The 137,530-nt window shown below is 40.4% G+C and overlaps 2 protein-coding genes and 1 pseudogene across 3 annotated transcripts; 2 read left to right on the forward strand and 1 right to left on the reverse strand.

The window, feature by feature from the left end:
- Window positions 1–8,136: 8,136 nt before the first annotated feature.
- On the forward strand, window positions 8,137–22,261 carry PROX2 (prospero homeobox 2; the record flags this gene model as incomplete). The annotated part of the gene is made up of 5 exons (XM_080809763.1): window positions 8,137–8,157; window positions 13,622–14,992; window positions 19,089–19,190; window positions 20,442–20,636; window positions 22,076–22,261. 5 exons carry the CDS (start codon window positions 8,137–8,139, stop codon window positions 22,259–22,261), a joined length of 1,875 nt encoding a protein of 624 aa, XP_080665889.1.
- Window positions 22,262–43,667: 21,406 nt separating this feature from the next.
- YLPM1 (YLP motif containing 1) lies at window positions 43,668–118,768 on the reverse strand (the record flags this gene model as incomplete). Its single annotated transcript, XM_080807354.1, has 21 exons — window positions 43,668–44,061; window positions 44,384–44,566; window positions 58,620–58,750; window positions 63,787–63,838; window positions 67,014–67,094; window positions 70,308–70,391; window positions 70,675–70,758; window positions 70,838–71,014; window positions 71,263–71,382; window positions 71,657–71,719; window positions 75,176–75,330; window positions 76,395–76,513; window positions 77,269–77,464; window positions 78,463–78,555; window positions 78,665–79,085; window positions 84,898–85,018; window positions 87,632–89,752; window positions 105,555–106,549; window positions 107,305–107,484; window positions 108,617–108,853; window positions 117,896–118,768. The coding sequence occupies 20 exons, from the start codon at window positions 118,766–118,768 to the stop codon at window positions 44,420–44,422; spliced, it is 6,450 nt and encodes a 2,149-aa protein (XP_080663480.1). The 3' UTR covers window positions 43,668–44,061; window positions 44,384–44,419.
- On the forward strand, window positions 80,573–81,268 carry LOC308346054 (homeobox protein NANOG-like; annotated as a pseudogene). The gene has a single exon. The product of its transcript is annotated as a homeobox protein NANOG-like (transcript).
- Window positions 118,769–137,530: the final 18,762 nt, after the last annotated feature.

A 137,530-nucleotide genomic window follows, 5' to 3' on the forward strand; every position in this document is an offset into this window, starting at 1 on the left:
CACTTTTCTCTCCTTTGTTTGTTTTGTTTCTTCAATTCCATGTGTGAGTGAAATAATATAGTATTTATCTTTCTCTGACTGGCCTATTTTACTTAGCATTATACTCTCTTGATCCACCCAGTTGTTGCAAATGGCAAAGTTTCACTCTCTTTAATGTCTGAGTAAGATTCCAGCGTATGTGCATGTCTGTGTCTATATCTATCTATACCACGTCTTCTTTATCCATTCATCTGTCAGGGACACTTAGGCTGCTTCCATAATTTGGATCTTGTAAATAATTCTGCAACAAACATAGGCGTGCATATATCCTTTTGAATTTGTGTTTTCGTATTCTTTGGGTAAATACCCAGTAGTGTGATTACCAGATCATATGTTTTATTTTTAATTTCAAAAGGGAATTTTATTTTACTTTATTTTTTTAAAAGATTCTGTATATTTATTTGAGAGAAAAAACAAGCGAGTGCATGTGCACAAGGTGGGAGGAAGAGAGGGAGGGGCAGAGGGAGAAGCAGACGTCCCACTGAGCAGGAAGCAGGACATGGGGCTTCCCAGAGAATCATGACTCAAGCTGAAGGCAGACTTTTTTTTTAATTTTTAATTTTTTTATTAACATATAATGTGTTATTAGCCTCAGGGGTACAGGTCTGTGAATCGCCAGTTTTACACACTTCACAGCACCTACCATAGCACATATCTTCCCCAATGCCCATAACCCCACCACCCTCCCCCAACCCCCCTACCCCCAGAAACCCTCAGTTTTGTGAGATTAAGAGTCTCTTATGGTTTGTCTCCCTCCTGAGCCCATTTGTTTCATTTATTCCTTTCCTATCCCCCAAACCCCCCGCATTGCCTCTCAACTTCCTCATATCAGGGAGATCTTATGATAATTGTCTTTCTCTGATTGACTTATTTTGCTCAGCATAATACCCTCTAGTTCCATCCACGTTGTCACAAATGGCAAGATTTCATTTCTTTTGATGGCTGCATAGTATTCCATTGTATACACATACCTAGATATATAATGTACCATATACATATACATATCTAGATTCTTTCCATAGTTTGGCTATTGTGGACATTGCTGCTGTAAGCATTTGGGTGCACGTGCCCCTTCGGATCACTACATCTGTATCTTTGGGGTAAATACCCAGTAGTGCGATTGCTGGGTCATAGGGTAGCTCTATTTTCAACTTTTTGAGGAACCTCCATGCTGTTTTCCAGAGTGGCTGCACCAGCTTGCATTGCCACCAACAGTGTAGGAGGGTTCCCCTTTCCCCACATCCTCGTCAGCATCTGTCATTTCCTGACTTGTTAATTTTAGCCATTCTGACTGGTGTGAGGTGGTATCTCATTGTGGTTTTGATTTGTATTTCCCTGATGTGAAGGCAGACTCTTAACCACCTGAGCCACCCAGGTGCCCTGTCAAAAGGGAACTTTTTTAAAAAACATTTTTTGTTATAAAATATATAATCATGGGCACCTGGATGGCTCAGGGGGTTGAGCATCTGCCTTTGGCTCAGGTTATGATCCCAGGGTCCTGGGATTGAGCCAATGGTGGGCTACTTGCTCAGCAGGGAGTCTACTGCCTCCTCTCCCTCTGTCCTCTCTCTCAAGTAAATAAATAAAATCATATATATATATTCATATATATTCATAAATATATGTATATCAGAAGGGTATATAAATATATGTGTATGTTTTAAATAAAAATAGTAAAAAGAATACTCATACTCACCATCCAGCTTAAAATGGAAAAGCTCTATGTGGTCCTCCTTGCTAGTCCTCCTAGAGTTAACCTCTGCTAGGACCAACTATATGGAAACCAATTCCCTCCCTTTCACTGTAGCTTCTATACATGTGTGTCCTAAACTATAGACTTGTTTTATGTATTTTTTTAAATGGAGGAAAAGATGTATTTACTTTCAAATTATATAAGAAAAAATGTTGTTTCTAGAAAGGATAAATGGCTCAGTTAATGAAAAACACAACAGAGTGGGCAGCACCCCTTAGATAATATACTCAGCATTTTTTACCTGAAGTCCCCCATATTCATATGTGTGGCCTAAACTATATGCTCATATCCTTGTTTATATATTTTTGAATGTTATTGACCAGATGGTAAATGGCTGGGCAGTAGCCTATGTTTCTGCCTCTGGACTCCTTAAAATAGAGACTGTATCCTATATTCATTTTGTATTACTCACGATACCTAGATTCCATCTATCTGTCCATTTCTCCATTCAGTTGTAATTAAAGATGATGGATGGATGAATATACTCCGTGAAAATCTAGATGTTGCTGGGCCCATTTTTAAATGTAATATAAATGGAATCACAGTGCCAGTATCATTCTCTGATTTAACTTCTTTCACTCAGTGTCCTGTTTTGAGGGTTCCCCCATGTTGAGCTGAGCTGTGGTGCATTGATTTTCACTGCTGTATATCACAACACACACTCCACTTCCCAAACTGAAGGATGAAAAGATGGCAAAATTCAAGTGGGGCAGGTGGACTTGGCAGGTGAGTTCTCCCCAGCTCTGCCAGCCAGGAGGGTTCTGGCCCCAGCAAACAGCCACCCCAGTAGTGTTTAGACCTCTGCTAGAAGGGCAAGCCACACAGCCCCTCCTTCCTGCACAGCCGAGATGCCATATTCTGGCGCTGAGCTGGTTTTGGTATCCTCAGGTTGCTTGAGACCCAAGGAGAAAGGGGTTCACTTTGGAGCAGCCTAGTTGGGCATTTGGAAGCAGAGGACAGGAGCTCCCCCCGGAGGCCAGTACCATGGGAGGAGCCCGGTAATTCAGTCCCCATATTTTGAAGGGACTCCATACGTCCTTAGGCAAGAAGAGATGGCATTTCAGGAAGGTCTTCTCTCAGCAGGCTTTTCTGGGCATCTGAGTGGGGGCAGGCGTGGGAGATGGTGGGGGGTGGCAGCCAACCAGCTCTGGCCTCTATCTGCATATTCATAAGCCCCCCCACACCGGTTGGCTGGGCGAGGCAGCCCCCACTGTCCCCTCTGCAGCCGGCAGGGCTGGGTCTGTCAGAAGGTGCCTTGCACTGAGAAGGGGCGGGCTGGAGGCTTCCCTCACTCAGCCACAGGCACCGGGCCTGCTTGGGGAGGAAGCCAAAATCACTTCCTGACCATGCTTCTTTGTGCCAAAGGCTGGTGAAGAGTGGGCTGCCTCATCTTCCGGGATAGCAGACCCCACCTGTGCAGAGCCCAGGACTTGGATCTCCCTGACGGCATCTTCTCTGTGAGTAACACCATCACTTCCATTGACCTTGAATGAGCACTTTTTTTTTTTTTTAATGATGGAATGTTTATTATAAAAATGTTCAAGAATGCAGAAAGGTGGAGAGGCTAGCATCGCAAGGCCCACCCCCTACATGTCATCGGGGTTGGTGCCCTATTTGCTTCATCTGTTTTTATTGGCTGAAATATTGTCAAGCAAATCACAGACAGCGGCACTTTTTGCTCTGAACACCTCACTCCACCGTAGCTGCCTCTCCAGAACACTTTCTAAACTCTTCTTTCATCACATTCTCACACCAGTCTTTTTATTTTTTATTTTTTTATTTTTTTAAAGATTTTATTTATTTATTTGACAGACAGAGATCACAGAGATCACAGAGAGGCAGGCAGAGAGAGAGGAAGGGAAGCAGGCTCCCTGCTGAGCAGAGAGCCTGATGCGGGGCTCGATCCCAGGACCCTGAGATCATGACCTGAGCTGAAGGCAGAGGCTTTAACCCACTGAGCCACCCAGGTGCCCCTCTCACACCAGTCTTGAGTGAGGGGACGATGTCATCCCCATTTTAGAAAAGCAGAAACGGCAGAAAGTGTGTCTAGAGGGCAAATGGCTGGAGTAGAGCCCAGGTCTCCTGACTCCCAGCCCAGAGCACCAGTCACGGCCACAGGAAAGGATCTCACGTCCACCAGGGTTGTGCTAGATAGCGAGGAGACAGTGCAGTCCCTTTGTGACCTTGGGCATGTCACTTCACCAGGCTTCGGTGGCCTTATCCATGAAGCAAGGGCAGGGCATGAAGATCCGAGGTTCCCTCACACTGGTCTGTGATGTTTTCATAAAAGACCATGAAGGGGTTTTTACAAATCTAAATTAATTTGGATACACGCCCTTCCTCCTTTCTTTCCTTTTCTTTTCTTTAAAAACAACAACAACAACAACAAAAACCAGAGTAGTTAAGATTCTTTTCTTTTATGAAATAAAAATGATAGTGGATTGTGGTCTTTTGCATACCTATTTTGGGGGAGTTTCACCTGCAAATAAAATGTCAAGACCTCTCAGGCTGGTCCATTTTTTTGTTTGTTTTCATTTTATTAACGGTTGAAATCTAAAAGTCTGGAAACCAGGCACTGTACCAGATGATCCCCAAGTCCCCTCCAGGGCTAAATAAAGTTCCAGGGCTGAAGGGCTCCCAAGCCTGCCCTAGAGGAAAAGGAAATTGCAAATTAAGGAGTGCCTATGGTCCTGCACTAGAGAGAGCCGCCCCCACAACTCTAAGAAACAGCACTGTCATCAATACAATCCTTTTTTACAGACAAAGAAACAGAAAGGAGAGAGGCAAAGTTAACCTATGTAAGATCACCTGGGAGCTAGTAGTGAGTCTGGTCCACGTCCAGCACCCAGGGGATCACCCTCACAGACACCAATGACACAGACCAGGAGGGTTTCTGACTTGGTGGTATTTATTCTGTCTGTGGACAAGGCTGCGTGGACCGGGTTGTCAAACTGACCTCCTGTACCTATTTCCACGGTCAGCCAATGCAGGGAGAGCTGCCCACGGTTGGACCAGAGATGGATGGGGTCATTCCTCACCCATAGCCACGTGGGGAGGATGCAGAGACCCTCCAGAAGTGAAACAGAGATGAGGTTGTCTATGAAAACACCTTAGTAAAATGTAAGCATGCTGTATGACCTTGAGCTGTGCCACGCAGTTCGTTAAGCCTGGTGAGTACCCGGATGAGAGGCTGCTCGGGAACGCGGTACTCGTACACGATGAGCCGTCACTAACATGAATTGCTTGTGATGGACCCTTAGATCCTGTGCCATGTGCATGGGAGAGGCTGTTTCAGGCTAAGGCATTTTCCTCCATATTTCACCAGCCGTATCGTGCGGGTGGTTATTGGGTAGGAGCAAGACTGGTCCCACTGGGATCCAATCGTCTTGCATAAATCTGGATCGAGCATCAAAGACAGCGATGAGAATGAATTGCATCTTTTGGGCTTCGCGTGATGCCCCATAGCCCACCTTGAGACAGGCTGTGAGCTGCCCTTTCCCTTTGCCCCCATGAGCAGATATCAAGGAAGATTTCTTGGAAGGGCACAGACTTGCAGGGAGAAGGGTTCCCCTGCTAGGAGGTGATCTGGATAGTTGAAAATTCCACCGACCCTGGCTGTCTTTTCAGCCTGGGGCCCATGGTCTCTAACATTTCAGACACCGGTTTCTTTCTTAGCCCTATTATTTACTTGAAATTCCCCCTTACTCTCATTTTACACTTTCTAGCTATAAAATCCCACATAACTTTGCACTTATCTCATGAGCCCTGTGTTCTGTGCTCATGTTTGTAGCTAAATTTGCTTCTTTAGTGGAGCTTTTTACGTCTGGCGCCCAGGAATGTATATCCAGGAAAGAGTCAATGAGAAAATCCAAGCTTTGTTTGTTTGCTTTTTCAGTAGACTTTTTAATTTTTATTTTTATTTTTTTTTTTTTATTTTTTTTTTTAAAGATTTTATTTATTTATTTGTCAGAGAGAGAGAGCGCGCGAGTGAGCATAGGCAGACAGAGTGGCAGAGGGAGAAGCAGGCTCCCTGCGGGGCAAGGAGCCCGATGTGGGACTCGATCCCAGGACGCTGGGATCATGACCTGAGCCGAAGGCAGCTGCTTAACCAACTGAGCCACCCAGGTGTCCCTAGACTTTTTAATTTTTAGAGGAGTTTTAGGTTCACAGCCAAACTGAGATTTTCCATACATCCCCTGTCCCCACACATGCAGAGCCTTCCCCACAAATGCAAGTTGTTTTAATATCGAGGGCAAAGGTTGCTTTTTTAAAATTACAATGTGAAAATGTGTCCTTTAAAAATATGGAAAATACAGAAAAGTAAAAAGAAGAAATAGAGAAAAAGAACTATCCATGGTTCCATCACTCATGAACAACATTGCTAACATTTTAATGTATCTCTTTCTCATCTCTTCTCCTTTGTATTTTTAATAAGTGATTTTCTCACTCTCTACTTATTATAAAATAATGTTCTATAAACTCTTCCTAAACATGATTTTTTAAAAAATGGATATAGGGGCGCCTGGGTGGCTCAGTGGGTTAAAGCCTCTGCCTTCAGCTCAGGTCATGATCCCAGGGTCCTCGGATCGAGCCCTGCATCGGGCTCTCTGCTCAGCAGGGAGCCTGCTTCCTCCCTTCTCTCTCTCTGCCTGCCTCTCTGCCTACTTGTGATCTGTCTGTCAAATAAATAAATAAAATCTTTTTAAAAAATGGATATATAATATAGCATCACATAGATAATACCTTATTTATATTCAACCCCTATCTACTCTTTAATTGCGGGATGATCATTTTTGACATAAATCTGTGTGTCTGGCATCATTTTCTTGATTTTACTTCTTAGACAAAGAACCATTGACTCAAGTGGTATAAAAATGTCTAAGTTTTATAATATATATAGAAATATTTCCCCAAAATACTTACTCCCAAATATGAGAAAAATGAGCCAGTTTGCTGAGAATCAGAGGTATAAAGGGTGAGATGATATTTTCACCCATCGTATTGGCAAAGATTTAAAGGACTGGCAATACCCAGTGTCAATGAGGATAAGGGGCTGCGGGGTTATGTGTTGTTTTATAGGGATGTTGATAAGAAAGAAAGTTGGCTATTTAGAAGTATACACACAAACAATGCAATGAATACATCCTTATAAATAAGTCCATCAGAGAAAGACAATTACCATATGATCTCTCTGATATGAGGAATTTGAGAGGCAGGGCAGGGGGTTGTGGGGGGAAGGGAAAAATGAAACAAGATGGAATCAGGAGGGAGACAAACCATAAGAGACTCTTCATCTCACGAAACAAACGGAGGATTGCTGGGGGTGGGGGGTAGGGATGGGGTAGCTGGGTGATGGACATTGGGGAGGGTATGTGCTATGGTGAGTGCTATGAAATGTTAAGCCTGACGATTCACAGACCTGTACCCCCAGGGGCAAATAATACATTACATGTTAATTTTAAAAATTCAGTTAATACAGAAATATACAGAGTAAAAACGGAAAGTTCTCCTGTAGTCCCTCATCTCCACTACCAATCAGTTGGTACATTTCTGGAGGGCAGCTGAGCAATGAGTGTTAAAGTCTTACACATGCCTAGTCTTTGACCCTGAATTTCAACTTCTAGAAATAGATTCTAAGCAAAAAGCAGTCTAAGTTCCCAGAGATCTAGACAAGACTGTTCATTCCAATATTATTCATGAGAATGATAGTTAACATTTATCAGTAATTTACTATATGCCAGGAACTGGTCCAAAAACTGGATCCTTACAACAACCCTATGGTAACGGTAGGTATTAATGGTTATTTCCACACTACTGATGAGAAAGCTGAGGTACAGAGAGGCCACCAGTCTAGTAAGCAGCTCTAGAGATTTAAATCGAAGCAGTCTGACCCTGTGGTTCATACTCTACTGTCTGTATTGCTAGACTAGCGACCACATAAGAAAAAAATCTGTCTGATCAAAAGGGAATTTATTAAATAAATTATGATATATACTTACAATGGAATGCCATCAGATTTCACAGTGTTGTAGATTGATAGTCATGGACATAAAAGACAAAAAAAAAAAAAGAAGCCATAGGACTATGTATTTATAATTCCATTTAAGAAAATTTATGTGATTAGGAGAAATCATGTAAGTTTATCTGTACACAGAGAAAAAAAGTATGGAAAAAAATGACAAACACCAAAATGTTAACTGTGACTTTTTTTTTCCCTAGGAGGCAGCTTTATAGGTGCCTTTCTTTTTCTCTTCCTACATTTCTATATTTGGTGAGCAAAACGACCCTTAATTGCTTTCATCATCTAAGAAACGCAGTAAAGCTATTTTTAAAGGGTTGTGGCGATGGCTCTGTCGTCAGTGAATGTGAGTGCGCTGCTGGTTAATTTTTAAATAGAAAACATTGCTGCTTCATGCCACACCCAGGTAAAGGGCTCTGGGCGGCGCGCGGACCCAGCACGCAGGCCTCTTGTTTCTCAGCTGCCCTGACGCAGAGTTTCCATGATTGTCCTACAGAGATGGATGTCATCATCTCTGGGCATCTAACCACAGCGGGGTCCGGCTGGATTTCTAGGTTCTGGCCTCAAGACATTCCCGCTGGCTGTTGCTTCATTGAGCACACCGAGTTCTTCTCTTACCCCCAATAGTTCTGCCTTCTGGGGCACACAGACTACGTGGAACCTCAAAGAACAAAGCCTTAGATAAACCACAAAGGAGATTTGGCCAAGCTGGTGGCTTCATGCCCTATCTATCTATCTGTCTCTGTCTTGGCTTTGTTCCCTGTAGATGCTAGAAAGATCTGAACTGATGTACGTCTAATGAAGAGACAAAAATCAGTCTACATGAAGTACACACGGAATAATTTATGCAGCTGCGTCAGCAAACAAACATCGACTTGGCGACCGTGGGAAGCCAGGCACTAGCTGGGGTCACAGTCTGAAGGTGAAGAGACAGAGCACCCGGGTGGCTCAGTCGGTTGGGCGTCTGCCTCCGGCTCAGGTCGTGATCTCGGGGTCTTGGAATGGAGCCCCACATTGCATCAGGCTCCCTGCTCAGTGGGGAGTCTGCTTCTCCCTCCCACTCCCCCTCTGTGCTCTCTCTTTCTTAAATAAATAGATAAAATCTTTAAAAGAATTTAAAAAAATAAAGGAGAAGAGACATTGAGTACTTCAGAGAGGAGGTGACATTTCATTTGGATTTTGGAAAAGGAGTAGGTGTTCATCAGGTAGAAAAGTGAGAGTGGGACCTTCCAGGCAGGTGGGACAGTGAGTGCCAAGACCAGGACTCATGAAGGAGCTCAGGGAGCACAGAGCCCAGGAGAGCTCAGCAGCAATGCTTGCAACAGGGCATGTTTCAAGGACAGTGGCTCCGGAGGAACTGAGACCTCTCTACCTTCGATTCGACAGGCCACTAGCAAAGACTGATTCCATGGAGGGCCATAAGCAGGCCCATGTTTTAGACAATGAATGTTGATGCCAAAGTTGCTGATGGAACAGGGATAATCAGAAGGGAATTTCCACCGGCTCCCACCACCGCAGCCACCCACCTGGCAGCTCCTGTCGCCATACACTGCCTTCCCCCACTACCATGGGTGAACCAGGGTTTTGCTTATCTAAAATCGATCTCTCCCCTGGCATCACATCTCGCCCCACCTTCCTACGCAAGGACGGGCTCCAGAAATTCTCCCCCTCTGGCCTACATGAACAGACTCTCTTTCTACTGCATCACCATTAGCCTACACATATGCTGGCATTTCTTCTATCTTGAGATACCCTCTCGTGACCCCATTTCTCCTTCCAGCCACGGTCCCATTTCTCTCCTCTCTGCAGAGCTCCTTGAAAGAGTTGTCAGAGTTAATGTCACCAATCCCTTCTCTTGTCTTTTGCCTTAAATCCACTGTGACGGGGCTTTTTCTCCCTGCACGCCACCAAAACTTCTCTGATCAGGCTCTCGGACGCCTCTGTGTTACTAACAATCCTTATGTGACTTGACTTCTCCCTGCTCCTAGAAACACTTTCTTTGCTTCTCTCTCAGGAACTCCCACCCCCATAGATTTCTTCCTAGCCCACTGATTGCTCCTTCTCATCCTCGACTTGTTCCCCTTCTATCCCAGCCTCTTTATGTTGGTGTGTCCCAGGACTCGGACCTTGGTGCCCTCCTCCCCTCTGTGTACATCCATTCCTTGGTGAGCTCATACACCTGCCTGTTGACAACCATCAACCTTACATTTTTAGCCCAGATCTGTTCACTGAGTTCCCAAGCTTACTTATCCAACTGCTTTCTCAACATCTTCATTTAGATGTCTCATAATTATCTCAAACTCAACACGTGCAAGACAGAGCTCCTCCCCAAACCCTCTTCTCTAGAGTCCTCCCGACACAGCTCGTGCAATTTGGTCCTTCGAGTCGCTCAGGCCAAATGTTTTGGAGTCATTGTTGGTGATACTTTATTTCTCTTTGTGCTCCAAATTTGTTAGCAAATTCCAATCTGTTAGCAAATTTCCTGGGCTCCATATTCAACATACACCCAGGATCTGATGTAACTTCCCGCTTGCATTACTACCGTCCTGGCCCGAGACACCTCCTCTCTATCATTACCCTCTAGGTCACTGCCTAGATGCCCAGAGACGGAGAGCATCCTAAGGCTGTTTCAACCCTTGCTCCCCACCCCCAGCCTATTCTTCATCCAGGAAAGAATGATCCTTTCAAACTGAGTCAGGTCATATTACTTATAGCCTCATTTATGTCAGAATAAAGGCTGATGTCTTCACAGTGGCCAACAAGGCCCTAGCACAATGGCCTCCCTTACTTAGTATGTCATGACATCTGGTTCCCTTTGCATGAATGTTAGATCCACATGGGCAGAGGATTTGGTTGTCGACACTCGATCCACGTTTGCTGAATGAATAAATGAATGAATGAATGTAGAAGCACCACAGGGAGGACAGGCTAGAGGATGGGTGACCAGTCACAGTATTGGAATTGTCTAGGTGAAAAGCTGAGACCCTGAATCAAGAAAATGTAATGGGAAAAGCAAGGTGGAATGTAATCCAGAGCAATTTTTTTTTGCCATAAATGATCAGGCGTGGTAACCAAAATCAGTGTTGAGGATGAGAAGTCAGGGAGGAGTCAAGGAGACTCGCCTGCTTCCAGCTTAAACAAGATTGGTAGTGTGCGAGGTGAGACCGAGGGGCAGCGGTGGAGTTTGGGCTTGAAATGTTGAATTTAAGCAGAAGATGTTCACTCAGCAGTTAGAATAATCATAACCAATCTCCTCTTCTTTTTGGAAGGTACTTAACTGAAAATATATATAGTTTGTATTACTGCGAGTCTCTCTTGGTTAAAATATCAATTCTGCCAGTTCGGTGATCATTATTAGTTAGAAAGCAGGCAATGCGTGCTTAATGGATGACCCAGATATGCCTAGCAGATGGTAAGAAAGAGCTGATGTAAAAATCGCTTTTTCATATTATACGAATAATATATATTCATTGTCAAATGATCACAGGAAGTTAACAAATGTGTTTCTCTTCAAGAGGTGGTAAACCATCCAAGCTGTTGAAAAGAATTTAGCGATACCTTTTTAAGTGTACATTAATTTGGCGAATGATCTATTTTATTTTAGTAATTTACAAATGTCTTACTCAAAGCAAAAGCCTTCTAAGGATTCTGACCCAAGAACCTCGCTTTCAGCGGCGTTTTCCCCGTGATGGCTGGGCAGCTGCCACCACCTCCCACCCTCCGCCCTGGCGCCGGGAGCAGCATGGCTCATGGAGAGCTTGGCCGGGGACTCTGGGCTCCCGGCAGCTCCAGGTGGAGGCTGTGGCCATGTCCACACAAGAACCCAGGGGCTCCTGAAAAGCCAACTTTACCCATGGTAAAGAACTCCAAGTAAGCTTCAGATTCAGAGTAGGAAGGAAACAAGCAGTCTCTCTCCTGCCGGCATTTGTGCAAGCGAAGCAAAAGAGAGTGGAAATTTCTGGAGGAAAGAAATTCATTTACCTCTTATAGGAAAGGAAGCATCCACTTGACCGAAAGAGAAGTCAGTCTCTTTTTCTCTTTTTAGAGATTTATTTATTGATTTGAGAGAGAGAGCGCAGGGGGGGGTCAGAGGGAGAGGGAGAGATAGTCGTCAGGAGAGCCGGACCCGGGTCTCCATCTCACGATCCTGAGATCGGGACTTGAGCCGAAACCAAGAGTCAAACAATTAACCGACTGTGCTAAGGAGCCCCAGAGTCAGCCCCTTATATAGGTCTTTCCATCTCTAGGGTGGCAGCTAGAGTGTGGTTGTGTTGAAGGATTTAGAATCTTAGTAGCTGAGAGCCACTCTCAGCCTCACTGAGCCTCAGTTTCCTCGTCTGTAAAATGGGTGAATGACACTGACGCTCAAGTTTGGCACCAGGTGCAATGAGGTGGCGTGGACAAATGTTCGGTAAACTTGAAGTGCCTTAAACTTGCTATCTGAAGCCTCCTGATTCAAGTACAGTGTATTTTGATACTTTGTGGGGGAAAAAATAGCTTTAGGCAGGCTTTCCTAAAATAGCTCCCTGCTTCTTCCCACACCTGCATCCCAACTTCCAGCCCCTCATTGCACTTTTCCTTCTTAGCAGGTATCACGACCTAAAAACAGACGTGTTCATTCCCTCTTCTCCGGAGGGACAGCCAGCCTCACGAGAGCAGGATTCTGCTGGTTCACCACTGTCTCTCTAAGTGCTCGGACAAAGGCCTGGTGTATAGGAGGGGCTTAATAAACAGTCGTTAAGCGTGAACAATGAAGGCAGAATCTGATTCTTCTGGCAGCAGGACAGCTGGTTCTCAAACTTGGGTTTGCTGGTTTCAAATGCAGGTTCCCTGTCCCATAGAGGGATTCTGATGGTGCAGGGCAGGTGGGGATTCCTGAATTTGTTATTTTAAGCAAGTGCCGGATTGAGGGGGTGGGGGGGAGGTTGTGGTGTAGACACTGAGAAAGTTACTCTGAATCAGATAAACCTTGTTTTGACTCCAGCCTGCCACTTACTTGTGGTATGACCTTAGGAAGATTGCTTAACTTCTCTGAGCCTGTTTCCTTATCTCTTAAGTGAGAATGACAACACGCTCAGGGAATTATGAGAATTAAATCTGGCAATGGATGTAAAGTTCTTGGCACAATGCCAGTGGTACAGTTAGCTGCTGCTATTACACTTATTATTATTATTATTATTATCATTCTATTGTTATGCCCTAGCAAGAAAATTTCTCCCTGAAGGATCACTCTTAGGAATGTTCCTTTAAAAAAAAAAAAGATTTATTTATTTGACAGAAAGAGGGAGAGAGCATAAGCAGGGGGAGCAGCAGACAGAGGGAGAGGGGAAAGCAGGCTCCCTGCTGAGCAGAGAGCCCGACGCGGGGCTCAATCCCAGGACCCTGGGACCATGACCCGAGCTGAAGGCAGATGCTCAACTGACTGAGCCACCCAGGCGCCCCAGGAATGTTCATATAATAGGATCCCAACCAGCAGCGCAGCATCACCCGGGAGCTGGACAGAAATACAGAATCTGCCCCACCCGAGACCTGCTGAAGCCGAATCCGCACTGTAACAACCTCTCTAGGTGCTTTGTTTCCACCTTCAGGTTTGCAAAGCACCGCTCAGAATCACATATGCTGTTGTTTTCTTCCCGCCTCTCATTCCAGAGCCTGCTCAGGTTTGTAAGCTCTGGCATCACGGAGTCTGAGTCCTTGACAGCTGCTTCTCATCGTTCTGAGTGCAGAGGAGGGACCCCCCCCCCCCGCCCACCCCAGGCTCGCTCTGGGTACCCCTCCCACTGAGGGCTTTGGAGAAGGGACTCCCTCAGGGAGCCACGGCTCTGAGCAAGGGCCTGTTTAGCCAGGAGCTGGATCCAAACTCTGGCTTGCTTCCTCCTCTGTCCCAGGCTTGCTCCCACCTGCCAGAGCCCTGTATGGAAGGTGAGAGAAGCCCAGCCCCCCGAGAGAAGGGCAGAGACTCCCCCTTTGCCCGGAGCCCCGGCCCCAGCTCCAGCTTCGCCGACCCTGACTGGTTTGGGGATGAGGACATCCAAGCAAAGAGGGCCAGGGTGGAGACCATCGTCCAAGGCATGTGCTTCTCTCCTCACACTCCGGCTCTGGTGCCCGGCAAGGCCCGAGCCAGGGATGACTCCTGTTGCCCAGGGAAGGCCCGGGAGCGGAAGAGGAAGCAGAGCCTTCCCATGCAGCAAGGCCCCCTGAAGCCAGGCCCTGCCGGGGACCACGGCAGCCGGAAAGCGGGCCCTCGGCTAAGAGAACAGCTCCATCAGCTGAAGCAACAGCTAAGACATTTGCAAAAGCACATCCTGCGGGCTGCTGAGCTCAGGGACACAGCCCAGGACCCAGGGGGCTCCGAGACAGACAAGGGCCCTCTGAGGGCACAGCAGAGGAAGGGTTATGGACGTAGGCCCTGGGCTCTGGACAGTGACCGCTACCAGGGTTCCCGTGCGGACCACTCCGAGGAGGAAAAACACGGAGCCTCTGAGGCGGAACTCCAGTCTGAGGAGCCCAGATTCCTTCCCTGTGGAGCACAGGCTTTGCTGGAGATTCTGAGGAAAGAACTGACCGGGGCAGTGTCCCAAGCTGTGGACTCAGTATTACAAAAGGTACTGTTGGATCCACCGGGCCACCTGACTCGGCTGGGCAGAAGCTTCCAGGGGCTCGTGCCAGAGGGGAGAGGTGAGCCCTCACCTCCTGAGAGAGGTGCCTGTAAAGACCCATTCCCTCTGGCCACCTTGCCCAGGAGGGCCCAGCCACAGACCGGGGTCCTGTTGCAAAACTTCTCACTGGCCAAGTCTCTGGACCCTCCCAGGTACCCTGTCTCTCTGAGGATGATCCCCACACCCTATCAGGGTCCCCCAGCAAACTGTCCTTTGACTGCACCTTCCCCCATCCAGGAAAATCAGATGCTTAGCCAGCTGCTGGGTCACAGACCCTGTGGTCACTGGAGCAGCAGTCTTGCCCAGGACTCAACTCCCCAAAGTCATCGCTCCTCAGAGTCCGGCCTGCGACCGTGGGGAGCGGTCAAACTGCAGCCCTCGGTTCCAAGCCAGCAGCAGTACGCCTTGCCCTTCGCCTCCCCCCGTCTGGACAGACTGCCCGCTCTTCCCCCGGTGAAGCTGGAACAGGGCGGCCTGCAGGCTGTCGCCGATGTGCTGCCCTTTCCTTCAGTCCACATATCCTTTACTAGAGAAACAGGAAGCCTGGAAGGTGAGGGGAGGTGGGGACGAATAACTCCATGGCATTAAATAGCTTTGCTTTCCCAATGGCCTCCTTGAGGCTTGCTTCCAGGCCCTCCTTCCCTGTGGCTCAGAGTTACCAGGTTCTGACAAGAGGGTGGCGACCTTCTGACATTTAAGGATGCTGGGAAGGTTCATCCACCTTTTTTTTTTTTTTATATGAAGGTTTATAATCCTTTTTTTTTTTAAAGATTTTATTTATTTATTTGTCAGAGAGAGTGAGCACAGCAGACAGAGAGGCAGGCAGAGGCAGAGGAAGAAGCAGGCTCCCCGCTGAGTAGAGAGCCCGATGTGGGACTCGATCCCAAGACCCTGGCATCATGACCTGAGCCGAAGGCAGCCTCTTAACCAACTGAGCCACCCAGGCGTCCCTCATCTACCTTCTTGTGTGACATACTGGATTCTACCATTATTGACTCTTTCCTTTGAGTCTGAAAGAGTTTCATTTGTTTGTAAACTAAGAAGGGCTTCCCAAATAGGATAAATACCCAGCGGAAGGAAAAACACCATAATTTGGTTGTCAGCAGCCTGTACGCCTAAGCAGAGAGGGTCAAAGGAATGACCTCATCTGAAGTCAGGCTTCCCAATCCCTTGGCTCCGCAGGCAGAAAAGCCTGCATTGTCCAGGTAATTCATGGGGAAGACATGAGGGACCAGGAACTTCTGAGGCAGATGGAATAGGGGACAGTTTCCTGAGGGACTAGACCCCAAGAGGCAGCCAGGAGGGGTAAGAAGCCTTTAGTTTAAGGAACAGCTTCTAAGTGGCAGGTGAGAGGACTAGAGCTTGGGGGCTGGGCGGTGGCGGGGGTGGGGGGTGGGGGGTGGGGGGGCATGGTGGTGCATGGGGAAGGCTGAGGGGCCCGGGCAGGTCTGTAGGGATCTGGATCTTACTGCAATCCTCAGGCAGGCCCCACTCTCTCAAAGAGTGCTGCCCAGAGTAACCCTCCCTCAGGATATTAATGGTTGTTAAGTTAGGGAAAAAGCAGCTTCGGTAAATACTAGATTATTGCTATAGGTTATTTAAACACTGGTTGTTAAATACTGGTTATTTCTACTACTGGGTAGTTTGCGGGACTTCTCAGAGCCTTTAGCATGCTGATGTCCTATGTGAAGCTCTAATTAAGGAGAAGGTCTGCAGCCTCAAAGGCACATGAGGAAAGATTGTCTTCCAGCAGGCGTCCTTGCAGCGCTAAAGCTCCTGACAACACTAGCTAGGATGTTGCTTTTTTAGCGAGCGCAGCTCACACCGCTCCTTCTCAGGGGCGGCCTATGATTGAGTCTCCAGAGGTCGGTGCGTCTGTGGAGCTGCATACCCAGGTGAGAACAACCTGGGAAGCTGTGTGAAGGGCGACAGGACAGGGTGGGGACCCACTCAGGGCCCCTCCAAGGCGGGCTCTTGTGTTCTAAATACCGCGAGCGCCCTCTTCTGGTCGCAGGTGTTGGAAACACCCCTAAAGCTTGGGCACCACCTCGCCCCGCGCAGGCAGGCAGGCAGGCAGCGGAGCAGCTCTAAAACCAACGCAGGAACACCTCGCCGGCCACTACTGCCTCTCAGGCAGCAGGAAAGCTTCTTGGAGGTGTAGGGAGAGATCGTCAGGAAATCGCCCTGTGTGGAAGGCCCGCCTGTCTGGGCCTTTGGTAAGAGGTCACTTGGTTAAAATTAGGGCCATGGTGGAAGAACCTAAGGGACCCATCCCCAGAGGTTCTCTGCTGTACTTCCCTTGGCAGGGCAGATGCTGATACTTCTCGGGCGCCTACTGTGTGCCTAGCCCTGGCCCGTAAAATGAAGACTGGGCTCCGCTTTGGGAGGTTTGGGGGCCCACCCACGGGTCCTGGCTGCATGGAATGGTTTGCTGCCCCCAGGCGGCATCCTGGTTCCCCGGCTGGTCCCTCATTCCGGTTGCCTACACTCCAGCATCAGCGATGTGTTCCTCTGGGCGGTGACAGCCGCTAAGAGCAAGCTACTTTGAAGCGTAAAAGAACGTTCGCGTTCGCACGACGCCGGGTGCCACAGGCGGAGCAGGCGCGGTGACCAGACGGCAGGGGGCAGCACCTCCGCGCGGCGCGCCTTCCCGGTGGCCCGCAGGGAAGCGGCAGTTCGCAGGGACCCGTCCACCACCTCTTAGCCGCAATTCTGAGACTCGAGAGCCCTGAAAATCCCTGTGATGTCTTCCCCCTAAGGCTGACGGAGACGTTTTTGGCGGCAAAACCTGACCTGCGCTGATTGGAGGCTGTTGATCCCACTTTGCTTTGGAAATCTGTATTGGGGTTCGCACTGCTGCCACGGCCCCGTGCCCTGGCCCTTCACTGACCTATGGCAGATGCACCGTGTGGCCATTACTCGGGAACAGATTCTGCAATCTGAAGCCCATTTGGCCCAGCGTTTCGGAGAGGGGGCTGTGGGCTGGTGTGACCCCACCATCTTCAAGCCTCCACTGGAGATCAGGTACCTGAGAGGCAGGGACAGAGAAGCAAACTAATCTGCCGAAAGTCACAAGACAGACACCTGCGGAGCCAGGAGTCACACCCAGGATCTGACTGACGGGCACACGCTTTAACTACTACGCTTACATTTTAGAAATGAGGCCCAGAGAAGGTAAGGGGCTTGCCCCTAATAGGTGGCAAAATCAGTGTCTGAAACTGGGTCTTTGGACTCCTAAATCCAGCCTTCTTTCCACAGCATTTGTGAACCTTTAGGAAGGATAAGAAGTAGGTCCAACGATGCCCGGACAGGGGTCCTCTGGGCAGCCGCCTGGGAGCCATGGCCAGCTGTGACTGTAATTCATTGGTCTCCTTTGGCTAAACTGATATATCCCTACTGAGAAGTCTTAATTGTCCTAAAGCTACAGCTCTCTGACCTGAGCTCCAACGTGACTCTGTGTAATGCTTCTCCCCCAGCCCCAGGCCTGTCCCCGGGAATGCTATGAGTTCTTATGTAAGAATCTTTATTTCCCTCCCACGCTGGCATTAGGCTGTCACACCACAGCTCCCTGCTCTTGTTAGAGGAGAAGAGATCTGTTCTCGGAGTGAGGTATGGGTTGGAGTATAACGGGTTCAGGTTGACCATCTAATCACTCATTCATTCTTTCAGCCAACAATCATTTATTGAGCACCTACTATGTTCCTAGCACCGGGCTAGCCACGTGGAATACAAAGATGAAAGGATAAGGTCCTTGCCCTCAAGGAGCTCACAGTCTAAATGGGGAGACACGCATGCAGTAAAATTTCCAGTCAGGCCATTGTTACAACACAGGTTTGTACAAAGAGCCTTGGTAGCGCAGGATAAGGAAGGCCTAATTCAGCAGGGAAATATTTCACAGAGGAGGGGTGTCCGAGCTGAGCTGGGCGGGGTGAGGGAGAGCTCTGCCCGGCACATGGGGAACAGGCACAGCCGAGAAGTTCAAGCTTCCTGAGCTGAAGCAAACTGGGATCTTGCACTTAGGCTGGTTTGGTGCTTGTTGGCTTAAATGCTGCCAAGGGAGCTATGAGAGCAGAACGGGGACCATCTAGTTAGCTCGCCTCCTTTAACAGATGGGGAAACTGAGGCAGAGAAGGGGAAAGAAATCTCTACATGGGGTTTTGAAATCTGGGACAGACCTGCCATCTCTTCCCATTCTATTCTGAAAGTAGACACGCACAAAGTATGACAAACTGTATTTGATGTTATATAGGCCATAGAATTTTGCACATAAAATTTTTTGTTTAATTCTGAAAATTTACTGTACACATATGGTATTAAGCATCTGGAAAAAGTTGTTGTTGTTGTTGTTTTTCCAGTAAGCTCTAGGCCCAACATGGGTATTGAACTCAAGACCCCAAGATCAAGAGCCACATGTTCTACTGACTGAGCCAGCCAGGTACCCTAAGAAAAAGCTTATCTGATCAGACTTGCTAGAGACAGAAAAATGGAACTAATACACCATTCAGCTAGAAAAAATAAAATAGAAACCATAAGGAACAGGACAATTCATTATTTGGATAAAGTGATACAATTATTTGATAAACTGATGTTATTTTCCTTGACGCTGAGATAAATCCAGGAGGGCCTAAATCCTGGTCACTTGAAGAAGGCCAAACTGATGTTTTTCTTCACACGCTACCCCAGCTCCAACCTCTTGAAGGCTTACTTCCCCGATGTCCAGGTAAAGTCATTCCTCACCTCTGAAAGCCTCGCAAAACTCCCAAGAGGCAGTGGGTTTTGGCCAGTGGGAGGCAAGTCCTAGGTCATCATACGTGCCACTCAGGTCCCTTCGTGTTGCTGCTGGAATCAGTACAATTTCCAGTGCTGGGGCTGAGAATCTGCATGAACAACCTTGGGCCACAAAGGTTGGGTATCTGAATTTTAAGATTTTGAGCTGTAGATATACACAGAAACATATGGGGAGGGAAGGTAATGGCATCTTTGGCCTCGTGTTTTGTCTCTGTTGGGCAGACCACGAGAAAGAAAATACATAGAGTCAGGCACTGTCCTGTTTATATCCAAAGTGCTGGATTTCAAAACTGAAGGTACATAGAGATCAAGCATGACAATAAGGAAGAGAAAGCTCTAATGGTTTGAACCAGACCTTGCCTGTTCCCGTCAAGTTTCTGAGGTCCTCCTCTACCCTGGGTGTTGGGATAGGGTGGGTAATACTTTGTATCTACATCTTTGTGTTTTCCAGATCTTTCCCTCATATTCAGTTGCTCAGCTGGCCCCTGCACCACACTCTGATTTCAATTCATTCTGCAACTCCAGAGAGGCAATGAATGGCTCTCTGCTCTATACCCTTATCCCTTCCTTTCACCCTTGACCTGGCAGAAGGCCCAGGTGCAGCGGAAGGATCTGGCCTTGACCTCAGACTCTCCCAAAGTTACACTAGATACCATGGAAAGATTTTCATGGGTTAAAAAAAGGGCATAAATCCAGTATATCAAAAACAGTATTTTCTAAGAGACATTACAGCTAATTGAGATTTTTCTGTGTACAAGTGAATAGGCTAGGAAAACACTGTGGCTTCTTTTTTAAAGAAAGCCCTTTTGCACACACCCGTACCCTGGGGCTAATAACACATCATATGTTAATAAAAAAGTAAAAATTAAAAAAAAAAAAGAAAGCCCTTTTGGGGGTGCCTGGGTAGTTCAATCAGTTAAGCATTCGACTTTTGATTTCAGCTCAGGTCATGTGAGACAGAGCCCGGGGCTGGGCTCCACACTAGGCGTGGAGTCTGCCTAAGATTCTCTCTCTCCCTCTGTCCCGCGCCCCCCTAAAAAAAGAAAGCCCTTTTGAATGGCGGTTGAAGCCATCCTTCCTAAGCCCTATGTTGAACCGGAAGTTGACAGTTCTGACTCTGAGCACCTCACGGCAAACGTGATGTTTTTGGCAAAAGACCTGATGGACCCTGTTGTTTGTACAGTTCAACCGCTGCATAACTTCCCAGATGATCAAGTGGTTCAGCAACTTTCGGGAGTTTTATTACATCCAGATGGAGAAATTTGCCCGGCAAGCGACTACAGATGGTGTCACAAATCCCAAGATGCTGGTGGTGCTCCGTGACTCAGAACTTTTTCGAGCTCTCAATATGCACTACAACAAGGGAAACGATTTTGAGGTAAGACCATGTACTTGGGTCCCATGAGGTCTGATGAGTGCCTTCCCTTCGTGATTGAGTTTTAGAAAAGATCCCCTTCTGTGTCTATCCTTAAGTCGCTGAGAGCCGGGGTGCCCCGGGGCCAATGTCTGTATCACCCACAAAGACGAGACTCAACATCTTCTCTGAGGCAACTGGTGGCTGTCACAAGATGAATATACAGGTGGTCTTCATTCTGAAACTAAAACTGAAGTTGACCAGATGTTGTGCCATTTTAGATCTAACACTCGGCAATGAAAATGCCACAGCTTGTTGACCTTTTCCCCTTAGCGCCAGGAGGCCCACCACTAAATGCCCAGCTGTGGTAGTGCCTAGACTTGGCCCCTGTTTTCTTTACAATTTCTGTTCATTTCATCATTTGGTTCTTTATTCTCACTTGAACAGTTTTATTTGTGGGCCTTTCATGGCAAGTCACCTCAGATCCTTTCTTTCTGGAAATACTGAAATAAACAGTAGTCAAGCTTCTCGGTCCTCTGGGGATCTCTGTGAAGGCACACTGGTGGCACCTTAGAGGTAAAGCATCAGTAGAGGGTGAACGGGTGGCCTAGATGTCGTGGGTGAGAACCCCTAATGCAGACACGCATGTCCTGTGGGCAGCTGACAGCTCGGCTGGGCTGGCCTTCCGTTCTGGAGGTCACTGACTACACTTCCCTCTCCCTGCCTTTCTCGCTTGATTTGGATACCTCTGAGAAAGGGAAGAACTGTCGGCAGCTACCAAATATCTGTCAGGATGTTTGGAAACCTAAGCCTCCTTTCTGAGGCTCATGGGGAAAGGGCGTGTGGGTGGGGCACGCAGTGTGCATTTGGCACGATGTGGTGGCAAGCCCTGGGCCAGGCTGAATTTGGAGGACTTTGGGACTCCCCATCATTTATGGTGCCAGTCTGCGTGAGGTCCTGGAACACATTCTTGAGTCCCCCTTCAGCCTCGTGCTTGGCTTTGGAAGCAGGAATGATTCCAAGTCTTTTGGATCCAGTCCCAAAAGATGGTGGGATGAGGTACAACAGCTGTAAACTTGGGGCGGGGGGGGGGATGCCCTTCTTCATTAGGCACTAAGGGAAAGCATATTAAAGACCTTTGAACCACAAATTTAATTTCAATCGGAGTCAAGAGTTTCCCACTTACTAAAATCACCACCATTAGTAGAATCAGCTCCTCCCACAAAGGGAGTGTCCCTAATAGGCTTTCTCCTAGGGCTGTCCCATGGGTACAATCATTTGAAGGTTTGTATTTGATGAGAGAGAGCAGGGGATTCTTAGGGCTGCAGAAATCGAGAGCCAGGAGAGCAGAGATGCTCTTATCAGCCCACTACCCAAGGAGCAGGCAGCATCGAGGTCTGCATGGCGCTGGGTCTCCTCGGCCTCATGTCTTTTCTTTCTTGTGGGTCTCTCTGGGAATGCAGGTCCCAGATTGCTTCTTGGAAGTTGCCAGCTTGACGTTACAGGAGTTCTTCAGGGCTGTCTCCGCGGGGAAAGACTCAGATCCTTCCTGGAAGAAACCCATTTATAAAATTATTTCGAAACTGGACAGTGATATCCCAGAGATATTCAAATCTTCCAGCTATCCCCAGGAGCTGTTTCGGAATTAAGATCCCACAAAGTAAGGAGCAACTGGCTAAGGTTTCCTAGGTTTGCCTTAAATGACAGTCAGTATAGCTGTAGTCATAGAAAAAAAAAGGGGGAGCATAAGGGGAACCCCCCCCCACAGGTAACAATGACCATTTCTGATCGTTTATTTCCTTTTTCAGAATCCTCAGAGTCTTAAACCTAACCATAAAATATATCAACCAAACGTAATGGTGTGCTGGTAGCATATTATAAAAGGGACACAACAGTTTGCAATTGGAACTGAAATCTCCACTTCATTGTTTCCCGGTGTTGGGACCTTGGGAACTTGCCAGCATTCTGCATCTGCAAAGCCAGGTCGTGAGGACGGAAAGATATTCTGACCTCAAGGACTCTGTGAACTGTTACTCACTACACAGGTGTTAGTTTTCTCCCCCTTGGCTTTCAGATGAAGTTATCTCGTGTGTGTGTGTTTTGTTTTCACACATTGCCCGTTCTAGTTACCTATTTATTGAGCTCCGCCTGTTGGCTAGACACGTGCAAAGACATTATCTTTAAGCTTTCCAGTCGGAAAAGGAGATACTATCTTCATCTGAAAGATAACCGAACCCAAGTTGGAGAGCTGTGAGGCAACTTGCCGAAGTATAAGGCTTGGGCGCTTGGGTCGGCGGGGATGGTCAGGAGTCTGGAGGAACCCGAGCCCTTCTCATGCCGGACTATATGCAGGACCACCTCATGCTGCTTTTTGTGATCTCAAACAGGCCACTGTCTCCAGGAATCATCCAGCACTAATGGGGCACTGTCACCTGACACCCCCTGCCTAGGACTCAGGAATGCCTCATCACCCAGGATTTCCGCTGATCGTGCCAGCACTCAAAAAGCAAACTTTCTGCTGGACTTGAGCTTCGCTGTTCATTCATTCATCGGCTGCGAGTGTATCAGCGGGACAACCCAGTTAGGTGCTAGAAGGCCAAAGCAGTTGATGCCCCAACCTCTTACATGCAGAAGAAACTGAACGTCAGACCTGGGAGCTGGAAGGGGCCTTAGGAGATCATCTGGCCCTCCCTGCCTTAGTTAGGAAGGAGGGAACTGAGGTCCAGACGGGACCCTTGCACACCCTGTGCAGAGTCCCATGGACGACGAGTGGCATAACTGGGAGGACTAGAGCATGACACATAGAAACAGAAATTCTCCCACTCCATACGGAAACTACGGTCAATCCTTCGGATGAAGGAATTCATGAAATCAACATTTTCCCCCCCTGCTGGCCCAACACAAAGTGTGACTGATTCTGAGTGTCTAGGCAAGACCTGTGCAAAGCTGAGTCACTGCACTCGTCCTCACCACCAGTGAGGGTCAAGTCTTGTAAGCACTGCAAAGGTGTGCAAGCTGGGTGAGGCCGCACAGAGCTCAGAGCCTGCCATTCTAAGGGATGTCTGTGACTTCATTAGCTTACTCCTTCCCCATCTACACAAAACAAGTTTCTCTATTCAACTTCCCTTTTTTTGGGGTGGCTGGATCAGAGACGATAAAATCCCTAAACTAATGCTAGATGTATCAGTATAAAAAGGTATGAAAATTGACTTTCTTTTGAATTTTTTCTTATTTCAAACAGCTCGGAGGAAAACTGAAACAGATGGATTCAGCCCAAACCAATCTTTTCAGGTTCCCTTAAGGTTATTTGTAAACGTCCTTCGATACATCCAGTTGCACTCAGATGACCTTTGCCGTATTTTCTCAATATTTGCACAATATTTCCTTCAAAACTGAAGCGGTCTCCGAATCTAAGTTTTAACGGCAGGCAAGCACTGAGTACCCCGAGCAAGGGCAGTTACCAACGGTTGGAGAGGGCAGAAGGACCCACTACCCAGACTGGAATTACATAGTTCTTAAAGATATTCATGGGAAACAATTCCAAGTTCACATGATTGTCTGACATGGGGCAGCCATTTCTGGGACATTTCTGTCCCAAACCTGAAATTCGTTAGGGTGTTTGAGAGATTAAGCCAAGCCACTCCAGGGCAGTGAACCTGGTCCCAGGGACCAATTAGATGAAACAGACAAGCTCAAATTGAAAACATTTGTGTCCTACGGTCCTTCCAGGAAGTGTTCTCTACCCACTGACCTAAACACAGAAGAATGTATAAATATACATGCTCTGCCAACAGAAGAATTCTAATTTTTTATATTTTTGTTTCTACCAAGTATATCTCTTTCTCTGTTGGGAACACGGTCTGAGCTAGTTATTAAGTTCTTTTAGCTGTTATAACATTGTCGAAGATCTGGCCATTCTTTCCATTAAGGTATATGTGGGCACTATTCTCTCCCAAATCAGTTATTTTCAAAGTCTGGTCTAACACTGCATAATTGTCTAATCCTTTAATGGTAGACAGTAGGACCTGGACTGTGGTTTATGACGACGGCACTATGAGGGAGTTAATGCTCAATTAGTGACTAAATGCAGGTAGTTAGTGGGCATTACAAGCAGGAAAACGTTCACTAGGAATCCTATTTCAAACATGGCTTCATACAGTGTACACAGCTCCAAACCAGACTGCACAGTGAGGAGGACAAAGGCACTTCCTGGGCATATGGACGGAGCCTGCCTGAAGTCTTTCCTTTCCATCCAAGGAAAGGCAAGGCGTACAGGGAAGAGGGAACAAAGCCCTCTTTAATACGGTTTTGTACCTCAGCCCTAACCCTTTATGGAGGCCCGCGGGTCCACTCTAAAAAAACCCTTTGTTTTTAGTAACAAAATACAGAATCATCAGAAAAAATAATTTAAAACAAGACTTCTCTAGCATAACTTTATATGTATTTTTAGAAAATATTTCTTTTAAAAATCCTTGTAAAATTATGGTAATGAGTTTCTTGAAGTCCTATTTATTCTAGATTTTCATAATGTTTGATTCTAGCTCTTTTCTTTATAGTTTTGACTCTTTGCTCTGTAAAATAAATACATAGTTTCATGATACATGCATTCAAAACAAAATGGAAATTTTAAAAACCCTTCGATGTTTTTTATACACACTCTGTGAGGCATTGGCACATAATCAAGATCATTTTCTCAGGACTGAGAAAATAAAAAACAATAATGAAAGAGTGATGGGTAGGGCAGAGATAAAGAACAGGTTGGCTAAAATAAGTTACAGTTCTATCAGGCTGATGATTAAATTATGCACATTTAAATTAGAGGTGTGCTCTACAATTCTTAACAATTGCTTCTGGGCTTGATGCTTTGGGGGAGAACTAAGCTTGTGAAAATACAGCAAATATAATACTCATGAAAGTATAAACATATTCTTGGCCAGATTTAAGTATATATGACACACACTGTAAAGAATGAGCTCTGGTTACCTATTTCAGAGTATTAATAATACATACTGTATCTCAGAGGTCGATCATGGTACTTACAATTGAAAATTATGTATTAAATGCTCACCTGTGGAAAAAGATAACTCATGAGGAGTATTTTTCAGGGGTACACAATTCCTATAGACCTAGAAGGAACTCTTCCAGACTACACAAATCTAAGTATGCAGGAGTTGAATGCTCAGTCATATAAAACAAGAAGACAGCAACAACAACCCCCAAGCCCCAGATGTTAGCCTCCAGAAGCAGAGAAAACAGTAAGAGAACATCTACCCCAAGCCTCACCAGCTCACACATCTACCCGCTCTCTGAGGAATCTGCCTCCTCCTTCACCAAGAGTCTTCCGTGCTGTTTGGTTTCTCACAATCTCACCCCTTCGTGCTCACAGACTTGTTTTGTTATTTCCAAATTCTCCAGTCACCCCTCAAACACACACATCGGGTCCTAGTCTTCCCTTTGAACCCCCTTCCCCTCCATTTACTGGCTTCCGTGGCTCAGACTCTTATTCCTTGATAACCACTCCTGGCCTGGAAATTGAGCTTTGGTAAAGAACGCTGCCTCCACCCCAACCTTTGCCCCACCTTCTCCTCAGGGATCTGATCTGTCACCCCCCAACCCCTTCGTTTTCCTCTCCATCAATACCTTTCTTAAAAAGAGTTCTGCAGTTAAGTGCATGAGTCCTGGAGCCTGGTTTCATCCGGGCTCCAGCACCTACCAGCTATGGATCCCTGCAAGTTACTCAGTTTCCCCCCTGTAAAAGAGTTATAATAAAATAGCTCCTACCTCACAGTGATGTTCAAAGGTTTAGGTAAAATATGCGTGAATTTCTCAGCCCATTCCCAGTGCACAGCATGTTGTTAGATATATTATTACTTAGCAGTCCTGAACTATTAGCAGAGTCAGGAATTTGCACAGCTTTACAGTGGAAAAAGAATTCTTAGCTTAAGAACAGCACTGATGTGTGACGTTATGGATATAAGATGAATTCTGAATTTTGTTTTTATTACAACCGTGCAGTAAAATGCACAAATACCTGTGGTGACAGCATAAAACTAAGCTTTAAACTGAGATGTTAACATTTTCTGAGAGGGAAAGAAAATCTAGCTTAAAAAGCCTTGTGCTATAAAGTCCATATGCATTCCCTCATTTCCTCTTTACAACAGTCCTGTGTTGATGTGTCTACTTGGCACATGACATAACTACTGTTGCTATTTGCTGGTTGGTTACTAAAGGCTTGTCTTTTACAGGCTGATACATTGTAGTACAGTCCGACACCCTCTTAACCATAAGCTTAGTGACTAACGAGGTATTTATAAAATTATTCAACAATAATATTAAATTAATTAAATTAAATTAAATTAACAACTGTCCATTGAATAGGCCGTATGGCTTGAATATTTTTTTTTTCTTGATTAACTCCTGGATGGTTGTTCAAAACATCTTTGCAGTTGTTCCACTCCTTAGAAGGTCGGATGGGTACATATGGGGATCCTATACTGACACAACCATACTTTCCCTCTCCTAATGTTTAAAATCTATGTTCAGGATCACATTTCCATAAAGGTAAGCTTGCTTTTTTATTACAAATAAACTGGTCCCTTTTCTGTGTGTGTGTGTGTGTGTGTGTGTGTGTGTGTATGGGTTTTTTTTTTTCATCTTATAGTCACTAATGTTGATCTCCCTCCTCTGCTTTTTCATGGATGTAGGTTGGTGATGATCTTTTTCAGAATATTTAAGACTCTTAATGTTTTTTGTTCTTAATATTTGTTCCTAAATAAATTGACTTTTTCAAATCCAGTGTTATGAAACATTGGGATTATCAATTTGATGCTTTGCTGAATTCTTACTATATTAAATCCCTACAAAAAACCCATAGTTATGCCTGGTGGCATGTATTCTTTACCCCAAAGCTGCTTTTGCTCAAGATGATTATCTTGATGTTTAGACACTTTCTCATCGCATACCCCATTACTTCATCAGAGCTGAGCTTACTGGACCAGACGGAATTTTCCAACCAATCAACTCCGGAACTCTTCTCTCCTATAGAACTCTGGCTAAAAATGGAGTCAGAAATGGGTTTCCAAGAAAGACTGGGGTGCAGGTATTGGAACAAAGCATACCTATAAGCAGTTTTGCTAGACTGTAGATTTATCAGCAAATCCTGGGAACAAAAGGTTTAATGACACGGAATTTACATTCCTAAATACCTTGGTTTTGATATACTAGGTGCAAAGACAATTAAGATCCTCATGCCATGTAAATGGTAGATAGGATTATGTATCCTTACACTCTGGAGATGGCCGTTACCAACAAAACCTAAGTGAGGCAAAGTTTAATATACTGACAGTGCTTAGAAGATGGTATTGACTGTTTCCACTTCCTTATTACAGAATCATACCTGTTCACTTCAAACACATAAGGGGTTTCCCTCAAACAATCTTCTGTTTGAGGAAATACACAGGTGCACCATTTATTGAGCAAGTCTCAAATGCTCTAAAGCTTGGCAGAGAAGGAACTTTCTAGCATTCAGTCCATTGCTGTTGTGCCAGAATTGGTGGATTTGCCCCCAAAGTAAAGACCAATAACAGATGTTTACATTTGGGGGTACAAATTTTTCATTTCACTTCCTTCACATAAACTGACCGTGATTTACCTCCTTAAAACACAGTCCTTGATAAATACATCTTTCGTGATAAACACATAAAAAGAGAAAAGTCACTTTCTGTTGCAAAAGCTAAGCTACCTATGTCCACAAAGCAGCAGTCCCCCAAAATACGAAGTCCTGAACTCAAGCTGGTGATGGGACTACAAGCAAAGTGATTCATTCCACACCCCTTAATAGTTCTTCAAACCCCACATGGAGCACAGTATCTTGACCATAGTGGTGTTACATGAAGCCATGCAGGATAACACTGCACAGAACCACACACACACACACACACACACACACACACACACTTTTAAAGCTGTAAAAATCTGAATAACCTCTGTGGAGTATTCCAATGTCAGTTTCTTAGTTTTGAGATATCTCTGATTTATAGTTGTTACCATAGGTGCAGACTTGGTGAAGGATGCATGAGAACTTCCCTGCACATTTTTTGCAACCTCCTATGAATCTGTAATTTTTTCAAAATACAAAGTTAACACACACACACACACACACACACACACACACACACACCCATATAGAATTAGAACTTTTGATAGAATTCTATTGAAGGACTGATGTAAGAAGCAAATAAAAGTCCATGCCACCATAAATGAGTGCTTTTATAAGGACATTTAAAACTACAAATAACAATTATCTTAAATACCAAAGCAGGTTAATTTAATAAAGTACATTCTAGCTTCTTGATTAAATATTAATTTTCATTTTGTTAGGGTTTATTTGGTTTTGCTCTGCATACACAGATAATCAGAACTATCAGCTAATTCTGCTCTCCTCAGAATCAGAAGAGTCATAGAAAAATAGCCTGTCCCGCCTACCCACAGCACTTGTCTTCTCCCATCTATGATCTCTACAAATCAGTCTTCCCTAAACTTTCCAGTTTAAATAACATCGTACCACAACTCACTTCTATTGTTAGGAAACTTCACCACAACTGGAAAGGTTGTGGCTTGTTTTTAGGCCCAGGGGCACATACGTGTTTCACATTAAAAGACATTTTAAATCTTGGCTTCATTTGCTCCCAGGAAGCCAGATTCTCCATCTGCCTAGACTGTTTCTTGTCTAAAGCATCTTTGGGAACTGCATTAACTTTCAGGCTGTATGGATTTTATTTTGTACTTAAAGAGTTTCATTAATTGTTATTGTTATTAACAAGTATCCTTCCAACAACTCCAACATCTTCCACGCCTACAAAGTACTAACACACCAGAGCCTTTGGAAGTTATGATAGCTGAACTTATCTTTAGATGGAGATGGAATAAAATTAAACATCTCCTATAGCCCTCTGGTTCTCAAACTTGGCTGCACACTGGAACTACCTGGTGGGCTTCAAAAATTACCGATGTGGGGGTGCCTGGGTGGCTCAGTCAGTTAAGCATCTGCCTTTGGCTTAGGCCATGATCCCAGGACCCTGGCATCAAGACCCGCATCAGGCTTTCCACTCATTAGGGAGCCTGCTTCTCCTTCTCACTCTGCCTTCTGGTTCCACTTGCCTGTGTTCTCTTTCTAATAAATAAATAAATCTTCAAAAAATAATAAAATCTTTAGGGCTAACTTACATTTAAAAAAATAAAAATTACCAATTTGGGGGGGTACTGGATGTCTCAGTCAGAACATATGACTCAATCTCAGGATCATGAGTTCAAGCCCCCCATTTGGTATAGATATTACTAAAAAAAAATCTTTAAGGGATACCTGGATGGCTCATTTGCTTAAGTGTCTGACTTTGGTTTGGGTAATGATCTCAGGGTCTGAGATGGAGCCCTGCATCGGGCTCCCTGCTCAGCAAGGAGTCTACTTCTGCCTCTCCCTCTGCCCCTCCACCCACTCATGCTCCCTCTCCCTCAAATAAATAAAATCTTTTAAAAAGAAAAAACTTAAGGGGGCACACCTGGGTGGGTCAGTCAGTTAAGTATCTGCTTTTGGCTCAGGTCATGATCCCAGAGTCCTGGGATCAAGCCCTGCATCAGACTCCCTGCTCAGTGGGGAGCTGCTTCTCCCTCTCCCTCTGCCTAATGCTCCCCCCACAACCTCACTTGTGCTCTCTCTCACTCTCTCAAATAATAAAATCTTTTTAAAAAAAAGCTTAAAAAACATTTTTTAAATTACTGATGCCCGAGTCCCATCTCTAGACTCTTAACTGTTATGACTACGTTATGACTCTTAACTGTTAACTACATGTTACATGTAACTACACGTAACATGTAACATGTAGTTAACATGTTAACATGTAGCTTGAGCCTTGGGAGTTTTAATAGATTCCCCACGTAATTCTTAGATGTAAAGTTTTATAACTAATTGCTCTACCATACAGCTTTTTGCATGGAGCACTGTTTATATTTCGCCATTCTTCCAAACACGCACACACAGAGAGTACTCTTGTGTTCAAGTGCTAATGGAATCTAACCAATTATTCAACTAGAACCTTATCAGCTCTTGGTTTAAGGCCACCATTATCAATACGCTTCCCTGACAATAAACTTTAGGAATGCCTTCCAGATTTTGCAAAGTCCCTATCGACACACTCAGATTCACATCTAGTGAAAGCAGAAGGCTCTTATCAAAAACAGAACATCCTCAAAGTATATCCTTAAAAAAAAAAAAAACAAAACCCAGACTGAGTCATGTTGGGTTCACAGTAAAATCAAGCAGAAGATACATAGATTTCCAAATATTACCTGCCTGCATATAAGCACAGGCTTCCTCATTATTAACATCCCCACCAGAGTGGTGTATTTGTCACAACTGATGAAAGTACATTGATACGTCGGCATCACTCAAAGTCTATAGTCTTCATTAGGGTTCACTCTTGGTGTTGTACATTCTGAGTTTGAACAAGTGTAAATGACATGTATCCACCATTACAGTATCATACAGACTAGTTTCACTGCCCTAAAACCCCTCCCTTCTCACTAACCCCTAACAAGCACTAATCTCTACTATCCTCATAGTGTTGCCTTTTCCAGAATGTTGACATTTTCCACTTTCTCATACAGTTGGGATTATATAATGTGTAGTGTGTGATTCTTCTTTCATTTACCAATATGCATTTAAGTTTCCTCCATGTCTTTTGATGGCTTGAAGGCTTTTTTTTTTTTAGTGTTGAGTAATATTCCATCGTTTGGATGTACCACAGTATACTGATTCTTTCACCTACTAAGGACATCTTGGTTACTTCCAGATTTGGGCAATAAATATTTAAATTTAGGGCTGCTATAAACATCCATGTTCAGGTTATTGTGTGGCCACAGTTTTCAATTCTCTTGGGTAAATACCAAGGAGTGTGACTTGCTGGATTATATGGTAAGAATATATTTATTTTTCTAATAAACTGCCAAACTGTCTTCCAAAGTGGAAGTATCCATGTTGCATTCTCATCAGCAATGAATAAGAGTTCCTGTTGCTATACATCCTTACCAGCATTTGGTTTCATCAATGATCTAGATTTTAGCCATTCTAATGGTATGTGTTGATACATTGTTTTCATTTGCATTTCCCTGGAGACATATGATATGAAGCATCTTTTCATATACTTATTTGCCAACTGTATATCTTTTTGATGACCTATCTGTTAAAATCTTTGGCCCAATTTTAGGTTGGGTTGTTTTCCTATTCTTGAGTTTTAAGTGTTCTTTATATATTTTGGGTAATAGTCTTTTATCAGACATGTATTTTGCAAATATTTTCTCTAGCCTGTGGCCTTTTAATTCTCTTGACAGTGTCTTTCATAGAGCAGAAATTTTAATTTGAATTAAGTCCAACCTATCAATTCTTTCTTTCATGGGTTGTCTTTGGTAATCTAAAAAGTCATCACCAAACTCAAAATCATTTAGGTTTACTCCTATGTTATCTTCTAAGAGTTTTATTGTTTTATGTTTTACATTTAGTCCTATGATCCATTTTGAGTTGATTTTTGTAAAGGGTGTAAGATCTATGTCTAGATTCAACATATTTGCATACTGATGTCCAGTTGTTCCTCACCATTTGTTGAAAATAGTATCTTTGCTGGTTCCTGGGTGGCTCAATTGGTTAAGCTTCTACCTTCAGGTCAGATCATAATCCTGGAGTCCTAGGATTGAGTACCACATCAGGCTCCCTGCTCAGAAGGGAGTCTGCTTCTCCCTCTCCCTCTGCTCCTTCCTCCACCTGTGCACTCTTTCAAATCAATCAACCAATCTTCAACAAAAGTACTCTCTTTGCTCCATCATATTGTCTTTGCTCCTTCATCAAAAATCAGTTGGTTATATTTATGTGAGTCTACATTGGGATCTCATTTCTAGTCTTTATTTCTGCCTATTGTCTATTTTGTCTGTTTTTGTCTTGATTACCGTAGCTCTATAGTAAGTCATGAAGTCAGGTAACATCAATCCTTCAATTTTGTTCCTCTTCAATATTGTGTTGGCTATCCTGGATCTCTTGCCTCTCCATATAAACTTTAGAATCGGTTTGTCAAGATCCACAAAAAAACTTGCTGGGATTTTGACTGGGATTGCATTGAATCTATAGACCAATTTGGGAAGAACTGACATCTTGACAATATTGAGTCTCCCTATCCATGAACGTGGATTATCTCTGCATTGATTTAGTTCTTCAATTTCTTTCATCAGAATTTTGTAATTTTCCTATATGGATATTGTACACATCTTGTTAGATTTATGCTTTAGTAGTTTGTTGTTGGGGGTGCTAATAAAAATGGTATTATTTTAAATTTGAAGTTTCACTTGTTTATCGCCAAGTACATAGGAAAGCAACTGACTTTAATATATTAACCTTGTATCCTGTAACCTTGCTATACGTATTAGTTCTTTTGAATTTTCTACATAAATGATAGTGTCTTCTGCAAACAAAGGCAGCCTTATTTCTTCCGTTCCAATCTGTGTATCTTTTCTTTCCTTTACTTGTCTTAATGCATTACCCAGGACTTCCAATGTAATTTTGAAAAGCAGTGGAGAGAAGGGACTTCTTTGCCTTGTTCCTGATCTTAGTAGGAAAGCATCAAGTTTCTCACCATAAAATATGATGAAATATGCTAACTGTAGGGTTTTTTTTTTTGTAGTTAACTCTTTATCAAGTTAAGGAAGTTTCCCTCTATTCCTATTTTATTGAAGGTTTTTTTAAATCATAAATGGAGGTTGGATTTTGTCTAGTATTTCTTTTATATCTGTTTATATGTTGTGATTTTTCTTCTGTAGCCTGTTTTGATGGACAACATCAACTAATTTTTGAATGTTGAACCATATCTTGCATACCATCCCACTTGGCTGTGGTGCTTAATTCTTTTTACACATTGTTGGATTCAATTTGCTAATATTTTGTTAGAGGCTTTCACATATATGTTCATGAGAAATCTGTAGTCTATAGTTTTCTTTTCTTGTAATGTCTTTGGTTTTGATATCAGGATAATGCTGGCCTCATAGTATGAATTAGGGAATATTTCATCTGCTTCTACCTTCTGAAAGAAATCATAGGAAATTGGTATAATTTCTTCCTAAAATGTTTGATAGAAATCCCAGTAAACCCATCTAGGCCAGGTGCTTTTTGTTTTTGAAGGTTGGTAAGTATTGATTTGATTTCTTTAATAGATACAGACTTATTCCAATTGTCTTTTTTCTTTTATAGTTTTGGCAGATTGTGTTTTTCATGTAACTGGTTGATTTCATCTAGTTGATCAAATCTGTGGGCAGAGTTGTTCATAGTATTCCTTTGCTATCCTTTTAATGTCTATGGGCTCTTTAGTGGTGTCCCCTCTTTCATTTCTGATATTAGTTATTTGTGTAAAGAATGTTTTTTAAAAATTTATTATTTATTTAAGTAATCTCTACACCCAATATGGAGCTCAAACTCATGATCTGAGATTGAATGGCATGCTCCTCTGACTGAGCCAGCCAGGGACCCCAAAAATGTTCTTTTAATACCTAAAAAAAAATTAACTAGATCTTCTCATGTAAAATGGGTATTCCAGATTTGACCACACTAATACTTCTTCTTTTATAGGGTATCAAAACTTTTATTTTCCAGGATTATTCAAACTAGTATTAAACAAGAGGTGTGATGTGAGAAAATATTTTCATAGCACCTGTGGATCCAGTTGTCTTAATTCCAAAGGAAGAGGAGAAGGAGTTGAAAAAAAGAACTTCATGATTAAGGGAGATAATCTCAGTTGAAAATTTAATTTCCCTACCATTGAAACATAGAACCTATTCCCAAAAGCTTAAGAGTCTTGATCTATGTACGGCTACGACATTGAACCTATTTTGCTTATACTTATCAATTCCAAATTTATTCAGAAGATTGAATTCAAATGAGAGCAGCATAAAAAACTGGATTTTAAAGTGCCAAGAAAATAATTTTTGATATCCCAGCCACTAAGTTAGGACTCTTTCTTAAGCACAAGTACAGATAATTATTAGAGGACATAAAAGGAGGAGTTGTTTCCCTATGGCCCAATATTTAAATTCTCCTGTATTTTCCCTGGAAAATTTGAAACTATGGCCCAAAAGGGCATTTACAAGAATGCTCAATCAAGAATGTCATGACAGTGAAAAACCATTACAAATAAGAGAAATAATCTACATTATATAGATATCATGTAATACACACATACACACATGTATACTTATATATATATGTGTGTGTGTGTGTGTGTGTGTGTGTGTGTGTGTGTGTGCATATGTATACACACAGACAAAAGGGGTCTGCAGACAACATGTAAAGAATATCACTCATGTAAAAAAAAAACTATATCCTTACAGGTACATATATATGTATATAAATGCACAGAAAAAGATTTGGAAAGCCACACAAAAAAATGATAACAGTTATTACCTCCAAGATTTTAAAATGTTTGTTGCTTAGAGGGGGTTTTAGAATTTGTAGTGTTTTTTTAAATTATGAGAACGAATGAATTTGTACTTTATGGCTTGAATAAATTTGAAAAAGATAATGCCTCAAGACATACTTTAAGAAATCAAACATAGCAAAAGCATACCCACCTTGACATGGACAGGTACCAACAAAGCTTTAATGACATATATCCTCTTTTCCCAGTAGAAAGAGTAGAAAGCAATGGAGAGTTATAAGGAGGACATTCTGGTCAAATTCATAGCTGGGTATGGCTGCTCAGCCACTCTGCTTAACCAAAGGGAATTCTTGCTGTCTTCTTTCTCTGGGATAAGTGTGTGCACACTATTTAATTGTGCATACACAGGTGCTTACCTGCCATCTTGATGAATGGAGGCACGGAAAGGATGTCACCCAAGGAGGAAGCAAATATACATGCACCCATGCGACAGCAAGCAATGAACAAAAAATAACCTATTGCAAATTCAACATCAGTGTATTATGTAGGTATTGCTATCTGGCTCAGTGAAAACAGAATTATTTACTCCAAAATATCAGTCACAAGGTACTGATCAATATATCTACATGCAATCTATGTAATATAACCTGATGTTTCCTCTCTTATGGACATGTTCTCTACAGTAATTGCCTTTTAGACGTCTTTTATGATATACGTTAGATGTCCCAAAATGATGGCCTGTAGGTAATATGTGGCCTCTGGCTGACTTGTTTTGCCACTACTCTATTGCCCTCACAGTATTTTGAAAAGACTGCATCTCATAAAAATCCAGCTTGGGTGGCTCAGTGGGTTAAAGCCTCTGCCTTCAGCTCGGGTCATGATCCCAGGGTCCTGGGATTGAGTCCCGCATCGGGCTCTCTGCTCCACAGGGAGCCTGCTTCCTCCTCTCTCTCTGCCTGCCTCTCTGCCTACTTGTGATCTCTATCAAATAAATAAATAAAAATCTTTAAAAAAATAAAAATAAAAATCCAGCTTTCCACTTTTATCTTCATCTGGTTACATGGTCTACCTTGCCTCATGGCAACCACATGCTGGAGAAGAGCAATCTCACTGAGACAGGGCAAGCACTCTGCATCCTCTCAGTCCCTACCATGCCTACTGCCTTCCCAGGCTGAGTGTCAGCTGCCATTATCACTCTGCTTCCACTGCTGATTTTCTCACAGTCAAGTTAAGAAGAAAATGAACACTTATACTTTTATCTCTACCCAGTGTGGGAAAAGTAAAGACACATAGTGTAGAATGTTTTGGGAAAAATTAGAAAGAGGACATCTTCCCATGAGAATGAAGAATATTCCTGCATGTCTAGTTTGCAAACAAAGTATGTTCCTGATGAAAGAACAGAACATACCATTATGTTCTCTCACTTACATCTTCCTGTCCATAGCAGGCATTTGAACTTATGATGCATGGTTTAGGTAATACTAATGGAAATGCCACCAACTGGAAGATATAGAGGCAGTGAAAAAGCGAACTCAAGAATTGGGAGTCCTGTGAGTTACACATATATTGACTCGTATGAACTAACTTTATATTTAAATCCATGCATCAATTCTGAATATGCTTGTTGAGCACCAGCTGTACATAACAGGTATTGCATATTAGGGATTCTACGGATGGAAGAAGAGCAAAAATACAGTTCTAACCCTCCAGGAGTTTGCATTTGGAAATGGGAAAGGATGGGGCAGAGAGACAAGACAGGCTTATAAGTTATTCTACTAGAAAGATAAATTAAGAGATCACAGATCTATGGATGGACACTTGGGCTGCTTCCATATCCTGGCTAATGTAAATAAAGCTACAGTAAACACAGGGGCACATACATCTTTCCTTTTGTGTGGGGGTGTGTGTTTGTGTAACTACCCAGTAGTAGAATAACTGGCTCATTTGATAATTAGATATTTTTGAGGTACTTCCACACTCTTTTTCTACAGTGGCTGCACCAATTTGCATTCTCATCAACAGTAAGATGGTAATAATGTTGTTTGGTGACAGATGGTGACCACACTTACCATGGTGAGCACTGAGAAATGTACCGAACTGTAGTATCATTATATTCTACGCCTGAAACTGTGCCTATTAATTCTACTTAAAAAAATTAAATACATGTGGGGGACCTGAGTGGCTCAGTGGGTTAAGCCTCTGCCTTCGGCTCAGGTCATGGTCTCAGGGTCCTGGGATGGAGCCCCTTATCTGGCTCTCTGCTCAGCGGGGAGTCTGCTTCCCCCTCTCTCTCTGCCTGCCTCTCTGCCTACTTGTGATCTCTCTCTCTGTCAAATAAATAAATAAAATTAAAAAAAATTAAATACATGAAAGCCACATCCAAAAAAAGAAAAAAAAAAGTGACCATAGGAAAAATCAAGCAAAATCCTGTGAGAGCTGGAAGGAGGGAGCAAAACAAGAGGGTCAGGGAGAACACAGCTTCAGGGAGAATGGAGCATGTGAGCTGGGCCTTAACACACAATTCCTAAAGGAAATGGGAAATTTGAGGGAAAGCTGAAGGTACCGGCAATCACAGAGTGTGCCTGCAGTGTAGTGCACATGTGGTAAGAAGAGTGGAAGGAGGAAGCTGGCAAAGTCGTTTTGATCATGTTACTGACAGAGTTGACTGCCACGCTGATGAGTTGTCCTTAATAAGATGGGTAATAGGGAACTTCCAAGTGAAAGAGGTTAAGATGCTTGTCCCTGGAGCTAGAGCAAATAGGCTAGTTACAGAACATTAAAAATTACAAATTACAGAAAACAAACCATAAAACATGATTTCCTCTCCTCTGTTCTTACATAATTCAGTACTCGTCAAATTTTTAAACTTCTGCGATTAAAAATGAGGTATCAAACAACCCAGTAAGCAATAAATGAGACCCCAAGTGTACAGTTATACTGTGGGAGTGCAAGGAAGATGTTTCAGAGGTAACCAACTGAATCATGTATTTACATCAGAATGTACTTCCAGGTGCACAGACATTAGGAAACATGCACCTGCGCACACACAGACAGCACACACAATACTGGGATGGTCACCACCCTAGAACTTATGAAGGCTTCAGAAAGAAGGTATCATAGTTAAGGAAAAGGAAGTGCCAAGTCAGGGACGAGGCCAAACAAGTTCTAGCCTTGTTTGGCCACCAAACAACTGTAGACTTTGAGCAAGTAATTTGTCTCTTTCGGCCTCGGAAACTTCCTCTCTGAAATGAAGGGATTTGACAGGAACGAGCCCTAAGGTCTTTCCAACCTCTTCTTGAAATATCAAGAGTTTCAAACTGGCAGCCTTCAAGTTGGAAATGGCAGGTAAACTACTCAAGCCAAAGCATTTGCAAAAAAACCAAACCCAACCAACCAAACCAAAACCAAAATAAATTCTTAGTGCCCAAACACTGATTTCACATAAAAACTCAGATTTTGCACTTTTCTTGAAAACCCAGAAAACCTGGCAACAAGGACCCACATCCCTATATGGCCATAGTCCACTATGGCTGACCAGACGCTGCCTCCCCTTTAGCCAGACCTACCTTGTTCTCCAGTTTGTCTCTGACTCACTCCTTTGTTACCTGTCCAACTGAATAAGCGTGTGACTACTGCCACGCTCATGGCAGCCAGCTCCTCTATTCACTCAAGAGCTACTTGAGCCATGCACCGAGCTAGCTAGATGCTGTAAAAGAAATAAACATTAGACATACCTAAGAATTAGAACTCACCATCAGACCTAACAGGTGTCAGAAGGATTCCAAGTATGGTGGAAGAGATTGCTTCAATTCTTGAAATATAGGAGAAGGATCTGCAATCTAGATCAATGTTGTCAAAAACAAGAATGTGCGTATTTGGTGGAAAGTGCAAGCTTCTTAAGTAGAAGACTCAAAGTCAAGTCCTTCCCTATACAATAACCATTAAATCTATAAGCTCTTCATAGGGTCACAGATGCAAGGTCCTGCTGGCAGGCAGAGGGCTGGGAGTCACTCCAGAAACTCAGCCCCCCTCAAGAGGATGCTGGTGGACTATGGTTTAACGTGAAACCAATGGAGCCTGAGAACGGAATCCCATGAGTCACTGAGGTGCATAAACATCCGGGTACAGGGGACAGTGACCTGAGGATTTAACTTTCAGTCATGTGTGGACCAGGGACTCATCAGTCTCTCTGGCCCTCTAAGATGCATCATGATTCTTTGTCAGAATTCTATCACCCAGGATTTTCCAGGAAATAAGATCTGCCTTTGTCATTTCACCACGGCATCCCTTCTGATAGATGCCCCTGTGCTGTCCTGGCTCTTCAGTACCTGTCACCCTCTGAGGATGTCTATGTGAAGGATGCCATTGATACTGTTCCTTCATTGCTAGAAATCAGGCAAGCAGAGGAAGTGGCAGAGTGATGATGATATATGAAATTCAAACTTTATAAGAGCAAAAGACAGCATGGATATCCATCAACAGAAACCTGCTATGTTAAGTCACACGTTAAGGACATAGTCTGCAGCTGTAAAAGGAAAAAGGGATGGAATGCTACTGAGCAATACGAAGGAACAAAGTGCAAACAGGCAACTGCAACAGCTTGAATGAACGCCAAGAGAATTATGCCATGTGAAAAAAGGCCAAAAATCGAATCGCAAAAGGTTACATCTTAAATGATTTCATTTATATAACATTCTTTAAATGTACAACTACAGAATTGGAGAACAGATTAATGGTTGTCCCGGGAGAGGGGTGGGGTATGAGGAAGATTGGGGTGGATACAAAAACCTACACACGTGATGAAACTGCACGGAGATACACCAACAGAACATACATTCCATGCCATGAAAAGCTCCTTACAATACAAAGGTACCTTTGGGGAATTAAGGAGGGAGGGAGGGTGTGAGAGCGAAGAAGGAAAGAGGAGAGGATAGAAGGGGCAGAAGAGAGGAAGAGGAGGAGGGGGAATGAGAATGGGAATGTTCCACACACAACATCTGAATGATCTGTAAGACACACTATTGAAAAGAAGAAACAAAATAAGGTGGTTTGTGCAGCACTCTACCATTTGAGTAAACAAAATAAAAAATGTTAATACTTAATGCTTATCCACAAAACCTTTCTGAAAGGAAGCAAAAGAAACAGGCAACACTGGTTACCTCTTCTGATGGGACGTGGAAGGCTCAGGGTTGCAAAGGAAAGGAGACTTGAATATATATGTCCTTGAACCTTCTGAATTTTATACCAGATGAATGTATCACAAAATTACCTTTTCTCCCTCCCCTCAATTTATGAAAAAGCAAATCCCTGCTTCAGTGCTTTCACCTTTGTACACACCTGTGGTCTGGACACTGCTTCCTGTTACTACTTAGTACTTAGCCTTTGTACCCAAGTGTCTTAAGCGGCCATTCTGGTTCTGAAGGTCAGTTTCACCGCTTACCTGAAAATGCTTCTGAATCATGACTCTTCCAACCCCTCGCCCCCCACCCCACCCCACACTGCACTATTTCATATGGCATAGCTTGGTTTATAGTAGCTGACTATAAAAGGTGATGATTATCTTCAAGCCAAGTGAAAATTTTTGATTTCAAAAGCAAAAAAGGGAACAAACCAAGAAGTAATAACAAGTAGTAACGACGATGATGATAGCTACCAGTTTTTTACCTTTTACTCTGTGCTTGGTACTGGGCCAAGCAGCTTACAAGTGTCCTCTCAATTGACTACTCACAGCAACCTTTGCTGGGTAAGTTTTGTTATGTGCACTTCATAGATGAGGAAATGGAAGCTCAGATAGGTTAAATGATTTGCTTAAGGTCACATAACTTCTGGGAGAGGAACTGGAACGTGTACCAGGGTCTGTCAATACTAATAAGGAGGAATCATTCTTCTGTGGCTTAGTACAATTCATCTCAGTTTTGGTCGCTCTAAACTGTATCTGAAACAGCCATACAATCGCCTTGTAGCTGACGGCTTGTTACTTTCACAGTCCTACCAGTGAGCCAGGATCTAGACACCAATATTACCAAAGTACCTACAATTTGCAGTCAGCAGGATAAAATACTTAACATAAAAGCTGAGGCACCACCAAAGTAAGAAAACCTAGGTTGATATTTTTAGTCAATCCAATTCAAAATACTCGGTTTGTCCAAACCACCACCAGAATTCTTTCACAAAGGAAAGAAATCCAACCAGAAAATTTAAGATTTTTGTCTCTGTCAATAAACTTCTGAATTAATCACTGATACCTAAAATCAAACATAACTTCTTGAAAATTATGTGACTCAAATAAGTGTCAACAGACTATTGTGTTTAACTGATGGCTTTTGATCCCGTAATCAGTCACAATGTATTCTGAATAAGCCAACTTAACCATAAATAAAATTTCTAAATAGGAAAAATCTCTGCATCTCATCAAGCACAGCTGAATCACTAAAGTGAGATTTTTCACATTTAGTTTAAAAGATGTGAAACATTAAAGATACCAGGAACTTTGCCCAACACCAGATTATTTTATATTAAGACACAACACAGGATTTTAAATAAACTTAGTACGATTAAAATAAAAAACTTAAAACATATAACACACAGTTTTCTGAGATGATAAGGAAAACAATGTTAATAAGACAACTGTAAAATGCTAGCAAATACATGGAACTCAAGTTTGGTCCTCTGTATTCTAAGGACATCTCTTACTATACTTAAAGTATTTGTGTTATCAAGGCATTTTCTACCCACACCAAAGTTCTCCAAGCTATTCTTGGGCTTTTGACTCTATTCTCCATCTAGTGATAATGTAAATTCAAGAATTTTTAAACAGTCCCATTAGACTAACAAAGTCAAATATCAACTAACAGTCTCCATTATTTTCTTTTGGGGGCCCAATCTTTTTTTCATTAATCTTCTTTCATTGAGGTTATTTGCTAGACCAACTTTTTAAAGTAGCCAACATTCTATGCTCATCCCCTAAGGTCAGGTTGTTAATCTGTATCTTCCAAAAACCAGCAGAGGCCATTTCTGACGCTGTTCCCTCTCCCCTATCCCCTTTAGTATAAGATCGCAGACACAAAGTCATGGCTGTAAGGCAAAATATGGCAGATTTAAAGTGACTCATGAGTGATTACCGCTTCTTATTTCATTGGAATTCTGAATTCTGTTAGAACATAAAAAGGTTAAGAAAACTAAAGTAAAACATCCCCTGTAAGAACATATATATGCTTCCATTGTCTTCTGAACTAGAGAACGCATTCTGGAAATACTCTTTTTGGTAAGAAAAGACATTTGGTAGATTCAAGTGGGTCTACTGTACAAACAATAATTCTATTGGTTATCTTGTCATGTACCTTCACTCAACATCATAAAGGCGGCTGAGAAAGATGGGTCCATAGAAGTGCACTGTGGGCCAATAAGCAACCAGAGTAGCTTGTTCAATACTACAGACAGTGGAAGTTATCCAATGTAGCAAATTATACATTCAATATTGACTTGTTAATGATCTCAAAGCCTCTTACATGTAAAACATGCAGAACTTCAGAGGAGAGAGAAGAACAGAAAGTTTTCAGGATTCCCATTAAATTAGTCTTCAGTACTATAATTTCACATTCTTGAACCCAAAGCCATACATACTATCTGAATGCTAATAAATATCATTTCTGGTCACACAGTATTTAACGTAGGTCATAAAATTAAAAGGTTTTTGTCCATAGCCCAAAAGTGAATATTACAAAATATTCAAGCCTTTTGTGAACAAATTTACAACTTGCTGAGTTGGATTACAAAGTGGAAATGGTGTTTGAGGAAGAAAGCTCCTGTCTTCTCTCATGTTAGAAAATGATGTTTCTTTCTTTGCAGAATGGAAAAGGTAAAAGAGGTTTTTCTTTGTTTGTTTGTTTTTGCTTTTTTTTAATGATATTGGGGTGTTAGCTCTGTGAATTTCTAGGTTCCACCTCATAGTATCCACAAGAGAGGAAACTCTGTGCAGAAGTCCATGCTTTCCAGTAACGAGCAATCTGGCAAGAACCTGAAAACCCGACAGGCTTAGAGGCTGCCTGCCAGAGGGCTGCGCATCTCCGTACTCGTCCTCCCCTGCAATCTTGATGAAAACATCAACGATTCAAGTTTAAGAATAACGCAACAAGTTCCGGAGTTCTATGGAGTACATCAGTTCTGCCCAGGAATCAAAGCCAGATGAGGGAAAAATCAAAGCAAAACACAGCATGAGGGGACAAAGTGGAAAGAAGGAGGAACAACAAGAGGATCAAAAAAATAAAACAATGAAACATCAAGCTGTAACTGATGTACTCCAGGGAACCGACACTTGGAAGAAAAGGAGGACAGGGTACTGGCAATCATCTCTACTAGTCTTCAAGACGCAAAGATAGAGAACGAAATCAGCTACCAGAGATCACTGACAGCCCTCCTTGTGCTTACAGTATGTGCTATGGAATCACTAAGCTATATAACATTCAATGGGAAAGAGGTTTTGGGATGTTCGGCTAGCACGTAATTAGAACACACCATATTAAAAGAGCAGTAAAAAATAAAATTAAGAAAACAAGAGAAAGGGCCCATGCTGTATAGCCCATGAATCTCATCGGCTTTATCGTGAAAGTTTATTGTTTTTAATCCTAGTACAATCAGCTACCAGTTACATACAGTAAAAAACAAAAACAGCCACAAAGCAATGATGATAGAGATAGTCTGTGACATTGTACAGCGGAGGAAATGTTTTCTGTTGGAATCCTCCAGCAGACCCTCCACCTGGCTCCAGCAGTTAAGCTATCACTCCCTCCCTCCCCAAAATAGTTAAAAAGAAAAATTAATGTCTTGCTTGGGTACAGCAAGATTCTAATACCTCTTGGGGACACTGGAGAACTTTAAAAAACTAAAGTGGTAGAAACAAAACAAAAACTGAAACGTGGAAGGCAAGGTGACACACAACGAAGCTCCATGAGGTCGTGGCTTCAGATCACCTCAAAGCGAACCACCTGGAAAGAAAAGAAAAGGCTGTCACGCCACGGAGCAGCAGGCAGAAAGTTCAGTAGACTCCAGTATCGCATCATTCCACACCTCAAATCTATAGAATCCAAGCTTTTCTCAAGTCTTATATTAAGGGAGCCAGGTTGCAGAAAATTGCTCCCTTTTCCAACACCATGCACTGTAAATGTTGGCAAGTAGCACATACTTACTTTTTTAAGAACCAGAAAATAATACAAGAGAAGCATTTTTAGCAAAGCATGCTGTCTCCTTTATCTCAAACCCTTCAAAACAACCACCCAGTAGGCTATTTATATGACTGTGCAATCTTACCTTAGAGGAACAATGACTCCGTTCAAAAACTAAGTATCATATATATTTGGTTCGATTGAGGGCTTTCTCAGCCAGGTGACCACTTTCATCTGTGATCTTCTCCCAATCAGTCTGTCCGACCACAAAACCTATGGCCCTTTTCCTATCTGCGTCCTTCTTTTCTTCCAGGTCCGCCCATCTCACCTAAAAAGAACACAGCGTTAGGCTGGGCTTTAGGGAAAATAAATATGGAAAGAGCTTCTTTACTCTCTGGATAGTCTAAGGGGTAGGATAACTAATCTGAAATCAAGAGATAAAAACATTAGGAATTAACTGGGGAGAAGCAGAGAATGCCATGTAAGTTACAGAAAGAAAACTCTGGTCAGTCACCAAGTCCTAACCCTTCCAGCTGCTGAACAGTTCAGCTCTCAGCTCAGTCCTGGCACCTCCCTTTCCTCTGACTCTCCTTTCTGATTCGCTGATCTTACTTTTCCCTCTGCCTAGTCTTCCTACCTTACACGCTCAGTCCCTCCAAGCCATTCTGCCAGAGTGATCCCAAAATACACACGGTTGTGACTCTCACCTGCTTTAAATCCTTTCCTTGCCTAAAAAATAAAATCTAAGCACACAGGCCCCTCTGGATCTGGCCCTGTCAACTCTCCAGTGGTGTTTCTGGGCAGTGCCTACAGCCTTTTATATAAGCAGTATGAAATTACATCTAGGTCTCAGAGCACCTTGGGCCATTTCCCATTTCTGTAATTGTGCATATACTAGTCTCCTTCCTGAAGTGCCCTAACCCTGTCCACCTGCCGTAAGTCTAGTCAGCAACCCCTGCTTTATCTTTCTTGTTCTTTGCCAATCAAATAATTAATCAATTATTGCTTCCTTAGAGCTACTTCTGGATTTTGACGTGTTTACTTTTGAACTTTCACACTATATTGCAATGATCTATTTATAGACCTGTCTTCCCTAAGAGACTAAAAATACCCTAGATCAGTGGACTTTTATTTATCTCTACACAACAAATATTTCTTGAAATCTAAGCTTAGAAAACAGGGAGCTGTTACTGTTTTCATTCATGAGATAAAGAGATGAAGAGACGGACTCAACTGCTAGCATTTATGGAAATATGCAGATTATAACTACAAATACGTAGATCTGGGATATTTCCCTTGGTTGGTATTCTGTATTTTTAGAATGTAGGCAAATACATTTTGAATTTTAGTAATATATCAAATACAGATTCTTATATAAACAATTAAAAAATAAGGAGATATATTCTACAAAAGCTGAAATACTTAAGGAGAAACTATGAAACTGTGGACATAGCACCAAAGTCTGCAGAGATTATATATATATATATATATATACACACACATATATATATATATTTTTTAAATATTTTATTTATTTATTTGACAGACAGAGATCACAAGCAGGCAGAGAAGCAGGCAGAGAGAGGAAGAAGCAGGCTCCCTGCTGAACAGAGAGCCTGATGCGGGGCTCGATCCCAGGACCCTGGGATCATGACCTGAGCCGAAGGCAGAGGCTTTAAACCACTGAGCCACCCAGGCGCACCTATATATATATTTTTAAAGATTTTATTTATTTATTTGACAGAAAGAGTGAGCACAAGTAGCAGGAGCATCAGACAGAGGGAGAGGGAGAAGTGGGCTCTCAGTGGAAGCCTGACACAGGGCTAGATCCCAGGACCCTGGGATCATGACCCAAGCTGAAGGCAGATGTCCAACAACTGAGCTACCCAGGAGCCTCATGCAGAGATTGTATTTTTTTTAAAGATTCATTTATTTGAGAGAGAAGGAGAGAGAGAGCACAAGCACACAAGTGGGAGGGGCAGGGAGAGGGAGAGAGAATTTCAAGCAGACTATGCACTGAGCTTGGAGCCTGACATGGGGCTTGATCTCAGAACCCTGACATCACGACCTGAGCTGAAACCAAGAGTTGGACACTTAACTGACTGCACCACCCAGGCATCCCTAAGATTGTATTTTTTTTTTTTAATTTATTTGACAGAGATCACAAGTAGACAGAGAGGCAGGCAGAGAGAGAGGGGGAAGCAGGCTCCCCACTGAGCAGACAGCCCAATGCGGGGCTGGACTCTGGGATCATGACCTGAGCTGAAGGCAGAGGCTTAACCCACTGAGCCACCCAGGCACCCCTTTAAGATTGTATTCTAAATATAGCTTGTGATTTATTATCTGTGACAAGAAAACCAGAGCATGCATACTCCATGCTCTTCACACTGGACATAGAAATGCATCACTGCTCTTAGAGGTGCACTTACCTTCCCTATGACCATAATGAAATGACTAGGCTTCTCCAAACAGCAACCATTTGGTCAAAGAGAAGATAAGTAGTAATAGGAATGGGAAAAATTGGTAACACAATTGAAAAAAAATTTTTTTTTTAAAGATTTCATGTATATTCGACAGACAGAGAGAGAGAGGGAATACAAGCAGGGGCAGGGACAGAGGGGCAGAGGGAGAGGGAGAAGCAGGCTCCCCACTGAGCAGGGAGCCTGATGCAAGGGTTGATCCCAGGACCCTGAGATCATGACCTGAGCCAAACACAGACACTTAAGCAACTGAACCACTCAGGTGCCCCAAGCCCAACTCTTTTTAAAAGCAGACTTTTAGTGGGTAAAAAACCTAAATTTCCTTCATGGACTTTAGTAAAATAAATAAACAAGCCTAAATAATGTGGGCTTTTTGTATACAGAGCTCTCTGGGGTTTCTGCTATGTATTTATGCTGATTGTATTTATTTTGATAGATTCATACACTCTCCCAGTTGCCCTTGGGACCAAGGGGACACATTTTAGCAAAAAATGATTATGCTTAAGGGGGATGAAGAATGGACAGACTGGGGGTGCCTGAGTGGCTCATTGGGTTAATCCTCTGTCCTCAGCTCAGGTCCTGATCCCAGGGTCCTGGGATCGAAGCCTGCATCGGGCTCTTTGCTCAGCAGGGAGCCTGCTTCCCTCTCTCTCTCTGCCTGCCTACTTGTGATCTCTCTCTCTCTGTGTCAAATAAATAAATAAATAGTCTTTAAAAAAAAAAAAAAAGAATGGACAGATTGTGGCCACTGAAGAAAGAAATGGTAAATAGTTCACAGTACATCTTTGGTACAGAGTTAAACACACTGGTCAATCTTACCCTGAATAAACTAAGAACTAACTTTTACATCTGTAGCTTAAATTAAGTCTTTAAAATTCAGATAAAATAAAGAACATAGGATTAGAATAAAAAGTATGTAATTATTTTTTAAATAAGCGATATGTTTTAGAACAAATGCCCACAATTTTAAGTTGAAATTAAAATATTTAGGGGGGCCCTGGGGTTGCTCAGTCAGTTAAGCATCTGCCTTTGGCTCAGGTCATAATCCCAGGGTCCTGAGATCAAGCCCAGAATCGGGTTTCTTGCTCCTCAAGAAGCCGGCTTCTCCCTCTCCCTTTGCCTACCACACCCCTGCTTGGGTTCACTCTCTCTCTGTCAAATACATAAATAAAATCCTTTATTATTTTTTAAAGATTTTATTTATGTATTTGACAGACAGAAACAGCCAGAGAGGGAACACAAGCAGGGGGAGTTGGAGAGGGAGAAGCAGGCTCCCCACCAAGCAGGGAGCCTGATGCAGGGCTCCATCCCAGGACCCTGGGATCATGACCTGAGTTGAAGGCAGATGCTTAACGGCTGAGCCACCCAGGAGCCCCCATAAATAAATTCTTTTAAAAAAATAAAAAATAAAATATTTTGGAAACTACTGTATTTTGTTCATATCTTTAATATACACTGGTGCTATATTAACATTATTTATTTGCATCTTGGGCTCCTATACTGGAGGTCTGCTCTTAAGGGGCCTCATCCGCAGATCTGACACACACTCAACACTGTGGAATGAATGAATGATTACCAAAACACTAAATATCGCAGCAGAATAATGCTTTCAACTTGAAATGGTTTCTTAAATGTCAGTGCCTCTCTTAATCTTCCTAGAGGTATTTTAACTGAGATTTGCCATCTTTTTTTTTTTTTTTTGCGCCATTTATCTTAACCATTAAAAAAATGTACAACACAGAAAAGTCTTGACTAACACTCAAAGGTTTGAGGTATATACGTTTCAGCCACTATCACTAAAAATATCTCTAAAATGTGTGAGTCCTGCAAACAAGGGAACTGTTCACCTTCCATTCATCAAAGAAACACAAAGTCCACTTGAGGTACCATTTTATGCCCAACTAAGCAACCAAAAATTTTTTTTAAATAAATAATATTTTAAAAATATATCTATTTTCATAAAATTCTAGTTACAATTAACTCTACAGAACTACCTTCTTGTTATAGTGGACATTAATCCTAGGAACCTGCCTGGTATTTGTAAAAAAAACTCAGTCATAAAGAAAGCAAGAGACTCCAGGAAAGGAATAAGTTATGAATTCTGCATTCGTTGCTACCCGCAGGATCTCCTTGTGGTCTGGTGTTGATTTGGTGCGTGGTTTTAAGAGTTAAAAACTATTTGAAATGAGGATATGAGGCAGGGGAGGAGTCAAAGACAAGCCACTTCAAAGAACTAGGATGTGGGGGTTAAGAAGATGGCAGCAAAGTAGGAGGACCCTAGGCTTGCCTTGGCCCACAAATATAACTAGATAACTATCAAATCATCCTAAATACCCCAGAAATCAAGCTGAAGACTGGCAGAGCAAACCACACAACTAAAGGTAGAGGAGAGGCCACAATGAAGAAGGTAGAATGTGTGGAGAGGCGGTTTGGGAGAGAAATGGGTGGCGGCTGCTGTGATGGGGAGGGAGCAGTGGTCAGGGAGAAGCGGGAGAGACATACTAACACACCGGGGAGTGCAGGGGAAAACGAATCCCCAGCTAATTGTCTTGGAAAGCAAGAGGGGCTGAATTTCAGGACTTCTGGTAATGGAGTTTCAAAAGTCAGCAGGCTTGGCTGGGAGACAGCCCTGAGGGCACTGCCTTGCTCTTGGAGAGACGGCAGGCAAGCGTGCAGCATGGTAACAGCAATCTGAAGAGCGCCTGTGGCATACAGTGGTGGGAAGGTTATTTGCTCATCTTGGAGCACATCCCAGAGAGAGCATTCACAGAGACAGACTCCTCTGGAAACAAAGAACTGGCCAGCACCATTTTCCTCCCCTGCCCCGGAAGCATAAGCGCAGGACTACCTGTGGGAACCAGCACAGCACGGACACCCAACACTTGACACTCACTACCTAACTTGCCTAAACCGAGGCCCCTCCCCCCTCCATGCATGCACAAACTCTGGTGGACCTGCCTCTCCCAATCACACTAGCCTCAGTCTCAGCAAGCAGAAACCCTCTCCCCAAGACCAAACCAAAGTCTTGCTCATGCTGCCATCTCCCGAGGCAGGAGTTTTGCAAAGCTTCGGTTCTGGCAGTGGGGGCAACAGGTCTCATTTCACAAACTGACCACAGCACACCTAGTTAAAACGTACTACATTCAGGCCAGGGACATAACACTGCCCACAACTAGCAAAGAGCCTCTGCAGACAACTAGCCTGAAGGATAAAATGGCTAGGACAAAAGAGCAGAGCATATGCAGCATATACTCCCAGAAGCATATACTCCCAGAAGTGCCAGGCCTTGGGGAATAGGGGACCAGGGCAGAGCACTATAGGACCTCTTCTTCATAAGGTCATTACCCTCAAGAATGAGAGATGTAGCTGACTTTCCTAACACACAGAAAGAGGCACAGAGAGTTAGACAAAATGAGAAAACAGAAATTTATCCTAAAGGAAAGAACAAGGACAGGGCCAGAAATCTAAGCAAAACAGATATAAGTAACATGCCTAATAAAGAATTTAAAGTAATGATCATAAAGATACTCACTGGATCTGAGAAAAGAGTGGAGGACATCAGTGAGACCCTTAGCAGAGAGAGAGTAGGAATAGCATTGCAGAGATACAGAGTACAATAAATGAAATGAGAAACATGCTTGAGGGAATGAACAGCAGGATGGAAGAAGTGGAAGAAGGAATTAGTGATCTAAGGAGACCAAGTTATGGAAAGTAATCAGGCTGAACAAAAGAGACAAAAAACAATTATGCAAAATGAGAATAGTCTTAGGGCACTCAGTGACTCTATCAAATATAATAACGTTCTTATTATAGGAGTCTCAGAAGAAGGAGAAAGAGAAGAGGGGACAGAACATTTATTTGAAGAAATAGAAATAATAGCTAAAACCTTCCCTAATCTGGGGAAGGAAACATATCCAGATCCAGAAAGCACGAAGAACTCCCACCAAAATCAACAAAAGCAGATCCATACCAAGACATATTGTAATTAAACTGGCAAAATATAATAATAAAGAAAAAGTCTTAAAAGGAACAAGACAAAAGAAGGCAGTAACTTACAAGGGAAAACTCATAAGGTTAGCAGGAGATTTTTCAGCAGATACTTTCCAAACCAGAAGAGAGTGGCATGATATATTCGAAGTGCTAAATGGGAAAAATCTGCTGCCGAGAATATATTATCCAGCAAGGCTATCATTCAGAAAGGAGAGATAGAGAGTTTCTGAGACAAACAAAAAACAAGGGAGTTCATGATCAGTAAACCAGCCCTGCAAGAAATATTAAAGGGGACTCTGACTGGAAAGGAGAGCAAAAGTGACAGTATAAAGGTAGGAAACACAAAAGCAGTAAAAATGAATATTTCTGTTAAAAAATCAGTCAAGGGGGGGCGCCTGGGTGGTTCAGTTGGTTGAGCAACTGCCTTCAGCTCAGGTCATGATCCTGGAGTCCCAGGATCAAGTCCCACATTGGGCTCCTTGCTCAGCAGGGGGTCTGCTTCTCTCTCTGCCCCTCCCCCTGCTCATGTTCTCTCTCTCATTCTCTCAAGTAAATAAATAAATAAAATCTTTAAAAAAATCAGTCAATGGAACTCACAAAATAAAAGGATGTAAAATATTACAACATATACTTAAAATGTGGGGAGGAAAGGCAAAAAGAATGAGTTCAAACTTAAATGACTATTAAAATAGACTGCTACATGCAGAAGAGGTTATAAACAAACCTAAAGATAACGATACATCAAAAACCACTAAAAAATATGCAAAGAATGAGGAGAATGAAATCAAATACATCACTAAAGAAAATCAGCAAACCATGAGAGAAAGACAAGAAAGGATCAGAGAATACCTTCAGAAACAACCACAAAACATAATAAAATGACAATAAAAACACATTTGTCAATAATTATACTGAATGTAAATGGACTAAATGCTCCAATCAAAAGACATATGGTGATGGAATGGATACAAAAAATGAGACCCACCCATATGCTGCCTATAAGACTCATTTTAGACCTAAAGACACCTGCAGATTGAAAATGAGGGGATAGAGAAATATCTATCCTGCAAATGGATGTCAAAAGAAAAGCAATACTTACATTGGACAAAATACTTTAAAACAAAGACTGTAGGGCCACCTGGGTGGCTCAGTGGGTTAAAGCCTCTGCCTTCAGCTCAGGTCAAATTCCCAGGGTCCTGGGATCGAGCCCCACATCGGGCTCTCTGCTTAGCAGAGCCTGCTTCCTCCTCTCTCTCTCTCTCTCTCTCTGCCTGCCTCTCTGCCTACTTGTGATCTCTGTCTGTCAAATAAATAAATAAAATCTTTAAAAACAAAAAACAAAACAACTGTAACAAGAGATAAAGAAGGACATAATAATAATAATAATAATAATAACAACGAAAGAGACAATCCAACAAGAAGATGTAACAAGAAGATCCAACAAGAAGATATAACAACTGTAAATATTTACGCACCCAACAAGGGAGCACCTAAATACATAAAAGTCAATAACAAACATAAAGGAACTAATCAATAATACAGTAGTAGTAGGGGACTTTAACACCCCTCTTACATCAATAGATCATCTAAACAGAAAATCAACAAAGAAACAATGGCTTTGAATGACACTTTGGAACAGATGGATTTAACAGATATATTCAGAACATTCCAGCCTAGAACAGCAGAACACACATTCTTTTCAAGTACATATGGAACATTCTCCAGAAGAGACTACATATTTAGCGCACAAAACAAGCCTCAACAAATTCAAGATGAAAGTCATACCACTCATCTTTTCTGACCACAATGCTATGAAACTAAAAGTCAACCACAAGAAAAAATCTGGAAAGAGCACAGATATGTGGAGGTTAAATAATGTGCCACTGTAAATGAATGGGTCAAATAGGAAATAAAAGAAGAAATTTAAAAAGTACATGGAAACAAATGAAAATGAAAATACAACAGACCAAAACCTCTGGGATGCAGCAGAGGCAGTTCTAAGAGGGAAATATAAAATATTATAGGCATACCTCAAGAAGAAAAATCTCAAATAAACAACTTAACCTGACACCTAAAGGAGCTAGGAAAAAAAGAACAAACAAAACGTAAAACCAGAAGAAGAAAGGAAATAATAAACATGAGAACAGAAATAAATGATACAGAAACTAAAAAACCAATAGAACAGACCAACGAAACCAGGAGCTAGTTCAATATCAATCAGTATCAATTAAATCGATAAACCTCCAGCCAGCCTTACCAAGTAAAAAAGAGAAAGGACTCAAAATCACAAATGAGAGAGGAGAAATAAAAACCAACACAACAGAAATACAAACAATTATACGTGAGTATTATGAAAAACTATATGCCAACAAACCCAGACAACCTGGAGGAAGTAGATAAATTCCTAGAAACATACAAACTACCAAAACTGAAACAGTAAGAAATAGAAAATTTGAACAGACTGATAACCAGCAAAGAAATGGAATCAGTAATCGAAAAACTGCCAACAAACAAAAGTCCAGGACCAGATGGCTTCACAGGCAAATTCTACCAAACACTTAAAGAGAGAGTTAATAGCTATTCTTCTCAAACTATTCCAAAAAATGGAAAAGGAAAACTTCCAAACTCATCCTATGAGGCAGCATTATCCTCATAACAAAACCAGAGAAAGACACCACTAAAAAAGAGATCTATAGGCCAATATCCCTGATGAATGTAGATGTAAAATTCTCAACAAAATACTAGCAAACTGAATCCAACAACACATTTAAAAAAATCATTCACCACAATCAAGTGGGATTTATTCCTCGGTTGCCAGGGTAATTCATATATGCACATCAATCAACGTCACATCAATAAGAGAAAGGATAAGAACCATATGATCATTTCAACAGATGGAGAAAAAGCATTTGACAAAGTACAACATCCATTTATGATAAAAACCCTCAACAAATTAGGTTTAGAGGGAACACAACTCAACATAATAAAGGCCATATATGAAAAACCCACAGCCAATATCATCCTTAATGGGAAAAAACGGAGAGGCCAGAAACAAAACAAGGATATTCACGCTCACTATTTTTATTCAACATAGTTCTAGAAGTCCTAGGCACAGCAATCAGACAACAAAAAGGAAAAAGAAGGCATCTGAGTCAGTAAGTAAGCAGACGTAAGCAGTCCCTATTTGCAGACGACATACTACATAAAGAAAATCTGAAATACTCCACCAAAAAACTGCTACACGAATTTAGTACAGGATACAAAAATCAATGTGCAGAAATCCGTTACACTTCTATACACCAATAATGAAACTGCAGCAAAAGAAATTAAGAAAACAATCCCATTTACAACTGCGCCAAAAAGAATCAGATACCCAGGAATAAACCTAGCCCAAGAAGTGAAAGACCCGTACTCCAAAAACTATAAAACACTGATGAAAGAAATTGAAGATGACACAAAGAAATGGGAAGACATTCCATTCTCATGGATTAAAAGAACAAATCTTGTTAAAATATCTATACTATCCAAAGCAATCTACACATTTAATGCAATCCCTATCAAAATAGCAACATCATTTTTCTCAGAACTAGAACAACGATTCTAAAATTTGTATGGAACCACAAAAGATCACAAATAGCCAAAGCAATCTTGAAAAAGCAAAACAAAGCTGGAAGCATCACAATTCTAGACTTCAAGTTAAATTAAAGCTGCAGTAATTGAAACCGTATGGTACTGGCACAAAAACAGACACACAGATCAATGGAACAGAACAGAAAACCCAGAAATGAATCTACCTACCTACCTACCATTTATAATGGTCAACATAAATTGACCATTAATATGGTCAACTAATCTTCAACAAAGCAGGAAAGAATATCTAATGGGAAAAATTCTCCTCAACAAATGGTGTTGGAAAAACTGGACAGCACCACGTAAAAGAAAGAAACCGGACCATGTTTCATACACAAAAATAAATTCAAAATGAATTAAAGATCTAAATGTGAGACCAGAAACCACAAAAATCCTAGAAGAGAACACACACAGTAACTTCTGTGACATGGGCTGTAGCAACCTCTTCCTATGTCTTCTAAGGCAAGGGAAACAAAAGCAAAAATTAACTACTGGGACTACTTTATTTATTTATTTTTTTCAAGATTTTATTTATTCGTTTGACACACAGAGATCACAAGTAGGCAGAGAGGCAGGCAGAGAGAGAGAGGAGGAAGCAGGCTCTCCGCTGAACAGAGAGCCCGATGCGGCACTCGATCCCAGGACCCCGAGATCATGACCCGAGCCGAAGGCAAGGCCTTAACCCACTGAGCCACCCAGGCGCCCCACTACTGGGACTACTTTAAAACAAAAAGTTTCTGCACAGCAAAGGAAACAATCAACAAAACTAAAAGACAACTTATGGAATGGGAGAAGATATTTGCAAATGACATATCCAATAAAGGGTCAGTATCCACATTACATAAAGAACTGATAAAACTAAACAACCAAAAACCAAATAATCCAATTAAAACATGGGCAGAAGATATGAACAGACATTTCTCCAAAGACACACAAGTTGGCCAACAGACACAAGAAAAGACGCTCATCATCACTTATCATCAAGGGAAATGCAAATCAAAACTATAATGAGGTATCACCTCATACACGTCAGAATGGCTAAAATCAACAGCACAAGAAACAACAGGTGTTGGCAAGGATGTGGAGAAAAAGGGACACTTACACACTGTTGGTGGGAACGCAAGCTGGTGCAGCCACTGTGAAAAACAGTATGGAGGTTCCTCCAAAGTTAAAAATACAACTACCCTATAATCTAGCAATTGCACTACTGCGTATTTATCCAAAGACTATAAAAACACTAATTCAAAGGGATACATGTACTTCTATGTTTACAGAGCATTATTTACAATAACCAAATTATGGAAGCAGCCTAAGTGTCCACTGATTAATGAGTGGATAAAGATATGGTGTGTGTGTGTGTGTATAATGTGTGTGTGTATATGTAAATAATGCTAAGCGAAATAACCCAGTCAGAGAAAGACAAATATCATAGGGTTTTACTCATATGTGGAATTTAAGAAACAAATGATCAAAGGGGAAAAAAGACAGAGAGACAAAAAAAAAAAAAAAAAGACTCTTAGAGCACCTGGGTGGCTCAGTCAGTTGAGTACCTCACTCTTGGTTTGGGTTTGGATCATGATCTCATGGGTCCTGAAATCAAGCCCTGCTTCGGGCTCTACGCTCAGTGCGGAGTCTGCTTGAGATTCTCTCCCTCTTTCTCTGTCCCTGCCCTACTTATGCTCTTTCTCTCTCTCTCTCAAATAAAAAAATAAATAAATAAAATCTTAAAAAAAAAGAAAGAAAGAAAGAAAGAAACAGATTCTCAAGTATAAAGGACAAACTGAGGATTACCAGAGGGGAGGTGATGGGCGGTGGGGGAATGGGTGAAATAGTCCATGGGGATTAAGGAGTGCACTTGTCATGATGAGCACCAGCTGCTGAATGGAAGTACTGAATTACTACATTGTACACCTAAAACTAGTATAACATGGTATGTTAACTAACTGGAATTAAAATAAGAACTTTAAAAAAAAAAAACAACTAGGATGTACACAGCCTAATTCTCTTTGTTCACCCAGCTTACACAGTAAATTACAAGGGATCACATACTCCATAGAATAATAGTTATTTGACTAAAAATAAACCAGAGAAAATATTTCTCATTTGAGATTATTGTTACTAAACTATACCAAATTATTATTCCCAAGGAGGAGTTATTCCTAATTCTTTTTTTCCCCGCCAAAGGGAGTTAAAGTTTTTTTTTCAAATTCATTTATTTGTCAGAGAGAGAGAGAACACAAGCAGGGATAGAAGCTGTCAGAGGGAGAAGCAAGCTCCCTGCTGAGCAAGGAGCCTGATGCAGGACTTGATCCCAGGACCGTGGGATCCTGACCTGAGCTGAAGGCAGATGCTTAACCGACTGAGCCACCCAGGTGCCCTGAGCTATTTCTAATTCTATTGCTCCAACTTTAAAACTGGAATAGGAGGAATCAACACAGGTAGTGCCTGGATGGAGTGAGGCACACAGAAGGCCCCTAATCTCCCTTTTCCCTCCTTTCCAGTTACATGGACACGGGTGGGCCTAGGGGCCGTCTGAACTATTTAAAAGAGCTTGGAAAACTGGAGTTCTCTGTAATGTTATCCAATGTAATGAAGTGTTACTGGCATTTTTATTCTCTTACAATAAATACTCTTTCAATATTAAAAGTACTGCAGAAATCCATAAAAAAGAAACGATGTGTAACGATAAAAAAATGACACATCATCTTAATTAAGGAAATGCAGATGCCATTTTTGTCTTACCTATCAAACTGTCAAAAGTTTAAAAGTCTGATAATAGCACCTTCGGTGTAAGTGTGGAAAAACAGGCATGTACTTACATGTGGGTGTATGAACAGATGTAATCTTTTTGGAAAGAGAGCTCACAGTATTTGTCAAACTGACAGAAGATTGCAGCTTTAGTGCTATCTATCCTAGGGATATACTTTCAAAACAATGCCAAGAACATATGCACCATGACTTTCCCCATAGTATTTACATTAACAATATAGTGAAAACAGCAGAAGTATCCACCAATAAGGGACCTGATAACCGTACAACCAAACATTAGGCAGCTATTTAAAAAGAATGGTAGGTCTGTATATACTTAAATAGGAAGATCAAGACATATTAGCTAGAAAAGGCTTATCCAGATCATATATAATATGATTTTTTACTTTGTTAATTTTGTTTTAAAGGATATACACAAAGGTCACTTTTCCTAAATTTAATGTCTATGTGGAAGGTCTGTACAATGTTTTGGTTACATTTCTCTGCTCCTTTTCATAGCAAAACTTCATCAAAAAGGTGTCTCCATCCGCTGTTCTACAGTTCATTTCCCATTACTTCTTTAGTCTGTTAAAGAAGAGAGTTAAAGGGCTTGTGCCCTTTAACTCTCTAAGAAAACTTGACTGATTACTGATCAATCAGTGATCTCCACGTTGCCAAATCTAATAGCCATTTCTCTGTTCCCAATTTACTTGCCTTCTCTGTATCATTTAACAATTAACTACTCTTTACTTCTTGAAACATTCACCTCCATGTGAATTTCTAAATTTTGAGGTCCTGCGTCTTACTATCATTTCTAACTTAAATGGTCCCTCACTGACCTCATTTTTTAGTCTCAAACTGGACTCCCCTGGTTTTCTCTCAGTAAATGGCACCACACACATGGCGTGCTTATGGCCAGAACCATGAAGATTCACCTTTCCTTCCAGCCACTCCTGGACCCTCTATATCTAATCCACTAGGAAATCCTACAGATTCTTGGGGACGCCTGGGTGGCTCAGCTGGTTAAGCATCTCACTCCTGATGTCAGCCCAGGTTATGACCTGAGGGTCATGGGATCAAGCCCCTCATGGTCGTGGGGCTCTGTGCTCAGCAGGGAGTCTTGAGATCCTCTCTCACCCTCTGCCCCTCCCTGCCCTGCACTCACTTTCTTTCACATAAATAAATCAATCTTAAAAAAAAAAAAAAAAGAACTCCACAGATTCTCTTCAACACTCTCCTCTGCACCTGGCTATTGTGCCCCAGGACAAAATAGCACAAGTGGCCACTTCAAATTCCGTTAAGGCTGACAATGTGTTGGCCATGAGATTCTGTTCTCCATTTTTAAAGTTACCTGCGCATTTTAACCTGATAATTTGCAAGGTCTGACTCCTTCTTTTGATCTGTAATATGATATAGTATAAATTAAATCACTCTAAAAAAGAGCATTCATATTCTTATCTGCCTATAACTTTCTAAAACCAGCTGCCTAAAGGAGCCCTTCGCCTAATGGCAATTATTGACAAAGTCTCTTACCCTCTTCTTCCCAGGTTCAGAAGCACGAGTGTCATAATCATCAGGGAGCTGAAGATAATCCTCCATTCTGCTGGCAATTGCCTCCCAGTCACGTTTCCTTTTAGTACCAGTTCTCAAGCCATCCAACTTGTCTGAGGGACAAACACAGAGCCGCAGCATTAAGGAGGAGTGTGAGTTTGCGCACAACACACAAACAAAGGAAAAGAAGTCTGGAACACTGTCAGAGGGCAGAGCCACATTTTTGAGAGCAGCATCACTTGCAGATCCAAACTATCTTCTTGGCCGAGGTAACAGTTCTGGGCAATTTCCATTGTTTATCTGGTGTTCACACTGGCAGGCATTATATTACAAAGTTGGTTTAAGTAACAAATACGGGCAGGGCAAGAAAAGTCACTTGTCTCCTGGCCTCCCACCCCACCAAATCACACTTCAGCTCTTGTGTTCTGACGGAAAATGCAGAGACGGGTTTTTCTAAAAGCTATTTCTTCCACTCTTTTTTTTTTTTCTTTAACGCAATATTAACACCACTCATTTGATCTGTAATCATGTGTGATACCGTGTCTTATGAAAAGTAGGTAGTACCAACAACTTAATGAGCCAAGCTAATGTTTAAAAAGGTTTTAGATTAATAGTTCCTTGGGATTTTGACCAGTGTGCAAGGATTCCCCATGAGTTAATGTTTCTGAGTAAGCTGATTGTACGAATCACCACATTCTCTGGTTATGCTGTGAAGTGCTACTGACCATTCTGAGGCTAAGAGTTAGTCCGCCAAAGTGACCAGATCTAAATTTTCTTTCTGAATCCTCAATCTGAGAGGGCTAGGCTTCCCAAGGGCCCCAAACTGTAACCAATTAAAAGAGAGATTGAGGATTCAGAAATTCTGAGACATGAGTTTAGGTGTCTTCAAGAACACGCGATGAAAATGTGTAGTCATTTTTAATTGGTTGTTAACACTGATTTTGAATTCCCTACGTGAAATATTATGAGTTATTTATATTTTTAGCTACATTGAAGTACTAAACTCTTGAATCATCTGTGATTACATACACACACTATTATTAAGAAAGTCAATAAAAGAAAACCGAAAAACATCAGAAATACACAATAACCACATCATTAAACTCCATAAAGGGTGCAGAGTGTATATATGATAAAAAATCTGTTAGGCACCAAGTTGGAGAGAACTTGATATGAAAAGGAAAATACAATGGAAGCAGTGGCAGGAAAAGAGGGTGAGTTTGTGCTTCAAATGTAAAAGATTCACACACAACTAACTGTACCACACCATACAGGCTTAAAAAACCAGTAAGATTTCGCATACTTGGCAAAGCTTTTATTTCCTAAAACCCTCCCCCATAAAAGCAGTATTACTGAAAAATCTGCAAGCAAACTACAACACTTTACAAAACTCAATAAATTTTTATCATATCACTTTGGAAAAACTTTTAACATGAATGAGTTCAACAGAAATGGTTTCCTGATCTCTTCTGTAAATCACATGCTGTACCAAATGGCTCTATCTTCACGGGTATGACAGGCCGTAGTATACAAATTCTTAAAGAAGTGATCCCTTGACTGCTCAGGGACACAGATTATGGTATTAGAAAACCAATGAAGTCCCACAAACAATAAAACTGTTCTAGTTCAACAGTATACAGTATTGCCAGAAGAGTAGGAAGCTCTAACACACTTAGTAAATAAACCTCAGACGATTTCCAAACTTAAGATTAACTTTGACATTAACATACTTTAAAGGAAAAAAAATTCATATCTGAATTCCAAGAATAGAGCATGGCCAAGGCAGCAATGCAGAAGGACAAGGGTGAAAACTGCAAGAACGTTTCCTCAGACACCGGGTATGTGACAGGAGTTACAGACCAGGAGTCCCATATTTGCAACATGGAAGATCAGAAGAGCATGTACTTCTAGTCTGAACACCTTTGTTTGTAATGTTTAATTGGAAATTTCATTGTGCACAGCATGTTTAAAGCTTCCTTCTTGGGGATGAAGAAAGGTTCATACCTCTTCCACATGGCATCCTGGAAACCCAAACACACAGATGTATGGCATAAGGTGAAGGAAGAGGAATCTGGGGTGTTAATTACAGAAGACGGCTGGTGTCCCAACCACCCATACTAATGACTTTCAGAGGTCTGAATTTCAAAAGATGAAGTTTTAAGATGAAGATGAAGGTCTAAACATCCAACTTGGCAGGTCACAGAATTTTCCCACATCTTCAGAACAGTAAATATTATATAGCATAACAGAAAATTTTTGTAGATACATCTAGGCATTTTCTAAAGATAAATGGTGTTTCTGAAAATTCGTTCATGGTAAACACACGAGGGTTATGTGCCTATATGAGTAAGTGCATTCCAACTGTGAAGAGATGAATCTGCCTGACACGTAGGAGGCGAATACACAATAACCGATAAGCAGAGACAAATGACAGATGAGGAAAGCAAAAGTACTTGCTATGGAGAAACCTGTAACAGGATAACACTCTCAGACCTTCTCTTGGTTTCTCACAGTTGGAGAAACCAAAGCTGTATCGTCGGAATTTAAGTAGCTTCAGTGCCGAATCCGAGCATCTGAGGTGGCACGTAACACCCACCCTTGTATGAGGGTGCCTGTGTCCCAGCTGAGAAGAAGCCAGTCAGGGGCAACTGGAGTGGGCCACAGGCAGTCGTTACAACTCCATGACACCCGTGCCAGATGCATTTCAGGCTGGTTCTGAATCTTTCTAAAATTACGCCACTCCTGATTTAACACTTAAACATCAGCTGAACTGCATACTGTACCTAATGAACACAGATCAAGAATCCGCAATGAGACTGAACCAGCTGCATGAAAGGTGAACGAGTACCTTCTCATTGGCAGACTCATTTGTGAATCAAAAGTCCCCAGGTACAGATGTAGCTCTTCTGGCTCAGTGTGTGACACCGATGAAGCTTAGTATGTTTCCATCTCACATGATCGTGTTACCCAAAGTAATTTAAGAATGTTGGTAGAGTACTCACAAAAATTAATCGGACCTGGTAATCAATCTATTGAGTTTGTTATGCTTAAGAAGGCACCAAAAATAGGTTAATTCTCAGATGAAAAGCCTCATGTTTTAGGGAAGAATCTTTGTTTCATTTGGCTACATGGACCAATCTCAAAGAAGCCAGCACTTTCAAGAATGCTCACACTCAATCTGCCTTTCTCCACGGGGAGATTGGCTCTTAAGGTAACAGAGTGGTACAAGATGTGAGTCACTACATGAAACATCACTGTCACTCTTATTAAAACAGCAGCAGCAGCAAACATGGTGGATTTATGTTCTGAATTCTTACTGGACCTGCAGTGCCTTTAACTGAAATGTCTATTTAACAAATCCATTTCTGGAATTAATTGCCTAACAGTCTTTCTTTAAGATGGACTGATTTTGTATAAAATGTATTTTCTGAGAAGCAAATGGTAGACAGGCCAGGATTTCTTCCAAAATCAATACCAAGTTTAATATATTTTCTTGAATATTCATCACAGCTAAATTCCATTATCCTTTCTCTTTAGAAATTAGAAAGAAGAATAGAAAATGGACTGGCTCAAGTTTTAAAAAGCATTATCATAGATCATATATTACACAATGCCTCTGAATATTATATGCTTAGTTAAAATATTGATCACTTTTACAATCCTCTTGTCTCTTTATTTATGATCGTTTTGCTCCAAAAGGTAATTGCTATTTAGAGAACCAGAAGAGGGAAATGATCTTGCAGTCTTATAGGTTATTCTCAAAGTACTGTACAGAACTTCGAACAGACTTAATTTAATATCAAAATAAGCAGATCTAAAGCATTATTATTTAGAAAGTAGTTTGTGATTATTATTTTCCTATGTATTTAATTGCACTTAAACATTTATAAATGCTTTAAAAGTTTAGAGGAAGAGATCACTGACAAAGATTTCCCAAAGAGGGAAGACTAGTTTAAGAATATGTCAGTAAGCATACATAATTTTCACCTGTCACACATTAAAAAAAAAAAATCCTGGACTTTATATCAAAGCACCTATCCCAATAATGGAGTAATACTAAAGTTTACGGAACTACCTTTTACATAGGACCTAGTAAACATCAATTGCTAACATGATCAGTTGGGCAAAATAAAAGGCAGAAACTTATGCAACTTGTGTAAAATGCACTCCTCTTACATCAGAAACACAATGTATCCCAAACAGTGAAGCAGCTAAATGACTCAGATTTGTTCTATGAACTTAAGATATTTAGATGGTTACTTCAGTTTTGGAGTAACACCATGATACTAGAAGAGAAATGCAGGGACTGACAGTTACACTTCATACATTAGAAAGGTCAATCTTCCAGAAAGCCCTTATCTCATTTTTTAAGATTATTTATTAATACATCGTAATCAACGTGATAAATGATTCTCTTTAAGTGAAGTGGAAAAAAAAGAAAAGAAAAAGTGTTTTGCAATTATTACCACGAAATACTGGAAGAAAATCCACTGGATATGTTTGATTTTCTACTTGACAGACAACCTCACATTAAGCAACTCCAACTTTTGATTTAGACAGTAATTTTAACCAGTTTACCTTGTAATCTGCCACTAAAAACAAGTTGAAGGTAAGAATCTTATAAAGTAGGCTCCTCAAAAAACCTGAATTACATATCTACCTCCCCCCACCCAGAAACTCTATTTATTATACAAGGAAAATAACTGCCTTTTAAGGAATGTTTAAACTTCAATATTTATTATTATTACTACTATTATCTCCCAAAGTATTCATCATCAGGTTCAGCTTTGGACTGCAGTTAAATACTCTTTTAAAAAAGGAGAAATCTCATCAGCACTAACATTTCTGATTAATATAACAGAACGGATTTTAGAAGTGACAGTATTTTATTGCTAACTTCATACTTCCCCTTACTCTAAAATCTTGAAGTGACAGTGAAGGCGATTCTTCTAAATACTCTTCTTTCACTCTGTCACAAGATGAAACTAATTAAACTGAAAGCTAGCGAAACAGACTGAGGATGTAAGGTAGGCCAAAAATCTTGGTTTAAAGCAGAAATTTGGGGAAATTTGTTCTTCTTACAGCAGAAAGATCTATGACCATTACCATCAGGTATCACATATAAAAACAGGAAAAAGGAGATACCCACCTAGCTTGGCCTCAGATGTGTCCATCTCCCATTTGCTTTTCGGAATGTAACCCTAAATCGCACACAGAGAGAAGCTCGAAGGGTTAGAAAGAGACACATACATGCATATCACTGTTGAACTGGAAAAGCATTAAAACTGGGAACGGATTCAGTTTCCACTCACTAGTTTTATATATATATGTATGTATATATATATATATATATATCTCCTTAGGGAACACACAGTCTCATTATCTCTGAAGAAACTGAATTACTCAATTCACCCAACTTCACTGCCCAGATTTCAGAGTAGTCACTTCAAAATAGTATCATGAAGGCGTTTTGAGGCAGCTACAGTTCGGGACACACAGTTGTAGTCCGAACAACAGCTGGACAGCAAATATGGTGAGAACGTACGGTCGTTACTGCGCTAGTATTAATACCATTCAGAGTAGCAGAGCATTTATAATAACTAGCTAGCTTATTTTCTAAATACAACTGTGGTTCTCAAGTGATGGTACAAAGAGTGTTCTTCGAGATAGCTACTTTATATCGCAGTGTAAGTTTCAGTACTCGAAAGAAGAAAACATGGTATCACTGAACACAACTACGAAGTTCCAACTTCATTTAAAAATGACTCAACCCATTTACCGGTTAGATCTTACAAAGACTGGTTTTTACTGAATCAACATGAGAGCATTTCTTTTTCATTGGTTGGAACCTAGATTATTATTTTCAATGTCTTTTAAAATGACGTTTTCCTAATATACGAAAAACCAGAAATCCCCACAGGTATTTATATTTTATTTAATAAAAAAAAAACAAAAAACAAAACCAAAAAAAACCTGGGTGGTTTATTTCAAACAATGTCCTGTAAGACTTTCAAATTTCCCAATATACCTATTTTACTATATAGTAATCCTTTCTGCTTATTCACCTAGCAAGTGTACAGTTGTGATTCCTCTTTTCCTTTACTTGGACTCTGTTCTCTATTAGATCCTAACATACAGACCTTTAGTATTAGGGCTTATTATATAGAACAGATTCATCACAGGTGTCAGCAACTTCTTTTAAGAATTAGTATCTCTACTCTTGGGAATATTCAAGTTCATGGAACAGACTGACACAAAGGTAGGTTGGAAAGGATGCTGAACGCTTCATGACAACAGCTGCTGTGTATGAGTACTGGAGCATCATAGTTCTTCCAGGAAACCTACAGGTGTGGCACTTTTCTAGTCTTTAAGCCAGATTAAGAATTCACTTTCACTTATTAGGTAGTACTTCAGATTATAAATCATACCATCTTTCCCAAATGCATTACTAGAACAAACCAAGACAAAGCTATGCTGAAGTGATTGGCGCTAAAAGTACTGATGCGATCTGTACAAGTCATATCTCAGAAATCACCTGAAAACCTTAAGCATCACTAGAATAACATATTTATAGATTCTGAATCATATCTACTAGGTTCACTGAAGTACTAAAGAAGGAAAAATATCATACCAGTGATCCCCCAAAAGGATTCTCTTAACCAAGAAAAGGTTGGATTTTGCCCAGTTGCAGTGATTAGTACAAAGCAGAAAATGCAAAGTTTATTGAGAATTCCACTAAAATGGTCCAAATGACATGAGACTTGCTCTTAACCCTTTGGTTAAAATTCTCCAAGAATCTTTTACTCTTGGAATAGAACCCAATAGCAGAAGATCTGGATTTGGCATTTTTGAACGGGTTAAGAGAAGTTTTAGAATATAAAGATATGCAAAATGAGTATATTAATTTCCTCCTGCTGGAACCACCCTGTTCTTCCTTAAAATTGTATCATCTTCTCACTGGCTGAAATGTTAGGCCACTTGGAAATAAAAGAGATAGTCCAGCAGGGTAGAGTTCTAAGACTTCCTTGCCATGATTTTTGATGTAATAATAGAGTATTACAGCGTGTTTCACTTTTCCAAAATAAATAGTACATTCAATTAAAAGTTCCGAGCTTTGACCTACACTTAGACAAGTCAGATGTTACGAACCATATCCTGAACTGAAATCTCCACAAAAGGAAGACGGAGCTTCAGAAAGCTAGCAGCATTATAGATTTATCACATGATCACTTTCTAGGACACACGCTGCAAGTTGCCACAGGTCATTAGCCATATTCCACAACAGCGTGGGCCTTTAAATGAACTTCCTGCCTAAGTTTTAGATCATATATGTCAAAAAAACAAACTAATTAAGAAAAATATTTTGTTTAAAGAAAAAACATACTGAGACTCAAATGCAATTAACTTTAAAGCTTATTTTTTAATCCGCATATGAAATCTAGGAATGTAGAGTTCGACACCATCTCTATGTACACACAGTTTCTTTTCAAAGTCCTCTGTATCACACATGGGATTGATGGGACCACTCCTTAGAGAGTCTATATTCTCTAGGGGTAGGAATCAGGGTTCTCACTTTGTACATTTCCAGAAGAGTATGAGAAGCAGCTTTAGCAAGGGCTGATGTATTAAATAAACCAAATAATATTTTGAATTAAAAAAGCAACACTGTTTCAAGACATTGCTAATCTCTGTGCCTCATTAGCAAACACTGAAAAGTAACATAATTCTACAGGTCGCATATTTTTCAATGACAGGGTAAGGCAAACATCTCTACAGAGGTGTGATCAAAAGCATTTACAGTAGGTACACGGGAACTTTGAACTCACACTACGGAAGCCTCTAATAAGCCTCAATAAAATGCATTGCCTACATACTCAAATCATTTCCCCCATCACTGAAAAGGATAAAATGCAGAAGAACAAATTCAGCAGTCAGTGGCAACCCTCCGCCTTCTCATTCTAGAAGTTCTTCTGCCTCAGTTGACAGAAGCTCAATTTTGAAATCTCGTAGCAAAGAAGAGACAATTATGCATACGTTGGGTAGGCTGTACCACATATCTGCTGGAATGTAAGAATGCCCTTTCATATGTAATTGATTTTTTAAAAAAGTATACTTCCCTAAAGCCACCCACAAGTAGATGAGTGAGTACAGGGTAAGTTTCTTAGCATTCTTAAAATTTTCATGTAACAATACAGTAGAGGGTTCTTCTGATCAGGGGAAAAAGAAAAAGTACCAGAAGTCTCCTTGAAGATGATTATAGAAATTTCTACCATTAAGGTGTAAATCAACAGTAGGAATCTGACCATAGATCTGAGATTAAACCCTTAAAAATTTTAATAGAGACACTTTGTTCAAAGTGGTTGGTCTGTCTCCTACCAGTTCGCTTTCCTCTTCCTCTGCATCTTTCTTTTCTTCCTTCTGTTCTTCGATATTTGCATCAAAATCCTCCATCTCTACCTGCACCACCCCAATAATAATTAAAAAAAAAAAAAGATGAGTTAACATTTAGAAGAACGTTGAGTCCCTCAGTGAGATCTGAAACAGCAAAGGTGCCCAAAGCAGGGCAGCACAGAATCAGTGTTACATCCTAATTTTAAAACCCTAAAGTTTGAAACAGAACTTATAAAAAGACAGAATGATAGTCCTACCTTTCATTTTCCCAGGATATCCATCTTTATAATTTCCTATGAAGTTGAATATAATAATCTATGCTAAGTTGATGATTACCTGTTTTGAATGCCTGTGATTACCAGGATTTCTCTTCAAAACCTCTAGCAAGTATTTCTCCAATCCAGTAAAACATGTGTATGATTCAAATTTCAAAATGTAAGAAAGGGTATCATGAAAAGTAAGATGGTAGTAGCTTGGCCCAGAATGGTAGCGATGCAAATAGAGAGTAGATCGATTAGAGAAGTATTTATAAGGTAAAATTGACAAAACTTGTAGACTGACTACATGCTGGAGGAATAAGGCTGAAAGTTTGTATAACACAGAATAAAGAGCAAAAGACAACAGAGTAGAGTCAAGGTTTCAGCTGCCAAGTGATTGGTGGGTCTAATTACTAAGAAAGAGAATACCAGAAGAGGAATAGGTTTGGATGAATTACATAGTGGACAGGCTGAACTTGAGATGTACTAAAGTAACGTGTTTTTGGTAAAGAATTTGGAAAATAATGGTAGAATTATAAAAATCACCCATAATCCCTCCACTAAGATATACCTAGTGTTAAGATACTGATAAAATTAATTTGATTCCTCACAATTTAATATTAAGGGCACATATGTGGCAATCCAAGCTATCAGAAAGATTATCTATATCAAATGTACAGAATGATAAGATCCTAAGATAGAGCCCTAAAGAACTCCAACATTTAGGACTGAGTAGGAAGAAAAGCCATCAAAGGAGACTGAAAGGAATGGCCAGAGACGCATGAGGAAAACCATGGAACAGTGGACTCGAAGGAGCCAAAAGAAAAATGTTATCAAGAAGGTGGACATGGTCAACTAAGTCATACGTGGCTGCAGGATTAGGAAACAGAAGTGAGAATTATCTACTTTCATGGAAATCTTTGCTGAGAATGTATCGGAATGTATCGGAATGGCTGGGGCAGAAACCAGAGGAAACTGGTAGATGAATGGCACTGGGAGGTAAAAACACATAAAAACGCAATGACAACATTAAGTATAGAAAACTCTCATTCACAGGAGCTCAAACCAAACAGAAGTACACAACTGATTAAAAGAGGAAAAATTTCTCCTTTTCACGATAAAGATTTACTTCCACCAAAGTAAATTCCACCATAGCATTCCTGGTAATGTTTAACTTAAAACGAATCATATGAAAACAACCAGACAAACCAAATTGAGGGGTAGTCTACAAAACAACTGGCCTATACTCTTCAAAAATTCCTTGTCTTTCCGGACAATGACATGGCTGAGAAAGTATTTTTTTAATATTAAAGGATGGTCTCCTGGATTTTTAAAAATTGCTGTAAAGCACATTATAGGAACATTTAATGAAATGTAAATAGGGACGTTATATGAGATAATTCAGGAAATTTAATTCAGGAAATTTATACTACTTCATATAGTACTTTATCAATGCTAAATTTCCTGAATTTGATAATTGGGACTTCTAGTTTTGTAAGAGAATGCCCTTGTTCTTGGGAGATACATACTGAAACACTGTATTGGGGTGAAGGGCTAAGGGTTATGAGGTTTACAACTTAACTCTCAAACAGTTCTATAATCACAGTGATAACAATAGTAGGAATAAGAAGACATATATATCTATGTCATAGCCATCAAAATCCTAGAGAATACAGGCAGCAACTTCTTTGACCTCAGCCAGAGCAACTTCTTGCTAGACATGTCTCCAAAGGCAAGGGAAACAAAGCCAAAAATGAAGTATTGGGATTTCACCGAGATAAAAAGCTTTTGCACAACAAAGGAAACAGTCAACAGAACCAAAAGACAACCGACAGAATGGGAGAAGATATTTGCAAATGTCTTATCAGATAAAGGACTAGTATCCAAAATCTATAAAGAATTTACCAAACTCAACACCCAAAGAACAAATAATCCAGTCAAGAAATGGGCAGAAGACATGAACAGACATTTCTGCAAAGAAGACATCCAGATGGCCAACAGGCACCTGAAAAAATGCTCCAGATCACTCGGTATCAGGAAAATACAAATCAAACCCACAATGAGATACCACCTCACACCAGTCAGAATGGCTAAAATTAACAAGTCAGGAAACACAGATGTTGGCAAGGATGTGGAGAAAAGGGAACCCTCTTACACTGTTGGTGGGAATGCAAACTTCCCAAACTGGTGCAGCCACTCTGGAAAACAATATGGAGGTTCCTCAAAAAGTTGAAAATAGAATTACCTTATGATCCAGCCATTGCACTATTAGGTATTTACCCCAAAGACACAAATGTAGTGATCCAAAGGAGCACCTGCACCCCAATATTTATAGCAGCAATGTCCCAAAAGAGCCAAACTATGGAAAGAGCCCAGATGTCCACTGACAGATGAATGGATAAAGAAGATGTGGTATAATATAAACGATGGAACATTAGTCATAAGGAATGAAATCTTGCCATTTGCAACAACATGGATGGAGTGAGAGGGTATTATGCTAAGTGAAATAAGTCAATCAGACAAAGACAATTATCATATGATTCATATGTGGAATTTAAGAAACAAAACAGAGAAGCACAGGGGAAGCGAGGGAAAAATAAAACAAGATGAAAAGAGAGAGTCTTAATCAGAGTTTCCTGTGATTAATCAGAGACTCTTAATCACAGGAAACAAGCTGAGGGTTGCTGAAGGGGAGTGGGGTACCTGGGTGATGGGCATTAGGGAGGGCACTTGATGGAATGAGCGCTGAGTGTTATATCAGACTGATGCATCACTGACCTCTACCTCTGAAACTAATAATACACTGTATGTTATTTAATTGAATTTAAATGAAAAAAAAGGACATATATATCTATATAAAGAAAAATGTGGCAAAATATTAACAATCAGAAATCTCAGTGTAAGTTGTATAGACATTCTCACACGATTCATGCCACTTTTCTATAGTTTAAAGTTTTTTCCAGATAAAAAAGGTGCAAAAAAAGGTCCCTTCTGTGCTTCTTTCAAGGCAGAGGACACTCACCTCCTCAATAGCAGCATCCTGCAGCAGAGAACGAATGTCCAGACGCATCATATGACGAGGTGCAGTTTCCCAGTGGTCAGCCATCTATTGAAAGATTCAGGAAGTCAAGTTATCTCAGGAAACTACTCAAAGAAAGACCAACGGAGCATTTAAGACAAATTTAACTAATACTGTGAAGTCTAACAGGCCAGTTCCTGGAAGAAGGCCACACCTTTTTCACTTAGATACAAAGGATAAGAATCATTTGCTAAAGAAGGTAGAAAAGATTTTCTGAAAGTAAAGAGGATAAACAAGAACTTCTAGACAACATTGATCATACAGACAAAATGAAGCTGAGAATACAACACTTCCTGTTTCCAAAAATCACCTTATTTATTTCTTTAAGTTTTCTTCCATGAATATTTCTCTTGCCACAAGTCTGGTTATCTGCGATCATTTCAGCCAAATATACCTAAGAAAGAATGAACAGTAATTAAGCAAACAAATGTAACACTTAAATGATAATATAAAGTACTCTAAAGCTGTTTTACCTCAAAACCCTTGGTTTTTGCTGCACTCCAAAACTGGTCAAAATGTCTAACTCTGTCATTGATGGCATCCAGGATGATAAAGGGGAAAAAGCCATCATCCAGAGTCTTTTTGAAAGTTTTGAACATGCTGGTGCGGTAGGTTTCCTCCATCTCAGCTTCGTATTCATATTCCATGACCTAATAAGACATCCCAAAAGAGATACAGAGTTAGCAAAAAACAAAGAACCATCCTAAACCATTTCCCTGGTTAGCCTCTGGATAGAGATAACTTTGTAGTCTTTCCTTCACACCTAAGTAGTAAAGTTTGTGTTCAAAAAAGAGAAATCTCTCTTTGTCTTCAAAAAAGCCACATTTACTCTCTGAACACGTTTTCCTCTCAATATTATTAATGAATCAGAGCACAGTCCGAGAGGAGTATGCCATACCTTCTTTTTCACTTTCTTTCCAGAATCTGGGTCTTTTTCTTCTTTTTCCACTTCAGTGATGAAGTAATCATCTAAGCTTAGAACTCTAGGTGCAGGTCCTCCAAATTCTACCTCTTTATCCTAAGAATCATATAGTCAAGAGAGTTAAAGAGAATCCAAAGAATAAATTAATGAATGCTCAAACCGAAGTTCCTTCTCATGGCTACATAACATGCAATCTTCTGGTGGTTTCAAATCAAGCAAAGGCAGAAATATTTGTTTAAGCAGAACAAAATGTTTATGGAACAGCATCTCCCACATGAGCCAATAAGAATGAATCAAATAGGAAATACCAGTATCAATATCATACAAGAAGGAACAAAAGCAATGGATTTTATGGCTTTCCCATACTCACTCGAATAAGTTTTGCAACATGTGTCTTTCCACTGCCAGGCAATCCTCTCATTATAACAACAATCTGAAACATAATGAAAAACCAAAAAAAAAATCACTCAGAGACTTACTTTTACAATGAAGTCTTATAGTTAAGTGACATGCCGTTCTCCAGGATACACCATATGATAGGTCATGAAACAAACCTTAATACATTTGAAAGGACAGAAATAATATAAAGTATGTCTCTGACCATAGTGGAATAAAATTAGAAATTAATAGTAGGAAAATTTTGAGAAATTCACAAGTATGTGGAAATTAAACACTGCACTCCCAAATAACCAATGGGTCAAGGAAGGAATTTAAACATCAGAAAATACTTTGAGATAAATAAAAATACCAAAACTTATGGGACGCAGCTACAGCAGTGCTTAAAAGGAAGTTTATAGCCATAAACGCCTATATGAAGAAGATCTCAGATCAATAACCTAACAACCTTCACCTTCAGACATTGGAAAAAGAAAAACCAAACCTGAAGCAAACAGAAAGAAGTAAATAATATTAGAGCAGAAGTCAATAAAATAGACAACTGAAAAACAATAAAGAAAAATCAATAGAACCAAAAGCTGGTTCTTGAAAAGATCAACAAAATTGACAAACCTTTAGCTAGACTGACTAAGAAAAAAGAGAAAAGACTCAAATTATTAGAATCAGAAATGAAGGATGGAACACAACTGGCAACTTTACAGAAATAAAAAATTGTTTAAAGGAATACTATGAACGGTTGTATACAAATTAGACACAGATGAAATGGGTGAATCCTTCGAAAGACACAGACAACTGAAAATGACTCAAGAAAAAATAGACAATCTGAATATGCCCATGACAAGTGAAGAGATTAGATTAGTAATTGAAAACTACCTGCTGATGTACTGTATGGTGACTAACATAACACAATTAAAAAAAGAAGAAGAAAAAGAAAACTACCTGCAAAGAAAAGCTCAGAGGCCCACATAATTTCATTACTAAATTCCAACAAATATTTAAAGAACTCTTTACAAGCTCTTCCAAAAAATAGAAGAGGAAGGAACAACTCTCTACTCATTTTATGAGGCCAGCAATTCAAATCAAGCAGATACTCTGAAACCAAACACCAAAAACATCACAAGAAAACTACAGATTACCTCTTATGAATATGGATGCAAAAATCCCCAATGAAATACTGGCAAAGGGAGTCCAGCAACATGTAAAAAGAATTATACACTATGACTAAATGGGATTTATCCCAGGGATGCAAATTAACATCCAAAAACCAATCACTGTAATCAATACATCATTATCAATAGAGAAAACAAACAAAAAACAAACAACCCCCCAAAAATCACATACAAAAGAATAAAATCACACACATTAAAAAATAAAAATCTGAATTGATGCAGGAAAAGTATTCAACAAAATCCAACATCATTTCATGATAAAAACATTCAACACACTAGGAATGGAAGGGAATCTCTTCAAATTAATAAATGGCATCTACTCAAAACCCACAGCTCACATCATACTTCATGCTGAAATACTGAAAGTTTTCTCTCTAAGATCAAGAGTAAGAAAGGATGTCTACTCTTACCACATCTATTCAATACTGTACTGGAGGTAAGCAAGAAAAGAAAAAAAGAAATAAAAGGCATTTGGATTGGAAAGGAAGAAGTAAAACCCTCGCTATCTGCAGATGACATGATCTTGTATATAGAAAATCCTAGGGAATCCACTACAAATTAGTTAGAATAAATAGAGTTTAGCAATGTTGCAGGATCAACATATAAAATAAGATCAATATATAAAAGTCAGTTGTATTTCCATACAACTGGAAACCCCAGAATGGAATTAAGCTAACTATATCAATAACAATATTCAAACGTGAGTGGCTTAAACAATCCAATTAAAAGGCAGAAGTTGTTAGACTGCATTAAAAAACGTGATCCAACTATATGCTGTGCTGTCTAATAGAGACCTACTTCAGATTCAAAGACAAACAGCCTGAAAATAAAAGGATGGAAAAGATAAATCATGCAAATAAGTAACCACAGGAAAGCTGGGATAGCTATACTAAAAATAGATGAAATAGATTTTATGACAATGATTTATGTAGTCAAAACATCTGATGGAAATCTCTAGTATCAGTTTACTGAAATAGAATCTAACTATTTTGCAATATAAATTTAAGAATGTATACATTTGACACCTGTCAGAATGGCTAAAATCAACAACATAAGAAATAGCCGGTGTTGGCAAGGATGTGGAGAAAAAGGAACCCTTGTGCACTGTTGATGGGGATGCAAACTGGTGCAGCCGCTGTGGAAAACAGCATGGAGGTTTCTCAAAACTTAAAAATACAACTACCCGATGATCTAGCAATGGCACTACTGGGTTATTTACCCAAAGAATACAAAAACACTAATTCAAAGGCGTACATGTATTCCTATCTTTATAGCAACATTATTTACAATAGTCAAGATATAGAAGCAGCCCAAATATCCATCAACAGATGACTGGACAAAGAAGATGTGGTGTATATATTATAGAATATTATAAAGGCATAAAAAGAAGAAACCTTGCCATGTGCAATGACATGGATGGAAAGAGCACAATGCTAAGTGAAATAAGTCAGTCAGAGAAAGACAAATACCATACAATTTCACTCACATGTAGAATTTAAGAAACAAATGAGCAAAGGGAAAAAAAGGGAGAGAGAGAGAAATCAAGATACAGACTCTTAAGAGAACAAACTGATGGTTACTAGAGGGGAGAGGGATGAGGGGATGGGTTAAACAGGGGTGGGGATTAAGGAGTGCCCTTGTGCTGATGAGCACCAGGTGATGTACGGAAGTGCTGATCACTATATTGTACACCTGAAACTAATATAACACTGTTAACTAACTGGAATGAAAATTTAAACTTAAAAAAAAAAATACACATTTGGAGGTCACTAGGAAAACAAGCCCAAGCAAATCAAGTCTCCTAATTTTCCCTCTTTTTGTTTCACATGCCATAAAACCAAATCCACTTTCCCCCTCTTCAAAATAACAGAGCAATGAATGGACCTCTTATGAACTGTTTTCTGAAGTTTTCAACATCTTTTTCTGCCAAGCAATTAATCTCTAATTTTCTAAATTCTATAGGGTAAACAGTTTGAGATTATATAATGACTTGGAGATGGTACGATGCCTTGACTCTGGTATTACCATGTCACAGAAAAATCGAGAAATTCTACTCAGGATATTTTTTAATTTTTTTTTTTAGACTTTATTTATTTATTTGACAGACAGAGATCACAAGTAGGCAGAGAAGCAGGCAGAGAGAAGGGGAAGCAGGCTCCCTGCCAAGCAGAGAGCCAGATGTGGGGGCTTGATCCCAGGACTCCAGGATGATGACCCGAGCTGCTTTAACCCACTGAGCCACCCAGGCGTCCCTCTACTCAGGATATTAAAAAGATCTCCTATCAGCCTCTGATTGACAAAAAAGTCAACTACATAGGACTCACTCGCTCAGGTCGGCTCTCTCGGCCAGGGGGTTTCAAAATATCATCCACGTTCTTAGATTCGGGTTTCTTCTCAACCCGTGGAGCTGGAGGTGGCTGGTGGCTTAGTGAAGGAGCTGGCAGGGGCATTCGCTCCTCTGGGTAAGTTCTTCGTTCTCCTAGGATTCCAGCAGTTGAACAAAATTACTATTTATATGGTAATTATTTTAAATTTTAACTCTCTTCACTCATACTAAAGTAATATAATTCATGATTTTGGGGGGCCACTTTTAACCTTAATGAGAGAAAGTCTAAAGAAACATAAATCTATTAAAATCAAGAAAATAAAAAGATTCAGGTATGATTTCAGGCAAACAGAATGTCCTGAAAAATACTGAAATCATCTTTGTTCATATTAAATTTAGCAAAAAGTTAAACAACTGGACACAGAGGAAGAATAGCATATACTTTGCCGGATAGGCCCAAGTATGTACCAAGTACGATTTTGGTAGTCTCTCTGAAACTTCAGCTTTATAGCTGAACAAGAGTCACCAGTTTAGGAAAGCTTGTTCTTTCATACAGGTATGTGTTTCTAGTTTAAGTGCATAGTGGCGAAAAACCAAAAGCAACCTAAAGGTCCAACAATAAGGGTTTTATATTTTATCCACTCAGTGGAATATCATAGAGCCATTATTTATTTATTTATTTATTTCTGTATGTTTACATACAGAAAAATGTATATGGTACAACATCACTGGGAATAAGCATGATAAATTATATTCACACTTTGATTACAACTTCACTGATACGTACATGAAAAGAGAATGAGAAGAAATATATAAAATTATAATAGTTGTGCTATGGTAGGTGGTGGGATTTTAACTGATTTTGTTTGTTTTCCAAATTAATACAAAAGAACAATTTAGTTTTTTTCATTAATTATATTCCTTTTTTAAAAAATTTAAAAAATTTTTAAAAATGTATTAAGCAGGCTCCACACCCAGCAAGGAGCCCAACTTGGGGTTTGAACTCATGACCCTGAGACCAAGACCTAAGCTAAATCAAGAATTGGATGCTTAACCAACTGAGCCACCCAGCCGCCCCTACACTGCTACTTTTGATAATAATGTTACCATCTCTGAAAATCTGTGAGTACATTTTACTCTGCAAGTTTAAATGCATAGCTGATTTGGATACAGAAATATCTCCAGTGATGTGCATTCTCAGTATCCTCCAAACATACCTCCAAACATGGATGGACCTTCGTAGGCTGGTCGGTCAGACTTCCGGTCATAGGACGGCCTATCAAATCCCCCTCTTCTGGATGAGGAATGGTCTTTTTTGTCTCGATATGACTGAGTCCTACAAGATGTAACAAGAAGTGCTTTAGAAAATAAAAAAAAAAATTGGAGGTCTCTGTCTTACAATGCAATATTACTATCTGCCCAATTTTCTCCATGTATAGCTACTACACACAGTCAACATTTTCATTTTTATTTTGCTTTTCCATTTATATCTGCTTTGCATCTTTAAAAAAAAAAAAAAGAACCTACAAACACTAACTCTAGGGACGCCTGGATGGCTCAGTTGGTTAAGCGGCTGCCTTCAGCACAGGTCATGATCCTAGCATCCCGGGATCGAGTCCCACATTAGGCTCCTTGCTCAGCAGGGAGCCTGCTTCTCCCTCTGCCACTCTGTCTGCCTGTGCACTCTCTCTCTCTCTCTCTCTCTCTCTCTCTGTCTCTGACAAATAAATAAATAAAATCTTTAAAAAAAAATAGATCTGCCTTGCATATACACATCTAAAGAGCTCATGAACTGCAAAAATACACTATTTGCCTACTATTTAGGTAATGACTACACCTTTACTAACAATATTATTTCTTTTCCTTACTAGCTATCTCCATCTCCCATTCAATTCTCTGGAATTCAAGCTCACAAAGTTTAAGCAGACTATGTACATTGTCTGGAACTGCTCATACCTTTCCAAATTATATATACATATGTACAAGGAGAACACATCATTTACTGAATTTCCTTTAGATACAACAACTTTTGCTGAACTTAAGTCTATGATATTTTGTACACCTGGCAAAAAGATATTTTTCATAACGTACCTATCATCTCGAGGTCGGCGTTCTCTATCAAATCGATCCCGGTCATAGTCAATCACACCCCGATCCCGGTCTCGGTCTCTGTGTGTCTCCCGATCCCTTTTGAAATCTCGATGATCTGCCATGACATTACTCTGACGATCAAAATAAGGCTCACGGTCTCTGTCTCTATCATAACGGTCACGTTGGCCTGTGTGCTCTATGAAAACAATTAGTACACGGTAAGAGCTACATCCCCTTTTCTGAAATAAGAGCAGAAAGGTGCAAATTTAACTTTAGAACTGGTATAAATTATGATTCTAAATTCAACTTATGAATCTTTTAACTATAGGAAAGGGAGGCCCAGATAATTTACCAAAAGGAAAATCACATGTAATTAGGTCCTAAAAGGTTTAAGAATATTGATCTCTCAAACCACCTCACACCAGTCAGAATGGCTAAAATTAACAAGTCAGGAAACAACAAATGTTTTCGAGGATTTGGAGAAAGGGAAACCCTCCTACACTTCTGGTGGGAATGCAAGCTGGTGCAGCCACTCTGGAAAACAGTATAGAGGTTCCTCAAAAAGATGAAAATAGAATGACTCTATGACTCAGCAATTGCACTACTCGGTATTTACCCCAAAGATACAAATGTAGTGATCCGAAAGGGCACCTGTACCCCAATGTTTATAACAGCAATGTCCACAATAGCCAAACTATGGAAAGAGCCCAGAGGTCCATCGACAGATGAATGCATAAAGAAGATGTGGTATATATACACAATGGAATATTATGGAGCCATCAAAAAATGAAGTCTTGCCATTTGCAACAATGTGGACAGAACTAGAGGGCATTATGCTAACCAAAATAAGTCGATCAGAGAAAGACAATTATCATATGATCTCACTGATATATGAAATTTGAGAAACAAGGCAGAGGATCATAGGGAAAGAGGAAAAAAATGAAACAAGATAAAACCAGAGAGGGGAAACAAACCATAAGAGACTCTTAATCATAGGAAATAAACTGAGGGTTACTGGAGGAGGGGGGTGGCAGGAGTGATGGGGTGGCAGGGTGATGGGACACTGGGGAGGGTATGTGTTGTGGTGAGTGCTGTGTATTGTGCATGACTGATGAATCACAGATCTGTACCCCTGAAACAAATAACACATTATATGTCAAAAATGAAAAAAGTACTGATCTCTCTGACTCCTACCTGTCTCAAAAGTTGATCTTTCAGGTAGTGGATCTGGGCGCAAAGTTATTCTTTCTCCATAGGGTATCTGCTCTACTTTATTAGTGGACATATCTGGTGAACCAAATCAGGGAAAAAACACTGTAAGAATGAAGGTTAAAGAAGATAAAGGTGAAGCTAACAACTTAAGAATCCCAAATACAGACCTGTCACCATCACTTACCTCGGCCATGGCCATAATCAACAGTCTGCTGCACTGGTGGTGGCTTGGACATTGGTGGCATACCCATAGGCAATGGACCAGGAGGGGGGATGGAAGGGTGAACATGTGGAGGTGGTAATACTGGAGCAGATGGAATTGTTCCAGTTTCTGGTTTAAATTCTGAATTCAGTCCTTGTTCATCATTTGTATCCCAGAGACCATAGAAAGAATCTTCATCCCAGCGTTCCTGTTCCACAGCTGAAGTCTGTGGCTTTATTACTGGAGGAGGAGGCGGAGGTGGAGGAGGCGGCGGCGGTGGCGGTGGTATTGGGATAGGCGGCCTGGTCACAGGAACAGACGATCTTACTGGTGGAGCAGAAGGCCTTATAATCGAACCTGGTGGTTTACCCATAGGAGGGGGTGGTCTATAGGACCCCGGAGGCTGGAGAACAGAGTAAATGCTTTAGTGGATAAGCAGACCATCATGTTTTCACACATCAGTAGAAATTAAAATCCGATTCTCCATCCATAAAAGAAAAAGTTGATAAACTGGAGTCACTCAAAATTAAAAACTTTTTGTGTCTTAAAATACACCATCAGAGAGAAATACGCAAATTATGTATCTGATAAAGGACTTGTATTTAGAATACGAAAAATTTTTATAACTTAGTAAGACAAACAATAGAAAAAAATATATAGGCAAAAAATTTGGACATTTCTCCAAAGAAGATACCAGAATAAGCACTTGAAAAGATCCTTAACATCATTAGTCATCAGGGAAATACAAATTAAACCATAATGAGATACCCTCTCATACCCAGTAGAATGGCTGTAGTTAATGAAACAGACAATAGCAAATGATGCCAAAAATGCAGAATAACAAGAACCCTCTTAGATTGCCAACGGGAATGTAAAATGGTGCAACCACTTTGGTAAATGGCTCAATAGTTGCTCAAAAGGTTAAACATAAATTTACCATACACTCAGCGATTCCATTCCCAGGTGTCTATCCAAGAGAAACATATCCACTCAGGGACTTGCACAAGTATTCATAGCAGCATTATTCAGTAACCCAAAGGTCTATCAGCTGGTGAATGGATAAACAAAACATGGTATATCCATACAACAGAATATTCTTGGCAATAAAAAGAAATGAAGTGATGATTCAGGCTACAACATGGATGAACTTTGAAAACATGAGGCTACTTAAGAGACATGAAAGACCACATATTGTATGAATTCCATTTAAATGACATGCCCAGGAAGACAAATCTAGAGAGTCAAAAAGTAGATTAATTGTTGCCTGGAACGTGGGGAAGGAATGAGGATGAACTGCAAACTGGCAAAAGGGAATCTTATTGGGGTAAGGGACATTTCTAAAACTGGGTTATGGTGATGATTGCACAGCTTGGTAAAATTTATTAAAAATCACTGAGTCACACACTGAAAATGGGTAGATTCTTTGTTATGTAAATTATACCTCAATTAGGTTATTTAGGAAAAGGAAAAACAATGGTCTTCGACCTTTTGCTAGACTGGGCTGGCTGGCTCTCGCTATTGCAGTGGTGACCTACCTCATCCCATCTGATATTCTTACATCTGGAGATCTTCCTACTTCTCTAAGCTCTCCCACCTAGATACATAAGCCCAGGGCCTTTCTTATCATCTCCTTCTTTGGGTGCCGAGGTGGCTCAGTATGTTGGGCGAACCCTCTTGATTTCGGCTCAGATAGTGATCTTGGGTTGTGGCATCAAGTCCCACGGCAAGCTCTGGAGTAAGCAGAGACTGAGATTCTCTCCCTCTCCCTCTGCCCCTCTGCCTGCTCTCTCTCTCTGTCTCTCTAATAATAAAATAAATAAAATCTTAAAACAATCTCACTCTTAGTTTTTTCTTCCCTCTACCCTCTACCCTCAACTCAGTAACAGGAGTATGAATCCAGCTCAGCCCCAATGTCTGCCTTGCCCTGAAGCACCTAATTCTAGGGACTCTTCTCCAATGCCTGAGATTTATAGGCCTGAAGAAAATCATGCATCCTTGCAAATGTCATCTGTTGAGACACCCCACAAGGAGACCATCTCTCCTCTTCCTCCCTCCATGGATCTGTTTATTCAGGACAGCCCAATTCTTCCACCAGTCCCAGAGTAAAACTACTACCCACTTCTGTAGAGGAGAGAACAGCGAAGAAGGAAGATATAGCCTTGGCCAAGAAACAGAAGATCAGAACCCTGTTCTCTCAGATCCAACTACATATACTCAATGATGAATTTCAGAGACAGAAATACTTCAGTCTCCCAGCAGATCCAAGAACTTCCCAATTCCGAACATTAGCTACAAGCACGTTAAGACATGGTTCCAGAACCAAAGAATGAAATGTAAGAGGTGCCAGAAACACAACTGGCCAAATAGCAACAGCGTGACTCAGGACAGATCAGCAAATACAGAACACCCAGGCTTCTCTTCCTGTCACCAGGGATAACTGATGAACATTTCCAGAACCTTTCCATAGGGAGCAACCATTCCTGCAATAGTCAGACCTGGTGTCCCCAGGCCTGGAACAACGATTCCTGGAACAACCAGCTCCACAACTGTGGAGAAGAATCCCTGCAGCCCCAGATCCAGTTCTAGTCAACTCTGGTCAGTGATGTGGACTCTGTCTTAGAAACGGCTGGGGAAGCCATAGAGTAATACAGCAAACTGCTAAGTACCTTAGCACCCAGCAAAGAATGGATTTATTCCCAAATGACTCTGAACATACAGCCTGAAGATGAGTGACGATGAGTATATTATTCAATCTCAATTTGGGCACATCTCCTAGGATCGGTCTTTTTGGGTCCTGTATCTCTGCCTTGATATTCGGTTTCTCACTATGTTGACTGTGCCAACTGAGGGGGTACAAACGGAGTCTAATCAAAGAGGTTTCAGTAGCATTGGCTGCTGTGGACAACATAGCATGCTTCTGGCTATAGATAACTAGATGCAGTGATAATTGGGTATCTATAGGCTCTAGAATCTAATCTCAAGAATTGGAAGTAAAAACACAAAGGTGTGGGGTGCCTGGATTGCTCAGTGGGTTAAAGCCTCTGCCTCCGGCTCAGGTTGTGATCCCAGGACCTTGGGATCGAGCCCCGCATTGGGCTCTCTGCTCAGCAGGGAGCCTGCTTCCTCCTTTCTCTCTCTGCCTGCCTATCTGCCTACTTGTGATCTCTGTCATATAAATAAATAAAATCTTTAAAAAAAAATACAAAGGTGTATGATGAAGGATTATTTGTATTTTCTGACATTGTGAGGCTTTAGTTGTTAATAACCTCAGTTGTTACAGTGAAGCATTAAGCTATAATGTGCTTCATGGATTTCCTCTGCCCCTTGTGTTGTTTTACTATAACTCCTAATTTGTTCATTATTCTAGTATTTGTGGAAAGATGTTTTGTATTTTAATGTATTATGATAATAGTACCAGTTGGCTGGTTGGTTTATAGGTTTAAGTATAAATAAATAAAATACCCACTTCAGGGGTGCCTGAGTGGCTCAGTGGGTTAAAGCCTCTGCCTTCTGCTCAGGTCATGATCTCAGGGTCCTGGGATCAAGCCCCACATTGGGCTCTCTGCTCAGCGGGGAGTCTCTCTCTCTGCCTGCCTCTCTACCTAACTTGTGATCGCTGTCAAATAAATAAATAAATAATCTTTTAAAAAATAAAAAATAAAATACCCACTTCAAAAGCACTGGGTGTTAACTAATGAATCACTGAACACTCCATCAAGGACTAATTATGTACTATACAGTAGCTAACTGAACATAACTAAAAAACAAACAAAAAAACCTTGTCCTCAACACTATCATCCCCTCCCCCCAATGTACCACCCTCTTTTTCTCCTTCCTGAAAAGTTAGGGAGTTAGCCATTTAAATTTAAATGTCCCAGGCCCACCCCACACTTACTGAATTTCCACAGGGGGAAAGCCTAGCATTAGTTAAAAACAAAACCTCCGTGAATAATTCTGACGTTGACCCCTTGGTTAAGAACCTCTGCTATAAACTATCTTTCTCACTCTGGTGACCTCTTGCTACAAAAAGAGTGAATTTCCAGTGACAGAAATAAACTCTAGCTAGCCTCCTCATTTCTATTCAGTTGTCTGGTTGACAAGAGTAGTTTGTGGCAAGATTGGTACCAATATACAACATCAACACCAGGAAACAACAAAACAAAGAAACTGAGTGGGACATTTGGTAACCTCCCCAAGAGGGAGTGCCACTGTAGTGTGCAATATTTACAATGGTCTTCCCAAAGCAATCACCAAATGTCAACAGAAATGTGTATTAAAGAGACAGTGGAACCTCTTGACAGGTCCTATCTACTCAATACTGAACTCCAGTTGTCAAATTTTATTTTAATCTTCGCAAGCTTGATTCAAATGCTCACTACACTTTTCTCTTAGTTCATTGTTTCTGGTTTGTTTGTTCTTCACGGACAGCTATTTCAGACCTTATAGAGATCGCCAATAATATATATTACTTACATATTTACTCATGGATGGGTTGTACTTTAAAAACAAACTTTTTGAGTAACAAATGGATTTGGCCAATACACAAGAAATGTTGTTTAACTAGAGATCACTATAGGCTACAGTTAAAGACAAAGGGTTACTACATAAGGGTAAACATTCAATTATGGCATTTTAAACTTGAAGAAAATGCCAATATAAGACAAAAACTATTGTGTCTGGAGCTATCCAGGCCTGTTTCTTTAGAGAACAACACGCATGTGCAAAGGGATGGAGAGGTAAGAGCCTGGCACACTTGCAGAGTTGTAAGAAGCTCCGTGTGGACGAAAAGCAGAGTGTAGGAGACTGATGATAATGGTAAGTAATGGTAAGCGGAGGTCAGGCCAGTTCAGGAAGAACATAAAATGTCATGCAAAGGATTCTAGATTTTATCCTGAAAGCCACAGGGGAATAGGGTGCACACAACATAGTGAGGTTTATGTTTTTGCATGTCCATCTGGCTAGAAGTCCTATCAGTGCTGTCTAAAGTGAAGTGGTGGGGTACAGAATGGCACTAGAGAACTTTGCGGGGGTAACAGAAATTTTTTTGTTCTTTGTATCTGTCAAAACTCAAGCCTACGTAGGCTTAAAATGACTTATGACATGTAAACTATACTTCAAAATTTGATTTAAAAATACAGTAAAGTAATTACTCTAGCAGCAGAATGGAGAATGGATCAGAGGGGAATGAGATGGGGAGATGAACGAGGATGTTTCTGGAATAATCTAGGCAAGAGCTGACAAAGGCTAGGACTGAGGTTGTGGGGGAAGTGCAGGACAGTGTATTTGAATAATCTTAAAAAGGTAGTAAAATCAGTCGACAGAATGACTGAAGATGGAAGGGCAGGACAAAGGAAAGAGTCAAGGCTGAATTTCAGGCTTCCAGACTGGGTGACTGGGTGATGGTGAGGAGAAAGAACAAGTTTAGTGGAGAATGATAATGAGCTCCGATTTGAATATGCTGAGTGATAGGACACACATCCGGAAGCTGATGGAGACACACACAGATCAGGACAGGAGACACAGAGAGGTGAAATCATGGTGGCCGTTGGTGTTAACAACTATGTATGAGTTTTATTTGTTAGACCGGGATGAAAGGGAACACTGAAAAATGAAGAGTTAATCTCATGAAATGGTTTGAGTTTTTTTCTCTCATTGTATTATTATAAAGTAATTTCATGACATTTTTTAAAGCCCATCACTGGCATAAAGGTAAAAACAACAAACAACAAAAATGAATGGAAAACAAAGGGAGAACTTGATCAAACAAGTCTTTAACAGAACTTTACCGCCTGAACTGGGGCATGATGTTTGATCCCTTCCATAGCTGAGGAACCAGTAGCCCAAGGAGGTGGGGAGACCAGGAGGCTCACAGGAACAAGGTTCACGGGGAGCCCCTGCAACTGCCCAGATGAAAAACAGGACTTTTTGAACAAAAGAGATTATTAGGAAAATTCTGCAGTTTTGTGATCATGAAGCCATGTAGCTCACGCATGCTTGGTGTACTTAGCAAAACCTAGGGAAAAAATGCACTTGTCACACTTCTGACCACACTTAAAAGATTTTCAAAGGTCAATTACCATTAGCTTTTTACTTTCCCCAAATTTACATATTTTCTAGAGGAAATTTTATACTCACTACAACAGAAAAAAATCAAACAACATAGAAACAAACAGAGCAGGAACGCCTTCATTTCCTGAGCACATATTTTCCCATACCGGGTACATTCCAGGCCTTGAAGACGCGTTCTGCAACCTCGCGTCCGGGGGCGGCAGATGGTCAGGCATCTGTGGCTCCGACCCGAAGTCCTTCATCTTCTGAAGCTGTTCTTTCTGCTCCCTGTGAACAAATAAAATTGCCACGGTCCATTAAGGCATGTATAATCCATTCCTAAGTGACTATAATTGTTATCACAGAACAAAAAAAAGACCTAAAAACCTTGCTCTAAAACCCTCTACAGTGCCCACAGAGTACCTGCAGGGTAACACTCTCTTGCCTTTACACAGCTAACTGACCCGTCATTTACAACCTATAGATGACTACAAAGTATTCAGGATCTTCAAGGGCAGACAATCTGCCTCCTGAGTCTATTCTAAAATATTATCTACTTGTCATGTGTTTCTTTCATTGAACAAAAAGTTCTCTCGCTATATTTTTTGTTCAAGACTCTAGACCAGAAGTTGCAAAATGGTGGCCAAATATGGCCTAGAAATTTTTTTGTTTTAATGTGGCTTTCACATCAGTTTTTAAAATCTGAATTAGCTGCCATTATTTACAAAGCAAAATATTTCACAAAAAAATTCACATATAAATTCACATTTTAAAGGGATATGGTAACAATGGGCCTACGTTCCCTCATGTCAACAACGAACTGACTGGAGTAGTGGCTGTCCGCTTTACATGAAGCAGTTTGCCACATTCCTCACCACACCCCATAAGTAGTTATACTGGCTCACTTTTACTCATTTCAGTTACCTGTGTGGTTCTTGTGGGTATTTTAGTTACCGCCCTGCCGTGTACAGTGAGGACAAATGTCAGTCTATACCCTTAAAAACGACACTTCATATTCCTAAAGAGTAATTTTGTAACTCTTTATGCTTTTCTTCAAATCTCTGGTCAAATTCTTTTTTTTTTTTTAACTTTTCCTTAAAATGCCTACTTTAATCAGGTGTAACATCTACTATAACCTCTTCAGACCTTTTGTAATTTTTTCCCTACATTGGCTGTAGTGACTCAAATAGACACAAAATAAGGGTCAATATAGTTTATTTTCTGCCTCATATAAATCATATTATGACTGTACACCAATACAACATAGCTTACATGTATTCAACTATGACAATTCTTACCCATCACCTTCACATATTTTAATTATGTTTATGTTGCCTAGAAAGAGCTTTATAAAAAAAGATGGTGAAGAAGAAGCACCTTTTATCCAGCATTTCCATATAAAGCAATAATGGATGACAAGGAAATTTTAAAAAGAAAAGGAAAGAAACCTTGGCAGCTTGCTAACACCAATCAGCTTGGTGTTCTCCATAAACAAAACAGATTTTAGAGCTGGACAGACTGCAATCAAATTCTGGGTTTGCCACTGATTAGCCAAGTGGACTTAACCTCTCTGAGCTTTAGTGTCATCTGTGAAGTGAGGATATGGATGTGGATGCATCTACTTATCTTTGCACGCCTTTGAGATAAAAGGATTTGAGACAGGAGGACTGAGATAATATATACTAAGTTATTAGCACAGTGCCCCGCACACAGTGGGGGTTAAATGAAAGGTGTCTATAACTTAAAACTGAACAGTGTAGCAACTAAATGTTCTCTAGCATGTTTTCACACCTTCATGAGTTATCTGGAAGCGTCCAATCTCTCAGAGCGTATCTTCTATAAGCAGAAATCTCCTGTGCTGCCCAAGGTACCAGAACTTTCATCTGGACCTCCAGGTACTTTTCCTCATTACACTTTTCTAGACATAAAGCTGCAGTTATAATCTCAATTGGTAAAATCCACAAATGTAGACCAGAATTGAAAAATGAAGGAAACATAATACACCGGAATATATCAAAACCTAACCATTACTTTATTTTCTCAAAACACTGTTAATTCCTAAGAAATTACTCAAAGGCTTACAATCTATCAATGACTCCTAAATTCTCCTCTCAGGATACAGTTGGTTTAAGGATTAAATGAATATATACAAAGTATTCAATACAGTTCCAGGCACATAGTAAGCATGCAATGTTAGCTTTTTTATTTTATTTATTTGTATTGCAACTACCTGGGAAGCATTACGTAGATCCCTACACATAGGTGATTATAAATCAAGAAATCCAAGTTCTAGTCTCCACTTCACAAAGAAAATATTTGATTATGCAGAAACAAGTAACATCCTCAAGTAGAGATATCTGCTTCTAGTTATAAGGAAAGATAAAACACCCCAGAAAGAAAGTATCAATGGTTAGACAAATCTGAGGACACTTTCAGGTAAACCATTCTTGGCTTCAGCAGAGAAAAACCTTACAGCACTTTCCAAAGTTTTATCGAAGATTAGCGAATACGAAGTCTATGAGATCTAATACCAAAGAACAAAATGCCTCCTGGGAGGGGTGGGGGGAAGGTGTTACATATGAGCTCTGTGAAGTCCAGAGCACTGGAAAGTTGAAGTTTGACACTTGAAACATGCACAAGTATACGGTATGTCCGCAACACATTTATAAAAGCCAAGAGTGGCTACCAAATTTTCACATTTCAGGACATAAGCTTACAATTAACACAGTTCCTAAATACACATCCTAACCCTAAAACAACACTGAACGGCCAGGTTACAAATTAAAATTACAAGATAAGAACTTGAAGCAAATTATTCCATTCAAATATATCACATCACTTTAAAAGAGCAGTCTGCATGTGGTTTTGACTAAAAGAAATTATCTTAAGTAGTCAACTTACCGAAGCATTTTCAGTTCTTGTGCAGCTTTCAAAATGATTTCGTGCTGCCTCTGACTGAGAACCATTACCCCTCCAAGGCCTTGGTCAGAGTCTAAGTTTGTATCCGACCCCATCATTTCAGAAGAATGATGTGAGGAGGGCATATGTTCCGCCATGGGGGAATGTCTATCCACATCAGATGGGTACCATCTGTCTGACAACCGTTCTCTTTCCCAGTCCATTCTGTCAGGGATATAATCTCTCTTTTCCCGCCATGTATCTCCTCTTTCTGGATACTCTCGGATCCTCAACTCACCCCTATCACGAAAATCTCGATCATACCCATGGTCTCGATTTCTTTCTTCTCTCCATCTATCATCCCGATATCTATCCAAAGGTGGAAGAGGTGGGAGGGGTGGTAAAGGTGGAAGAGATGGAATATCCCGTTCACGAAACTGTGATTCTTGTTCATCCAGTGGTCTCCCATAATCTCTGTCCCACTCATTATCCAAATTTCTATCATACATATCCATGGGTCTTCCAATCCGATCCACATCCCTGTCCAAGTCCCTGTCCATTTCCCTGTTGTAGTCCTCATCCATATCCTGATCTCTCTCCCAATCATCCCACCAAGGGCCTCGTCTATCTCCATCATGAGATCGAGATGGTGGTGCTGAGAACCTGTCCTCTCTGTTATATGGATCTAGTGTTTCTTCTTGATAGTCACGTTCACATTCTCTCCAGTATCTTTCTCTATCCCAATCATCAAGTCTTTCTCGTTCCATTGGAGCATTTCTACCATCTAATGGGAACTCTTCGTGCCCTCTCTCTTCTCCATGGTTCCATGGAGCCCTAGGAGGCTCATCTCGGTGATATGGATACATTTTTTCCCCACCATCTCCTGGTTCTGGTCTAAATGGACCTCTGTCACGACCAAAATCTGGTCTTCCCAGTCCCCTTTCCCTACTGCCAGGCCCTCGAGGCGGTCCCCTCTCCCTACTCCCGGCTCTTCGTGGTGGTACTCTCTCCCTACTCCCAGCCCTTCGAGGTGGTCCTCTCTCCTGACTGCCAGCCCTTCGAGGTAGTCCCCTTTCTCGGCTGCCAGCTCTACCCCTGTCCTGGCTGCCTTGCAGACCACCCGGCACTTTCTCCCGACTGCCTCCTGGCCTCATCAACCCTCTGTCTCGGCTGCCTTCTCCTCTATTCATCTTCTCTCGACTGTCTTCTCTTCTACCCATCATCTTATCACGAAAGTCTTCTTGCTTGACCAACCCTGGGCCACGGCTGAGTGCCTGGCCTCGACCTCTATTTACTAGTCCTTTTTCCCGTGTGTCTTCCATCCTGCTTTGCCCAGGACCTCTGTAAGATGAGCTGCTGCCTCGATTGCCTTCTAACCTATTATCTCTGTTATCTGGCCGAGGCAGCCCCTTCTCTTGGCTGTTTTCTGAATGGGGCAGACCGATACCCAAAGGTTTAAAATCATTATCTGCAGTTAATGACGATGACGTTGTCACTGCTGCTCCTCCCTCCATCCCCCCTGGTTTTGAGGGAAAAGCAGATTGAGAAGGTAGAGGTTTATTTGCAAGGGATACAGGCTGAGTAACAGCTTGGGCTTTGTCCATTTGAGTCTCCATACTTTGAGAATTCTGGTCCCAATCAGAAGGCTCTATGGGCCCTTCCGAGACTTCGCTTTTAGGTGGCTCTTGTTGAGAGTCGCTTAGATTCTCATTTGACTGAGCCGCCTTGGTGTCCTTTATATCTGCAGCAATGGAAAATGTAGCTGACTGCATTTTAAAATTCTTCTGCTGGTTACTATTGGTGTCTGCTAATTGTTCTTTGTTTCCTGAAAGAGGTTCTGCTTGTGACTTAGGTTGCTGCTGATGTTGCTGTCCAAAAGCTGGCTTGGGGCCTTTCCACTGTGGTCCACTTTGTCGAGGACTGAGGGACGTATTGGGGGTAATATAAAACTGAGATGCTGGCCCCCGGGGAATCATTCCCCATTTGCTTTTAGTGCCCTCTGGTGGGTGACCTTCATATCTGGGTCTTGGCCCATCGGGGCGATTTCCTTCAAAACGAGGCCCTTTGGGTCTCGGTCCTTCACACCTTGACCCTAAATCCTCAAATCTTCGAGGACCATCAAATCTACAAGTAAAACAAAAGATATTACTCAAGACAGTAAAGCAGAAAAAAAATATTCTCCATGTAAGAATATTTAAGGCAATCGTGCCTTAGAATCTGTTTACAAAAATGACTCTTTCAGTCATCATATAAATCCTGAGGCATCTACCTAGAATCAGTATGCTAAAGAGGCAGTGCTCAGAAGGTCTCAGGACAGGCTTTGGAAATCACGTCAGTATTATTATAATTCACTTCAAAACATCTCCTGCAGCAAGTCACTGATACACTAAATTGGTAAAAAGCATATATAAACATTGTGACTTAGTAGACGGAAAAGTCCACTCATTTTTAATGGGGAAAAAATGCCACAGCTAATTCTGAGCGTACTTTCAGAATTAAAATACAGCCAAAAACTAAATAGGAAACAATTACTAGTATAATAAGGGATGATTATAAATATTGTTGGAACTAATATCATAGGGACTAACTGACAAAAATTCAAAAAGACAGTAGCCAGCTATATCTTAAGAGTGCACACTGACATTTTAAAGTCTGGACAGGGCCCTAAAAATCTGCTATGGACCTACTTGCTCATTCTGTAAATTTTTAGTGCACATCCCCTGCCAAGCACTATAGTACATCCAAGGGATATACAAATAAAATGTCATCTGTTGCCTTTAAAGGGTTTACAATCGAAGAGAAAGAGAATCTAAGTGTAAATAAGTGCCCAGAGGTACAATGACAGTAGTCTATCTGCATTTAACAAAGGCAACAGAGGAGGGGATGGTCATTTCTACCAGACTAAGGGGGTATGCATTGCTGTGCAATAAAGGCTTTATACAATAGATGATGCTGACAATAAGTCTTGAAAGACAAATTTTCTGAGGCCAGGCTAACAGAGTGTATTGGAAATAAGGGAAATGGGTGGCGAGGGCATCGAAGGTTAAGGAAGCACTGTGAGGAAAGGCAGAGAAACACATAGCAGCATGGCATGTCTGCAAACAGTTCAGCATGGTGGCAGCAAAGAGAAGCCAGAGTAGGGAGAGCCGGGAAAGGAGTGCAAAGGGAGGGAACGAAGAGACAAGGTAAAGAGTAGGCAAGAATCAAGCTCCAAGAGACCTTGTATGCCTTGTGCAGATACTACTGGTGCTCCTCCAGTAGTCAGTCCCCCTTTTCCTTCAGTAACTAAGCCTCTTCATTTTTAGCTGGACACAAAGCTAACCAGACTAAAGACTGACTCTCCCAAATTCTCCTGCGGCTAGAACTTGTAGCCATGTTCTGGCCAATGCGCTGAGAGTGAAAAATGACTGGCACATTCTTCTGATTATACCTTCCTGGGTTATAAGAGGAAGGGCACATTTTCCTCTTCAACATTTCCTTTTCCATGCTGGCTCTGACATGGTGGGGAAGCATCTTGGACCATGCAGATAAGGGCAGTATACGAGGCGATGAAAGTAACAAATTAGAAGGAACCTGGACTCTGGACATTGTACAGCTATCACATAAGTGCTGAGAAAGAATAAACCTCTAATTTATTAAAGCATGTGACTGTGGGTTTGTTACCATAGATGAATTAATTCAGCTGGGTAAGAAGCTGGGAATTACTTAATGAGACTTAGAGCCACTACAGATGGTCTGATTTTTAAAAGATTACCCTAGCAGAAAAGTAGCAGATGGACAGGTAGGAAAAGTTTTTTGTAGATTGTTTCTACAATTTGGGTAAATGAAAGTTAAGCCTGTTCTAAGGCAGTGACTGACATGAGGATGTAGAGGAGATAAAATGAGAGATGTGAAGGAAGGTAGAATGGATCGGATTTTCTAACAGGTGAGATTAAAATGATAACAAAGGAATTTAGGATGATTCCAAGGTTTCTGGCTTAGGCCTCAACCGATGGTGATACCTTTCATGCTTTTAACGAGAAAGAGTTTTTCTCTTATTTGCTTGGGAAATCAGTGAAAAATAAAAATTTCAGTTTCAGATAAAACATTTCTCTCCTATCCCTATCAGGAATAGGCATCAGGTTTTGCTGGTCTAGAAGTCTTTTAGTATCAAAGGGAGGAATGCTCCCATCAGGGGACACAACAATAACTCCATTAAACTCAAGTTGAGACTGCCACCTGGCTACTTTGGGTTCTGAATCAAAGGCAAAGAAGGGACTCACTGTACTGGCTGGGGGTGACTGGCCCTGAGCTGTAAGGGGAGATTGGGTTACTACTGCACAATGAGGATAAGGAAGACTATGTCTGCAACGGAGAGCCTCTAGAACACCTCTTAGCACTTCCATGTCCTGTGATTAAAGTCAATTAAAAATTACAGTAACTCAATTCAGACAGGCCTGTCAATAGCCCAGACCCTTCAGGAATGAAGGTTTGGGTCACTCCACCAGGCAAAAAACCAGGACCATCTGAGGTGCATGCTGAGAGCAAAGGGACTATAAAATGGATAGTGGAAGAAGGAAGTTATAAATACCAACTATAGTTATATGACCAGTTGCAAAAAGAACTGTAATCATTATGAGTATTTCTTCCTTAATTTGGTATGTTTAAATATATACATATTCTTAGTCAAATATTGTTGGTTGATTTTTCTTCCTTATCATCTAACATAAGATGTATAAATAATAGTTAATTTTATATCTCAGAGTTTTAAATTACAGAGTGTCAAAGAGAGAGTGTGAACCGGCTAGAAGAATGAAGATTTCTCCAAAGACAAAAAAGGGACTTTATATCCTCTTCTGGGAAATAGGTAAGAATCTTTTTTCAGTTGTCCAGGGATAAATATTTCATGTCAGATGCAAAAATTTCCCTTGTGACCCACCCTAATCAGAAACATATAAGGGAACTCTGGGAAGGGTACTACAGCCTAGCCAAACTGACACCACACAGAGTTATCACAAGGAATTTCAATATACATAAATCCATTATAAACAGAAAGGAGGCCCACAGCAGATGAGAATTTTGTTTTTAAATTCTGGAAGACAAGGAGCAAACATGAATGGTAACATATGGAGCAAGGAGAAGCTGCAGTTTAGAATGATGGTAGTAGAAGGACATAAAATAAAAATGGGGCTGGTTTGCTCACAGAACCCTAGAGAGTCAACATTCTCAGATACCATGAAGGACAGAAATAAGACTTGAGGGCTAAAATATGTAAATTAAAATCTATATTCAGAACCATCAACCAGACTTTCTTTAGGCTGAATGTCCCTAAATTCTTGAATCTGAGGGCCCTCTAACATTAGCAGACAGTTCTTTGCTCTACCACCTAAAACAAAGCCTGAATTTACTGAGTGAGAGCAAGAATAGTTGATAAGCCCCCCATATGCACACAGAGTTTTGAATTAGCTTGTCTGTGTCTCCCACTCTTAAATATAAATGGATATTTATTTTAATATCTAGATATTTGAGGAATGTCTCTAAAACAAAAGGAAGAGACCAAAGGTAAACAAGGTCCTAAATCTGGAGAAAACACAAGAGAACTTAAAAACAAAACAAAACAAAACCCAAATAATATCCTCAGAGAGATTCTTAAAGATACTGTACCTATAAATCAATTTGCTATATATAAAAAAGGATCAGAACCAAAAGAACTATAGAAATTTTTAAAAAAATTATCCAAACAAAATGCAATAAAAGGATTAGTAGTATCTCAGAGTACAACCAAATGAAAGAGAAAAGAGACAAATAAAATCAATCTAGCAGGTCCAAAAGTCTACTAATGAGGAGTTCCAGAAAGAGAAAAACATAAAAGAAAAAAAGATTAATGAAGAAATAGCATAAAAATTTAAGAGTTAAGAGACTCTCATATCCAGACAGAAAGAGCCTAGCTCACTAAGTACCCAGTATAATTAGTAAAACAAAACAAAACTAACTATGAACTTTTAGAATACTGGGGGAGGGGGGGTTTCTGGCAATAGGCAGAAGTCATCTAAAAAGGACAAGAATAGTCAGCGCCCGGCTAGCTCAGTCGGTAGAGCATGAGACTCTTAAACAGGATAAGAATAAAAAAAATTTTTTTAATTAAAAAAAAATAAAAAGGACAAGAGTCAGAACAGTACAGCATCTACACTAAGTGACAGAAGAAAACAGAATAATGTTCCTAAAACCTTGAGGAATAATTATGTTCAACTTCAATACTTAAATGGTATTAAACAGTTTGGTACTGGCATAAAAAAACAGACACACAGATCAATGGAACAGAAGAGAGAGGCCCAAAATAAACCTGCACATATATGGTCAATTACTTTATGACAAAGGAGCCACAAATATACAATGGAGAAAGGATAGTCTCTTCAATAAATGATCCTGGGAAAATCATCAAACAGCCACATACGAGAGAATGCAACTATGGTGCTATCTCACACTATACACAAAAACTAACTAAAAAATGGATTAAAGACTTGAAAGTAAGACCCCAAACCATAAAACTCCTAGAAAAAAACAAGAGGTAAGCTCCTTGGCGTAGGTCTTGGCAATGATTTTTTGAATCTGACAGCAAAAGCAAAAAGCAAAAATAAACAAGTGGGACCACATTAAACTACCAAGCTTCTGCACAGCAAAGAAAACCATCAACAAGGGCACCCAGGTGGCTCACTCGGATAAGCATCTATGGCCTTCGGCTCAGGTCATGATCCCAGGGTCCTGGGATTGAGTCCCACATCGGGTTCCCTGCTCACCACGAAGCCTACATTCTCCCTCTCCCACTCCCCCTGCTTGTGTTCCCTCTCTCGTCGTCTCTTTCTCTGTCAAATAGATTCAAAAAATCTTAAGAAACAGACAAAATGAATACCACCAACAAAAAACAGAAAGGCAACCCACTGATTGGGAGAAAATACTTGCAAATATTATATCTGATAAGGGGCTAACATCCAAAATAAAGAACTCATACAACTCTGGCAAAAATATAGACAATCTGATTAAAAAATGGGCAGAAGATATGAACTGATATTCTTCCAAAGAAGATATACAGATGGCCAGTAGGTACATGAAAAGATATTCTACATCTTCTGTATGCATCTTTCCTGCATTAAGGAAATGCAAATCAAAACCACAATGAGATATTACCCTACACCTGTCGGAATGGCTATTTTTAAAAAAACTAGAAATAAGTGTTGGCAAGGAAATGGAAAAAAGAGAACTCTTGCACACGGTTAGTGGGAATGTAAATGGTGCTGCCACAAGGAAATCAGTATGAAGGTTCCTCAAAAAATGAAAAGTAAAACTACCATATGATGATGTATCAATTCCACTTCTGGGTATTTATACATGAAGAAAACAAAAAACTAACTTGAAAAGATACACGCATCCTCATGTTCACTGCAGCATAATTCACAATAGCCAAAATATGGAAACAACCTCAGCGTCCATCGACGGAAGAATGGATAAAGAAACTGAATACTGAACTGAATATTACTCAGCCATGAAAAAAAGAATGAAATCTTGCCACTTGTGACAGCATGGATAAACCTCGAGGGCATTATGCTAAGTGAAGTAAGTCAGACAAATACTGTATGAGCTCTCTTACATGAGGAATGTAAAAATAAATAAATCAATAGAAAAAAAACAAGCTCATAGATACAGAGAACAGGCTCGTGGTTGCCAGAGGCAGGTGTGGGGTAAGGGGGAAATGGGTGAACTAATTTTTTTAGTTTAACTACATCAAAAATTTTAAATGCTCAACTTCAAATTCTATATCCAAATGATCAATCAAGTGTGAGGTTAGAATAAAAATATTATCACACACACAAGACTCAGAAAATGTACCTACCTCCAACCCACGATCTCTCAGTAAGTTACTTGGGCATGCACTCTGGGGAAAAAGAGGCACTAAACCACAAACAGGAAGCCATGAGATTCAGTAAAGAGTGAATCCAATCCAGGAGGATAGTCAAGGGAAATGCTGGAGTAACAGCCATAGGGCAGATCTTTTGAGCAACCAACCACCCAACCTGCCCAGGTGAAAAGCAAGAAGATGAATAAATTTGGGAGAGCGATCTCCTCAGGAAAAAAAGAGCTGGTGCTTTTGAGACTAGGGTTGGAGAATTATTTTAAATATTTTTCAAGAAGACAATTGGAAATTCTAGAAAAGTCATTACACTAAAGAAAATATAATTATAACACATGCTTACCTCTGTAGCAAACATGGTTTACTTATCTAACAACAGAGATATAAATGTATTAGACAGATGGGGCTGGAGTAGTGTAAGAATTAAATCCTTATCAGACCTGGAAGCAAATATATAACATCTAAAATGTGTAAGTCAAGAAAGCCAGAGCATATTATTTAGTGACAGGAAGGTAATTACCAGAAGAAACAGCTAAAGAATTAAAAGATGTCATTAGAATCTAAGCCGGCTGCTTTGTCTGATTTTTCAAAACTGTATGTACCACTTGGATAAAAATGTAAAATGAATTTAAGTGGCACAGAGAGATTACCCCTAACCATGAGGAAGGACGACTTATTCTGACGCTAGAAGAAGAAAGATGAGGATAGTAAGATAAGGTAAACAAGACGGGCAGGAAGTGAGTTTCACTGGGCCTGAAAGCCTTGATTTTCTCTAGGAGGCAGGAAGCTAAAATAAAGGTACAAAGCAAAATAAAAATGTTTGTGGAGACAAAGAAAGCAGCACTAGTGCAGATGGTCTCTGCAAAGTGGTGAAGGCTTGACATCGTTATTGTCGGGCAAAGGGAAAGGAGCTGACCAGAGACTTGTCAAAGGATACACGGCAATGCTTAGGATGGAGGTCACTTATTTACTTATTTACCTATTTATGATACTGTTTCACGGATTGTGATGGTTTAGTTCCTTTTCTTGAAGTTACATTTACTAATTCAAAGTGCCTAGAAAAACACCTGAGATCATTAAAATTGTGTAAAGCCAGCAGCTTTGTATTCAATTCAGTAATCACTAGTTCACTTAATTGTTAAGTAAGACTATCCTCCACAAGGTACAAGAGTTAAGAACCCTCGTGCATTTGTTACCCAGTTTTATCAACAAATCTGAATACAAATGAACTGCCTTCCTAACCAAACTGTGAACGCCTTCAGAATTTTGTCCATAACCGAGACATTCTGGCATAAGCAAGACTGATTGAACACCTGTCAGGACCTGTCAGCTCTAGAAATAAATGGATACATAACTCGAGTTCACAGTCCACGGGATGAGTGAGGCAAGTAAACCAACAATTAGAACACAATTTGATCAAATGGGACATGTTGGCCTTGTTCACTGAGGGATCCCCATGGTCTGACTCCCAGAAGGATCTCAACACACAATTACTAAAGGGCTCCCTGCCCCTAGGGCAGGAAAAATCGGAATTAGTAAAGCAAAAACTGACAGGAAAGGGATTCCAGGCAAAGAGAAGAGCACGTGTCAAAGCCAGAGGAAAGGAAAAAGGAAGCAAGAGGCACTAAAAGATGTGCAGATAAGGAAGAAGAGAACACAGTGGCAAGGTTGTAAAACTTAAGGAACTCATTACTACAAGCATCATGCCCGCACATACAGTATGCAGTTTCCTTAAAGGGGAGGGCGCTTTGCTTTCAGATTAAATTGCTGATCAACAGCGAAGGGTCATCATTTTATTTTTATTTGGGGAGTAAGAAAATGTTAAAGCAAGTGAAATATACTTTCAACACTACACGTAAATGGCAATACTTTATCAACACTGCACTTTCAAATTTTTAAAGTTTGAGGATGTAACAAAATGTTAGACTATCAAAACCTTTTGTATTTATAAAAGTAAAGAATTTTTAAGCCTTTAGAAGAAATATATTAAAGAGATATTCAATTTAAAAGTATGCACAAATATAAGTCATGTTTACATCAATACAATGAAATGCTATGACCTTTTTAACATATAAAAACATTTGAAATAAAGTACAAACATAGTATATATTCACTGAATACAGTCACATAAAAACACATGCATTGGCCCATTGATTAGATGAAAAAAAACCCAAATATTTGGTATTTAAATATTTAGAAAAATTTTGTACAGTTAGGCATTCCATAAACTTCTAAAAAATAAAAACCCCCAAACTAGGTATGAAACCATTAGAGGTATTTATAAAACTTTTAAGATTTGACATAAAAAAATAGACTCCAAATGTTGGTATAAAAACTTAAGAGGTATGCAGAAATACATATACCTTTAAACAAGATAACATCTTATTGTCACAACAGTTACATAAACATACTCAAATCAGCTGACCATGGGAATTACAAAATACTCAATTCTGGAACCAAATTCCTGTCCTTTTAATTTTCATGTGAGATAATTTTTCAGTTATTTTCTAATATGTACAACCAAGACCCTAAAATCAAAATTCCCCCCAAGAGTAATCTCTATAAACAGGAACAACCATAACAAATGAAAGCATAGAGTAAAATTATAGTGTTTATAATCCCTTGCTAATCCTAATAAGACAGGTACAGAAGAGGTCCACGATTCCAACCCGAAAACCAATCAAAAAGTACATGTGACAGGTCAGAAGCCGAGATACTACAAAAATGTCAATTCTTCTGCAGAATGGTCAACAGATTCTGTGCAATTTTCATCAAAATTCCAGCAGGTTTCTGAAAACTGACAAGCTGATTTTAAGCATTACATGGGAAAGAGAGAGAACCAAGAATAGACAAGTCAATCTAGATTGGGGGTCAGTAAACTAAGGCCCATGGGGCAAATCCAGATAAGAATGATTTTTTTTTTTTTACATTTTTAAAGGTGAAAAATAAAAGGAAGAAAGAAAAATATTTGACAGAAACCAAACATGGTCTACAAAGCCTAAAAATATTTACCATCTGGCCCTTCACAGACAAAGTTTGCCAACCTCTGATCTAGAGACACAGAGTTGGAGGACTTACACTAAGAGATATCAAGATTTATTAACAAAACTACAGTAATTAAAACAGGATACTGGTGCAAAGATGGACAAATAGAGTCCAGAAATAAATTCCCACATATAGTCATTTGACTCATGATGGAGTTACTACCAACATAGTAAGGAAAAGATGACCTTTTCAATAAATGGCGCTGGGGTCAACTACACAGCCATATGAAAAATAATAAACCATGACCCCTACCTCATACCACACATTAACGAACAATCAATTCTATATAGATTGTTGACTTAAAAATAAAATGTAAAACAAAAAAAGACAGAAGATAAAATAGGATAATGTATTTATGGCTTTGCGGTAAACAAAGATTTCTTAAGCAGGACACAAAAAAGCACCAACCATTAAGGAAAAGGTCAACAAATTAGACTATTAAATTAAAATCAATAATGTCTATTAATCAAAAGACACCATTAACCTTTGAGGTTCCTCTGGGTTCACTGGATCCTAATTTTAGAACTGTTTTGTTTGTTTTTAGACAGTCTAATATTCTCACACCTGTAAGAATGGCTAAAATCAACAACACAAGAAACAAAAGCTGTTGGTGAGGATGTGGAGAAATGGGAACCCTCTTACACCATTGCTGGGAATGGCAGCTGGTACAGCCACTATAGAAAACAGTATGGATGTTCCTCAAAAAGTTAAAAAGAGAACTACCCTTTGATCCCTCAATTGCACTACTAGGTATCTACCCCAAGAATACACAAGTACTAATTCAAAAGGATACGTGCACCCCAATGTATACAGCAGCATTTTCTACAATAGCCGAATCATGGAAACAGCCCGAGTGCCCACCCACTGATGAATGGATAAAGATGTGTGTGGGGGGTGTGTGTTTGTATATATACATATACGTGTGTAGGTGTAATGGAATATTAGTCAGCCATAAAAAAGAATGAAATCTTGCCATTTGCAACAATGTGGATGGAGCTGGAAAGCATTATGCTAAGCAAAATGTCAGAGACATGATTACCATATGATTTCACTCACATGTGGAATTTAAGAAACAAAACAAATGAGTAAAGGGAAAAAAAAAATAGACAAACCAAGAAAGATTTTCTTTTTTAAAGTAGGCCCTACTCCCAACACAGGGCTTGAGCTCAACCTTGAGATCGAGAGTCCCATGCTCTACCGGCTGAGCCAGCCAGGTGCCCCCCTCACAAGAAACAGACTCTAACTCTAGAGAAAAAACTGATGTTACCAGAGAAGAGGTGGGCAGGGGTGGGGATGGGATAAATAGAGGACAGGGATTAGAAAGCGCAGTTGCTGTGATGCGTACCGGGAGTTGCATGGAAGTATTGGGTCACCATATTGTAATACCTGAAACACACATTACACTGTATGCTAACTAACTGGAATTGAAATAAGCTCTTAAAAAATAAACAGTTCTATTATGAGGATTGCTATTTCATGACTTTTTTCTTATAGGCTGTCCTGAGAACAAAGAGAAAATTTACCTCTTAAAAAAGAGAATAAAACTTACATTATCATGCAATTACTATATGGGTCCATTACAGCCTTTCATAAATTTAAGACATACTATGGGATCCTAAGTGACTTTTTTCTATATCTTAAATATTCTGCAATTTCCTTATCCTAGAATTCATTACTCACTCATCATTACTTATCAATTATCCCCAACTATGCCAAAGAAGATTAAAATACAAAGGTAATGAAGGAACGATGGATTTGCCTAAAAGATGAAGCAAAGGTGGAAAGAGCTGTCACCTCACCCCACTTTGTATTGCCCAAAATATTACACCCTACTTTTAGGCTTCATTGAACACAACTGAGAATTTAGAAATTTTCATTTCCTGACTAGCATGGCAAAGAAAAGTGAGAGAGGAAGCTGTGTCAAAATCAAAAAATAAACACAGAGACAGAAGCACTCTAGGCTCTAATAAAGCTGTGAAACCGATCATAAAAGTGAAATCTCCAACTGTTAAGTCCTCAGATGACAGTACCCTAGATTAATATTCTCAAACTCAAGATTCGATGAGTGAACAATAGATTTCTAAGGACAGAAAGGAAATGTACTGTCATCCGCTTAGTCATTAAACTGGAAGGATATCATCACATAATATTTTGTGCCAAGAACCTGGACCATTTTGCTTTGCCAGGAGAATGTGTGACAGGATTATTTCATCTTTTATGTTTACGTTTATGTGCCAAAATTCACTTGAGGCAGGGCTTTGCGCTTGTAAAATATTTATAAAAATTCCTATAAGTTGTTCTTCACTATCCCTTTATTGTTACTTCTGTAAGTTACTTGTAAAATTCCTTTAAAATGTTAAAAGGGTCTGCTGGATCAATACGACACTTTTTCAGTACAGTGAGGATGAGAAAGACAAAAGGGCTGTAGAGTGAGAAACAGTTGAGACAATCTAGACACAGAATGATATCTACCATACATAAGGAATTCCTACAAATCAGTAAGAAAAATACATAACCCAATAGAAAAACTGGGAAAAAGACCTCAATCAGCATTTCATAAGAGAGGAAATTCAACTTAACAATAATCAAATGGAAAGAGAAGTTAACCTCATTTGTAATCAGGGAAATACAAATTAAAGCCATGCCACAACACCACTAGATGTCCACCAAGATTGCTAAGATTTAAAAATTTAACAATACCAAGTGTTGATGAGGATGCAAAAAACCTGCTGGTGAGAATGTAAATGGACACAATCATTTCAGAAAACTGTTTGACAATATCTATCAAAGCAGAACCATACCTACCCCCTAATGAAGCAATTCCAATCGCTGGTACATTTCTAAACAAAATACACATACACACACACACACACACACACACACCCCTAAAGGGACACATATAGCACCAAAAGACACAAAGCAGTACTCTTCGTAATAACCAAAAGCTTAAATGATCATCACTATTAGACTAGATAAACAGATTGTGGTATATTCACAAAACAAAATACTGTAGAGAAATGGGAATGAACAAGCTGAAGCTACACACACCAGGGATGAATCTCACAATAACATAATGTCAAGTGAAAGATGCCAGACTCAAAAAGAGCACACACAGTAGGATTTCATTTATATAAACTGCAAAAACAGGCAAAACTAATCTATGATATAAAAAGTCAGTCTAGTGGTTATCTTTGGGGTGAAGGAAAATGGGAAGGGGCATGAGGATACTACTCAGACACTAGTAATCTTTATCTTGATCTCAGTAGTGATAACATGAGTGTGTTTACTTTGTGAAAATTCACTAAGCTATACACTCGGGATTGTGCATATCTCTGTATGTTACCCTTTAATAAATACATTTTATGACTGAAAAATAAAGGGTTCTGGGAAACCAACATCCACTGACCTAACAGTTTTAGAGCAGTGGTAGTCTTCTAGAAGACCTGATGAATCAAATGATACACATACATACACACAACTTCAAAACAGCTGCCCCAGATGCTCCAGTATGGAATTTACACATGATGCGGTTCTACCACTGGACTTCTTGGAAACCTTCACAGTTTTTAGAAAGCAGCCTAAATCTGGATTTTGCAAAAACTCAAAGTAATTTAATTACTTTATCTTGATAGTGTGTTATTGGTAAGTTAGTTATCTGTGTTCTCCATTCTTGTTTCTCTACGCAGCTTTCACAGGTTTCCTTGACAGTGTGGATTATTCCTACCTCAGTCTCTTTCATTCACTTACCAGCTTCCCACTGATTTTTTTTTTTAACCTACGTACACAGGACGAAAAAGAACCATGCCTAGGCAATAGTCAAATTAAACGCGGTATGAGCTGAGTGAGCAAAAGAACTAGAAGGATAAGAGAAATGGAAATGACATAAGCTAGATTGGGGAAAGGTTTTAAAAACAGGGGAGATAATGTGAGCAGGATCCAATTCAAAAACCAAAAAAAGCCGTCCTTATCAAAGCTGCAGGTGAAAAAGCTGGAGAGGAACATCTAAAAGCAATATAATCAACATTTAGTAAGATTGCAGCAGACCAGAAACTTGGCCCAAACCTAACTAGATGAAATGTAAAATAAAGTCTTAGAAAAAGAGAAAAACAAAACAAAAACAACTATACAAGTTCAGGATGAGAGAGGCTTGCCCTAGTAATGGCTAATGTGAAAAAGACCAGGGAAGCCAAACTGATGTTTTGTTCAGCTACACAAGTATGTTATTTATAACAAAGCTGGTAACAGGCTCTATGGTTCCTGCATCTGAAGTAAGTGTTCATTCTGAAGGAGGCTGACAAATCCAAGGCCCTTCGCAAGACAAGGAGCAATGTAGCAGGAGGAGGCCAGACCCAATGTTAGTGTGAAAAGAAAAGAAGAATCTGAGTTTCTGCAATGGCAGAGAAGAGCAGATAAGGCTCGATGGGGGAGACAGGAGGGCGGTGTTTAAAGAACCACAGGGACATGCTATATATCGGGATAGGATAATTACCTGTTGTACCATAAAGCCAGATCCAGAATCAACAGGCAGAAGTGACAGCAACACATTTAGGCACAACACAAATAAACTTTCCAGAAAACTATCAATACCTTATATGCTGGTATTCCTTATCACAGTGCCAATGTTTAAGAAGAGGCCATCAACTACTTGTCACAGGAAGTAAAATGAACTCAAAAGTGGATCAGGGCACCTGGGTGGTACAGTTGGTTGAGTGTTTGACTCTTGGTTTTGGCTCAGGTCATGATCCAAAACCTGCTTTCTGCTTGGGACCCTCCCTCCCTCTCCTTCTATACACACCCCCACACCACTGGCACAGGCTCATTCTCTCTCCCTCAAAAAAAAAAAAAAAAAAAAAAAAAAAAACTTAAAAAAAGGGGGGGCAATCAGAAGGCTTTGGATTCTAATTTCATCTCAATCATTTACTAGCAACGTCATCTGGGGCAATTTATTTAGAATCTCTCCAAATCTTAACTTCCCTTATATGTTTACTTCACGAGATGACAGAGAAATAATAAGATAATATGTGCAAGACCCAGATGACAACCTAAAATGCAACACAAATATCAATTGCTATAGACGGGATATTGTGCTAGATAATTGCTAAGATCGGCCTAGAAGTGAAATTATTAAATGTACCTTACGGGAAGAAAAAAACTTAAAATAGGTCCTAAATTTACAACAAGATTTGGTGGGCAAAAGACAGAAAACATTAATATGATAGGGAAAAAAAGGGAGCAGGAAATCTCTGTTTCTTAAGGTGTTAAGAATAATGTACTTTTCTGACAGCAAATTCATCACCAGATCCAAAAGGCAATGCTTAATCTAAGAGATAAGTGGGAATTCTAATAAAAAGTTACCATACCAAGTAAATCAAGACTACAAAATGTACTCGTAATCACTGACAGTATGAATATCACTGAATCATGGCATTAAACACAGCACTTAACTAGTGCTTTTGCTCTGGGAGCCCCCTGGACTCTGCTCCCAGTGGGTGTGGACTCAGGCTCTACTCTCCCAGTTACACGATGCTGAGCAATTTACTCAAACCTCTCAGGCCCAGTCTCTAAAGGGTAAACATAGGGTATGAGCCTGCCTCGTTCACAGGTTGCTGAGAAGACTCTATGAGATAACATAATGTACGTAAAGCCTCTGGCAAGGCTTCTGGCACCCAGAGGAATTCATGTTAATTATGTGTTACCACAGAGGCAGATCTAGAATCAACAGGTAGAGGTTACAGCAACACATTTAGGTTCAATGCAAGAAATAAGTTTTCTAGAGAACTGTCAACACCTTATTCGATGGTGGAGTTTTGTGCCATGTTGTTTTAAGAGTTATAAATTTGGGGAACAAATAAAAGATATATTTTGTTTCCAAAAGTCAAAATTCAGGTTAAATTAAAATAATATAGATAACACTGATACTGAGATGGAAAAACTAACCAATGTACTGACGAGTAGAAAAAGTTTACAAGACAAAATGCTCAGAATGATCCCATTTTTGATGATGTATATATTTTTAATTATTATCTCTAGATTGCGGAATTAGGTGAATTTCACTTTTTAGAATTTTTTTTTTGTACTATCTAAATTTAGTATAAGGAGTACGTATTTCTATCACAATTTCCAATTGGGAAAAAAATGTGACTGGTAAGGTTTCTCTACAGGAAAATTAACATTTAGGTCAACCTGCGGGGGGGGGGGGATATACTTTTACAAACTTGGAAAAATGAATTTAACACTTTTTAAAAAGCAAAGCAAAAACAAACAAAAAACAAAAACAAAAAAACTTAAGACTACTGTAAATTTCTCTGTGTGCTTTAAATTTCTCTGTTTTTCTAAATAAAAATGTGGTTCAAAAAAAAAAATGTGGTTCAGACAAAAGGAAAACATCTCCCAAATTGAGGGAGATATATAGGAAATAAGCTCCATGGGGGTGGGGATTCTGTCCACTCTGTTATACTCATTGCTATAAGTACAGAGCAGGAATAAATATTTGCTGAACAAATGGATGAAAGTCCTATTTACTCTTATACTAAATTTTGTTGCCTATTTCATTAGAATATTGGCTTATTCATCTTTATCGCCAACAGCAGGCATATTATCTAACAAAGAGAAGTTACCAATTCAGTTAATTGTGAAATTAAGAAAAAAAAACAAAAAAGATAAACTTAATAAATACTACTTTTGAAGGTAAAATGTCAGCAAGAAATTGAGAAGCATTACCCTAAAACAGGACATTCATTCTGGACTATGATCTCTACATGTAGGATAAAAGCAGTGACATCAAAGAAATGGGGGCATGTTACTACTTCTAGATTTTATTATGTCGCATCTAAGAAGTGAACAATACTAACATTATTAACTGTAAACCAGGAATGTATATAAAAGTACAAAAAGAATATAAAAATCGTATAAATAAAGTTTTTTATACCATTAAGGCCTACTCAGCCTAAATCAACAAAAAAGCCAAACCAACCAACCAAACAAAGGCAGACCTACCTTGGGCCTCTTGGGCCTTCCAAGTAACTGCTTCTAGGAGGATCTGGAAGCAGTCCACCTGACCTCACTGGCATGTCCTTGACTCCAGTGATTGGCTGAGATGGAGCAGCTGAAGACTCCCCAAGTCCTTGCTCAGATGAGAATGAACTATATGGCAGAGTAGACTTGCTCAGAGGAGCTTTAGAATTCATTTGTTCTGATGGGCTAACAGCTGATTGCAATGGAGGGTGGTAGGCTGAGGGCGGGCCTGAACCAAAAGACACAGGAGTGGGAAGCAGTGCTGGTCTAGGTTTCTCTGGAACCTGTGAACTCTGAGAAGTGGAGGCTGGTGGGACTGGGGCTGATCCTAACTGAGGAGGCATCCCTTGTGGAACCCCCGGGGGAGGTAATCCTGGAGGAGGTGTGGCTAAAGACAATGGTGGGAGGGGCAGGACAGGTGGAGGTGCCGTTGAGGAGAGGGACGGTGGGGGAAGAACGGGCGGTGGCCCTGCAGAGGAGAGGGAAGGCGGGGGAAGAACTGGCGGTGGCCCTGCAGAAGAGAGAGATGGAGGCATCCCAGGTGGGGGCACAGAGGTTGGTAGAGAAGGTGGCATCACAGGTGGGGGCATGCCAGGCGGTGGCACTGAAGCAGGCAGGGCAGGGGGCATCACTGGTGGTGGCAATGATGGAGGCAATACCGGAGGGGGCATTGTCGGTAGAGGTGGAGGCATCTGAGAATACGGAACGAAAGGAGGTGGCATTGACATGTTCCCCATATACTGGTTCTTCATGTTCTGAAAGGAATTGACTTTCTCCTGGAGATAGGTCTGAGTCGCTTTCATATGTCCCTGCCATGTTTTCCACTGCTTCTCATACTCCTGAAGCTGATCTTTATGAGGATAAGAATGGAGCTGCTCCTCCCACAGCTGAAACTCCCGCTCCCATTCTTGGTAGAGATGTTGAAACTGTTGCTGCTGCATCTCATAATGCCGCAGCTGCACGTCTACAGACATGGTCTACGAACAAAGGGTGACAATTATTTCAAGACATTCATATAAGAGAACTGACCCTAAAGTTAAAATATTAACGAATCAAGGGCATCTGTAGTCTTAAGAAATTAAAACGCTAAAGACTCTGGGAGACTAGTAAGGATAAACTTGTTACATCTTCTTAATGACGATCATTCTTTCTTCCTTTGACTCATTTCTCTAAGTTATCATAGAGCTGGAGAAACCAACTAAACACTAAAGCAAATACCTATCTCAGTAATAATTGTTTTCAAGTTTTTCGTACTACCATGGATCACTTTAAGAATTTAAAAAATGATCTATTACTATAGACATACAGACACAAGTTTGTGTCTTCCGGATATAAAAAGAGCAATTATCTTTTGTGGTATATTCCCTTAGGTTTCTGTGGTGATTGCTGTGATCTTTTTGGTGGAGTCTTGCTTGTCTGTCACTGAAGTGATTTGTAGGCAACTTGAAACTACATGATAAGAATCTCTGGTTCTTAAAATCCTTAGCAACGGTCCTTTAACACCTGCCTGGGTTGACATGACCAGAAGTCTGCACTACACCTGCCCCATCCCAAGAGCATTTCCATAAAGCTGTACTTCCCAAATCCCTGGTGATGTGACAGGTAACTACTTGGAACCCCCATGGAAAGATCAAATTTAATTTCTCTCCTTCACATTTAGATCTCTTTCAGGAATAACAACTCCTCCATGACTTGGGGCAACTTCCCACGTGCGAGCTGAGGAGGCACTTGCCTGCATATGTGGCGGCTGCTGGATAATCTGCTGGTACTGCTGGAGGATCTGCTGTAACTGAGTGTGCTTCTGCATTATTCCCTGATACTGGAAGCCAACTCGATGCTGCTGGTGCTGCTGCCAGTGCGCGGCTGCGGCCTGCAGCTGTTTTAACCTAGCATCCTCTTCCGGGTCTTCAGACTAAAAGATAAAAGAGAGAATACACTTTTATATAAGTAACAAAACAGCAACCAAATTAACAAAAGACCCAAATATTAAGTATTGTATTACAAAGTCCAGAATCTCTACAACTCTGGCTGACTGAGAAAAGTTATTTTGTGTTTAGATAAAATCCCTGGCTCTGCTTACACTGTGGCTCACGAGTACTTATATAAAGGACTTTATGAATCCCATAGTCTTCACTGGAATAATCATCTCACTGTTCCTGAACAGGGCAACCATTTCCCCAAAATAGTCGCTTTATAGCTATGTCCTTTGCACTCTATGAGAAACCTTTGGGGCGCCTGGGTGGCTCAGTGGGTTAAAGCCTCTGCCTTGGGCTCGGTTCATGATCCCAGGGTCCTGCGATCAAGCCCTGCATCAGGCTCTCTGCTCAGTGGGGAGCCTGCTTCCCCCTCTCTCTCTCTGCCTGCTTCTCTGCCTACTTGTGATCTCTGTCAAATAAAAAAAAAAGAGAGAGAGAGAGAGACCTTTTTCTTTTTCACATTAGCCACTTTCAACTAAGAGATTACAATGTCATCATTAAGGCTCAATAAAGTTTCCACACAGGCTCTTGGGAGAAGAAATACCTTCGGACCAAAGTGAGAACTTTCCATGTGTCAGCTGGTATGTTCAGTGATAAGGATGATCACACTAAATGCTTCAACAGCTCTGTAAGATAGCCACTGTTTGAATATACCCATTTTGCAGACGAGGAAACTGCAGCACGGAATGGCTAACCAACTTGTGCAGAGTCCTCACCACCAGCTAGGGGCAGCGCCTCCCCTGCCGCCAGGGCAGCTGAACAACAGGTGCGGCAGCTCCTAACGGCTGCCCTGGCTGCCAATGTGACAGCTCCCCGGCGTCCCTTTAGCGCTTAGAGAGCCTCAGTACAGAAGAGTGTCTAATTCTTCACTCACTTCAACCATCAGAAAAATGCCTTTTCTAAACTCGATCAGGCATTTATCCAATTTTCCCATATCGGAATTTCACATGTTTAAAAAAAAAACACGCACACAGAAAAACATATATTCATTTGACAAAGGTATATACAAAAGAATCAGGAAAAAGCTAAACAATTTCTTAAACAGCAAGTAATTAATTTTATGGTTACCTGGGGTTCCTCAGGTGGGAGAGGAGGCGGTACCTCCTCATTAGGTGGTGGCAATGGGGGCTCGTCAGACGAAGAGGGTTCTGGTACTTGACTGGTGGCAGGTACTGTAACTTCTTCTTTTACCGGCTCAGGGGCATCCTTTGCTATGACGGGACCTTTTTTGTGTCCTGGCAAGTGCACTTTTGTCCTCTGCTGCAAACTAAGCAGGTGCTGCCGATACCAATACTGCTGCTGTTCCTACAACAGAGGGCATTTTTAAGAATTTTAGTTGAAAATCCTATATATTTGCAACTTGGTGTTGACAGAGACCTGCGTTTGTATTTGTGGTCACATGTCTGTACGTAAGAAAAGGCAAAGCTGGACTGAGAAAGGCAAATAAGTAAACACGATCTTTCAATTCTTCCCCCAAGTATACACATTAAAGTTAAACCATATATTTTAATTCAACATACTTCTCTACTCTTTTAACACACATACTTTTGGAAGTGAGAGCAGTCTTTTTGATAAATGCTCAGAGGAAATCCTTTCAGTATTCACAGCTGCTTGTTTTTAACCTGCCGTTGGCTGGTGTGGATTTATCCAAGGAGTCTTATAATTAATGAACACAACCGAATAGTTCTGTCTCTTCTTTGCCTTCTCTCTCCTCCAGTGCTCTTCCCTCTTTTGAACACCTGCTGTGTGCCAGCTATATACACATAAATGAGAATATACTGTGTTTTCGAATACTATTTATTTTAAAAGTCTCGGCTTTGTCCTACAAATTATACTGTAATTTAACTTCCTGGAAGCTTGTTTTGTGCGTCCACTTGAAAAACGTTACAACAATAACAAGTCTAATGCAGAAATAATTAGAAAATACAGCTGATCCTCATTATTCATGGATTCTATATTTGCAAATATGCCTACTTGCTAAAGTTTATTTCTAACTCCAAAATCAATACTCGGGAAACTCTGGCTGTCATTTGTGGACATGCGTAATAGAGCACTGAAAATTCTGAGTTGCCAGACTTGCACATTTCCTGCTGTGGCAGAACAAGGCCATGCTCTGCCTTTTTGTTTAGCTCTCATACTGTAAATAAGTGTCCTTTTCATGGTCTATTTAGGACCACATTTTTCAGATTTCTGTGCTTTTTGTTGGTGACTTTGCTGTTTAAAATGACTGCAAGCATAGTGTGGTGTGCTGTCTGGTGTTCCTAAGTGGAAGGAAGCTGTGATGTGCTTCACACAGAAAACCTGTGTATTAGACAAATTTCATTCAGACATGTGTTATGCTGTTGGCTGTGAGTTCAATGTTAATGAATCAACAAAGTACATTAATAAGGTGTCATTAAACAGGAACACATGTAAAACATGGTTATGTATTAACTGGTTGATGAAAATGAGACCAAACCAAAGGCTCACAAGAACCTAACCCTGTATTTCCCCCTGGGAGCAATGGTTTAGTATTCACTAATTCAATGTTCTTGGCAACTTTATGGAACACAAATACCTCAAAATAAGGAGAACAGACTGTACAAATAAGCAATAACTAATTAATTAAAATCAATTAAAAAATCTCACCACTCAGACCTAACTACAGGATCTTCATTTTCCCAGTATTTAATGTATAATTCCCTATGGTTACAAGGTTGCATACAGAAAAGAGTTGTCATAACCCTAAAATATTCACACATGTACTACCCTTTATACTTCTATAATTAACAACAGCATGTATTTCTACTACAATTACAAGGATGTAGGATTTTATGAAAGTGATGTTGGAGAACTTTGGAACCCATTACTGACAGCTGAGGATCTAGCAGAAGTCCTGTCAGTTAACAACCAAAACATTTTTTATAATAGGAATTGCAAAAGAGAATATGAATATCAAAGTCTGAAAACAGCCCCCAGGAAAACTAATAAATCTCTACTTTCTTTTTCAATATATCCAAAACCAAAATAAAAGACGACATATAATGCTGCCATATAATTGTGTTGGTATTATAACTAAAAATCATAGTACAGGAACCAAATCAACACTATTCTTTGTTCATTCTAAGACTCAGCTATCCCTTATGATTTGGGGCTTTGTTTTTTAAGATTGTGTCCCAAATAAAATTTTTTACTTTTTACATAAACTTTGGGTACCTGTGTTGAGTGGATTCGTTTTGCTTAGATTCACTGGGATTCACTATCTTTGGATAACCAGGATTTTCTATACTGCTGATATTTTATTGTACATTCTGTCCAGTTTCCCACATGCAAGCAAAATGGATAAAAAATATACAATATATACTCTTTTCTCACTGAACATAATGTTTTATTATCGTTTTTTTCACTCACAGAATGTAAATTTTCTTGGGAGAGAGCTGTCTCATGCTTTTCTTATATCCTACCTGGTGCTTAAGCATAGTGCTAGAGCAGAGGAGAATGTCAGTAAAGGGTTATTGATCAACTGAAGACTTCCTTTCCACTCATTTCTACAACCTGAAACTTGCTTCAAACTATTGAGAGGAATAAATTCCATCTCACTACCTACATCTTTAAGTCTGGGTCATGAATGAGCTATTATGTTTTTAATTACCATGTACATAATCATCAGCTCCAGAAATATAATTACTTTTCCTATTGAACATTAAAAAAAAAAAAGCAACCAGCACACTGACCATGATAGTTGACAATAATGTACCATTAAAACATTTTCAATGTCTTCCACTATTTTATGAAAATAGCAACAGGCTTATCTTTCAGCTTAAAAAAATTAATAAACTCAGTCTCTTTCAAGTAGAAGTTAAAAAGTTTCCCTTGTTTTTAGTTGCTTTGAAAGCATCACTAAAAGATACAAAGATGCAAACCATCTTTCATAAACCAGAAGCCAATGGCTACAGACATGGAAGACTGTACAGATCGAGATTCTTGACGAATTTGTATGTACCCACCTAATTGTCAATGCTTCCCATCTTTGTCTAAGAGACCTAGTCTAAGGTTAAGAACCTTATTAGGAGCTCGAGTACTTGTTGATTTGCTGATAGTAGCACTGTAGGTCAATTTCTATTTCATATGAACCCAAGAAGCAGAGTAACTAGATCTAATTCAGTCCTAGGACCAGTCTTCAGCACATTTTTAAAGCTCTACAGATTAGCATCATTCAGACATGTCCTCAGTGACCCCAAGAGAAAAGTGATGTATCTCTATTTTAGAAAGGAATAAAACCTGCTTGGACTTACTAATGAAGCCAAAGCCAAACTAGTAGCCACTTTTTCTGAATGTCCCATCGTATCAGACAACTCAATCTTACATGGGATGCTAGTTCACAGATAGAGGAAAATCATTGCATATGTCACATTCAAAAAGAGATTGAACGAAGAGAGTTCAAAAGGATGTAAGAATTATTTGTCACAAATATCATTATCAAAAAGATGCTAATTTATTCAGCAAGCGTTTACTAACCACTTGCTACCAGTACAGTAATGAACTAGGTACTAAATAATTTTCCAAGCAGGGAAATATAAAGCAGAGAATGTGTGAGGTGGGGCAGGAAGGGAAGAGACAGAGAGGGAGAGAGAAAGAGAGAGAGAGAGATGTTTTAGAGATCAATTTCAGAAGGTTGCCTTTCCTATCCAGGTTATTATCAATGCCTGTAACACTAAATGTACTATGTCCTACATCCTAAAGCAAGGGGTGGGGAGAAATCTGGCAAAATAATGGTTTTCCATTTTTTAGTCTTTTTTAAAACACATTTAATACTTTTGAGGTTCACATTCCACTCCAAGAATTAAGGTCACCAGATAATCTTAGTCCCATCTAAAAAAAATTAGAACTAAAAAAGAAAGCTCCTTTACTTCACCTCTTCCTCCAGCTCCTGCCCTCATTCTCTCTCTCTCTCCTTCAGTCAAACTTCTTGAAAGAGTTGTCTATACTCACCATCCCCATTTCCTCACCTTCCATCACTCCTCAAATCAATGCAATATGGCTTCAGTCACTATGAAACTGCTCCTGCCAAGGTCAACAATAATCTACATGTCAGTAAATGCAAAAGATAACTCACAGTCTTTATCTTGCTTGACCTCTCAGTGGTAGTGACACAGCTGACCACTCCCTCTTCCTAGAAACAGTCTTCTTTGCACTTCTGTGGGACTGCACTGTCCTGACTTTCCACCTACCCATTTGGTCTTTCTTCTGTTCGTTTCCCTGGATACCGAGATTCTGCGGGACTAGGCTCAATGTCCTTTAAACTCTATCCCTACTCTACACACACTCCTCACTCAGGAGACCTCATTTATTTGTGCCCCAAATACCATTTTTATGCTGATGACTCACAACTCTTTCATGTCTCCGAGATCTCACTTCTAGACTCCAGACCTGTACCTAACTTTCAATTGAACATCTCCATTTGGAATCATGTGGCTCACGGACCTTAAACTCAGTAGGTCTAAAACTACACTCACCCTTTCACATCATTCCCAGACCTGTTCTTCCTCCTCTTCCAGGTTTTCCTATTTTATTAGTAAATGAGACCACCATCTACCTGGCAGTCGACTCCAGAAACTCAGGAATCCTCCTTGACACCTCCCTCTCCACTACTACTCAATCTCCAATTAGATTCTAGTGCACAAATATTTCTCCAGTCTTTCCACTTCTCTCCATCTCCACTATGACCAAGACCAAGCCACTGTTATCTCTTGCCTGGATTATTTTATTAAGTATTGTCTCTAAATCACCCTTGCTCTTCTCAGTTTCACTCTCCAGACAGCAAACACAATGAGCTTTCAAAAATGCCCATCTGGGGGCACCTGGGTGGCTCAGTGGGTTAAGCCTCTGCCTTCGGCTCAGGTCATGATCTCAGGGTCCTGGGATCGAGCCCCGCATCGGGTTCTCTGCTCAGCGGGGAGCCTGCTTCCCCCCCACCCCCTGCCTGCCTCTCTGCCTCCTTGTGATCCCTGTCTGTCAAATAAATAAATAAAATCTTTAAAAAAAAATGCCCATCTGTCATATTCGACTATACAAAATCCTTCAATGGCTTCCTACTGCCCGAAAGTCCTCATAGGCCCTCCCGACCTGGTTTGTGCCTACCATTCTTACCCTGAGCTTTCAGTAAGCCTTACTTTGAATGCTATCAGGTTAATTCCTACTCATTCTTCAAGTTTCACTTAAATATCACTTCAAAGGGAGGCCTCTTCAATTAGGTTATAGCTCTCAACTATATTCAACCACTTAAAAAATATTTGTTTCTCACCTACTACACGCTAGACCCTGAGCAAGACACTGCAAATATAACGGTGAGCTTAAAACCAGAAAACAAAACAAAACAAAAACCCTGACCTTTTCCCATTCCTCATGGAACAGTCTAGTGATACTGTGTATTTTATAATCCCACAGCACCTTGTACTCCTCTTAATTACTTATTAAATGTCTTGTTCTTCCCATTGGGACAAGTCATTGAGGGCAAGTGCCATGTCTTACTTTCTACACTATTTAATCTCTGGTACTAAACTAAGCACAGCACTTGGCAAATAATTGCTACTCAATAAATACATGAATATTAAATAAATGGGGCGCCTGGGTGGCTCAGGCATTAAGCGGCTGCCTTCAGCTCAGGTCATGATCCCAGAGTCCTGGGATCGAGCCCCACATTGGGCTCCCTGCTCAGCAGGAAGCCTGCTTTTCCCTCTCCAACTCCCCCTGCTTGTGTTCCCTCTCTCTCTGTGTCTCTCTGTCAAATAAATAAATAAAATCCTCAAAAAATAAAAAAATAAGTGACTAAAAATTCTAATCCAAGTCAACAACTTAAGTTTTGGATTAATAAAGTCAAAAGTTATGAAAAAAAGGCTAGTATGCACTCTACCTCGCCAGTCCCTTAAACACATAGAAAAGTTAATTCTTCAAAAATACACATTCCATTAAATCATCAATGCTTTACCCTGAAAACTAGAAATTAAATGGAAGAATATTAAGCACTTATCCTACCTTTCCTATACCAACTGTGTTTCCAATTAAATAGTTCTAGTTCATGAAAGTTTTTCTTTACAGAGTTCCATACACTAAATGTAGAAGAAATGGCAAGAAAAAATCACCATGTAATAACTTTCAGTGAAGAACTAATTTACTCAGGCAAAGACTATCAGCGGATGAATCACCAGATAGAACATTAGAGGCAAAATTGATGGGACAATGGAGGGACTAGACTGTTAACCCCTGATCAATCTTGGTTCCACTAATAGTGGGACAACCAGGCACTGTGTGTCTCTTCATGGGATGCAAATGAAGTACCCAGCACCACCCTGGTTATGAAGTACACTTGCCAAAGAAATGTGAACTTAAATCTAAGCTTTCAGAGTTTACCAGAAACGTGAAAGGGAGTGGGACAAGTCAAATGATAAGAAACCAAGAGAAAGCAGACAAATCCAGAATGTGGGACATTCTGCAGAACAAGTGAGACAGATTTCTCATCAGGTTCAATGGCATGGGGTAGAAAAAGAGAATAGGAGAGACTAATCTAGATGAGGCGTTCTTAACTGAGGGTGATTTTAACCCCCAAGGGATATTTGGCAATGTCTGGAAACATTTTCATTTCCCACTGGAGGCTGCTACCAACATCTAGTAGTTACAGGGCAGAGATGCTGCTAAACATCCTACAATGCACAGGACTACCTTCCATGACAAAGAATGATCCTGCTTCACAATGTCTGTATTGGATCCTGATCTGAATAAACCATTAAAACATGACTGAGTTCACTCGGGAATTTTAACATGGATGATACCAAGGAATTTTTTAAAATTAGTATGATGAGACAATAGGGGAAGTCTGAATGGGTCAGGTACTAGATGATACAAAGAAACTGTTGTTACATTTTGTAGGTGTTATAATGTATTTACCTAAGAAAAGGTCCATTTTTTAAAAAAATATTTTATTTATTTATTTGACAGAAAGAGGCACAGCAAGAGAGGGAACACAAGCAGAAGGAGTGAGAGGGGGAGAAGAAGGCTTCCCACTGAGCAGGGAGCCCGATGTGGGGATTGATCCCAGGACCCTGGGATCATGACCTGAGCCAAAAGCAGCCACTTAACAGCTGAGCCACCCAGGCGCTCCGAAAACGTCCATTTTTTAAAAAGATGACTAAGAATGTAGAGATGACATGACATGACATCTAAGATTTACTTTAAAATATTTCAGCAGCAATAAAAAAAAGGCACAGGTCAAGTAAACAGGATAAAATCTTGACAGTTTTTGAATCTGAATGATGGGTTTAAAGAAGAAACCATACCATTTTCTCTACTTTTGCATGTGTTTATAATCTTTCACCATCAAAATTTCTAATGACATATTCTAAAAACAAAATATGAACAAAAGAATAATAAATTTGCAGAAGGGTTCATTGTCAGAGATCAGTACTGGCATGGAGAAAACCTGTGTAACCTAATAAGCCAAAGTATCCTAAGTCTAGACAGAACATGACAACTCTTGTAGCTTATTCAACAAATCTCCATGCAGAGTCTACAATTTGCAAAGCACTGTCCTAGGTGCTACAGAGGATAAAAAGATGAGTGAGACGGTCCCTGTCTGCAAGGGACTTAAAATCTGAAAACCAACCAACCAGATGGGTGAGTCAGGGATGGCTTCAAAGAGACCCTGATATTTGAGATGTACCTTGAAAATAGTACAACTAAGGCAGGGAGAGAGGGTTAAGAAATTTGGGGTGAATTCTAAACAGAGGTAAGAAAACCTAAACAAGCTTATGAGGCCCTTCTTGGTCTGCCCCCTACACTTCTCAAGCCTCATCTTCCACTCTTTTTTTCTGGGTCTCACCAAAGAATTGGAGGCAATGAATACGCAAAGCACTGAAAGAAGTTCAATACAAACAAGGGTGTAAAGGCAGAAAAGCAAAACCAGCAAACCAATGTTCATGTATTTGTATTAAAGACGGATCTGATTCCTCCTTCCCTCCCTCCAAAAACAATTCATTTGTCTCTCAAAAGGCCAGGAAAAGTCTGTAGTAGAGAGGAGGATATGGATGTTGTACTTTGGCATGGACTAACTCCAAGAGTGTTTTGACAACAAAAACAATGGGAATTTCAGAATGGGTTGGGAATGGGGACAGAAATTTCTTCTCTATAATAGAGGAATCTGGGGAAAATAACCTGATGGGATGGTGTAAGCCCATAGAATCTCTTCATTTTACTCCAATATCACAAGTGTCTTCTCCTGATGATGTGTCAAGCACATCTTGCTTACTTAAAACAACTTGTGTTCTTAATTTCTAATGGCAAACCATTAGAGCACCACATCCCTATCTTCTGGGAATCTTTTATATGCAAATCTGAGCTTGCAGACTAAGACTCTCTTTTCATTAGGGAATCTAAGGTAGATTAGTAATTGCTAGAAGTGTCTATTGTAAGAAATCATTAACAAGTTATTTACTCCACTTTAGTTCTATCTTCTTTCTTAAGGGAGGAATTCATTTGTTACTGCTATCCTGTCCATCTGTGACTGCTCTGTAGCAACCATCACTTAAAACAGAAGTTTATAGGAATGACTCTCTCATGGAGGAAGAGATATCAGTAACTTTTCTTCACCTTGGCCAAATTCCAAGGCAGTTACTCTGGAGCGAATGGTAACAGTGCATTGCAGCAAACTGATTATGTCTTAAAACTTGCTTTAAGTGATGTGGGAAAAGGATGAATGGGTCCATTCCTTAAAATAACCAAGAGACTCCCAAGTGGTCAAAGGTGAAGAGACTTCTTAGGTATCGCATACACATCTATACACATAATTAGGATGCTCCTGGTAAGAATAAGATTTCCATTCCTCATTTGCTAACATTGGGAATTCACGAAGCTCACAGCTATCAGTGGCCCCTGAATAACTTTTTAAAGAAGCTAACTAGTCATAAGGTTTGTATACATTTCAAGTAACCGCCCTTTGCGAAACTTCTTTTTTATGCTGTCTCTCAAATGGAAATTTGAGTGTAAAATATAATTTTTAAAAGAAAGTGCTTTGTAAAAGCAACAAAATCTAGGAGGTGGGTCAAAGGGAACCAAAGAATATGTCTGAGAAGTAATTCTTCAGCCACCCCACTACTCTGTGGTGTTCAGAAACATCCTCAAACACTGGTCTTTTAATAATCCACATTTAGCTACTTGAAAAGCAGAGATGTCAGACTTGACTCTTAAGGAATCCTTTGGAGTGTAAATTAGCTATTCATTGTGTTGGAATTAGCCTAAGCACAGGTTAAAGCCCTGCGGCCTGCTCACTTAGGGCCCTCTAGGTGAAAGATGCGGCTCAGGCAGATGCTTTCTTACCTGTGGAGTCATTGTTGAGGGATCTGGCTCTGGGGCAGCTTGCTGTTCAGCACTCTTGTTCTTGGCCCCACTCTCCAAAGGCTCTTGCTGGACAGTTGTCTTATTCCCAGAAGGGGCGGACGGTGGTGGTGGAGCTAGTAGCTGGGATTTAGAATGGCCCTGGGAGGGGCGGGAAGGAGATGCCTGAGAGGGGGGCAAGTAGGACTGGGAATGGCTCAAATAGGATTGCGAGGAGGAGGAAGAGGAAGAATAAGAAGGGGTGGGCGCCAGGTAGGATTGGGAAGGTGGGGACTGAGAAGGGGACGGCTGAGCGGGAGGTAGGTAGGGCTGAGACGAGGCCGGGGGGTAGTACGAGGGTGGCGGCTGAGGTGGGGGCATGTAAGACTGAGAAGGGGGCATATAAGATCCCGGTGGTACAGGGGGAGATTCAGGGGGGGAATCCAGCTCCATGGGAACCAAACCAGGAGACCCATCTCGTTGGTGGTGGAGCATCTGGTGTTTGTACTGCTGCTGCTTCTGATAGCTGAGGGCCGGCCCAGGCGGCGGGGGCATCGGTGGCGGCGGTGGCTGCCAGTCCCCGTAGCCGCCCCCCGGCATCACCGGCGGGGGCGGCAGGGGGGGCGGAGGAAGGTGATGGGGCTGGAGCACGCACTGCATTTGCTTCTGGTGCATCTGCTGCAGCTGCTGGAGCTGCGCCAGGTGCTGCTCGCGGAAGCTCATGAAGCCCGAGGAGGAGGGGGCCGCGGGAGTCGTCGAGCTCGAGTACCCGGGCCCCGGCGAGGCCTCAGGAAGCGCCACCGGCGGTGGCGGCGGCGGGACCGGCGGCGGCGGATAGTGGCTGCTCCCGCCATACCGGCCCCAATTCGGGTACATATCGGAGAAGGCGGCGCAGGGCTCGTCCCGGCGCCGTTACTCGTCGCAACCGACCTCCAGGAGCTGCGGGCGACGGCGACAGCCGGAACTCGCGGCGCCTACAGGCCCCGGAGCGTGTAAACGGAGCGCGCAAGTGCGCCGGCGCTACCGAGCTGGGCCCGCGACCGGGAAGGCGGGGACGGCACTGGAGCGACTACGCCTGCGCAGTAGCCACCGAGAGGAGAACAAAGGCGAGATAGAGCGACCCTTTGCTTAGTGACTCTCGGTTGCCATCTTCCTTCGGGTTCGGATAATGGACGTGCAAGTAGAATATTCTCATAGAACCAAGGAACCATAGAGTCTCACCGCTGAAAGGGTTGGTAGAGATCCTATCGCTCCAAAGGTTCATTTTTGAATGAAAAAAAAAAAAAAGGGGGGGTCCATTCACAATAGCAACAATCTCAACAACAACAAAAAAGACATGAAACAAGTAGGAATAACTCTAATAAGAAATATGTAGAATTTATGTGAAGAAAACTACAGAACCATACAGAATCATATCTGAGGGGAATAAATTAGACTTGAAATAATGGAGAGGCTTACCATGATCCTGAATGAAAAGGGAAAAATTGTAGAGATGTCAGTTCTTCTCAAATTAAATGAGTAGAGTTAATTCAATTCTAACAAAAAATCCAGTTGGGAACAAAGCTGTGAAGAATAGAAACATTTCGAAGACAGAATGTAAGACTACACAAATCCCTGCTGGTATATGAAAGATAACGTCTGCTAAAGGTGAAGAATGGAATTCTTTAGAATAATTCAACGCATAAAAATTCATGTTGAAAAATTTCAACTAAAGCAAAGACAGCAAAAACCAGATTCAAAGATTGTCTGGAGAGGGTGACCTAGAAAATAATCCAATCTGTCAACATAATACTCAAAAAACAAGGCTGATCCACACTGAATTCTGGAGAGAGGGAAAAAAAAAAAAACTACCTAACTCATATTAAGTGTGTCAGTATGTCAGTTGTGAACCACTTAAAGATTTGACCTTCCTTCCATCTTAGCAACCCAGATCTTCACCTCTCTAGGAGGCTGATGTGAGTGGAAATTGGGGCATCTAAGCATCTTTCAGAGGACCTTTCATTCTCATAGGAATTTAGCTGAATTTCTCTTAATTTTTTGTTGATATATATATATACATAAAGTTAAACATCATAAGTGTACAGGTTAGTGAATTTTCACAAACCAATCACACTGTGTAACTAGCACCCTGATCAAGAAACAGAACATTAGGGCCAGGTCAGATGCCTGCCTGCCCTTGTGCCCCTTCTTTTCCCAAAAAGAGAAGAGAGAAAGAAAAGAGAAACAGAACATTGTCCAACTCATAAATCCCACTTACTTGGAATTTTAATATTTTCTATCGAAGTTCTTTTGAAAAATATTTAAAAATACATGTAATTTACTATAGCGATAGCCTAAAGGAGAATATGAGATGATTGTCTCATATGAAGAAAAAGTGTATGACAAATTTCAACATCCAGTCACAATTTTTAAAAATTTGAGCAAACCAGAAATAAAAGGGAACATCTTAATCTTATAGAGTATTTGTTTTTAAAAACTACAAACATCACACTGAATTGTGAAAAGTTGAAAGTTTTCCCACTGGGATCAACAACAGATGTTCAGTACCATCACATCTGTTATGGATTGAATTGTGTTTCACCCTCCCCCAAATGTTTAAGTCCTAATCCCCAGTACCTCAGAATGTGACTTTCTCTGGAAATAAGGTTGTTCAGATGTAATTAGTTAAGATAAGATCAAATTGTAGTAGGGCCAATCCAATACAACTAGTGTCCTTATAAAAAGATGGTCATGTGAAGACACAGACACACAGAGACAATGCCCATGTGATGCTGAAAGCCAAGATAGGAGTTATGCAGCTGCAAGCTAGAGTGGAATAAATGAAATTCTCCTACATTGATGGTGGAAGTGTAAATTTAGGGCAACAATTCTGAAAAACTATTTGTCAGTACTTACTAAAGCAGAACAGACCCATAGCCTATGACCCAGGAATCCCATCACTAGGCATATAATGAAGAGAAATGCATGTATATGTTATACAGAAGATATGTACAAGAATGTTCACAGCAGCACTATTTGTAATGGTTGAAAACTGGAAAACAATGCAAAGGTCCACCTCCCCTAGAATGTATAATGAAATTGTGGTACATTTATACAAAGTACATTTATAAATGTACATTTATACATTTATACAAAAACAATGAAAATGAACTAACTATAACCACATACAACAACTCAGGTGAGTCTCACAAACATAATGTTGAACAAAAGAAGCTAGGCAAAAGAAGAATATGTACTGTATGTTTTCACATACATAAGTTCAAAAATAAACATGACTGATATGCAACATTAGAATTCAGGATAGAAGTTACCCTTGGGGTGAAGGGATAGTGATTTAAAGGGGGCATAAAAGGCAGCTGCTGGTAATGTTCTGCTTCTTGATCTGATAATGTTAAAAGTGAGACTAGTGGTTGCCTTTGGGGAGAGGGAAAGGGTAGTGGTTAGAAGGGGATACAGGTAGGGTTTCTGAAATGCTAACAATGTTCTATTTCTTGAACCAAACAGTAATTCCACAAACATTTGCTTTGTTAAAACTCACTGAACTGTATGTTTATCCTTTGTGCTTTCCTCTTTGTGTGGTGTACTTCACACTTTTTTAAAAGCTAAAAAAAAAAAGTGGGGAGGAAGAAAGTGATAGAGAAAGATGAGATTAGATGGAAGGAAGTAGAAGGTTTCTCTGTCTTTTTCTTTTCCACCTGGCATTGGTAGGTTCTAGCTGTCCTGTCCTCTATTCCATCCCTCAACAACCATGGGTTTTTCAGCACCTACTTGGGAGACAGCACCTATGTTTAAATAGGCCCTTCCACATTTCCCTCATTATTTCAAGATAAAGATCCAACTGGGAATTGTTTTAGATGCTATAGGAAATCCTGTCCCCTACATTCTTACTCTCAGGGAACTAACATATAGTTGGCCACTCAAAACTTCTAGCCTGCACAGTTTTCAGAAAATCACAGCCATCTTTAGGATACAGAACCCCTATCCATACCAGAAAATTCTTGAAAAGAAGATCTCTTCAAGACATCTTAGTGACACTGACTTCACATTATATGACCAATCCTAGGCCAAGTTTTTAGAGATGAATTTTACTAATCTAGGTTGAAAAAAGTAACAACAAAAATATAAAGTGCTCCTTCAAAATGAGCTAAGGTTTGAATTAAAGCACAAATCACGCAGAAGGTTTTTGTGTGGGAGACTTCAGAGGGGGTTAGCTCTTAATTGTCAGTGCTGTCAAAGTCAACTTGCATGAGTCTTCTCTGGTCTAGGTTTATAACCCAGCTGTACTTCTTTCCTATTATGTTTCATTCTTGCTGTTGCTAGGGGGACTTTGGGTGAGGGCTGGGAAGAGGAGGTGGCATTTGATTGGTTAATAGTCTGAGGTCATATTCTGATTGGTTGATGGCTTACATACCATCTTGAGGAATACAAATCTCTGTTAGCTCTTGCAGCTCATATTGCTCTAAGCAACAGGATCTAGAGGCAGATTGTCTACTATTGGACCTTTGCATCCTTAGGAAGGCAGTTCACCAGGATTTTGGATGGATAATGTCTAGACTTAAGGGTAAACTGGTCACACATAACCTTGGCCATGTTAGTGCTTCTTCCCCTCCCTATTACGCTCCCCTCCTCTATTGTTCTCATTTTGTCTTAAAGAAACCCATAGGTGTTCATATGTAATCCCAATTAACATGTAGCAAGTCCTTCCAACCATTTCCAATGGATCACAGTTTAGAAAAGCCTGGAACTTAAGGGTGGTTGTATCCATTACAGTTCTTTTGATGTTCCCCATAGCAACAGCTGAAATTTTTTTTAAATGTGTTGAAAAGATACTGTGGGAATCACAAAATAGACAAGAAGGTCATTTAACTAGATCTAGAAGTAGTAAAAAGCCAAGGCAGGAGCTATTCTATCATCAAAATTCTGAATGCTATAAGAAACAAAGTTCAACTCTTTTTTTTTTTTTCTTTAACCTTTAGCCACTCGGTACCCTTGCAGATATATGGGCTGGTAAGAGAAAGGATCTAGAAGAAAGAGTCTCCACTGTTCCCCTTATCTTCTGTAGCAAAAGGGCTGGATACTCTGATCTAAATCCTGCAGACAATTGTGGAAAATGTAACACTGGGGAAATTGCATACAGCTGGGGAAAATGTACCGTTCAAAACCAAACCAAAACAAAAAAGTCTGGGTGCTGTTAGGAAGGAGAAGTGAATGGGGATAAGCAACAGCAAACATCCACTACCCTGGGCCACTGTTGTCAGGCTAATATGCTTAAGGACAGGAGCATAAAAAGGAGTTTAGCAGTATAGATCAAATGCAAAAAGAACATCACCAGAAAGATCTTGAGAGAGAACAAACAGAAGCCCTCTGAGCAAGGGTGAAATTGGGAATGACTTTAAACTGAATAACTCATGTATTAATTAGGATGCAGTCTAAGCTGCTATAACAATGAGACACTATAGTGGCTTAATCACAAGTTCATCTTTCACTCAGAAAACAGTTCAGGGGGGCACCTGGGTGGCTCAGTGGGTTAAAGCCTCTGCCTTCGGCTCAGGTCATGATCCCGGGGTCCTGGGATTGAGTCCCACATGAGGCTCTCTGCTCAGCAGGGAGCCTGCTTCCTCCTCTTTCTCTGCCTGCCTCTCTGCGTACTTGTGATCTCTGTCTGTCAAATAAATAAATAAAATCTTAAAAAAAAAAAAGAAAAGAGTTCAGAGGCAAGCAGCCCAAAGTTATAATCTTCAATATAAAGTTTCCATTTCTGGGTTCAAAGTGGCTACTGTGGCTCCTGCCATCAAATCTGCACCTAGGCTGTAAGCAAGTAGATGGGTTAGGGAACCACACCTTTTAAAAAGCATACCTTTTTGGCATTACAATTCCAGACTTCAAGCTCTATTACGAAGCTGTCATCATCAAGACAGTATGGTTCTGGCACAAAAACAGACACATAGATCAGTGGAACAGAATAGAGAGCCCAGAAATAGACCCTCAACTCTATGGTCAGCTAATCTTCGACAAAGCAGGAAAGAACGTCCAATGGAAAAAAAGACAGTCTCTTCAACAACTGGTGTTGGGAAAATTGGACAGCCACATGCAGAAAAATGAAACTGGACCATTTCCTTACACCACACACAAAAATAGACTCCAAATGGATGAAAGATCTTAATGTGAGAAAGGAATCCATCAAAATCCTTGAGGAGAACACAGCTGCAACTTCTTCCTAGAAACATCGCCAAAGGCAAGGGAAGCAAGGGCAAAAATGAACTATTGGGACTTCATCAAGATCAAAAGCTTTTGCACAACAAAGGAAACAGTCAACAAAACCAAAAGACAACTGACAGAATGGGAGAAGATACTTGCAAACGACATATCAGATAAAGGGCTAGTATCCAAAATCTATAAAGAACTTATCAAACTCAACACCCAAAGAACAAATAATCCAATCAAGAAATGGGCAGAGGACATGAACAGACATTTCTGCAGATGGCCAACAGACACTTGAAAAAGTGCTCTATATCACTTGGCATCAGGGAAATACAAATCAAAACCATAGTGAGATATCACGTCATGCCAGTCAGAATGGCTAAAATTAACAAGTCAGGAAATGACAGATGCTGGTGAGGATGCGGAGAAAGGGGAACCCTCCTACACTGTTGGTGGGAATGCAAGCTGGTGCAGCCACTCTGGAAAACAGGGTGGAGGCTCCTCAAAAAGTTGAAAATAGAGCTACTCTATGACTGAGCAATCGCACTACTGGGTATTTACCCTAAAGATATAAACGTAGTGATCCAAAGGGGCACGTGCACCCGAACATTTATAGCAGCAATGTCCACAATAGCCCAACTATGGAAAGAACCTAGATGTCCATCAACAGATGAATGGATACAGAAGAGGTGGTATATATATACAATGGAATACTGTGCAGCCATCAAAAGAAATGAAATCTTGCCATTTGCGATGACGTGGATGGAACTAGAGGATATTGTGCTAAGCGAAATAAGTCAATCAGAGAAAGACAATTATCATATGATCTCCCTGATATGAGGAAGTTGAGAGGCAAAGTGGGGGGTTTAGGGGCTAGGGAAGGAAAAAATGAAACAAGATGGGATTGGGAGGGAGACAAAGCATAAGAGACTCTTAATCTCACAAAACAAATGGAGGGTTGCTGGGGGTAGGGTGGGTAGGGAGAAGGTGGTTGGGTTATGGACAGTGGGGAAGGTATGTGCGATGGTGAGTGCTGTGAACTGTGTAAACCTGGCGATTCACAGATCTGTACCCCTGGGGCAAATAATACATTATGTATTGATTTAAAAATTTTTTTAAAAAGCGTACCTTTTGAGGTAAGGACCCGGAAGAGATACATATCACTTTCAGTTACATCCTGTTGGCTACACCTTAGTTGGTTGGCCTTCCCTAGCCTCAGGAAGGCTTGGAAATAAAGTTTCCACCTGGGCAACGCAGATAAAACTCATGAGATATATTATTAAGGGAAGACAAAAGAGTATCGGTGACAACTGGCAGTACCTGCATTCAAGTATTGAACTTGACAATACCAAGTTCTAACGAAGCTGTGGAGCAATGGAAACTTACATATGCTGTTGATGGGAGTACAAAGGTGTACATAAAATGTAATTTGACAATATCTATCATCACTGAAGATATACAGTGCCTTATGACACAATTTCACTTTTAAGTATATATTGGGGACTAGAGATACTTTTATACATATGTACAAAGAGGCATGTAAAAGAATGCAGCCCTGTGGTAACAGCAAAAATTGGAAACTCCAATACCATCTAGAGGAGAATGGATAAACAAAATGTTTAATATTCACACAATGAAACATCATGCAGCAATTAAGGTGAATGAATGGCAGCTCCATATATTACCATGGATGAATCTTAGAAACATAACAACAACAAAGAGACTATATATATTAAGAATATGCCCAAAATAACTGAAAGCAGAGACTTGGAGGGATATTTGAGGACCCATGTTCACAGAAGCATTATTCACAACAGCCAAAAGGTGGAAACAACCCAAGCGTCCATTGACAGATGAATGGAAAAACAAATGTGGTTTATGCATACAGTGGAATATTATTCAGTCTTAAAGGAAGGACATTCTGATACACAGCATCATAGATGAATCTTGAACATTATGCTAAGTGAAATAAGCCAGAAAAGGACATATACTGTATGGTAAGGTACCTAGAGTACTAAAATTCATGGAAACAAAAATAGAATCATGATTGATAGGGGCTGGGGGAAGAGAGGAGTGGGGAGTTGTTGTTTAATGGGGACAGAGTTTTAGTTTGGGAAAATGAAAAAAAATTCTGGCGTTGGCTGGTGGTGATGATCTCACAGCAATGTGAATGCACTTCATGCCACCATACTGTCCACTTAAAGATGGTTAAAATGGTAAATTTTGTGTTACCACATTAAGAAATACTACATATGATTTCATTTATAGGGAGCTCAAAAACATACACCTTACAAATATATAGTCAAGGTATTCAAATGATGGGTAAAACTATAGTGAAAATCAAAAGGACAAAATATAAAATCCAGGACCGTGTTTACCTCAGAGGTGGGGTGGAGTTGAAGGAAGGGGATGTAATCAGGGAGAATTACATAGAAAGTTTCAAAGTTATGGGTACTATTCTTTTCCTTAAAATAGGATAGGGTACAAGGGCATCTATTTTAGTAATATTCTTTTTTAAAAATATTTTATCTATTGGAGAGAGAGCGCACATGCACAGGAACGAGGGTGAGGGACAGAGAGAGGGGTAAGCAGACTCCCTGATGAACAGGGAGCCTGACCCCAGGTCTCAATCCCAAGACCCTGGGATCATGACCTAAGTTGGAGGCAGATACTTAATTGACTGAGCTACCCACGCACCCCTAGTAATATTCTTTATACCTTAAATATACTCTATATATCCAATATTTATATCATACAATTTGTCATAATACAAAGGCATATTCAAATATGTAACATAAATGCATAAAGTATTACATACTTTAATGTGGGAAAATTAAAGGAGAATGGAGACATATTAAAGTGGGTTGAGGGGGCGCCTGGGTGGCTCAGTCGGTTAAGTGTCTGCTTTCGGCTCAGGTCCTGATCTCGGGGTCCTGGGATCGAGTCCCACATCGAGCTCTCTGCTCAGCAGATAGTATGCTTCTCCCTCCCCCTCCCTCTCTCTCTCAAATAAATAAAATTTTAAAAAACTAAGTGGGTTTAGGAAAAATTAGAAAAAACTGTTGACATTTGTTCTATACTCTAAAACATAGTTTCAACTTGTGTAACTCTACCTCAAACACTCAAGTATTTGAGAATGAGGTGTAGTGAATACTGTTTGCCCATAGAACATCCATTTCCTTCCTTCTTCCTTAATAAAATTTCAGTTTTGCTCAGGTGTTCACAACTCCCCGTATATATCCCATGTCACTCAGAAAAAGCTGACCATCTCTGGCTCCAAGAGTAGGTCCCAATTAGTTTAAGTCAATCATGATTATATCTTCCCTCTTGCCATTTATTGGGAGATTCTGTGGTAACCTAATCAGCACATGACATTTCTTTGGCCACCCAAGGGTTGGCATCTGCCCAAAGTTGGTACAATCATACTGAAGACAAGGATTTTTATTACATAATTGGGAAGGAAGCCCTCTTTCTTTCCAATGGATGTGAACAATGAGCTTGTTGCTCCAACTGCTGTTTACAGCCAACTTGGGGCTTTGATGACAAAGTTCAGAATTGAGGGATATAGAGCTTCTACTGATTGTACTGTGCATAGAGCTACACTACCTTTGAAATTCCTGTTATTTAAGATTCATTTCCTTATTGTTTGCACTGAAAGCGCCGTAACTGAAATCTGGATATATATTCTAAGGATACATATGGTAACAGGAATCTCAGACACAGAGCTGGGCCCATGGAAACTCAGAAACTCCACTAGGCACTATCAGAATGGCTGCATATGTGGATCTTACAGAGGTGAGAATGTGTTTCAGGATCTCAGTGGTGCTTAGGACCCAAAGTAGATATAGCTGTTACTCCCTCAGCATTAAGAGGTTCTTGATCAATTCCTACCCCGGGATCTGACATTGTGGTACTCTGGTATTAAATGCACCACTGCTTTTATGTATGGCTTCTATTCTGTCTATAACTATTCAACTCTTCATGTCTTTGGATCTAAATTCCCCAAAGGGAGGATCTACTTCTGTAGGACAAAACTTTCTTAACAGCCCACCTCATGATCTCTTGGCCAATCTGTCCATTGGATATTTGTGGGTAATTTGCCCATAACTTTGACTCAATTAACAGAATCAAGTTTGTGATCATGAAGGACCAGTTTGGCAATTTATATTGAAGGAACCTCTTAGAATTGGCCTATGTGTGTGCTACTTATGCTAGGGCTTCTGTCAGCACATAGATGGATTAATCACTGAACAACTTAGGCTCAAAATTTTTTCATTATGTCAATCTCAGAGTCTTTATCCACAATTGGTACCTGTACAGCAACATCAGCCCTTATCTTTGCTGGAACCTCTGATACTTTAATTACATATCTCAATCTTTTTTACAGAGATTTTATCTATTTATTTATTTGACAGACAGATATCACAAGTAGACAGAGAGACAGGCAGAGAGAGAGGAAGGGAAGCAGACTCCCTGCCAAGTAGAAAGCCCGACGTGGGGCTTGATCCCAGGACACTGGGATCATAACCTGAGCCGAAGACAGAAGTTTAACCCACTGAACCACCCAGGCACCCCACATATCTCAATCTTTTATTTCTATAGCCCTCTCAATCCCCAATTTTTTATACACATTAGTCAACCTTCTTGAGCCCCAGCCCCTTGACTGATCCTTAACCCCCCAGCTCACTGCTCCTCTCAATGGTTTTACTTCTTTTCCTATCAATTCTTGAATCTATGTTAAGTCGATTCAATCTCTCTTGCGTGCATCCCCAACTCTGTTCCACTGTGGTACTTGGCCTGTAAATTTCCCCTATAGCTTACTGAACTTTCTTTTACTGAGTGGTTATGGAGAAACCACACAGCATGCCATCAGTACTACTACTAATTCAGGTTCTGCAGTCCTATCTGGGTTCTCATCATTACTTTGCTATCGTTTTATGTCATCAACCTCTCCCACTCAGGACAGTAGCTATCTCAATCCTTCACCACAACCTCAAGCCTTGTCCCTCAGTAAATGGCCTCACTTTCAACTTTACAGGGACCGACAGGCACAAACTCCTTCAACTTCTGCTCGCTCTCCTACATACTAGTCTTTATTGGCAGCCACCCCAGCCTCCTATCCTCCAGTTTTGAGTGGCTCTTCTCCTGTCCCAAGTTAATGCTGGTCTTGATGTTCTAGATTCCATCCCTTGACACTACTCTCAGTTTTATTTTCACTCTACCGTGTGTTTCACTTATATTATTTTTTCATGACTTTCTATTTTTTTTAAAGCATTCTTTTTTTTTTTAAGATTTTATTTATTTATTTGACAGAGAGAGATCACAAGTATGCAGAGAGGCAGACAGAGAGAGAGAAGGAAGCAGGCTCCCTGCCGAGCAGAGAGCCCGATGCAGGGCTCGATCCCAGGACTCTGAGATCATGACCTGAGCCGAAGGCAGAGGCTTTAACCCACTGAGCCACCCAGGCGCCCCAATGACTTTCTATTTTGAAAAATGCCAAACCTAGAGAAAAGTTGTAAAAATAGTAAATAAACACCCTCTACCCCTCATTTAGGCACTCCATTTGTTAGCATTTCCTCACATTCTCCTTCTTCCTCCTCCTTTCTCTCTCATCTATGTATGTATATATGTATCTATCCCTCTTCCTATCATTCATCCATCTATCCATATATCTATCTATCATCTATCTATCCATCCCTCCTCCCCCAAACCACCAGTTACTTGAAGACACTGTAACCCTTCATACATAAACATTCAGCATATATTTCCTAAAACAAGGGTATTCCTACATGTAATTACAATATAATGTTCATGCTAAAGATACTTAACATAAATACAATTATGCTATCTAGTAATCAGTCCATATTTAAATTTCCCTAAGTGTCCCAATATCCTTTATGGCTTCTTGGTTTTTTGGTTTGCTTTTGTTTAAAGATTTTATCTATTTGAGAGAAAGTGGGGGAGCAAGTTGGGGGGAGGAGCAGAGGGAGAAGAAGAAGCAGTCTCCCTGCTGAGCACAGAGCCTTATGCGGGTCTTGATCCCACGACGCTGAGATCATGACCTGAGCAAAAATCAAGAGTTGAACACTCAACCGACTGAGCCACGCAGGCACCCCTGTTTCGTTTTGTTACAGGGCTTGAACTCATGACCCTGAGATCAAGACCTGAGCTGAAATCAAGAGTCAGATGCTTAAATGACTGAGCCACCCAGGTGTCCCATCGTTTTTTGTTTTTGTTTTTTTTTTAATTCAGAGTGTGGTCAAGGATAACACTTTGCATTCAGTTGTCATGCCTTGTTAGTGTCCTTCAGTTCGCCAGCCTTTTTTTTTTTTTCTTCCCTCCTCTGTCTCACGCTATTGACGTTTTTAAAAATCTAAGTCAATTCAGGTCATGATCTCAGGTCATGATCTCAGGGATCAAGCCCTGCACTGGACTCTGCACTCAACGGGGAGTCCACTTCAGGATTCTCTTTCTCTCTCTAAAAAAAAAAAAAAAAAGAATCTTAAAAAAAAAAAATCCAAGATAATTTTTGCAGACTGTCCCTCAATTTGGGGTTTGATAGATAGTTTCTTAATAATTAGATTCAGGTGAAAAAATTTTAATTTGGGGGACAAAAATATTACATGGATACTGTATCCTTCCATACATCACATACATTATGCCAGTTTAAACCCTTAATAGAAATATCCAGCTTGATCATTTGGTAAAGGCAGTGACTGCCAAATTTCTCTATTGCAAACGTGTATATAACTAATCTGTGCGGTGATACTTTTCAGGCTCTGGAACTATCTTGTTCCCCACAGTCTTCCACCAACGGTTCTAGCATCCACTGATGATTCCTGCCTGAAACAGTATTACAATGGTGATTATAAACCAATTTTATATTCCTATCATTCCTTCCACACTTAATAGTTGTCCTATTTCTATATATTGAAAGCTCTCCTATCCCATTTTATTTGTTTATTCTTAGTATCTTATGGACTCATGGATTCTTTATTAAAAATCAGTATGGGGACACGTGAGCGGCTCAGTTCGTTAAGCATCAGCCTTTGGCTCAGGTCATGATTCCGGGGTCCTGGGACTGAGTCCCACATTGGGCTCCCTGCTCAGTGGCGAGCCTGCTTCTCCCTCTTCCTGCCACTCCCCCTGCTTGTGCTCTCATTCTCTCTCTTTCCGACAAATACATAAATAAAATCTTTAAAAATAAATAAAAAACAAAAATCAGTAATGTATCAACATGTCGTACACCTTAAATTTACACACTGTATGTTCAAATATAGTTTAAAAATCAATGTGATAATCCATTCCTGTCATTATTAATTTTGATGATTAAACGGTCTCAAGCTTGGCCAGAAGGAGCCTTTTCAAGCTGGCTCCTATTTCTTTTCAGAAGTCCCCATCAGTTTTTGAGCACTTCTTTGCATTTCTCTATAATTAAAAAATGTTCTTTTATGGAAAAAGACCAAGATACTGACATCAGAGGCCCCTGAATTTCGCTCTTCCTGTGGACACACGGAATGTACACACAAATTTGCCTCCGAGAGAAATTCAGAAACTGGCTGAGTGACTAGTATACATCAGGTAAATGAGAAATACTCACCCCCAAAAGGGTAGGAAGGGCTGAGCCATGCTGTCATCGTGAAGCTCATTCTCAGCATAGCACCAAATGCTTGGGAGGAAGCCCCCAACTCCCAGCTTCTTCCTGAGGACTGAAGGGTTTGCACTACACATCTAATGCCCCAACTTTTAAGGGCTCGCGCACCAGGGATGGGTCCCCAAAACACCGAGATCTGAAACCCAACAGGGCTTAAGTCCACAGGCCTAATCGCAAACAAAGCAGCAGTTCTTAATGGGAATGGGACTTCTTTTGGTAGTTAAACTTTCATTTCTCACTGTGTATTTCTTTGATCTTATATCTATTTTTTATTGTACTAAAAACCACATCACATTAAATTTACCATCTTTATCATTTTTAGGTGTACATCTCGTGTTAAGTATATTTACATTGTTGTGCAACAGATCTCTCCAACTTTTTCATTTTGCACGATGAACTCTCTATCCACGAAACACTAATGTCCCCTACCCACCTCTCTTCTGCACTTGGCAACCATGTTTCTACTCTCTGTCTCGATTTTAGCTTAATTTAGACACTTCATGAGTGGAATTATATAGTATTTGTCCTTTTGTGACTGGCTTTTTTGCTTAGAATGTTTGATATTTATCCATGTTGTAGAATGTAACAGGATTTCCGTCTTTTTAAAATCTGCATAATAGTCTGTTGTGTGTATATACTATATTTTCTTTACCCATTCATCCATCAGTGGATATCTGGGTTGCTTCCACCTCTCGCTTATTGTGAATAATGCTGTAATGAACATGGGCGTGCAAGTATCTCTTTGAGATCTTGCTTTGAATTCTATTGGATATATACACAGACGTGGGAGTGCCAAATCACATGACAATTCTATTTTTCAATTTTTTGAGAAACCGCTATACTGTTTGCCATAGAGGCTATCCCATTTTACATTCCCACTAATAGGGACAAGTGTTCCATTTAATCGGATACCGATTGCACCCTTGCCAGCACTTATTTTCTGTTCTTTTGATAGTAGCCATCCTCCTGGATGTGAGGTGGTAGCTCACCATGGTTTTAATTTGCATCTCGCTTATAATTAGTGATGTTGAGCATTTTTTCTCTTGCTTGTTGGTTCTTTGGATAATTGTCTATTCAGGTCTTTTTGCTCATTTTTAAATTGGGTTATTTGGTTTTTTGTTGTTGAGTTGTACAACTTCCTTGTAATTCCAGATTTTAATCCCTTGTCAGATGTATGATTTCTAAATATTTTCTCCCATTCCAAGCTTTGCCTGTTTACTCTGTTGATTGTTTCCTTTGAAAGAACGAATTGTTTAAATTTGATGTGGTTCCATTTGTCTATTCTGGGTTTTGTTGCCTGCACTTTTGGTGTCACATCCAAGAAATCATTGCTGAATCCAATGTCCTCAAGTTTCCCGTGTTCTTTTAGTTTTAGGTCTTATGTTTCGGTCTTTGATCCACTTTGAGTTAATTTTTAAAAATTAATTATTTTATGGTGTAGGAGTCATTTTTCCTTCTTTTGCATGTGGATATCCAGTTTTCCCCAGTACCATTGGTTGAAGAGACTTTCCTTTCCCAATTGTGTAGTCTTAGCACCCTTGTCACAAATCATTTGGCATTATACCAAGTGTCTATTTCTGGGCCTTTTATTGTGTTCCGTTGGCCTATATCTCTGTTTTTATGTCAATAGGACACTGTCCTGATTGCTATTTGTTTATAGTTTGTTTTGAAACCAGGAATTGTGAGGTCTCCAACTTTGTTCCTCTTTTTTTTTTTGTTCTTCTTTTTCAAGATTGTTTTGGCTATTTGGGATCCCTTGGAATTCTATATGAATTTTAGCATTTTTTCCCCTATTTCTGCAAATAAATGTCATTGGGATTTTGATAAAAATTGCACTGAATCTGTAGATCGCTTTGGGTAATATGAACATTTTCATTACACTGAGTCTTCCAATCCAAGAAAACAGGCTGTCTTTCCATTTCTTTGTATCTTCTCTGATTCTTTTAGTAACATTTTGTAATTTCAGTGTACAAGTATTTCCCCTCCTTAGTTACATTTATTCCTAAGTATTTTATTCTTTTTGATACTATAGTATATTGGATTTTTGTAATTTTTTTAAATTGATCTTTGTTAGTATACTGAGGTGCACCTAATTTTTCCATGTTGATTTTGTGTCCTGAAACTTTGCTGAAAGCATTTTAGTTCTAACAGTTTTAAAAGTGGTTTCTTCGGGGGCGCCTGGGTGGCTCAGTGGGTTAAGCCGCTGCCTTCGGCTCAGGTCATGATCTCAGGGTCCTGGGATCGAGTCCCGCATCGGGCTCTCTGCTCAGCAGGGAGCCTGCTTCCCTCTCTCTCTCTCTGCCTGCCTCCTGCCTACTTGTGATCTCTCTCTGTCAAATAAATAAATAAAATCTTTAAAAAAAAAAAAATAAAATAAAAGTGGTTTCTTCGGTACACCTGAAACTAGTATTACACTGCAAGTTAACCAGAATGAAAATAAAAACTTATAAAAAATGGTTTCTTGGGGCACCTGGGTGGCCCAGTGGGTTAAGCCTCTGCCTTCACCTCAGGTCATGGTCTCAGGATCCTGGGATCGAGCCCTGCATCAGGCTCTCTGCTCAGCGGGCAGCCTGCTTCCCCCTCTCTCTCTGCCTGCCTCTCTGCGTACTTGTGATCTCTCTCCCTCTGTCAAATAAATAAATAAATAATCTTTAAAAAAAAAAAGGTTTCTTTAGGATTTTCTACATATAAGATCATATCATCTGTGAAGAGAGAGAACTTTACTTCATTTCCTATTTGGATGCCTTTTATTTTTCTCATCTAATTTTCTGACCCAGACTTTTTAACATGTGCTTTATCAGTTGATACAGGCTAAGTTATGCTACAGTAATAAGAACAAACAAAAAGCCAACCCAAATCTCATAGCTTAAAATAACAAATGCTTATTTATCATTCACTCTACTATTCCCATCATTAGGCTGGGATCCAGGCAAGGCAAGTTTCCATCTTTGTTTTTATGACTGTCAGGAAAAAAACAAAGGGGCCAAAGCTAATCACACAACAACTTTGAAAGCGTCCGCATACGAATGAGTATGTCATCTTCACTTGCGCTGCCACATCTAACTTCAAAGGTAGTGGGGAAGAGGAGTCCTACCCTGGGTCCCTAAAACAGAGTTGGAAATGTTTGCTGAACAGCACAAACCAACGCTACACTCCACCCTTTAAGTTACCAAATGTTGAGCTCGCTTCCTTACTTTCCTTACCAGAGGCCAATCCCCTCCCCCGACAGAGACATCCTCAAAATCTTGTCCAGTCATGACATCATGCTCAAAGTCCAAGATACCCAGGTAAAGCACATGTATATGTAGTAGACCATTATGTACTATATGTAGTAGTATCATTATCAGCAGGTGTGGCTTTTTTTGATCTAAAGATCAATGCACCAAGAGGGCAAATTATCTGCCCTCATATACCAAACACACAATTGTTGGAACAGGAACAGGACAACTGCAGTGAACACTCATTCAGAAAAAGAAAGAAAAAAAGAGCACATAGAAATGACTGGTTTCTAGCAATTCTGTCTACAAGATAAGCCATGCAAGGTCATCTCAGTTTCGGGACAAGGAATTCATAAAAAAAGCTAAAAATAAAAGGATTACCAAAGGTATATAAGACAAATGCACTACAAAAAAAGAAAAGAGAAAGCAGAGATTCTATTCTCAGTATCAGAAAAAATAGAACTCAGGCCCAAATGCATTAAATGAGACAAAATGGATACATTATAATGCTAAAGGTTACAATCCACAAGAAATATATCAGTTATGAGAACCTATGTAGCAACAACATAGTAGCAAATTTCATCAAGTGGAAACTTTAAGAAGTACAAGGAGAAATAAACAAAACACACCAATATTAGGAAACGCTAATACATTCCTCTCAGCTTGAGACAGATAAAAGAGTCAAAATAAGAAGACAGAAGATCTAAACATCAAGTAGATCTTATGGATAAATAGCAAAACTTTTACCCTGATAATATCCTGATAATGGAGACTGTACCTCCTTTCCAAGTGTACATGGAATGTTCATGAAATTGACATTATGCCACTAAAAAACCCTCTACATTTTCCATATTGCATATTCAAGCAGCATATTTTTTGCATGTCTTTTTCCATCTTTTAATTTACTTAATTATAATCTATGCACAACAAAACACACTCATTTTGTGTACATGTCAATGCATTTTGACAAATCAGTATATCCAAGTAACCATCACAACAAGAGAAATATAGAACACTTCCACAGGGGTGCCTGGGTGGCATCTGCCTTCGGCTCAGGTCATGATCCCGGGGATCAAGCCCCGCATCGGGCTCCCTGCTTGGTGGGAAGCCTCTTTCTCCCTCTCCCACTCCCCCTGCCTTGTTCCCTCTCTTGCTATGTCTATGTCAAATAAATAAATAAATAAAACTCTTAAAAAAGAGAGAGAGAACACTTCCATAATCCCCCAAATTCCTTTGTATCTACATACAGCCAACCTGCCATCCCCACCTCAGGCAATTAATGATTTACCATCACTACAGATTAGTCTTTTCTAGAATCTCATATAAATGGAATCATACAGTATATATTCTTTTGTGTCTGGCCTCTTTTGCTCAACTTGATTATTTTAACATTTGCCTATGTTGCTGTATCAGCTCATTCCTTTTATGGCTAAATAGTACTCCATTCTGTGAATGCACCACAGTTTCTCCATATACTTGTCCACAAATACTTGGGTTGCTTCCGGTTTTTATCTTTTATGAATAAAGATAACATAAACACTGGTGTACAAGTCTTTGTGTGAATATTGTTTTCATTTGGGTAGATTTCCGAGGAAGTAGAATTACTAGGTTGTGCAGTTAAGTGTAATTTCCTATCATTTCCAACTGTTCTGTGTCATTCTGTTTTAGGCATGTTTTGTAATATCACACAGTTGTAAGATTTAAAAAATATCCAACCTGTGCAGTTGTATTTTTTTTTTTTAGGGTTTTATTTATTTGAGAGAGGGAGAGGGAGAGAGAGAGAGAGAAAAAAAAAAGAGAGGACACACGAGCAGGGGGAGGGGCAGAGGCAGAGGGAGAAGCAGACTCTCCACTTAGCAGGGAGCCGGATGTGGGATTCAATCCCAGAACTCTGGGATCATGACCTGAGCCAAAGGCAGATGCTTAACTGACTAAACCACCCAGTCACCCCGTGTGCTTGTCCTTTAGTGAGAAAACTTATGTAGTCACATTCATCATAACTACTGTGCATTTGAACCTTTCTCTACCATCTTACTTTATGTTTTCTATTTACCATTATTTCTTCTTCCCTCCCCTCTTCTGTATTTTTTTCTTCTTCCCTTTTTCAATTTACAGATAGCAAAATATGCAAATCTCCAGTGATGCAGTTCATTGGGTTTTGACAAAATCTGATTTGTTTTTTTGAGTTTTTTTAAATGATTGAGTTCCCTTTTCCATTTTTCCTCTCTGTTGGTTGAGGAGACATATATCCTACATTAGTTAAGGTTAAGTTTGACAATGCAATCAAAGTAAAATCCAGGTTGGTTTTTCCAATGTATTGGCAGATATGATCACTCAGTTTCAAAGCTTACATTAGCTAACAGATCTCCAGTAAAAGCTCTGGTTAAGACTATTTGGCTTGAGTTTGATCTCCCAGGTTTGAAGTAATCACAGTGGCAAAGGGTATAAGAATATTCTGATTTGGGGCACCTGGGTGGCTCAGTGGGCTAAAGCCTCTGCCTTTGGCGCAGGTCATGATCCCAGAGTCCTGGGATCGAGCCCTGCAGGGAGTCTGCTTTCTCCTTT

Source organism: Martes martes, assembly GCF_963455335.1.
Source record: "Martes martes genome assembly, chromosome: 7".
NCBI classification, from domain to species: Eukaryota; Metazoa; Chordata; class Mammalia; order Carnivora; family Mustelidae; genus Martes; species Martes martes.